Raw genomic sequence first — 144,179 nt, forward strand, 5'->3', positions numbered from 1 at the left:
ATAGAGGGTAAGTGACCAGAAGAGGAGTGCAGGTAGATTGGGTGTATTGAAGATGGGTGAGAGGTTCCTGGCTAAGGAAGAAGATACAAGATGCTGGAAGAAGAGCTCAGAATTCATTGAGATGGGGACAGATATACCAACTGAGGCCTGATTGTTTAGGATCAGAGAGGGGAAGATCGGAGGGATAGTGAAAATATGATCTTGGGTGAGATTAGGCATAGAGATGAAAGTGAAGGGGGAGAATGATCTGGGGGGGATATTTGAATGCAAGAACTTTATGATCTTTGCTATCTAAAAGGAAGGAGAAAAGTTGTCCATTGCAGCAAAGGATAAAGTGCAACTGTGAACCACAACAGTTTTGACATTGAATATTGTTATTGCGGTGTGAGGTCAAAAGCATGCCCATGCCAGTTCATGGATCAAGAAAACCGTTTTAAGAGACATCGTATACCATGTGCCTTTGATGCTGATACAAGTAAGTTTCTGCTTAATCATGTGCCATACATATACTTGTACATATAACAAACTCAACTTTGACTTTGGATAGTTTGAACATACCTGTGATGGCTGAGTCCGTAATGTAAATGGATGAGGTTAATAGGCTGGAATATATATTAATACTTTGTTTTCACTGGAAAATACAAAGTTGTGTCTACTGCAATGGCCAGAATCAGTGTTAGAAACACAATCACAACCAAGTTTATTATCACTGACATATGTCATGAAATTTGTTGTTTTGTGACAGCAGTACAATGCAATGCATAAAATATATTATAAATTCCAATAGCAAAAATATTAAATATAATAATTTATATAAAATATTAAACAATTAAGTAGTGTAAAAAGAGAGTAAAAATAGTGAGGTAGTATTCTTGGGTTCATTGTCCATTCAGAAGTCTGATGACGGAGGAGAAGAAGCTGTTCCTAAGATGTTGTTCGAACATCGAACAGAACAGAAACAGACCCTTCAGTCCACAACGTTGTGTCAAACCAATTAAATGGCTAACTAAACTAATCTCTTCTGCTCACCTCTTCTGGATTGCACATACAATTAATCTCTTGTACACTTTTTTTTTATTTCTAACCCCAAGTCTGAATCTTTAATTTTTCTACAATCTCTTTAAGTCTGTTTTCACTCTAGCTTTTTCCAACAGCACAGAGTTACCTTTGCAAATCTCCATCATCATTCCCATTCAGGGCACAACGTGTACCGGAGCAGAATTCTAATCCAAAAATCCTATTAGTTGTACATTACATGGTCTACAAGATAATACCTACTCTAGTTTTCCTTAATCTCTACACAAATTTGAGAATGGAAAATATTATCATATTATGTTAATACAATTTATTTGTCACATCACTGATGCATCTCATACATTCAGCATGAAGCTGATACTAAAGGTAACTCATATGCAAGGTGCTCTCTCTTCAGTTACAGTGTTTCTGCCTCAGCAAGACTGGGTGAAACTCCCCGAAGGGGCTCTTGTTTTTGACCTTCCATAGTGTTTACCTACATCTTCCTAACACAATGCTGGTCTATCAGTGCGCCCTGCCTAAGTCTATTATAATTAATATATGACTTGTGTTAGCACAACATGTCATCACATCAAGTAATATTTCCCTTAATTATGTTAGCAAAATACTATCAATTTCAATGCATTGTTCTCTCTTGCACATGAACTTCATTCTTATCTTGACTGGTTACATCGCATATCCAGCTGTTTGGTTTTGTACTCAACATTCTGCAGCCAACTTCCTGGCATTCTGCCTAGTATTGTCCTTTCTTACAGGGTTCAATCTGTGATGGTAATTTTTCATCAGCTTTGTTGAAATATCATAAATGCTGCAACATCAGTGTATGTAGATACTGAAAGTTTGCAATAAAAACAGAAACTTCTGGAAGTGTGGGACCTGTGGAGACAGGAGTCCATGCCTATTGAAAAAGGCATCAAGCTTGAAACAATGATTTCCCTTTTCTCTTTACAGATGCTGTCTAACTCACTGAGGATTACCAGATATTTATTTTACAGCTTATTTTTTGACATTGTTTAAGACAAGTACAATAGTATCATTTAAGAAGCACCTGGACGGGTACATGTAGGGGTGGGGCCTGGAGGTGGACACAGCCTTTTGGGATTAGCTGGATGGAAAATGGGGTTGGCATTCACTTATTAGGTCAGAAGGCCTGTATCTGTGCTGTATTGCTCTATGACTCTATAACAACGTAAGAAATAGGAGCAGGAATAGACCTAGAAGGTAAAAGACACCCAAATGAAATGGGATGTTAGAATTCCAGGGTTGTGCTAAATATCTCAAAATCATAAGAACTTAAGAAATAGGAGCAGGAATAGGCCATCTGACTCCTTGAGCCTGCTCCACCATTCAGTAAGTTAATGGCTGATCTGGCCATGGTGTCAGCTCGTTTGACCTTCCTTTTCCACATAACCCGTAATTTCCCTGCAATGCTAACATCTATCTGAGTCTGTTACCTTTATAGGTAGATTTAATGAGGTATTCTCTACTGCATTCTTAGACAGAGGATTCCATTGCTGGAGGGAGGTTATGCTGCAACTATACAGAGTACTGGTGAGGCCACACTTGGAGGACTGCATGCAATTCTGGTCTCTTTACTTGAGAAAAGATATTCTATTGGCTTTGGAGGCAGTGCAGAGGAAGTTCATTGGATTCGTTTTGGAGGTGAGGGGATTAGTCTATGAGGAAAAATTGTGTTGCCTGGGTCTATGCTTGCTGGAATTCAACATAATGAGGGGATTAATAAAAACACAAAATTATGAAAGACATAGAGACTACCTCATTAAATATACTTATTTGTATTCAATCAGACTGGGAACACTTTTTCCAAGAGTGATTTTTATTTTAAAATCCCCTCATATATTATGAGTTTAGCTGTCAATTAGGTGCTCATACTGAATAGGAGATACAGTCCATTGAAAAGCCAAATACTCAAGGTTGGGAGTGGAACTTGTGAAACACAGCATTGTTTGAAGTCATAAACTTACAAAAGCAGGCCATCATATCCATGAAAACAGATTTACCCACCTAGCTAATCCAGTTTGTTTATATGAGGACAGTGTCCTGTGCCTTGCCTATTTGCCTGGCTAGCTAAAAGCCACTAAAATGTAGTAACTGTATGTGATTCCACTACCTCCTGTGATAGAGCATTCCAGCTATCTACCACTTGCTATGTATAGTGCCTATAAAAAGTATTCTCCCCCCTCCGGAAGTTTTCATGTTTTATTGTTTTACTAGGTTGAATCACAGTGAATTTAATTTGGCTTTTTTGACACTGATCATCAGAAAAAGACTTTTTCGTGTCAAAATGAAAACAGATTTCTACAAAGTGATCTAAATTAATCTCAAATATAAAATACAAAATAATTGATTGCATATGAAATACCTGTGTGCAGTCAAGGTGTTTCAACTGATTGTAGTAAAAATACACCTGTATCTTGAAAGTCCAACTGCTGGTGAGTCAGTATCCTGGCAAAAACTACACCATCAAGACAAAAGAACACTCCAAGCAACTCTGTGAAAAGGATATTGAGAGCATGTCAGGAGATGGATACAAGAAATTTTCCAAGTCACTGAATATCCATTGGAGTACAGTGAAGTCAGTCATCAGGAAATGGAAAGAATATATCACAGTTGTAAATCTGCCTAGAGCTGACTAAACTTAGAAGCTGAGTGACTGTGCAAGAAGGGGACTACTGAGGGAGGCCACCAAGACAGCAATAACAACTCTGTAGGAGTCACAAGCTTCAGTGACTGAGATGGGAGAGACTACACATACAACAGCTGTTGCCCGGATGCTTCACCAGTTGCAGCCTTATGGGAGAGTGGCAAAGAGAGAACCACTGTTGAAAAAAACTCACATGAAATCTCAGATAGAGTTTGCCAGAAGGCATGTGGGAGACTCAAGTGAGCTGGAAGAAGATTCTGTGATCTGAAGTAGTCAAAATTGAGCTTTTTGGCCATCAGACTAAACACTATGTTTAGCGTAAGTCAAACACCTCACATCATCAAAAACACACCACCCCTACCTTGAGGCATGATGGTGACTGCATCATGCTGTGGGGATGCTTCTCTGCACCAGGCCCTGGGAGGATTGTGAAGGTAGAGGGAAAGATGGATGCAGTAAAATACAGGGAAATCCTGGAGGAAAACCTGATGCAGTCTGCAAGCGAGCTGCTACGTGGGAGAAGATTTGTTTTCCAGCAAGACAATGACCCCAAGCATAAAGCCAAAGCTACACAGGAATTGCTTAAAAACAATAAAGTTAATGTCCTGGAGTGGCCAAGTCAGAATCCAGTCCTCAATCCAATTGAGAATTTGTGGTTGGACTTGAAAAGGGCTGTTCACTCATGATCCCCATGCAACCTGACAGAGCTTGAGCAGTTTAGTAAAGAAGAATGGGGGAAAAATGCATTGTCTAGACGTCCAAAACTGATACAGACCTATCCCCACAGACTCAGGGCAGTATCTACTAAATGCTGACTTGAAGTGGATGAGTAATTATCCAATCAATTATTTTGTGTTTGATAATTGTCCTAAAATTAGACCAATTTGTAGAAATTTGTTTTTACTTTGACATGAAAAAGTATTTTCTGTTGATCAGTATCAAAAAAAGCCAAATTAAATCCATTCTGATTCAATGTTGTACAGGGTGGTGCAGGCTTGCTGGCCCAGAAGGGCCTGTTATCATACTATATCTGTAAATAAATAAATAAATAGCTTATTCCTCTCACTGCAAACCTATGCCTTCCTGCACTTGAACCCACAATTACTGTTGTGAACATAAGTCTTCCTGAGGGTGAACACCCAGAAAGCAATTAGCCCAGATGGTGGCTCTGTCCTTTTCTTTACATCCTGCATAGCTGTCAGGGGGATTTGAAAACATTTTTAACCTCTCCATGATTCAATCTGAGATTCCCATCTACCTGGAGAAGGTTACTCTCAACCTGGTACTGAAGAAAAACCAAGTAACTTGACTGAATAACTACAGCCCAGTGGCTCTGATATCCACAATCATGAAGTGCTTCAAGAGGCTGGTCTAGCGTTAACTCTAGCCTCTAAGACCACCTCAGTCCACTGCTGAAGCAGGTCGGCAGACACCTTTACCCTTGTCCTAAACTCATCGCTGCAGCATTTGGACAGTAAAGCCACGTATCTTAGACTATTGTTAACTGACTACAGCTCCATCTTCATTACTATAATTCCAAGCAAACTCATGTCTAAAGTCCTAAACCTGGAACTGGATCCTTGATTTCCTGACCAACAGACTGCAATCGGTAAAGATAGGCAGCGACACCTTAGCCATGGTTATTCTCACCAACCTGCCCCACAAGGCTGCATCCTCAGCCTGACTTTATTCCTTGTACACCCACGTCTGCAAGGCCATGTTCTGCTCCAGCTCCATCTAGAAGTTTGCAGATGGTAACTCTGTACCTAATCCCATTTTTACGCATTTGGCCTATTATCATTTTCCAATTTTTGCAGAATTTGCCTAATATTCATTTGAGCGAGCTCAGACTTTTCTCTTCGGAGCGAAGGAGGATGAGAGGAGAGAAGAAGGAAAATGAGAGATGATAGAGGTGCACATGATAACAGCCATAGATTGAGTGAATAGTCAGAGACCTTTTCCAGGGTAAAAATGGCTAATCACTCATTCATTATGTGCTCGTCATATGATGTAGGCGATCATGGTCTTTCCATAACCATGATTGTTCTTGGCAAATTTTTCCACAGAAGTGGTTTGCCATTGCCTTTTTCTGGGCAGTGTCTTTGCAAGTTGGGTAACCCCAGCCATTATCAATACTCTTTAGAGGCTGTCTGCCTGGCGTCAGTGGTCGCATGACCAGGACTTGTAATGTACACCAGCTGCTCATACGACCATCCACCACCTGCTCCCGTGGCTTCACGTTACCCTGATCAGGGGGTTAAAAAGGTGCTACACCTTGCTCGTGGGTGACCTGCAGGTTAGTGGAGGGAAGGAATGCCTTACACCTCCTTTGGTAAAGACATGTCTCCATTCTGCTACTCGGGAAATGGCTAATACAAGGGGCAAAATATTAGGTGATTGGAGGAACGTGTAAGGGGGAATGTCAGAAATAAATTTTTTACACAGATAGTGGTGGGTGTGTGGAAATCCTGCCAGGAATGGTGGAGAGGTAGATACATTAGGGGCATTTAGGAACATTTTAGGCACATGGATGATAGAAAAATGGAGGGTTATGTAGGAGGAAAGAGCTAGATTGATTTTAGAGCAAATAAAAAGTCAGCACAACACTGTGGGTCAAAGAGTCTGTACTGTGCTGTAATGTTCGATGTTCTGTCCCTCTAAACTTTTCCTATCCATGTACCTGTCCAAATATTTTAAATACTGTAATTTTAGCCATTTCTACCTCTTCTGGTTCATTGCATATACAGTACTTCACCACCCTCTGTTGTGAAAGCTACCCCTCAGGTCCCCTTTAAATCTCCTCCCCCCACCTTAAACATCTGCCCTCTAATTTTAGACTCTGCTTCCTTGGGAAAATGACTGTGACTGTCCATCTTACTGATGCCCCACATGATTTTACAAACCTCTATAAGGTCACCCCTCCAATTTCTTCCCTCGGTGGGGGGGGGGGTGAGTCCCAGCCTACCCAGTCTCTCCTTATAACTCTACCCTTCCCGTCCTGGTAATAGGCTTGTGAATCTTTTCTGCACCCTTTGATTCTCTTCCCACTCTGCTGAGCATGTTGTACCCTGGTGCAGAGCTGAGCCTGTGCTATAGCTGACTATCTGCTCACTGACCTGGAATTATCCTTGGCTGTGTCAAAGACAGTGAGATCTGGCTCCAATTTGATCCAGCAACAGCAACTTTTTCCCAGGGAAGGAAATTACAGGGAATTTTTCAATACTGTGACACTTGGCTGAATCCACAGGGAGTGTTCTTTGTCCTATGTGAAGCTTCAATGTATCCGGTTATGTTGAATTGCTCTTAGACCATACATCTTGTTTTGGAAGCTGGAGGAGCTACTGATGTTAGCCAGAGGGTTGTGAATCTGTGCCACATTGTTATATTTAAAGTGAAAGTTGATAGGTTCGGGATTAGTAAGGGCATCAAAGGTTATGGGGAGAAGGCAGGAGAAAGAGGTTGAGAGGGATAATAGTCAGCCATGATAGAATGGCAGAGCAGACTTGATGTGCTGTATGGTCTAATTCTGCTGCTATGTCTTAAGATTAGTGTTAAAAGAATATAGGGAAATAAGACGTAAGAGCAAGAGGTGATCATCTGATCAATCACCTGTATTGCTCTCTGAGATGACACAACTTTGTACTGGTATCAGTATTAGTTTATTATTGTCACGTGTGCCAAGAAGCAGTGAAAAACTTTTGTGTGAATGCCACCCAGACATATCGCTCCATACAGAGATACACTGAGGTAGTAACAAGGAAAAGAAGAATGCAGAATTTAGTGTTATAGTTGAAGAGAAATGTGCAGATGGACAAATAAAATGTAATGGCCATGATGAGGTAGACTGGAAGATAATGAGCTGATTTTTTATAAGACCATAAGATATAGGAGCAGAAGTAGGCCACTCGGCCCATCGAGTCTGCTCCACCATTCAATCATGGGCTGATCCAATTCTTCCAGTCATCCCCACTCCCCTGCTTTCACCCCATACCCTTTGATGCCCTGGCTAATCAAGAACCTATCTACCTCTGCCTTCAATGACATATTAAAGAGTTTGATAGCAGAGTGGAAGTTGTGCTTGAACTTGATGGCATGAGTTCTCAAGCTTTTGTACCTCCTGCCTGATGTAGAGGGGAGAAGAGAGCATAATCATGTGAGGTAGGTCTTTGATTCTGTCGGCTGCTTATGCGAGGCAGCAATTTGAGTTTACCATTAGAAAACATCCAGCACAGATGCATCATAGTCTAGTGGATAAGGTGGGTCAGTACTCAGGGCCTGACAGAGTGCATCCTCGAATTTCGTAGTAGGCTAGAGAGGAAATTGCAGAAGCTCTTGCTTCATTGTTGGTCACTAACTGAGTTCCTGAAGAGTGCTGTGGATCATGTTGTTCTTTTGTTTAAGAAAGGTAGCAAGGACAAGCCAGGGAACCTCAGGCCAGTCAGCCTGACATCAGTATTGGGGAAGTTAATGGAGGGCATTCTGAGAGACAGGATCTACCATCACTTGGAAAGACAGAGTCTGATTAGGAGCATCCAGAGATCTTTGTGTATGAGAAGTCTTGCTTTGACAAATCCTTTGGAGATTTTTGAAGAAGTAACCAAAAAGGTAGATGAGGGTAGGGTAGTGAATGTTGTCTATTTCAACTTTAGTAAGTTTTTGACATGGTCCTGCATAAGACTATAAGACCTAAGAGCAGAATTAGGCCACTTGGCCCATCGAGTCTGCTCAGCCGTTCCATCACGGCTGATTTATTATCCCTCTCAAACCCATTCTCCTGCTTTTTCCCCATAACTAGACCGTACGTTCTAGTACCAATTGTTTGGCAACAACAAAGTATAAAGTATAAGTATAACCTTTAACACCATGCCCAACAGAGAATCTGTCAAGCTCAGCGTTCAAAATACTCAATGACTTGGCCTCCACAGCTATCCTTGACAATGAATTCCACAAATTCAACAGTCTCTGGCTAAAGAAATTCCTCCTCATATCTGTCTAAATGGATGTCCTTTTATTCTAAGGCTGTGCACTCTAGTCCTTCACTCAGGTAAAGGGAACAAAAATCTGACTCTTAGACTTGTCCTCTATTGGAAACATCTTCTCCACATCCACTCTATCTAGCCCTTTCAATACTCGATAAGTATCAGTGAGGTTCCCCCCCCCCCCCCAATTCTTCTACATGCCAGCTTCTGGAACCTCTTCAATTCTAACACATCTTTTCTTAGATAAGGCCCCCAAAACTGCTCACAATACTCCAGTTACGTTCTGACCAATGTCTTATAAAGCCTCAGCATTACATCCTTGCTCTTATATTTCAGTCCTTTTAAGACGAATGCTAACATTGCATTTGTCTTCCTTACCACTGAATCAATCTGCAAGTTAACATTTAAGGAATCCTGCACAAGGAATCCCAAGACCCTTTGCACCTCTGATTTTTGAATTTTCTTCTGTTTAGAAAATAATCTACACTTTTATTTCTTCTATCAATGTACATGACCATACATTTCCCTATACTATAGTCCGTCTGCCATTTTGCCTATTCTCCCAATCTGTCAGAGTCCTTCTGCAGACACCCTGTTTCTGGAATGCTACCTGCCCCTCCACCTATCTTTGTATTGTTTGCAAACTTGGTCACAAAGCAATCAATACCATTATCCAAATCGTTGACATGTACTGTGAAAAGAAGCGGTTTCAACACACACACCCCAACAGTGGAATGGGACCAGCAAACTAGAAACTAACCCCTTTATTCCCACTCTTTGCCTCCTGCCAGACAGCCAATCTTCTATCCATGCTAGTATCTTTCCTGTAATGTCATGGGCTCATATCTTGTTAAGCAGCCTCACATGTGGCACCTTGTCAAAGGCCTTCTGAAAGTTCCAGTAAGTAACACCTATTGACTTTCCTTTGTCTATCCCACCTGTTAGTTCTTCAAAGAATTCTAACAAAATTTTCAGGCAAAATTTCCCCTTAATCATGTGCGTCCAAGTACCCCAAAATCACATCCTTAAAAATAGACTCGAGCATTTTCCCAACCACTGAAGTCAGGCTAAATGACCTTTAATTTCCTTTCTTCTGCCTCCCTCCCTTCTTAAAGAGTGGAGTGACATTTTAAATTTTCCAGTCCTCTAGAACCTTTCCAGAATTTAGTGATTCTTGAAAGATCATTACCAGTGCCCTCACAAGTTCTTCAGCTATCTCTTTTGGAACCCTGGGAAGTAGTCCATCTGGTCCAGGTGACCTATTTATCTTCAGACCTTTCAGCTTCCCAAGCACCTTCTCCTTAGCAAGAACAATTACACTCACTACCTTAACACTCAAATTTCTGATATACCGGTGGTGTCTTCCACAGTACTTAAGTTTGTCCACCATTTCTTTGTCCCCTATTGCTACTTCTCGAGCATCATTTTCCAGCGGTCCAATATCCACTCTCTCTCCTCTCTTTTACTCTTCAAGTATCTGAAGAAAATCTTTTGATATCCTTTTTTATATTATTGGTTGGCTTACCTTCATATCTGCAATTGGACCTTGGACTTTCTGACTAACAGACCCCAAACAGTTAAGTTAGACAACCTCTCCTCCTCCACTCTCACCCTGAACACCGGCGTGCCTTAAGGCTGTGTGCTGAGCCCTCTTCTGTACTCCCTTTTCACCTATGACTGCGTCCCTGTATATGGTTCTAACTCCATAATCAAGTTCGCAGATGACACCACGGTGGTTGGTCTGATCAGAGGGGATGACGAGACGGTCTACAGGGATGAGGTCCAGCACCTGGCCACGTGGTGTGCCGGCAACAACCTGGCCCTTAACACTCAGAAGACCAAGGAGATCATTGTAGACTTCAGGCATGCTAGGAGCCACACTCACATCCCCATCTACGTCAACGAAGCTGTAGTGGAGCCTGTACCAAGCTTCAAATTTCTTGGTGTCCACATTTCCAAGGATCTTACCTGGTCCCTGAACTCCTCCATCCTGATCAAAAAGGCGCAATAGCACCTTTATTTCCTGCGGAGCATCAAGAAAGCTCACCTCTGTCCCAGGATACTGACGGATTTTTACTGCTGTACCATTGAGAGCATACTCATCAACTGCATCTCAGTGTGGTATGGCAATTGTCCCATATCGGACTGCAAAGCACTCCAGCATGTGGTGAAAACTGCCCAGCAGATTATTGGCACCCAATTGCCCACCATTGTGAACATCTACCATAAACGCTGCCTGGGCAGGGCGAAAAGCATTATCAAGGATGCATCTCACTCTAATCATGGACTTCTTACTCTCCTCCCATCCAGTAGGCGCTACAGGAGCCTCCGCTCCCGCAGCAGCAGGCACAGAAAGAGCTTCTTCCCTGAGGCTGTGACCCTGCTGAACCTCACATCACAGCACCCATATTGTACTGTCTCAGTACTTTTATATTTGTGTGCTGTAGCACTTACTTTTTATTTGCAGTTATTTTGTAAATAACACTATTCTTTGCATTTCTGGTTAGATGCTAACTGCATTTTATTGGCTTTGTATCTGTACTCGGCACAATGACAATAAAGTTGAATCTAATCTAATCAAATCTAATCTAATGTTTCATCTTTTCTCTCTTTAATGTTTTTATAGTTGCCTTCTGTTGGTTTTTAAAAGGTTCCAAATCCTCTAACTTCCCACTATTTTGTACAATATTATATGCCTTCTCTTTTCCCCTTTATGCTGTCTTTGACTTCCCATATCAGTCATGTTTGCCTCATCAACGCTTTAAAATACTACTTCTTCCCTGGGATGTATCTATCCTGTGCTTTCTGAATTGTCCCAGAAACACCAGCCATTGCTGTTCTGCTAGTGTTCCCTTCCAATCAACTTTGGCCAGCTTCTTTCTCATGACTCTGTAATTCCCCTTACTCCACTGTAATTCTAATACATCTGGCTTTATCTCCTTCTCAAACTGCAGAGTGAATTCTATCATGTTATGATCACTGTCTCCTAAGGGTTCCTTTACCTTAAGCTCCCTAATCAAATCTGGTTCATTGCATAACACCCCATCCAGAATTGTCTTTCCTCTAGTGGGCTCAACCACTAGCTGCTCTAAAAAGCCATCTTGTTGGCATTCTACAAACTCCCTCTCTTGGGATCCAGCACCAACCTGATTTTCCCAATCTTCTTGCATATAGAAATCCCCTATGAATTTTGTAACATTGCTATTTTTTACATGCCTTTTCTTCCTCCTGTTGTAATTTACATCTCATATATTGGCTACTGTTTGAAGTCCTGCATAGTGCTCCCATCAGGGTCTTTTTACCCTTGCGGGTTTTTAATTCTACCCAGAAGGTTTTTACATCTTCCAATTCTATGTCACCTCTTTCTAATTTGATTTCATTTTTTAACAACAGAGCCACCTCACCTCCTCTGCCCACCTGCCTGTCCTTTCAATATAATGTGTATTCTTGGATGTTAAGTTTCCAACTATGATCTTTTTTCAGCCACAATTCAGTGATGTCTACAACGTCATACCTGCCAATCGCTAATTGCACAACAAGATTATCTACCTTATTCCACATACTGCAACCCATTCAAATATAACACCTCCAGTCCCTTATTCATCACCTTTTTCGATTTTGCCACCTTGTTCCATTTCGACTCATCTCATTCACTGCACTTTTACCCTATCATCTGCCTGTCCTTCCTCATTGTCTCACTAAACACTGCATCAATTTTTATTTTGACTGCCCCATCTTCAGCCTATCACTGCAATTCCCACCCCCCTGCCAAATTATTTTAAATCCTCTCCAACAGCTCTAGCAAACCTGCTTGCAAGGATATTGGTTTCCCTCAGGTTCAGGTGTAGCACATCATTTTTGTACAGGTCATACCTTCCCCAGAAGAAATCCCAATGATTCAAAAATCTGAAACCGCCAGATGCACCAGTTCCTCAGCCATATATTCATCTGTACTATCATCCTATTCCTGTCCTATCTAACATATGTCATTGGGAGTAATCCAGAGATTGCAACCTTCCTCTTCCCTATCTCCCGATACTCACTGCGTAGGACCTCTTCCTCCTTTCTGCCTATGTCATTGCTGCCAATGTACACCACGACCTCTGGCTGCTCACCTTCCCTCTTTAGCTTCTTCAGCCACACTGAGACATCGTTGACCACAGCATCTGGGAGGCAACACACCATCCTGGCATCTCTTTTCTGGCCACAGGATCTCCTGTCCATCATTCAAGTCTCCTGTCACTGTCACTCTACCCTTCCCTGCTGAGCTTCAGAGCTGGCCACAGTGCCACTGGCTTGGCTGTTGCCGCTATGCCCTGATAGGTCAACCCCCCTGACAGTATCCAAAGGGATATACTTGTTGCTGAGGGGAGTGGCAAGTGGGGAGCCCTGCACTAGCTGCTTATTCTCTCTCCTCATGGTCACCCATCTGAAGCCTGTGCTCTGGGTGTGACTGCCTCAGTAAAAGTGCACGGTAGGCCTTTCTGAAAAATTAGGTCCCATGCAATCTAGGCAAAACTAGTTAGCTGGATTCAAAATTGGCTTGAAGGTAGGAAGCAGAGGGTGGTAGTTGAAGGTTGTTTCTTGGAATGGAGGCCCGTGACTAGTGGTGTGCCATAGTGGTTAGTGTTGGGACCCATTATTTCTATAAATGATATCAATGTGAATGGCAAGGATTATAAATTTGCAGATGACACAAAATTAGGAGCTGTCCTTGATGGTAAATAAGGTAATCATAGATTACAGGGGGTTATTGGGGTGGCATGATAGCATAGTGGTTAGCATAATGCTTTACAGTACATGTGACCCCGGTTCCTTTCCCACCACTGCCTGTAAGGAGTTTGTACGTTCTCCCTATGAATGGGGGGAACCTGGATGAGTATGCTGCAGTTGTTGCCGACTTCATTAGAACCTGTGTGGATGAGTGTGTGCCCACAAAGGCTTACTGTACATTCCCAAATCAAAAGTCGTGGATGAACCAGGAGGTACATTTCTGCTGAAGGCTAGATCTGTGGCATTCAAGTCTGGCGACCCAGGTCTGTACCAGAAAACCAGGTATGATTTGTGGAGGGCTATTTCAAGGGCGAAGAGAAAATTTCGAACGAGGTTGGAGGCGACATTAGATGCACAGCAACTCTGGCAGGGTCCGCAAGACATTACTTCCTGCAAAGCGAAACCCAATAGCATGTATGGTGGTGATGATTCACTACCAGATGAACTCAACGCCTTCTATGCCCACTTTGAAAGGGAGGATACACCTATAGCTGTGAGGATCCCTGCTGCACCTGATGACCCTGAGATCTCTGTCTCAGAGGCTGATGTTAGGCTGTCTTTAAAGAGAGTGAACCCTGATAAGGCAGAAGGTCCCGATGGAGTATCTGGTAAGGCTCTGAAAACCTGTACCAACCAACCAACGGGAGTATTCGAGGACATTTTCAACCCTCACTGCCACAGGCAGAAGTACCAACTTGCTTCAAAAAGGCAACAATTATACCAGTGCCCAAGAAGAATGTTGTGGGCTGCCTTAATGACAATTGCCTGGTAACATTCACACTTACAGTGATGAAATGCTTTGAGAGGTTGGTCATGACTAGACCGAATTCTTGTCTCGGCAAGGACCTGGACCCATTGCAATTTGCCTATTACCACAATAGGTCAATGGCAGATACAATCTTAATGCCTCTCCACATGGCTTTAGACCACCTGGACAACATAATCACCAATGTCAGGATGCTGTTCATCGACCATAGCTCAGCATTTAATACCATCATTCCCACAATCCTGATTGAGAAGTTGCAGAAACTGGGCCTCTGTACCTCTCTCTGCAATTGGATCCTCGACTTCCTAACCAGAAGACCACAATCTGTGTGGATTGGTGATACCATATCCTCCTCGCCGACAATCAACACTGGCACACCTCAGGGGTGTGTGCTTAGCCCACTGCTCTACTCTCTATATACACATGACTGTGTGGCTAGGCATAGCTCAAATACCATCTATAAATCTGGTGACGATACAACCATTGTTGGTAGAATCTCAGGTGGTGACGAGAGGGCGTACAGGAGTGAGATATGCCAACTAGTGGAGTGGTGCCGCAGCAACAACCTGGCACTCAATGTCAGTAAGATGAAAGAGCTGATTGTGGACTTCAGGAACAGTAAGATGAAGGAACACATACCAATCCTCATAGAGGTATTAGAAGTGGAGAGAGTGAGCAGTTTCAAGTTCCTGGGTGTCAAGATCTCTGAGGATCTAACCTGGTTCCAACATATTGATGTAGTTATAAAGAAGGCAAAACGGTGACTATACTTAATTAGGCGTTTTAAGAGATTTGGCATGTCAACAAATACACTCAAAAACTTCTATAGTTGTACCGTGGAGAGCATTCTGACAGGCTGCATCACTGTCTGGTATGGAGGGGCTACTGCACAGGACCGAAAGAAGCTGCAGAAGGTTGTAAACCTAATCAGCTCTATCTTGGGCACTAGCCTACAAAGTACCCAGGACATTTTCCCAGGGAGTGGGAAGTGCAGAATCAAATATCACTGTGATGATTGTACGTTCTAGTATCAATTGTTTGGCGACAATAAAGTATGAAGTATAAGTATCTTCAGGGAGTGGTGTCTCAGAAAGGCAGCATCCATTATTAAGGACCTCCAGCACCCAGGGCAGGCCCTCTTCTCACTGTTACCATCAGGCAGGAGATACAGAAGCCTGAAGGCACACTCAGCGATTCAGAAACAGCTTCTTCCCCTCAGCCATCCGATTCCTAAATGGACATTGAAGCTCTGGACACTACCTCACTTTTTTTTAATATACAGTATGTCTGTTTTTGCATGTTTTTAAAATCTATTCAATATATATAATTGATTTACTCATTTATTTATTATTATTATTTTTCTCTCTGCTAGATTCTGTGTTGCATTGAACTGCTACTGTTAAGTTAACAAATTTCACGTCACATGCAGATGATAATAAACCTGATTCTGATTCTGAAAATTGCATCATTGTGATGAGGGGGTTTGAATGGGAGAAGGTGGGTATGAGATTGGAGGCAAGGGTTGCAATTAAAAATGGGACCTGCATCTTGATTGATGTGTGGGGACCCATCTGAGAGTGGAATATTTAAATGGGCTGCAGCTGAAGTGGATTCTCAATGCTAGGAACCACTTCACCCATGAAGAAGCATGCTCTAGTGCTGTAAAATATTATATCATTTGGTCCAGACCGCTGCATGATATTAAACATTGCGGCTATTTGGGCATCTCGGTGTTTTAGTGTTTCAGATGTACAGAGGATCCGAAAGGCAAGTCACAAAATGTAGGGAGCTAGTAGTTACACAAATTTCCTCCATGTTAGGCCATGCTTGGAATATTGAGTTCATTTCTGGTTGTCTCATTATAGGAAGGATGTGAAAGCTTTAGAGAGAGTGCAGTGGAGATTTACTGGACTAGAGGGCATGTCTTATGAAGATAGATTGAATGAGCTAGGGCTTTTTTCTTCAGAGCAAAGGAGGATGAAAGGTGACTTGATAGAGGTGTACAAGATGATATGAGAGAGAGAGATCGAGTGGATAGCCAGAGACTTTTTGCCATGGTGGAAATGGCTATTTACAGGGGAAGTGGAAAGTTTTTTTCACTCAGATAGTGATTAGTGCACGGATCACCCTGCCAGGGTAGTGGTCCATTGATTAGCACACAAAAACATGCAGGTAAACAGTCTGATTTCTAGGTCTCAGTGCCTCATTGGGCAGCCATTGCAATGGAAGCACAATTAGAATGGTGCAGTAGAAGGGGTTTGGTTGCTGAAGTGTCCGTTATAGAGAGCTGTAGAGGTACAACAGCAGGAAGCATCTGCTGTCCAGACTCACTCCATAACTGGGCCTGATGCCAGCATTGTGTGTTGGGTGACAATGTGTTGAACGATGCTGGAATAAACCATTAATGAACTATAAATAAATGGGTCTTTATTTTCAAAATGAATAGTATTAACTCACATCGCACACATTCATTTATCTGGGCACCACCAAACCACTCATGGACCCTGAGGTCTGTAAGTGGCACCTGAATGCCAGGACTCCAGGCTCCAGACTTGGGCGGTGCAATTTGAGACTCGCTGTACACAAAGAAAGGACAAACAATGGGACTTTACCGAGAAGAAAGTTCATGGGGAGGACTTTCGCTTTAAATTACTTGACTTGGCCCGCCTGTTTTGCGTATATTGCAGTTAAGATTGGAACTGGCTTCCATACAAAATGTGCTGTTCACTGCCTCACTCCAACTGGTACCTAGATACCATATAATATTGTGACTGTTATGGCCTTAACACTTTAGTCCCCTTCCTTACATTATTCTAGAACATATAACGTAAAATAGTATAGCACAGGAACAGGTCCTTCAATCTATGATATTGTGTTGAACCTATTAAATTAATGACATTTAATCCCATTTGATCCACATGAGATTAACATGCCATTCTCTGCATATTCCTATGCCCATTTTAGATCCTCTTAAATGCCTCTATCTGATCTGCCTCCACTACCATGCATTCAGCAATTTCTGTGTAAAAATATTTGCTCCGCACATCTCCATTGAACTTTCCCACTCTCACCTTAACTGTATGCCCTCAAGTATTGGACATTTCAGTACTGGGGGAAAGGTACTGGCTGTCTACCCTACCCACACCTCCTGTACTCCCACATAATTCTATCTGCTCTCTCCTCAGCCTGCACCTCCACTTGTAACCTCTCTAAAGGTACCATGCATTAAACAGCTCCATTTGCTTTATTGAGTTTGGAAACTTAAGGCCATCATCGTCCATTTTAAAGCCACCCAGATTTCAGACAGCTTATATCTTATGGGATAAGTAGCACTGTGCGACCCAGCCTCGTCTCAGCTGCAATCAGAAGCCGAAAGGTCAGTCAGCCCAGTTTTGCACGTGTCCAAAAAGAGCCCACTTATTGGTAACAGGGTGTACGCTTAAACAAATTCTTGAACTTCACTTTAAAATGGGTGATAAAGAGAGAGATGGAAAACAGCAAGTAGATCTTCTCTTTGTGGCATGGTGGCATAACAGTTAGTGTAATGCTGTTGTAGGTCAGGCGGGTAGTGGGTAGTGGCTCCATATGTCACTACTGCAGGGCGTGACGACCCTGCCTTACACGAGTCCCGGGCTCAGCTGGTTCTGGCTGACAGTACCCGGTATGGGCCCCTATCCAGGGTTACGGATCCCACTGCCTTGTGGGTATCTCCGGGAGAAGAGAAGGCTAGGGAGTAAACCCTACACAAATCCGGAGTGGAGCCCCTAAGGGAGTGGATGACGTATCACGTCACCTCCCGGCAGCTCCTGCAGCCAAGCTGATGCCAAATGTACTGCTTCGCATTCCTCTGGACCACATCCGTGCGGCTGAGAGGGGGATCGATGTCAGGGCAGCCCAGGATCTCCACATTCATCGCCCAGGCCTGTGCCCCGGAACCGGGTGCATCCATTGTCTACTTAGACAGACAGAGCATTATTGCAGGTCAGGCAACCCAGATTCAATTCACACTGCTGTCTGCAAAGAGTTTGTATGTTCTCTCTGTGACCATGTGAGCTTCCTCCAGGCTTCCTCCCCCATTCCAAAGATGTACGGATTGTAGGTTAATTGATCACATCGGTGGAATTGGGCGGCACAGGCTGGTTGGGCCAGAAATGAAAAATATTGTAAAACATAAAAGCAAATTGGCTCCATTTTTCACGTCTGTGCTGAAGTTAATGGAAATAAAATGTGGGAGAGAAAAGGTATTAATTTTGTAAAGTCACCCCATTTATAACCAGGCAGCAGTAAATTAATATTTAAATATGATATTTTAGGGCAGTTATTGAACTGAAAGTACTCTAACTGAGACTTTTACTACTTACTGATGGTAGATCTATTTTTTTAAAATAACACACACAAAATGCTGGAGGAGCTCATCAGGCCAGGCAGCATCTATGGGAGGGTATAGTCAAGGGTCTTGATGAAGGGTCTCAGCCCGAAACTTCAACTGTACTCTTTTCCATAGATGGTCTGACGAGTTCCTTCAGCATTTTATGTGGTTTGCTTGGATTTCCAGCATCTACAGATTTTCTCTTTGATATTTAAAAAAAAATATTCTTATTGTAATTATAGTATGTTTTATGTATTGCACTGTACTGCTGCCACAAAACAACAAATTTCATGGCATACTGTATGTCAGTGATAAACCTGATTCTGATTCTGATCTTCAGGAAGTTTGGAGCTGGTAGTGATAATTATATCTTTCAGCAATCATTTCACTGGTTTACAATTGTGTACACATAACCAAAACAGCACACCAACTTTCCGCTGCAATGCATTATCACAAATTAATCTCAATCTTTTGTCCTCCTTGTGAAGGAAGATAATTAATAGATTTGCGGGTGAGTAAAGCTGCTTCCTCTAGTCAGAATTCTCTCTCATCTGAAAGAGTTTCTTACATCAGAGATTGCAAATGGAAATTCAAGGAAAAGTATAACCTTAAAACAATGGGATCATTAGAATCATGTTTAATATCCCAGGTATATGTTTTGAAATTTGTTGTTTTGTGGCAGCAGTACAGTGCAATATACATCATAAAAAAGCTATAAATTACAATAAGAAATATGTGATTCCAGTTAATTGGGACACATCAGGGCCAGTACATGTTGGCTCAATTAAACAGCTACCCCAATTAGCAGAAGCTTCACGGAAATAGTTAAAAGTTCAAAATAAATTGATTATCAAAGTACGTATATGTCACATATGGAACCCTGAGATGCAGTTTCTAGCTGGCATACTCAGTAAATCTAATAACCATCAATGACAGACTGCACCCAACAGGGCAAAGGACAACAAACTGCAAATACAAAAGAAAAAAAATATCAAGAACATGAGATGAAGAGTCCTTGAAAGTGAGTCCATAGGTTGTGGGAACAGTTCAGTGATGGGGCAAATGAAGATGACCCTCTGGTTCAAGACTTTTTTGTTGTGGGGTAATAATTGTTCCTGAACCTGGTGGTGTGTGTACCTCCTTCTTGATGGCAGCAGCAAGAAGAGAGCATGATCTGGGTGGTGTGGATCCCTGATGCTGGATGCTGCTTTCCTGTGACAACACTCCAGGAGGGCTTTACCCATGATGGACTGAGTAGTATCCACCATTTTTGTAGGATTTTCCATTCAAGGACATTGGTTAATTACTTAACTGAGTAACAGTTTATGAATTTAAATGAAACACAGAACAAATTAGAACATTATCAATACCTCCACCATACTCTAAAACTATGTATTAGTTCCTAATAGTTGACAAAGGAATTCATCTGCCGTGTTCATTTTATTGACTGTAAATGAACAAAATCAGTGTGGACACCCAGTGCAGATAATGGACTGCCTTTACCCAATGCTTTAGATGACTTCATCCCCCAAATCTTCATTTTCATTGTAACGTTCAAGATTATTGTAATTCCCAACTTGTTGAAGTAGTGAAATCATTTCATTTTCACTTCTGGCTGTTTCTGGCTGACTGCTTAAAACCACAGTGAGCAAAACAATTCCTGTTTATTTCTTGGCAACTATCAGTGACAAAATTCACTGCTTTTTGAACAGAAACACACGCAACTGATGGTACTTTAGATCTGATCTCTCTTAGCATGGTGTAATGACTAATGGCCATGTGAGTGCACATGACTGACGCTAGTTAGAACAGTTCAGCAGAAAGCTGATCTTTCTCACTCCTGTTCACCTCCACTGCCACTGTCATTGGCAAGTTTATAGATGCCGTTTGAGCTGTGCCTAGCTGCACAGTTATGGATGTAGAGAGAGAAGAGCAGTGGGCTCAGTACATATTCTTAAAGTGCACCAGTGTTGGTTGTCATTTAGGAGACGTTGTTTCCAATCAGCACTGACTGTGGTCTCCCAATGAGGAAGTCAAGGATCCACTTGCAGAGGAAGGAAACGAGGCCCAGATTTTGGAGCTTTTTGATTAGTATATTAGTATGATGGCGTTGAATGCTGAGCTGTAATCAAGAAACAGCAGCCTGATGTAGGTGTTGCTATTGTCCAGGTGATTGAAGGCTGAGTGGAGAGCCAATATAATTGCCTAGCTATTGTGGCAATAGGCAAATAGCAGCAGGTCCAGGTCCTTAGGCAGGAGTTGATTCTGGCCATGACCAACCTCTCAAAGCACTTCATCACAGATGTGAGTGCAACTGGACGATAAGTCATTGAGGCAGCTCATTCTGCTCTTCTTGGGCACTGGTATGATTGTCACCCTTCTGAAGCAGGTAGGAGCCAGTGATTGAATATGTCTTTGAACACTCCTGCCAGTTGATTGGCACAGGTTTTCAGTGTGCTATCAAGCAGACTATCAGAGCCTGCCACCTTGTGAGGGTGTACCCTTTTGAAAGATGTTCTGACATTGGCCTCTGAGATAGAGAGGCTGTGGGAATTCATACAGGTGTAGTTTTATTCTTTCTATCAAAGCATGTATAAAAAGCATTGAACTCATCACAGCCATTCGTGATGTTAGGTTTCACTTTGTGGGAAGTAATGACCTGCAAACCCTGCCAGATTTGATTCCATCTCTAACTTCAATCGAATTGTTTCCTCGCTCTTAAAATAGCCCTTCATAGGCCATACCTGGACTTCTTGCATAGTTCTGGATCACACCTTTTGAATGCCACAGATCTAGCTCTCAGCAGACTGCGAATCTCCTGGTTCATCCATGGCTTTTGTTTTGAGTTTGTCCTGCATGTCAATTCCATTTAATCTCTATTAAATCATATTTCATCAATTAAAGACTAGTTATGTTTGTCACATGTACATGGAAACATACAGTGAAATGTATTATCTGTGATAACGACCAACACAATCTGCGGATTGTGCTAGGGGCAGCCTGCAAATATCGCCATGTTGTTGGTGCCAACATAGCATGCTCACAACCCACTAACTCTAACCATACGTCTTTTTGGAGTGTGGGATGAATCAAAGCATCTGGAGGAGACCCATGTGGTCACGGGGAGAACGTACAAACTCCTTACAGACACCAGCAGGAATTGAACCCACGTCACTGGTGCTGTGGTAGCCTAACACTAAATGCTATACTAATTTATATTCCTATACATGGAAATATTTTAAATTCTTGGAATCAAAATTCAAAGTTCAAAGTAAATTTATTATCAAAGTACATATATGTTACCATGTACAATCCTGAAACTCATTTTCTTTTTGTTTTCATATTGGAAAATAGAATAGAATTGTATTGGAAATTGAATTTTTATGTATAAAAATTGATGGACTATAACTCTGTTGGTGGCTTGCCAGCATCTTTGGTTGGAAAGCATAATGTCAAACATTCCACATATAGCACAGAAACAAGCCTTTTGTCTGCCCCCCCCCGCCCAGAATCTGTGCCAACCACTGATTTACACTAATGCTATCTTTTATTCTCCCTGTATTACCATCAAGTCCCTCTCCAGATTCTACCACTTACCCCACACTAGGGGAGATTTACAGCAGTCAGTTAACATACTAGCCCTCCCCCAGGAGAAACCCATACAGTCATTGGGAGAGCGTAGAAACCCCACATGGACAGCACCGGGGGTCAAGACTTAAATCAGGCTGCTGGTGCTGTGTGGCAGCAGCCCTACCACCAGCACCACTGAAAGTATTTCCTTCTAAAGGCAAGGAGATTCAAAATGAAGAAGTGCATGGACATCCATCTTTAGCATATTGCCGGTCAATCATATACAATAAGGAATAGGAAGAGTTCAGTTTGGATGTAGACTAAGGTGAAAGTACTTAGAGGATGGGGGTTAATCATACGGGATACAATCAAGACCCTTTCTACCCTTACTGTATTTAGTTTTCCATAAAAGTTAATAGCATCTTTCCAGTAGCAACAGAGACAGAGGATCAAGAGGTAGACTTTGGGAAGCTGCAAAAATGCCATGGGTGACTTCAACTCCTCTGATGTTGACTGGAACCTCCTTAGTGCGAAAGATTTAGATGCAGCAGAATTTATTAGGTATGTCTCGGAAGGATTCCTGACACAGTATGTAGGCAGGCCGATTAGAGGAGAGACCATCCTGTAGCTGATTCCAGGCAGTGAACCAGGTCAGGGCTCAGGTGTCAGGTCTCTCAGTGGGTGAGCATTTTGGAGACAGTGACAACAACTTTCTGACATCTACTATAGCCGTGGACAGGGATTCCATTTTATACAAAAAATGCACATTTTATTATAGTAAAGTATTTACATTTCTCCATATTATTGCTTTGAGTTTTCAAATGGATTGTTACTTTACTTTATTACAGATATAACACATTTATAGCTTTATTCTGACATATAGTGTGTATAATATCTACATATTTTTACCCTATACAAATACATATATACATTGTTTATATGTTTGTGTATGTTAAAAATGGTTTCAATAATATGTGAATTGTCTTTTTTCTTCCTCACCCCCTTTTCATTTGACCGTGCTGGTTCAGAACGAGACCTGATTTTGCAAACAGTATTATTCCTCTGGTACTTGTCAGACAGCATTCTCCTGTAAACCGCTGGGCTTCTCAACACAGCCACACCTGGATGCTGGTTGCTATCACAAAACGTTTCAGCTCATGAACCCTGGTTAATGGTTTCCCTGGAAACCTGGCTGCTGATGGAGTCAGTCACATGTCAGGCCTTGACTACCATACATCAGTTGATGCCCTTCTGAGGTTTTTAATATGGAGGCGCAGTTTCGCTACCACTTTTTTTTTTGTGTTATCCTTCAGGTAGGTGTCAGCTGGTTTGCCTGTGGTAATGGTTGAGAGAGCCTGCTTACAATGGGGTGGGGTCATCTGTTAGAAAAACCTGGGGTGGGTTCGAGCAGCATCTGTGGAAGGAAAAGAATCATCAGTGTTTTGGACCCTGATGCAGGGGTTTGACCCAAAACATTGACAATTCCTCTCCTCCCATCAATGCTGCTCGAGCTGCTGAGTTGCTCCAGCAGATCACGCATTGAGTGATGTTCCTTCACATAAGTGTCCCGGGCCATCATTCCGAGTCTTGCCGGAGATTTTCAGGCTTCTGAAGGGTACCAGTAGCTAAATATTGACTATCCGTCCAATTTTCTACTGTAGAATCCAACTGTGCATGATTAACAGCAAAGGAAGACCAGCCCTGTCAGTTCACTGTTTGGCAACGCTTGGCATCATCTCCACAAGTGCACTGAGGGATGGGTAATAATTAGCAGCCCTACCACCAACACTCGGATCAAACACACATTCAAAAAAGAAAATCACAGCCAGAGGCTGGTGCTGGCCAGAGCTGAGTTCAGGTGTGAACACACTGAGATGTAAGGGTGGAGTAGAGGAGCAGGGAAGCAGTGAGGTACTGGTTTATGAACAAATGTGTGAAACACTGATTCATCCCTTGCCTCTCTAGGCCAATAGGAACACTTCAATGGCGAGTGATGAAGTCAAATAACTGGTCTAGTGGCTTTGTTAATTTGTATAGTTGCAGCAATCAGATTTGGCAGCGCTGAACTTTTTCCAATAGATTTTAAATGTGGAAAGTGAAACTGTATGTTCTGGAGAGCTTTTGAAAATCTAAATACACATTTTTGTGAAGCCTCTCAAAATAGTCCAGTTGTGACAAAAGATGGTGAAAGGCAGCAGTTATTTTGCAGGGGAAGGATGCAGTCATATTACCCAAACCTTACACGTCAGTGGGATGTCTGAGGAATTCTTCTGCTAGTGTTAATGGAGAGGAATGAACGTGGTGCTGAAACACAGCAGTTCATCTCTTATTCTTCGAAGTAACGCCATTGAACATCCTCACCTATCTCCATGCTCCGAGTGAGCTGAGTCAGACAGGTGACTGTCCGTCGAAAGGCACTGAAGGGAAGGGATCAGAGAATGTTGCAGCGGCACTTGCCGGGATAGTCTGGAGCGTAGACATTGTCTTCTGTGCCGTACACAAAGTAACTGTGCTCCTGACCTTTCCATTGGAAGAGCACTTTGGTCACGGGAATCAGTTCAATAGTTTGCCGCTGAAATAAAAGAGAGATAGTTTAATTAAATTGCACTGTATTAGGCATGGTGTAATCTATTCAATCCCAAGTCCACACTGCAGGAAAGGTAGGAAACTTTTCCCTATATTGGAGATAAATAAAACCAGAGAGTAAGATGGTAGAAGGGATAGCAGGGTGACCTCCTTCACCCAGAGTGTGACCAGTGCCTAGAATGCATTGCTTGAGAGACTGGATGAAGCCACATCACTGAAAGCCTTTAAGGACTGTTTAAATGACACTTGAATGGATTAGTTAGAGATGGCCAAGGACCAAGTATGAGGACGTGATAAAAGGTAATCCAGACCAAATCCAGATAGCTCATCAGAGGTCCAGATCGAAGCCCGAAGGTCGATCGGAGGTCTGGATCGAAGCCTGATCATAAGTCCAGTTGTGGCCTGATGACTAGAGCCTGGGTCTGTAATCTCTGCAATTCCACTGAGGAAGTCGGAGCCCAATGGCTGCGAATGCACGAGTCCTGAGAGGACAAAGAAGATGGCCTGTCTTGGGGTTGGGTGACTGTACGTGCTGGATTGGTGAGTGGGAGGGACAAACGGGGTTTGTTTGATGTTGTTGCTTGTTGTGTTCTGTGTCGCTCTGCCGAGCATTGTGGGGACGCTACATTGGTGCTAGAATGTGTGCCGACACTTGCAGCCTGGTCCTCACAACCCTCACTTCCTCAATCAGAACTGAATCTACAAAGACATTGCTCTTCAGAGAGGTATGATTCAACTCCCAATGTAGACTTTGTAAATAAAAATGTCTGTGCCCTTGACCCAAGGTTTTCAACCTTCCCTTAATCCATCCTTTTTTTCCTGATGCCTCTGGATGTGGAGCGCTGCCAAGGATGTCACCACAAGGACATCCATTAAAACAGAGTTCAGCAGCTACATACAACAAAAAATACACCTAGATTCTGTGGACATGTGGAAGTGTGTAAGCAGTCTACTGTTCATGCTGCGATCGCTTTGTTAAGTCATCTAATGTTGGCAAACTGTCTCCTTAATTTGCAAGTTAACCAAGAACATATTATTCTCCTGAGACTGTTCCACAACAGATATGGTCAGGAACATTGAGAGCCAGTTTATGATGGTGTGGGCAGAAATGTGCATTGCTGGACAACTAACATCATCAGATGTGCACTTGGTTGCCATAGTAGCATAGTGGTCAGTGTGACACTATCCCATCTCAGAGCGTCAGAGTTCGGAGCTCAATTCTCATGTCACCTGTACGTTCTTTTCATGTGCACGTGAGCTTGCCCCGGGTGTTCTGGTTTCGTCCCACAGTCCAAAGACGTACTGGTTAGTAGGTTAATTGGTCACTGTAAATTTTCCTGTGATTAGGCTGGGGTTAAATCAAGGGTTGATGGACAGTGTGGCTTAGTGGACTGGAAGGGCCTGTTCTACACTGTATCTCTAAATAAAAAAATACACATATCAGAGAATCAGTAAATGCAATGTCCACATTTATGAATGGTATGACTTTACTCGTGAGTGTTTGCAAATGTGACCCTCAGGTCTGTACTGGGACCTGTACAGTTTGACATATATGGACATGGATGAAACATGGATGGTGGGTTACTAAGTCTACAGATGACAAAGATTGGTGGCATTGTGGGAAGTATAAAAAGTTGCCAAAGCCTACAATGGGGTTTACACTCAGTGGCCACTTTATTATGTTCACCTGCTCGTTAAAGCAAATATCTAATCAGCCAATCATGTGGCAGCAACTCAATGTGTGAAAGCATGCAGACATGGCCAAGAGGTTCAGTTGTTGTTCAGACCAAATATCAGAATGGGGAAGAAATATGATCTAAGTGACTTCGACTGTGGGATGATTGTGGTTTGAGTATCTCAGACACTACTGATCTAGGGTTTTCACACATAACAGTCTCTTGAGTTTACAGAGAATTGTGCAAAACAATAAAACATACAGTGAGTGGCCAGTTCTGTGGGCACAAATGTCTTGTTAATGAGAGAGGTCAGAGGAGAATGGCCAGACTGGTTCAAGCTGACAGGAAGGCAACAGTAACTCAAATAACCATGTGTTATAGCAGTTGTGTGCAGAAGAGCATCTCTGAACGCACAGCATGTCGAATCTTGAAGTGGATGAGCTACAGCAGAAGACCATGAACATACAGAAATACACTCAGAGGTCACTTTATTAGGAATAGGAGGTAAGCGTGAGTGGTTGCACTTTGAGATCAAATGTAAGAGGAAGTTACAGAGTAGTATCCTCAATAGTGTTAATGTGGGGTTTATGCCCATTGCTGTCTGAAAGTGGCCAAACAAGTTGATAGAGTGGTAAAGTGGTGGCATGCCCGCCTTTATCAGTCAAAGCACTGAGCTTATGATTCAGGGAGTTATGTTGGCTGTATAAAACTCTCATTACAGCACATCTAGAGTAATGCATTCAATTCTGGGTGGTGCATTATGGGTACAATGTAAAGGCTTTGGAGAGGGTGCAGAAGAAGTTTACCTGGAAGCTGACTGAATTAGAGGACATGTGCCATGAAGAGGGGTTAAACAAACTAGGGTTGTCTTCTTCAGTGTTGGATCTGAATGAAAATGATAGAATTACAAGAGGCATGGAATAGACAACAGTATCTTTTTCCCAGGGTGGAAATGTTTAATACCAGAGAGCATATATTTCAGGTGAGAGAGGATTAAGTTCAAAACATGTGCGGGGCAAGTTTTCAATTACACAGAGAGTAGTGGGTGCTTAGATTTAGATATGATGGAGGGGTAGTGGTTAACGAGGCTCTTAGGCATCTGAATGTGCAGGGAATGGAGGGATAAGGACCATCACATTAGCTTAATGAGTTTGGCACAGCATCATAGACTGAGGAGCCTGGTCCTGCTGTTGTACTATCTTATGTTCTGTGTAACACTGACCACATGGCAACGCTGGAAACTGCCAATCTGTGGAACAAAGAAGGCAGAGAAGGTAAAATACATCTGCATATACACCTTCACACAGCTGGCCAGTTGGGTGCCAGATGCAGAATTGGCATGGAGCTATGAATAGGATGGATTGGAGTACAACCTACCTGGATCCAGTATCCATGATAGGGAGCAGAGGACAGCAAGGCTGGGTAAAGATGCTGCTTGGGACTGGTGGGATGGGCATGCTGGGGGCTGGTTATTGAGTAACGTATTGGGCCTGGAAAGATATTTAACTCAAGGATTCAGCCATCTTCACCTGCTGTATTCCTCACTGTTTAAATGAAAAAGCAGTGGGGTATATTGAAGTATTTACTAGACAATTCATTGATCACCTGTCACCTGTCTCACTCCTATTAAAACCTGAAGTGGGCAGGTTTCTGCATTTAAATTCCAGTTTAAGATGTTTTGAATTTTAACCTCCAAACTTACCCCAATCCACTCTATTTTAGGAGTTAAAAAAATCACTCTCTTAGTACCAGTTCACTGATTCCACATTGACTTGTGGTGCCTGCAGTTTCATTGCTCATTCCCACCTGCTGGAGGATACACGTGGTTCTTCCAAACTTGTCCTGGTGTTCCTGAACTCCATGTTGGGAGATCTGATCAATTAGAGAGTCTGGAAAACCAACTATGGGATAGACCTAAGAAATCAAACCGTGGTAAAGGAATTAATAAATTAGTAATATGTACCAATGCAACTATTTTCTTCCACTTATACTTTCAATCATCTCTTAAGACTAAGTATCCTGAGCTGGATAAAGGATATAGGTAGTGATTATAGAAAGTCTGTATCAAAGTTTCTGCATTGAATCAAAAGCCCAAATCTCTTAGCTGATGCTTTTCCGTGTTTCAAAGGTCCAGTTAAGGTTGAAGAGAATTTATATATGTTAGATAAATGGGAGAGTCATCATTAGATAAGCATTGACCTTTTCAGTTAACTATAACGATATATTTATACATCAACACTCATAACATAACCATTCATGGGCAAGGTGGGTTCTGAAGTGCAACACAAATACAATACTTTTGTTTTCACTCTTGTAGGGAATGTGGCAGGCTTGCTGTGCACAGCAGTTGGACATCAAGGTAATGGAAAGTGGGATATAAAATTCCAGTAGTCATTTCTAAATAGCACTTTGATAACTAGTGTGCAGGATTTGGCCATATGTGCCTTGGAGTTCCTCCCTGGAGTATACCAAAGAGACATGGTTTATTGAGGAACACCCCAACAACAGCACACATACAAGATGGAAATATGCAGTGGGACGTCCTGCTCCATAGGCAACTATGGCTTAAGTACACATGGTAATATCACCACATCAGATCACATGATGAAAGAGTTGGTGTTTAATTTAAATACAGTGTTGTACCACTACCCTAATTATTAAACATCGCCAGGAACTTTTGTGTTGATGGATTTTCCCTGGCTCAGCCTGCTGAGAGGATCTCCAACTGTGCAGCCTCCCTCAGGATATCAGGACTCTACCCATGGGGCAAGGTACCTCCAACTGATCCACAGTCCCAAGACCCAATAACTACTCAAACCCTTATCAGCTGAGAAACCATTCAGCAAAATGTATTTTGTTGCCTTCTCTAATTGCCCTGAAATGGAGGAATAATGCCAGGGAAATATCCTCCCTGCTTCTATCCTATCAAGCCCTCTTAAGAATTTTAAATATTATGTTGTAAATATTTCCCAATCTTCTAAAACTTAGAGAACAGAATCTACTCAATCTTTCCTCATGTGACAGACCCGGTCTGGTGAACCTTTTCTGCAACCCTTCTATCCCAAGTATATCCATTCTCGGGTAGGTAGACCAAAACTGTATGAGGTACCCAAGGGGCAGCAAATGTTAAATACAAGAGATTCTGCAGATGCTAAGAATCCAGTGGAACACACACAAAATGCTAGAGGAACTCAGCAGGGCAGGCAGCATCCAGGAAGGGGATTAAATAGCTGACAATTTGGGCCAAGACCCTTCATCAGGACCAGAGACTCACTGAGGTGCTAACTGCTTTTATAACTTATGTTCAAAGACGTATCCCAGCCTCTCAGCATTCTGTTTGGCTGAGGGTCTTACTGATGTACAGGTGAACGTAATTCTCCAGCAGTCACAGACTCATGAGAACAATTGGTTAATCAGGAAAGAGTCAGACTATTTAGGACATAACGTGTCATTGCAACTCTAGAAACCATGTGTTCATAAAACAAAGCTGGGTAGCTGCAGATAAGGAGGTTTATGCTCTGGTCAAAGATTCAAAGTACATTTATTATTAAAATATGTATACAGCATACAACCCTGAGATCATATTATTAGATCTGCAGCCTTGCGCTTCAATTAATCTGACTGGTTCTAGTAGCTGGAGACACTAGAGGCCAGAATCTGGACCAACATACTATCTGCTGGAAGAACTCAGTGAGTCGAGCAGTATCTGAGGAGGGGGAAGGAGTTGTTGACATTTCCAGTCAAAACTCTGCATCAATTTCTTTCCTTCCATAGGTCTATAAATATGATCGGTGCATAATCTTCCTTAACTGCAGCCACCCAGCTTCGTTTTACGAACGCATGGTTTCTGGAGTTGCAGTGACACATTATGTCCTGAAACAGTCTGATTCTTTCCTGAGAAACCAATTGTTCTGATTATTCTGTGACTGCGGAGGTTCACACTCACCAAGACATCACTAAGGCTGGCATCGAGACAGAGCAGTGAGAGATGGAGTACACCTTTGAACATAAATCAGTATCATGACGAGTCTGTGTCTTCAGGATTGTGTATGGTTTTGGTCTCATTACCTGAGAAAGGTTGTACTTGCAATGAAAGGGTTGCAGCAATGTTCACCAGATTGGCTCTGTCATACGAGGAGAGACTGAGCACACTACTTCTCTGTTCTCTGGGCTTTAGAAGAATGGGAAATGCTTGCATCATAATATTTAAAATTTTTAAGTGGGTTTGATAATGATGGAAGCAGGGAGGATATTTCTCTGGCAGAGGAGTGTAAAATTACAGGGTCACCTTTTCAGGACAATTAGGAAAGGCAACAGAATAGATATTGATGGATGGTTACTCAGCTGATGAGGGTGTGCTGCTATTAATACCAAGGCTATGATTGGCGATTCAGATTTATTTATCACATATACATCCTAACATACAGTGAAATGCATCACGTGAGTCAACAACACACTGCTGGGGGTAGCAGGTGTCACCACGCATTCCAGTGCCAACACAGCTTACCCACAATGCTCTGCAGAACAACACTGAACAAAACAGCAATAAAACCACAACAGAAAAACTTGCCTGTTCCACACGCCTATCCACCCACACACATACACAGAGCTCCAGCCCCAGGACACACTGGCTTTAGCCTGCAGTGGACTTCGACTCATAGGCATTGGGCCTTTGACCTTCCCAGCAGACTGGCAGACTCTAGCTCTGGCCAATGGGCAGACAGGGTCGTTGACCTATGCTGTCCAAGTGTTTAGTCATTTCTTACTGTTAAATTGTTACATAAATATAGTCCCTAAGCATTAAGCCTTTATGTCCATGAGCTTAGTGCTCGAGGGAGGAGTGGGAACATCATGATGATATCTCACTGTAATGTTCTGTAACTCCAAAATATAAAAACTAATGGCAAGAAAAAGATGGGAGCCCAGGAGACCAGGTCTTAGTTTCATCTTTACATAAAACCCATAATGAACGATTTAAACAAATTAAGAATGCTTACTTAGACAATATATTTACAATATTACTGAAATATTAAATATACAACACTCCTCCCTGCTTGGGTATAAACTCCAACTCATCTCAACTTGTAGACACAGTATACTATATAATACAAAATTGTCCCATTCAGGCCTAAAGATTTAGTCACTATGGAGGATTTCTTACTTTTGTGGGATAATATCTTTCCTAACAGGGGTCGAGGGTTGGGGGCAGGGCTGGGGTGGTAGTCACTCTGATTGTGTTGATGCTCCTCCAAAAAAAGAGCCTATTATTGCGATGAAGCCCTTTGAGTGTTTATGGTGAGAAACACTTTGGACTCTTCTTTCATTCCCATCTGTAGGTAGGCCTCAGCCAAGTCCACTTTGCTGAAGTATTGTCCTCTGGAAAGGTTTGTGGAGATATCCTCTACCCCAGGCAGAGGGTATTGATCTACTTTCAGTACTGGATGGATGGTGACCTTAAAACCACCACCGATCCTGACAGACCCATTCTTCTCGGCTACTGGGACCACTAGTGTTGCCCATGGGCTCCACTCAACCTTGGACAGAATTCCTTCAGCCTCCATGTGATCTAGCTCACTGGCTACTTTATCACGGATGGTATAAGGAACCAGACGGGCTTTGTAAAACTTGGGTGTGGCATTTTCATTTACCACAATTTTAACCTTGATATGTTTGAGTTTTAAACACTGCTGTGGCATCATCCAGTACCTTTCTTAATTCCCTTTCAGTTGACTCTATTACAGGGGACGTGGCATGTAAATGGTGAATGGATCTCCAATCAAGTTGTAGTTGTCTTATTGCCCAACAATGCTGGCCCTCCTTTTCTTAAACCATATGCCAGTCTAATGTGGCTTGTTAGTTGCTGCATTTCACTGTTATGAATGTCATTCCAACAGCAGTTATACTTTCTCTAGTACAAGTTGCTAGTTCGATATCTGCAGGCTTCAGTTCAGTATCTTTGAAATGCTGTTCGGGTGCAAGCCATATTGCTTGTCTATTGTTAGTTTTCACATTTTAAACCTCAGTGCTGTGTCACTCTCAGCATTATCAGATTTTGCATCAACAGCGTGCAGATTAGTGATCTTTTTGAAAATGCAACTTGATTTTTTAACTTTATCTCTTTGAGCTGTCGATTTATTTTTGTCTGCCTGACATGTCCTACTTTGTTACACTTTCTGCAAGTCTTGCCTTTAACCCTGCATTTGGTAGGTGAACCCCTGTCACAACCATAACACAACTTGTTTGGCCAGGCAGGTTTCTGTTTAGACGTATGCTGAAATGGACTCCCCATCCTTTTGATTCCCGTTATGAAGCCTAAAGCGTTTTGCAATTTGAATTTGTCTACTTCCTGTCTTTTTAAAAAACTCCACCGTGGCTGTCCCTTCAAAAGAAGCACGTGCTATGCTGTTTATCCAACTCAACCGTTTCTCGCTGCATTTTTTAAAAACTCAAATGTCTCAGTGCACTTCAACAGCTAGATAATTGTCTCGGGTTTGTTTAAAACCTCCTCATCGCCACTGTTGTGTTTCGTAACTCCAAAACAAAAATTAATTGGAAGAAAAAGACGGGAGCCCTGGAGAACGGGATCTTAGTTTCACCGTGGATGTCCAGTCCCTATATACTTCCATCCCTCATCAGGAAGGCCTCAAAGCTTTCCGCTTCTTTTTGGATTCCAGACCTAACCAGTTCCCCTCTACCACCACTCTGCTCCGTCTAGCGGAATTAGTCCTTACTCTTAATAATTTCTCCTTTGGCTCCTCCCACTTCCTCCAAACTAAAGGTGTAGCTATGGGCACCCATATGCCTGCCTTTTTGTTGGCTTTGTGGAACAATCCATGTTCCAAACCTACTCTGGTATCTGTCCCCCACTTTTCCTTCGCTACATCGACGACTGCATTGGCGCTGCTTCCTGCACGCACGCTGAGCTTGTTGACTTAACATTGCCTCCAATTTTCACCCTGCCCTCAAGTTTACCTGGTCCATTTCCGATACCTCCCTCCCCTTTCTAGATCTTTCTGTCTCTATCTCTGGAGACAGCTTATCTACTGACTCTCACAGCTATCTGGACTATTCCTCTTCTCACCCTGTCTCTTGCAAAAATGCCATCCCCTTCTCGCAATTCCTCCATCTCCGCCGCATCTGCTCTCAGGATGAGGCTTTTCATTCCAGGACGAGGGAGAGGTCCTCATTTTTTAAAGAAAGGGGCTTCCCTTCCTCCATCATCAACTCTGCTCTCAAATGCATCTCCCCCATTTCACGCACATCTGTTCTCACTCCATCCTCCCGCCACCCCACTAGGAATAGGGTTCCCCTTGTCCTCACCTACCACCCCACCAGCCTCCGGGTCCAACATATTATTCTCCGTAACTTCCGCCACCTACAACAGGATCCCACCACTAAGCACATCTTTCCCTCCACCCCTCTCTCTGCTTTTTGCAGGGATTGCTCCCTACGCGACTCCCCTGTCCATTCGTCCCCCCCATCCCTCCCCACTGATCTCCCTCCTGGCACTTATCCTTGTAAACGGAACAAGTGCTACACATGCCCTTACACTTCCTCCCTCACCACCAATCAGGGCCCCAGACAGTCCTTCCAGGTGAGGCGACACTTCATCTGTGAGTCGGTTGGGGTGATGTACTGCGTCCGGTGCTCCCGATGTGGCCTTCTATATATTGGCGAGACCCGACGCAGACTGGGAGATCGTTTTGCTGGACACCTACACTCTGTCCGCCAGAGAAAGCAGGATCTCCCAGTGGCCACACATTTTAATTCCACATCCCATTCCCATTCTTATATGTCTATCCACAGCCTCTACTGTAAAGATGTAGCCACACTCAGGTTGGAGGAACAACACCTTATATTCCGTCTGGGTAGCCTCCAACCTGATGGCATGAACATCGACTTCTCAAACTTCTGCTAATGCCCCACCTCCCCCTCGTACCCCATCCGTTATTTATTTATTTATATACACACATTCGTTTTCTCTCTCTCCTTTTTCTCCCTCTGTCCCTCTCACTATACCCCTTGCCCATCCTCTGGGCTTTTTCCCCCCCTCCCCCTTTTCTTTCTCCTTAGGCCTCCTGTCCCATGATACTCTCGTATCCCTTTTGCCAATCACCTGACCAGCTCTTGGCTCCATCCCTCCCCCTCCTGTCTTCTATCATTTTGGATCTCCCCCTCCCCCTCCCACTTCCAAATCTCTTACTAGCTCTTCTTTCAGTTAGTCCTGATGAAGGGTCTCGGCCCGAAACATCAACTGTATCGCTTCCTAGAGATGCTGCCTGGCCTGCTGCGTTCACCAGCAATTTTTGTGTGTGTTGCTTGAATTTCCAGCACCTGCAGATTCCCTCATGTCTTAGTTTTGTTTTTACTTTAAGCGAAGCATGCAAGTATCGCGTGGTAGTGTCATGACGTATGCAATTCACATATTTTTACATAGAATGCATAATGAATTATTTAAACCAGGGTTCCTCAACTGCGGTTCTGCGAGAGATCGTGATTAAAAAAAAACACATCATTTTTTTGAGCTTCACGCAATGCGCGATGCTAATGCCCACAGTGGCGGGCAGTGTCCGAGCAGACCAGTAAGCAATCTTGTAGGAGATCTCTCAGCCAGTATGGCAGTCCACAGTAGGACTGTGTTCATTCTCAGTTTTTGGCGCAAGTTAAGGGAGGCCGTTGATAACTGGTGAGTGCTATATTGCAATGAGGGGAGGTCGGTAGGCTGATGAGAATCGTTAAGTGCGTTTTCTGAGCATTGAATGGACTTACCCAACTTGGGCTGTGACATCAGCCTCTCCCTCCCAAATTACCTCCCCCAGCTTCCCCTTACACTTTGTCAACTGACTTATAGGAGCGAACAAACTTGATTGGTGTAGTAAAAAACTGGCGGGAAACTTTCATTCTAACGACAGTGCAGTGTGGCGATTTTTAACCATATAACCATATAACAATTACAGCACAGAAACAGGCCATCTCGGCCCTTCTAGTCCATGCCGAACGCTTACTCTCACCTAGTCCCACCGACCTGTACTCAGCCCATAACCTTCCATTCCCTTCCTGTCCATATACCTATCCAATTTTTCTTTAAATGACAATATTGAACCTGCCTCTACCACTTCTACTGGAAGCTCGTTCCACATAGCTACCACTCTCTGAGTAAAGAAGCTCCCCGTCGTGTTACCCCTAAACTTTTGCCCTTTAACTCTCAACTCATGTCCTCTTGTTTGAATCTCCCTCACTCTCAATGGAAAAAGCCTATCCACGTCAACTCTATCAATCCCCCTCATAATTTTAAATACCTCCATCATATCCCCCCTCAACCTTCTATGTTCCAAAGAATAAAGACCCAATTTTTTCAACCTTTCTCTGTAACTCAGGTGCTGAAACCCTGGTAACATTCTAGTAAATCTTCTCTGTACTCTCTCTAATTTGTTGACATCTTTCCTATAATTCGGTGACCAGAACTGTACATAAATCTCCAAATTTGGCCTTACCAATGCCCTGTACAATTTTAACATTACATCCCAACTCCTATACTCAATGCTCTGATTTATAAAGGCCAGCATACCAAAAGCTTTCTTCACCACCCTATCCACATGAGATTCCACCTTCATGGAACTATGCACCATTATTCCTAGATCACTCTGTTCTACTGCATTCTTCAATGCCCTACCATTTACCATGTATGTCCTATTTTGATTAGTCCTACCAAAATGTAGCACCTCACACTTATCAGCATTAAACTCCATCTGCCATCTTTCAGCCCACTCTTCTAACTGGCCTAAATCTCTCTGCAAGCTTTGAAAACCTGCTTCATTATCCACAACGCCACCTATCTTAGTATTATCTGCATACTTACAAATCCAATTTACCACCCCATCATCCAGATCATTAATGTATAAGACAAACAACATTGGACCCAGTACAGATCCCTGAGGCACACCACTAGTCACTGGCCTCCAACCTGACAGATATCCACCACTACTCTCTGGCATCTCCCATCCAGTCACTGTTGAATCCATTTTACTACTTCAATATTAATACCTAACAATTGAACCTTCCTAACTAACCTTCCGTGTGGAACCTTGTCAAAGGCCTTACTGAAGTCCAGATAGACAACTTCCACTGCTTTACCCTCATCATGTTTCCTAGTAACCTCTTCAAAAAATTCAATAAGATTTGTCAAACATGACCTTCCACGCACAAATCCATGTTGACTGTTCCTAATCAGGCCCTGTCTATCCAGATAATTATATATACCATCTCTAAGAATACTTTCCATTAATTTACCCACCACTGACGTCAGACTTACAGGCCGATAATTGCTAGGTTTACTCTTAGAACCCTTTTTAAACAATGGAACAACATGAGCAATACGCCAATCCTCTGGCGCCATCCCCGTTTCTAATGACAGTTGAAATATTTCTGTCAGAGCCCCTGCTATTTCTACACTAACTTCCCTCAAGGTCCCAGGGAATATCCCGTCAGGACCCGGAAGAGGAGGCGTGAAATGGAAGAGGAGGATTCTGGGCCTAGGCCTATGGACAATCCTGATCAGGTTATTGATGAAGAATTACAACCTTCTGAGTCATTTCACTGCATTAGTGCAACAACGGACAACAAGTCTGTCTCATTTTACAGAAGTATAAAAGTGTATTCACACAACAAATATACGAAGTACCAACATTATTTACTGGACAGTGAATAAATTCAAATTAAAATATGATTGCTACTGTGTATTAAACAATCAATTCCCTGGGGGGCCAACTGCTCTCGGACCTACCCAACTGTACCCATTGTGACCGCAGGCCCCCTCTTCAAGGATAGCCGAGCGTGAACGTATTCTCAGAAGAGGGGCAGGCAGTCGGCCCTGGCAGAGCCCTCAACTTTTCACTGCCTAGACAGTGAATGGCCATCTTGGCCAGGCCCAGGAGTAAGCCCACCAGCAAATCCTCCTTGTGACCCACCCCCTTCCGTTCTCCGTGCCCATATATGAGGAGCTGATTATTTTCAATGACTATTTGAGTCTCAAAACAAACAGATTAAAGTCACAGTCAGTAAAAAGATTCAGGAAGCAAGTTATTTAGTAGCTTTAAGACCAGATCACTTGAGGACATTTAAAAAAACTGTGTGAAAACATGGACAGAGAGCAGACCGATCTCCTGCTACATACAGAAATCTGGTGGCTGAGCAGAGGAAGAGTTCTTAACAGGGGTGAATTACAAAAGTACTTTAAAAAAATAGTAGGCCAGATTTTGCTAAGTGCTTTGAGGATGAAAAATGGCTGCAGAAGCTAGAATGGGTGAGGGACCCTTTCTCTGAATCTTCCGCTGAGCCTGAGAACTTGACTTTGAGAAAAGAGGAAAAACTTTGTGAGCTGCACTCTGATCATGCACTCAAGATTAGATTTACTGATCTGACCCTAGACAAGTTCTGGATTTCTGTGAAAGAACAGTATCTTGCTATTCATAGGAAAGTAAGGAACATTTTGCTGCAGTTTTCAACTTCTTACATGTGTGAACAAGCTTATTCTTGTTTAACGAGTATTCAGAGTAAGGACAGAAATCGTCTCATTTCAGTTGAAGGTAAAAACCATGTGTGCTTTTGTCAAGTTCGACCCAGAATCATAGAAACATAGAAAATAGGTGCAGGAGTAGGTCATTCGGCCCTTCAAGCCTGCACCGCCATTCAGTACGATCATGGCTGATCATTCAACTCACAACCCTGTACCTGCCTTCTCTCCATACCCCCGATCCCTTTAGCCACAAGGGCCATATCTAACTCCCTCTTAAATATAGCCAATGAACTGGCCTCAACTGTTTCCTGTGGCAGAGAATTCCACAGATTCACCACTCTCTGTGTGAAGAAGTTTTTCCTTATCTTGGTCCTAAAAGGCTTCCCCTTCATCCTCAAACTTTGACCCCTTGTTCTGGACTTCCCCAGCATCAGGAACAATCCTCCTGCATCTAGCCTGTCCAATTCCTTTAGAATTTTATATGTTTCAATAAGATCCCCCCTCAATCTTCTAAATTCCAGCGAGTATAAGCCTAGCCGATCCAGTCTTTCATCATATGAAAGTCCTGCCATCCCAGGAATCAATCTGGTGAACCTTCTTTGTACTCCCTCTATGGCAAGAATGTCTTTCCTCAGATTAGGGGACCAAAACTGCACAAAGTACTCTAGGTGTGCTCTCACCAAGGCCTTGTACAACTGCAGTAGTACCTCCCTGCTCCTGTACTCGAATCTTCTTGCTATGAATGCCAGCATACCATTCGCCTTTTTCACCGCCTGCTGTACCTGCATGCCCACTTTCAATGACTGGTGTCATTGCACCTCCCCTTTTCCTAATCGGCCACCATTCAGATAATAATATGTTTTCCTGTTCTTGCCACCAAAGTGGATAACCTCACATTTATCCACATTAAATTGCATCTGCTATGAACTTGCTCACTCATCTAACCTATCCAAGTTGAGAAATCTATTATGTTTGCCTTATGAGTTTTTAAAATTTATGAAAGAGAAAGAAAGAGTAATTTCAAGAAAGGTAAACTAAGCTTCCCCCCCACGCCCCAAGAAAACTTCGCTAAAAATTCATTCTCTATTCAAAAGAGCATTGACAATTATTTTTGGACTTTATATCTGCAAATTACTGGTCACACTAACGAACCATGAGCTCTAGATAAAATAATTTTTATGCAGGGGTTCCTTGAGACCTGAAAATTACTTCAAAAGGTTCCTCCAGGGTAAAAAGGTTGAGAAACGCTGATTTGAACTAATAAAGAATACTTACTCAACAATATATTTACAATATTACTCAAATATTAAATACACTACACTTACAGCTCCACAGACCGGGGTTCAATCCAGATCTCTGCTGCTGTCTATGAGGAGTTTGCATGTTCTTTTTGTGAATGCAGGGGTTTACCCCTGGGTACTCTGGTTTCCTCCCACATCCCAAAGATATGCTGGAAAGTTACCCGACTCCTGTAAATTACCCCTACTGAGGGTAATTGGCAAAAAGGAACCAAAGTGAGGTTGATGGGCATGTGTGAAGGACAATACATTGCAGAGTTACTGGGAAATGTGTAGAGGAATGAGGTTGCTCCTCAGGGAGCTGGCAGAGATTTGATGGGCCGAATGGCAGCCCTCTGTATTGTTACAAGTTATAAGAAAACAAATACCCACAACTTACAAATTAATTAACATAAATATAGATTGTAACATTTTACAAGCTCAGTGAACCTTATCCAACTGCATGTTAGGCTTCTACATTCAAGTCTCTTTGGAAAACCTTTGCCCATGAGATGCCAGTTTCCTGAGGAGGGATCTGGTCTCTGACACTTGACTTTCATAAACCACAGTGTACTGGAGAGCTGATGGCCCCTCTTACCTGGTAGTTTTCATCAGCAAAGACGTTCTGCCCCGTCACATTACTGAAGAGTGCCACAGGAAGTCCGATTTGTTGGTCAGCCACCTGTTCAAAGATGTTATTGGTCCTGGCCAAGAACGAGAAGGGAATTACTGATGGCTGACATGGTGTGATGCTAGTATGCCTCACTAAAACAGACTGCCTGCTTATCAACATGATACACCAGTTACTTGCTGCATTGTACATTGCAGCAACAATAGCAATGTTAAATTAAACAATGACAGATGTTGGAAATCAGAAATTAAAAAAACAGAAAATGCTGGAAAGCCTCCAATCTGATGGCATGAACGTTGATTTATCTGACTTCCAGTAATTTCTCCCCCTCCTTGTATTCCCCATTCCGGTTTTCCTCTCACCTCTTCTCTTGTCCTTCCCGCCCATCACCTCCCCCGGCGCCCTTCCTACTTCCCTTCTTCCCATGGTCCACTCTCCTCTCCGATCAGATTCCTCCTTCTACAGTCCTCATCTCGTCCACCTATCACCTCCCAGCTTCTCAGTTCATCCTCTCCCACACCCACCCATCTTCCCTCTCCCACACCCACCCATCTTCCCTCTCGCACACCCACTCATCTTCCCTCTCCCACACCCACCCATCTTCCCTCTCGCACACCCACCCATCTTCCCTCTCGCACACCCACCCATCTTCCCTCTCCCACACCCACCCATCTTCCCTCTCGCACACCCACCCATCTTCCCTCTCCCACACCCACCCATCTTCCCTCTCACCTGGCTTCACCTCTCACCTTCTAAGCTCTTACTCCCCCCCTCCCCCCACCTTCTTATTCTGGCTTTTTCCTCCTTCCTATCCGGTCCTGGTGGAGGGTCCCAGCCCGAAACGTCGACCGTTTATTCCTCACCATGGATGCTGATGCTGTCTAACCTGCTGAGTTCCTCCAGGGTTTTGTGTGTATAACACTGAAACACTCAGAAGCTCAGCCACCATATGTGGAGAAAGGAAAACCTGCAGGTGGATGACCTTCCATCAGGAAAAAAGCAGTAAGAAGGGTGAGAAGAACGAAAGGGACTGAAACAGTCCGAGAGACAAGTCAGCACTGGTCTTGCTGAGAGAGGGACGTGAAACCACGTTCATTGCAACTGATCTTTCTGGAGGGATGTGAACAGGGGGAGAAGAATAGAAACAGAGGAGAGACAGAGAGAGAGAGAAGAACATTGGGATTCTGTAATTTAAAACAATGAATTTCTGGAGATCTGATCTAAATGAGACTGCTGTAGTTACCAGCTACAATCTGGGGCAGTATCCAGTATCTGGAGAGGTAGGGAACATGGGGGTACGTCACTAGCCTCAGCTAGGTTATGCTAGCGGGCACCTCTCAGCGCCACCTGTTGGTGACCCAGTGCAAGTCAGCAGCACTGACTGCACAAAGCACAGCTCCTCTCACAATTCCATCAGCCTCCCCAACTGGTCGACTCAATCACCTCAATATTCTCTTTTATTTATTGAAATTTAATAAAGAATATTAGTCAAAAGGTGCAATTTTGCTCGGACTTCTCAAAGTTAGAATTATCCTATAATTATGCTCCCATAAAATGCAATGTGGGAAAATGAGATACAAGCACAACACTTACCATTTTATTGTCAGTTGAATGTAGAACAGTAGCTGGCCACTGGTTTTGCAGACATGGCAAGATCGAGTGCCTCGTCCTAGACAAGGTCCACACCTGTAAAGAAGGACACCAGTGTTACCTGGAGAAAACTCAGTTCCTTCTGCACACCAAGTGTGAAGCACTGCACTGTCTGTTCAATAAGCTATGGTGCATTTAGACAGGCTGTAAAGAAAGCCTTTGGCATGCTTGCCTTTATCAGTCAGGCACTGAGTACAAGAGGTGGAACGTTATGTTACAACTGTACAAGTTATTGGTGACACCACGCTTGGAGAACTGAGTGCAGTGCAGCTATAGAAAGGATGTCATGAAGCTAGAAAGGGTTAATAAAAAATTCACAAAGGACTGGAGGGCTTGAGTTACAAGGAGAGGCATGGCAGTCTGAGGGTAGGAGGATGAGCAGTGACCATATAGATATATAAAAATCATGAGGGGAATTAATTAAGTGAATGGTCACAGTCTTCTTCCTAGAGTACAGGAAACTAAAACCATCCCCCTCTCATCTCTCAACCACCCAACCAGCGCCAATAACCATCTGAGATCAGAGAGACACAAGAGTGCAACAGAGGGAAAGCCGGCGTGAGAAAGCAAACTGCAGGAGAGTTAAGCAGCACCTCTGGAGGCAGAGACATGGCAAACGTTTCAGGACCAGCTGAAAAACTGAGTCTGGCAGACTGACTTGCCCCACACAGAAACACCAAGGCCCCACCAATGGAAATCCATCCTGCTGCCAAACGCAGATTGTTAAGAACATAAAACATAGAAAACGATAGCAAAATACAGGCCCTTTGGCCCAAGATCTTGTACTGACCTTTTAACCTACTCTAAAGATAAATCTAACCCCTCCATTTATCTATCATCCAAGTGCCTACCTCAATGTCCCTAATGTATCTGCCTTACTACCACAATCTGTAGCAGGGCATTCCTTGCACCTATTACTCTTCGTGTCAAAAAAAAAAACTACCTGACTTAAGCCCTCCCCATACTTCCCTCCAAGATTATGCCCCTGTGTATTAGTCATTGGGCAACATCCTATTCTACAGAATCAATTATCTACTTCCAAGTCAGGGCCTATGTTGATTGGAATCTGTTTCAGTCCTGATGAGGGTTCTAAGTTCAAAACATCAATTGTTTATTCCCCTCCATAGATGCTGCCTAAGCTGCTCAGTTCCTCTAGCATTTTGTATGTTGATCCTGATTTCCAGCATCTGCAGGATCTCTCCTATCTCTATTCCTACTCCCTTTCTGTTTAAAAGAATGGCGTTTTTTCACTTGTCACTTTCACTTACCTTTTCAAGCCACTTCCCCCACACTGGATGCACCTCTTATTCCCGTGAGACAGCCCTCGTCCTCCGCATGACAGACACTTCAGCTGTGTTCAGACAAGAACAACTTGGTGTCAGTGCCCATTTGGGGATCAACTGGCCAGACATGCTGCTGAATCACCTGGAGAATACATGTGGTTTCACAGCTCTAGAGACTTTCCCCTGGGTTAGGGAATCAAGAACCAGAGGGCACAGGTAGAGAGGAGAGATTTAATTGGAACCTGTATATGGAATGAGCTGTCAGTAGAAGCAAGCGAGGTAGGCATATTAACAACATTTAAAAGGTACTTGGACAGGTAGATGGTAGGGAAGATTTAGAGGGATACAGGCCAAATGAGGGCAAATGGGACCAGTTCAGATGGAAACTTAGCTCAGTCGGGCCATTTGAGTAGAAAGGCCTCTTTTCATGCTGTATGACTCTATGACTCGGCCCAGTGGGAGGCTCTTCTTGTGTTAAACAACAACTCAGGCATCAAGGAACAGACACAAGAGATCAGGGATGAGGGCAGCGGGATAGTTAGGGACGTACCTTTCCGAGAATCAAAGCTGGAGTTTTAAAACAAAACAGAAAGTGTTGGAAATACTCAGCAGGTCAGGGGATTGAGTTCAAGAGCTGCAAGGCAATGTTGTGACTCTATAAAACTCCGGTTAGACTGCACTTGGAATATATGTTCAGTTCTGATCACCTCAATATCACAAGGATGTGGAAGCTTTGAAGGGGGTGCAGGGATTTACCAGGATGCTGCTTGGATTAGACGGCATGCCTTATGAGAATAGGTTGAGCAAGCCAGGGATTTTCTCTTTGGAGCAAAGGTGGATGAGAGAAGACGATAAGAGGTGTACAAAATCATAAGAGGCATAGATCGAGTAGATAACTAGAGACTTTTTTCCACAGTGGAAATGGCTAACACAAGGACAGAATAATTTTAAGGTGATTGGAGGAAAGTAAACAGGGGGTGTCAGAGGTGGTGTTTTATTTTTATTTTTATTTATTTATTTTTTTACACAGAGAGTGATGAGTACGTGAAACAGCCTGCCAGGGGTGGTGGTAAAGGCATTTAAGAAACTCTTTGTTGGGTACATAGATGATAGAAAAATGGAGAGTGACATAGATTAGACTGATCTTAGAGTAGGTTAAAACTTTTGGTCAGCACAACATCATGGGCTGAAAGGCCTGTACAGTGTTGCAGTGTTCTGTATTCTAGGTCAAGCAGCATCTGCGGGAAAAAAAAGCTAACATTTCAGGTAATTTCTATTCTAAAGAAGGGACTTCAACTTAAAACATCAGCTCGTTCTCCTCCAGACAACCAGACTAATGAGGGTTTCCCTCCATTTTCAGGTTTTATTTTCAATTTCCAGCATCTGCAGTTTCTATTTGGTCTTTTGAAAGCTAAGAGATAAGTTGGCCCACACTAACCCAGCCCATCAGGTGGAATCTGTCTGCTCAGTCAGATTAAAAAGGGCCCCCACAAGCTGTGAATCTGCCAAATCTACAAGGCATTACTGTTGCATCAATATCCTGAAGTCAGCAGAATCTCAGTGGAACCAGTCACACAAACACCATGCCTACTTGAGCAGGCCAGTGGCCAGGTGTGCTCTGGCAAGTAACTCACCTCCGAGTTACCATCTACAAGGCACAGACTTGGGGTGTGAATGAACATTCTCCACTTGCCAGGATAAGTGCCACAACTTTCAAAACAGCATAAGGCACAGGAGCAGAATTAGACCATTCACCCATTGAATCTGCTACACCATTCAATTATGGCTGATTTATTATCCCTCTCAACCCCATTTTCCTACCTTCTCCCTGAAGACTTTGACACTCTTACTAATCAAGAACCTATCAAGCTCTGCTTTAAGTATACCCAATGACTTGGCCTCCAATGATGTATGTGGCAATGAATTCCACAGATTTACCACCCTTTGCCTAAAAAATTTCCTCCTCATCTTTGTTCTAAAGAAACGTCCTTGTATTCTGAGCCAGGGCCTTCTGGTCCTAGACTTCCTCACTATTGGAAGCATCCTTGGCTTGGCACCATCCCGAGCGAGCCAGCCCACTCGACTGGCAGCCATCCACCTCTCTGAATATTCATCCCCTTCATCACCAGCACACAGTAACTGCCGTAAGCAGCAACCGCAAAACCTGCCACAGTTACTCACCCAGCCCACTTCAACAGCACCTCCCAGATCTGTGACCCTATGAGGCTTAAGAGGCACGAGAACACCACCACTCCCTCCCAGTCACTTGCTCTTCCAGCTTGGAAACCCATCACAGATCGTATTTCAACCCCCAAGCCGAGTGAGCACCTTCACTAGGAGGAAGGCAGCGGGTGACTCACCGCCACCATTGCACGGACAGTTAGAGGCTGGTGGTGAATGCTGGTCTCGCCAGTGATGCCCCAATCTCAAATACAAAGATAATAAGAAGTTATATTTAATTCAAATTCTACAGCACTGCAGCATGCATTCTCACTGATCTGTTCGTCCATTGCTCTGAACTAGTTTCAGAATCGGGTTTATTATCACTGATAGATGTTGTGAAGTTAGTTGTTTTGTGGCATCAGTACAGTGCTACACATAAAATAATCTATAAATTACAATGCGACACCCCCTGCATTGGTCAGGGTCCACAGTGGACGTTTATGTAATACGCAAGCCAGGGCAGTATGATAGGGAGAGCAAGCTGCTGTTCACGTAGCAGGCTCCCCCTCTCCACACAGTCACGGTATAGATTGATGCAGTTTGCCACCAGAGGCGTCGCAGCAGTTGCCAGTCAATGTTGAGCTCAACGTAGGACTGCCTTGGAGACCCCAGCTCCAGAATTTTCCACAAGCCTTCTCCGTGAGTGGGTGTAGCCTCAAGGCAGCGGAGGTTTGAGATTATAGATTTCCTTTCCCTAGATGTGCTACCAACCATGGCTGACGAGTCCCGTCTGCCCAAAGCAACTGGTTTTAAGGTGCCAGTAACCCACCTTCACCCTTTCTCGTCAGTAGAAATGGTTCTGCCAGGTTTAGTAGCTACATGTGAAGGCCAGGAGCTGGACTTGGTTGTCAGAGGCTATTTGAGATGCACTGTACACAGGTAGTGGGAGCTTATCCCTGCTACCTTCCCTGCGTATAACAACCTTAAGGAACCAAATTACAATAAGAAATATATATTTAAAAAATGAAGTCGTAACACAAAAAGATAACAAAAATAGTGAGGTAATGTTTATGGGTTCATTGTCTATTCAGAAATCTGATGGCAGAGGGGAGGAAGCTGTTCCTAAAATGTTGAGTGTGTCTCTTCAGGCTCCAGTACCTTCTCTCCAATGGTAGCAATGAGAAGAAGGCATGCCCTGAGAGTGAGGGTTCTAGTGACGGATACCACCTTTCTGAGGCATCACCTCTTCAGCATGTCCTCGATGGTGGGGAGGCTAGAGCCTGCGAAGAAGCTAGCAGAGATTACAACCCTCTACAGCATTTTCCGATCTTCCTCTGCAATGACCCCTCCATACAAGAGTGATGCAATCAATTAGAATGCTCACCATGGTACACATGTAGAGCTCTGCTTCAGCCTTTGGTGACATATCAATCTCCTCCATCTCAAAACAAAACATAGTCACTGGCATGGAAATGTAGTAGAACTCCAGTGATACCTGCTGCAGGGTTCTATATAGGTCAGTATCAGTGGTTAGGATAAGCTCATCACAAAGTGTAATTACTTTCCACATAAAAGACAATATTCCAATCCCCCGTGACATAGTGAAGCATGAACTGAACCCGATCTGGTCTACACTCTATAATGAGTTAGTTGGTTTTGCTCCATCATCAGTGGGGTACTTTGTGATATAGACTGGGGTTTTCTCCCCACTGCTATCAGACTCCCGAACACATCACCTCTTTCACATCCCCTTCTCAATGGCACTGTCAGCTCCTCGACTTAGTTCTACTTCTCTCAGATATTCTGTTATTGTCACTTCTGCGTTTCTTTTTGCACTACGCCAGTCCGCACTACAACCTCAGCACCATTCCAGTGTGCACTTGTCACTATTTATTGTTGCAGTTATTATTAACATGCAGTCTGTTCATTGTGGGAGCTTCATACAAGCAAGGATTTTCGATGCACCCTGGTGTATATGACAATAAGCCAACGTGAATCTGATACAATTCAGGCAGCAGCAATCTCTAAGGAATTCTCTTTACGGCTATCATTTTATTAATGTATTGCATTGTACTGCTGCCACAAAACAACAAATTTCACAATATACAGCACGTCAGTAATTTAAAAAAATGATTCTGTTTCATCAGCTCTCTGTCCAAAGACAACTCAAAGGGTGTATAATTGTTATTTTTCTTGTCGTTTAAATTTCTTATGCTTGCTTGTGTTTTTATATAATCACCTTTATACGTGTAATTGTTCAGTGAATTTTCCTGTAATTATGGTACATCTGCTTTAGTATCTTTCTAGAAGCTTTTTGTTTTTCAGTAACAGGTGTCATGCCACTTTTATAGGTTTTATACATTTCAATATATTTATATATTTTATATATTTATATAGGTTATATATTTTAGAGGTTAATTATTATCGTTGGAATTTTTGGTTATCTTTAGTCAGAGTGTGAGATGGCCGCATTCCTTCCTCTTTCTTTGTTCATGTAACACTTGATAAAATTGCTAGCAATAAGTTTTACGCCTCATTCTTGACTTTGATCTCAAAAGCATCGTAACAAATGCTATGAAGGCAACTGAAAAGCCTTCCGTCTGTACAGACAGATGTTAGTGGGATGCTGTACCCGAGGAACTGTATCCTGGCAACAGACAGGCGCCTCTGGGGGTGAAGAGAAAAGCCATTGAAAGCTGGACTCGAGGATAAGTATTACCAACGTTAACAGGCTAAGAGAGTTGTAAAGATTGGACTGACCACAACCCACCTTTCCTTTTCCACCGCACTGTGAACACCGGTACTTCCCTCTGCCCTTGCACTTGTGGCAACGCTGAAAGAAGAGACATTGGGTCACACCACCAGGCCCAAGAACACCACCATCACCAGAGACCACAGCAGGGGAAATATTTAAAGGGGCCCTGGAGGGCAACTTCTTCACGTAGAGTGTGGTGCACAAGTGAACAAGCTGCTAGAGGAAGTGGTTGAGGCAGGCACAGTTAACACTTTTGAACAGGAACGTAGATAAGAAATGCTTAGAGGCACACAGGCCAAATGTCAGTAAATGGGACCAGCTCAGGTAGACAACTTGATCAGCACAGGTGAGTTGGGTTGTGCAGTTCAGTTCTATGTCTACTGTGACCCCTGTACACACTTGAGTTGCAGTCAGGGTAGCCTGGGTCTTAACAGATTGGATCAGTGAAGGCAGTGTGAAAGAGACCAGGCCTGATGACATTACGCCGGGGTAGCCTGGATTGGAAAAGAACTGTGCATCAAGATGGGAGTGCGTGCTTCAGAACAGGCAATTAGTCTCGGACAAAATCAGCATGGAATGGTTGTATCCAGCTGGCACTTCCCTAGAACATGTAGAGGGGTAAACACAAGCAGGCTTTTTCCACAAAGGTTAGGCGAGACTACAGCTAGAGGTCAGAGGATGAATGGTGACTGAGGAACCTGAGGGAGGAATTTTTCACTCAGGCATGGTGAAAGCATTGTACATGCTGCCAGCAGAAGTGGTGGATGTGGGTTCGATTCCAAGAGTTAAGATAAATTTCAGGGATAGGAAGGCAATAGCTATGGACCGGGTGTGGGTTGATGGGACGAGGCAGAATAACAGTTCAGTGAGGACTACATGGGCTGAAGGGCCTGTTTTGGTGCTGTAGTGCTTTATGACTCTATAACAGGGATAAGATTCATTCCATTGCAGGATATATTGGGATTCATTGCACTTGTACACATTGCAAATGGGTGCTCCATCAGCATGGTTCACCCAGCACAGAATAAGGTTACCTATCCTCAGGTGGGTGAGATAGGCTCGGCCAGTGCGGGAAGCCGATAGTAGATTGGGATCAGGTAAAATTAGAAAATAACTGGTTCAGGATCAGTCTGAACTTGTGAAAAGGTTTTTTACCAATTAAATTCTTCACTTAATATCCCACTAAAGGTTGACATTGAACCAAGTAATCTTCGCCCCACTACAGGATTCCCCCATCTGTAGTTACCTTGACAGCTGCAGTGTGAGGAACTGGCACTTTCTTCGTGAAGTCCTGAAACACTGGCGGCATCTCGACCGTGATGTCCCATGGAAGGGGAGGGGTTCCACATGCACTGCTATCCACAGACTGGCCTACAGACAGAGACAGTTTACAAACCTTAGTCAGAGGGAAGTTTGCCCGCTAAACCATTGTTCATGCAGTTGAAGGGATAATAGTAGGATATTGTGGATAGTGGTGTTTCCAGCCCATATACAGCTACATACAGTCTCTCCATCTACCTCCCTAAATATTCACTCCCTCCAGCATGGCTGCAGTGTGAACCATCTACAAAATAGCCTACAGTGACTTTCCTCGGCCTCTTCAACATCACAACCCAAGGACATGGACAGTAGAGGCAATGGGAGGCCTCCACTTACAGGTTCGCCTTCAAGCTGCACACCATCCTGACGTGGAAGTGTAATTGCTGGTCCTTCCTTGTTACTAGGTCAAAATGCTGGACTCCCTCCTCATCAACACTGTGGAATCACCTATACCAGAGGGTCTGCTGCAGTTCAAGGTAGTTCGTCTCCTTACACTCCTGGGTAATCACTGCTGGCAGCAACTCCATAATCTCAAGAAATGAATAAATAAAGTGGAATAAAAGGAGTCACCTTTCAATCAGGACATTGGACTGATGGCCTCTTTAGTACTGGATTTATAATATTCCCACAGAATATATATTTCTTGTCCATTAAGGAGAACATTGCATAGCCCATAGTAGGACACTTTGGTAAGTACTTTTGGTGTAGACTTCTTGTATTTCTTATCATTTAACTTCCCCATGTTTGCTTGATTTTTATATAATTACCTTTATACATGTAATGGTTCAGTGAATTTTCCAATAATTATGGTACAGTTGCCTCTGTACTTTTCCTGAATCTTCTCAGTTTTCAGTATCAGGTATCACAGCTCTTGAATCTGGCTATTTTATAAGTTAATTGTTATCAATTGAGTTTTTGTTATCTCTAGTCTGAGTATGAGATTACCAAAACTGCTTTTTTTCCTTTAACCTTTCTTTGTTCTAAGACCATAAGACATAGGAGCAGAATTAGGCCATTCAGCCCATCGAGCCTGCTCCGCCATTCCATCATGTCTGATCCTGGATCCCACTCAACCCCACACACCTGCCTTCTTGCCATATCCTTTGATGCTCTGACCAATCAGGAAACGATCAACTTCCACCTTAAATATACGCACGAACTTGGCCTCCACCACGGTCTGTGGCAGAGCATTCCACAAGTTTACTACTCCCTGGCTAAAAAAATTCCTCCTTACCTCTGATTCTAAGGGATTGCCCCTCAATTTTGAGGCTGTACCCTCTAGTTCTGGATACCCCCACTATAGGATACATCCTCTCCACATCCAACCTATCCAGTCCTTTTGACATTTGGTAGGTTTCAATGAGATCCACCCACATTATTCTCAATTCCAGTGAGTACAGGCCCAAAGCCGTCAAATGCTCCTCATATGTTAATCCCTGCATTCCTGGAATCAACCTTGTGAACCTCCTCTGGACTCTCTCCAATGACAACACATCCTTTCTGAGATATAGGGCCCAAAATGGTTGACAATTCTCCAAGTGTGGCCTGACTAACGTCTTATAAAGGCTCAGCATTATCTCCTTGCTTTTATATTCTATTCCCCTTGAAATAAATGTCAACATTGCATTTGCCTTCTTTACCACACACTCAACCTGTAAAATAAACCTTCTGGGAGGCTTGCACGAGGACTCCCAAGTCCCTCTGCACCTCTGATGTTTGAACCTTCTCCTCATTTAGATAATTGTCTGCACTATTGTTCCTTTTACCAAAATGCATTATCATACATTTCCCAAGACTGTATTCCATCTGCCACTTTTTTGCCCATTCTTCCAATTTATCTAAGTCCTGCTGCAATTGCATTGCTTCCTCAGCATTACCTACCCCTCCACCTATCTTCGTATCACCCGCAAACTTTGCCACAAAGCCATCAATTCCATTATCTAAATTATTGACAAACAATGTGAAAAGTAGCGGTCCCAATACTGACCCCTGAGAAACACCACTAGTCATTGGTAGCCAACCAGAAAGGGCTCCCTTTATTCTTACTCGCTGCCTCCTGCCTGTTAGCCATTTCGCTATCCATGCCAATATCTTTCCTGTAACGCCATAGGGTTTTATCTTGCTAAGTAGCCTCATAGCAAGAGTTCTCTCAGCTCTTTCTTGTTTGCTTTTTGTTCTTGTAACATGTAATGAAACGACGTAAGCAACAAGTTTTGTGCCTCATTCTTGACTTCCAAAGTATCTTTGGATCACAAACATGTCAGGGTTCAACAGTACAGTCATACGCCTGCAGATACTGGAATCTGGAGCAACAAACAAACTGCTGGAGGAACTAGGTGGGTCAACCAGCATCTGTGGATTGAAAGGAACTGTCAGTGATTTGGGTTAATGCCCTGCACCAAAACATAGACAAATCCTTTCCCTCCACAGATGCTGCTTGACCCACGAATTCCACTTGCAATTTGCTTGTTACTCCAGTCATACTATGGTTTTCCAAGGAAATTGGTAATGTCAATGGGCAAATTGGTTTTTTGTTATCATGTACACTGAGGTACAGTGAAAGCCTTGTTTTGCATACTGCTCACACAGATTAAATCATTACACAGGACATTGAGGTTGCATAAGGTAAAATAACAGAGAGCAGAATAACTTGTTACCATACAGAAGAAGTGCAGTGCAGATACACAGCAAGGTGGAAGGTCACAACGAGGCAGAATGTGAGGTCAACAGTTCACCTAATCATGCTAGGACACCATTCAATAGTTTTATAGTAGCAGGATAGAAGCTGCCCTCAACCTTGATCCGAAGTGCTTCAGGCTTTCCTATCTTCTGCCTAATGGAGGCGGGGGGGGGGGGGGGGAGGCGAGAAGCGAAAATGTCTGGGGAGGGTGAATCTTTGATAATGCTGGCTGCTTTACTGCAGCAGTGAGAAGTGTTGACTAAATCCATGGAAGAGAGGCTGGTTCCTCTGATTTGTTGAGTTGTGTCCACAGCTCTCTGCAGTTACTCATGTTCACTAGCAGGGCAGTTGTCATAGCAGGCCATGATTATCTGGATGGGATGCTTTCTATGATGTGCTTCTCCTTTCTATGATATCCTTCTCCTGCCTTATAAAGCCCCAGCATTATATCCTTGTGTTTATATTCTAGTCCTCTTGAAATAAATGCCAACATTGCCTTCTGAGGCACTTGCTCCCCACACACCTCACCTGCTGGGAATGGTGGTCTCCCTCCCATTAAAGTATCTCAAATCTCCTCTGTCTTCAGTACCATGAGTTCAATTGCTCAGTAAGTAATTTGCTGATGAACTGTTTATTATTAATAACCAATTATTAGTAACTAATAAAATTTGGTTATTATATACAATAATATAACATTTTATAATATTAATAATATATAAATTTGACTATAGGTTATCCTTATATTGAAAACTAGATAAAGGATCAAACAACAGTACCATTACATTTATAAAGGCCTGTTTAATTACATAGAGCACCTCAAGGTGTTATCAAACAACGTAAGGTAGTACATGACATCAGGAGGTGGGTATAAGGAGAGGGGACATGGATCTTCAGGAGGATTAGTGGTAGAAAAGGAAGGCAAGGAGATCCAGTCAGCAGGTTGTAAACGACCATAAGACCTAGGAGCAGATTTAGGCCTTTTTGGCCCCCTGAGTCTGCTCTGCCATTCCATCCCCAAGGCTGCAGGAGTTCAATAAGTGGGTGACGGTCAGGGAAGTGAGGGAAAGAGCTCAGACTGTAGCGAGCACCCTTGTGGCCATCCCCCTCAGTAATCGTTATCTCAGTTTGGATGCGATTGAGGGAGGTGACCTGACAGAGGACGATCACAGCGATCGGGTCTCTGGCACCGAGCCTGGTTCCATGGTGCAGAAGGGAGGGAAGATTATGAGGAATGCGGTAGTCATAGGGGATTCCATAGTGAGGGGTACAGATAGGAGGTTCTGTCAGCCTGATAGAGATACCCGCATGGTGTGTTGCCTCCCAGGTGCCAGGGTACGGGATGTCTCGGATCAGGTGCAGAGTATTCTGAAGGGAGAGGGTGATCAGCCAGAAGTCTTGGTACATGTAGGTACCAATGACATAGGTAGAAAAAGGGAGGAGGTCCTGAAGAGAGAATTCAGAGAGTTAGGTAGGATGCTGAAAGGCAGGACCTCTAGGGTAGTAATCACGGAATTGCTATCCGTGCCACGTGCTAGCGAGTGCAAGAGTAGCATGATCAGGCATATTAGGCTGCAGATGAGGCTGAGTACAGGGCTACGGTAGGAAACTTTGTCACATGGTGTGAGCAGAATTATCTGCAGCTTAATGTGAAAAAGACTAAGGAGCTGGTGGTAGACCTGAGGACAGCTAAGGTACCAGTGATCCCTGTTTCCATCCAGGGGGTCAGTGTGGACATGGTGGAGGATTACAGATACCTGGGGATACGAACTGACAATAAACTCGACTGGTCAAAGAACACTGAGGCTGTCTACAAGAAGGGGCAGAGCTGTCTCTATTTCCTGAGGAGACTGAGGTCCTTTAACATCTGCCGGACGATGCTGAGGATGTTCTACGAGTCTGTGGTGGCCAGTGCTATCTTGTTTACTGTTGTGTGCTGGGGCAGCAGGCTGAGGGTGGCAGACACCAATAGAATCAACAAACTCATTCGTAAGGCCAGTGATGTTGTGGGGATGGAACTGGACTCTCTGACGGTGGTGTCTGAAAAGAGGATGCTATCTAAGTTGCATGCCATCTTGGTCAATGTCTCCCATCCACTACATAATGTACTGGGTGGGCACAGGAGTACATTCAGCCAGAGACTCATCCCACCCAGATGTAGCACTGAGTGTCATAGGAAGTCATTCCTGCCTGTGGCCATCAAACTTTACAACTCCTCCCTTGGAGGGTCAGACACCCTGAGCCAATAGGCTAGTCCTGGACTTATTTCATAATTTACTGGCATAATTTTCATATTACTATTTAACTATTTATGGTTCTATTACTAGTTATTATTTATGGAGCAACTGTAACGAAAACCAATTTCCCCCGGGATTAACGAAGTATGACTATGACTATTAATGTGTGGCTGAGAGACTGGTGTAGGGGGCAGGGTTTCAGATTCCTAGATTATTGGGGCCTCTTCTGCATGACCTTTTTTCAAAAAGGACGGGTTACACCTGAGCCCAAACGGGTCCAATATCCTTGCAGGTGCATTTAATAGAGCTGTTAGGGAGAGTTTAAACTAATTTGGCAGGGGGATGGGAACCGGAGTGATAGGGCTGAGGAAGGGGAAAACAAAAATAAATCAAAGATAACATGCAACAGAGATTATAGAAAGAACAGGCAGGAGATGAGGCTTAATCACAGCCAGTGGCATGAGTTACAGGGCAATAGAGACATGCTGCAGTTAAAACGGAAAGTAACAAATACTGGACTGAGAGTGTTGTATTTGAATGCAAGCAGCATAAGGAATAAAATAGATGATCTTGAAATTCAGCTACAGATTGGCAAATATGACGTTGTGGCCATCTCTGAAACTTGGCTAAAGGATGGCTGCCATTGGGAGCTTAATGTCCAAGGATATACGGTGTATCAGAAAGATAGGTTAGTAGACAAAAGGGGTGGTGTCGCTCTATGTATAAGAAATAATATTAAATCACTGTAAAGAGGTGATATAGGATTGGAACGTATAGAGTCTCTATGGGTTGAGTTAAGAAATGGCAAGGGTAAAAGGACCCTAATGGCAGATGTATACAGGCTCCTGAAACAGCAGCCAGGATGTGGATTACAAATTACAGCAGGAGATAGAAAAGACACATCAGAAAGGCAATGTCATGATAATCGTTGGGGATTTTAACATGAAAGTGGATTGGGAGAACCAGGTCAGTACTGGACCTCAAGAGAGAGAATTTGTAGAATGTCTAAGGGATGGCTTTTTAGAACAGCTTGTTGTTGAGCCCACTAGGGGATAGGCTGTGCTGGATTGGGTGTTGTGCAATGATCTGGAGGTGATAAAAGAGCTTAAGGTTAAGGAACCCTTAGGGAACAGTGACCACAATATGATCGAGTTCACATTGAAATTTGAGAGGGAAAAAGTAAAATCCAATGTGTCAGTATTTCAGTGGAATAAAGGAAATTACAATGGCATGAGAGGGGAACTGGTCAAAGTTGACTGGAAAGGAACATTTGCAAGAAAGACAGCAGATCAGCAATGACTGGAGTTTCTGCAAAAAATGAGGGAAGTACAAGATAGATATATTCCAAATAAGAAGAAATTTTCAAAGGGAAGGAGGACACTACTGTGGCTGTAAGTGAAGTCAGAGCCAAAGTAAAAGCAAAAGAGAGGGCATACAAGGATGCCAGAGCTAGTGGGAAGATAGAGGATTGGGAAGCTTTTAAAAACTTGCAGAAGGAAACTAAGAAGGTCATTCAGAAGGAAAAGATGAATTATGAGAGGAAGCAGGCGACTAATATCAAAGAAGATACTAAAAGCTTTTTTAAGTATATATAAGGGTAAAAGAAAGTCAAGGGTAGACATAGGACCAATATAAAATGAAACTGGAGATATTGTAATGAGAGATGGCAGAGGAACTGAATGCGTATTTTGCATCAGTCTTCACGATGGAAGATGTCTGCAGTATACCAAACATTCAAGAGTGTCAGGGAAGTGAAGTTTGTGCAGTGAAAATTAAGACTGAGAAGGTGCTCAGGAAGCTTAATGGTCTGAGGATGGATAAATCTCCTGGACCTGATGGAATGCACCCTCGGGTTCTGAAGGAAGTAGCTGGAGAGATTGCGGAGGCATTAACAATTATCTTTCAGGAATCGATAGATTCTGGCATTGTACCGGATGACTGGAAATTGCAAATGTTACTCCGCTATTTAAGAAGGGTGGGAGGCAGCAGAAAGGAAACTATAGACCTGTTAGCCTCACATCAGTGGTTGGGAAGTTGTTGGAATCGATTGTTAGGGATGAGATTACGGAGTACATGGAGGCACATGACAAGATAGGCCAAAGGCAGCATGGTTTTCTGAAAGGAAAATCCTGCCTGACTAACCTACTGCAATTCTTTGAGGAAATTACAAGCAGGGTAGACAAAGGGGATGCAGTAGACGTGGTATACTTGGATTTTCAGAAGGCCTTTGACAAGGTGCCGCATATGAGGCTGCTTAGCAGGATAAGAGCCCATGGAATTACAGAGCAGTTACTAGCATGGGTGCAGCATTGGCTAGTTGGCAGAAAACAGAGAGTGGGAATAAAGGGATCCTATTCTGGCTGGCTGCCGGTTACCAGTGGAGTTCCACAGGGGTCAGTGTTGGGACCACTGCTTTTTATGATATACGTCAATGATTTGGACCATGGTATTAAAGGATTTGTGGCTAAATTTGCCGATGATACAGAGGTAGGTGGAGGAGCAGGCAGTGTTGATGAAGCAGAGAGACTTAGATAGTTTAGGGGAATGGGCAAAGAAATGGCAAATGAAATAAAATGTTGGAAAGTGTATAGTCATGCACTTTGGTGGAAGAAATAAACAGGCAGACTATTATCTAGATGGGGAGAGAATTCAAAATGCAGAGATGCAAAGAGACTTGGGAGTCCTTGTGCGGGATACCCTAAAGGTTAACCTCCAGGTTGAGTCGGTTGTGAAGAAGGCAAATGCAATGTTGGCATTAATTTCTAGAGGTATAGAATATAAGAGCAGGGATGTGATCTTGAGGCTCTATAAGGCACTCGTGAGACCACACGGAGTATTGTGTGCAGTTTTGGGCTCTTTATTTTAGAAAGGATATACTGACATTGGAGAAGGTTCAGAGAAGTTTCATGAGAATGATTTGAGGAATGAAAAGGTTACTGTATGAGGAACATCTGGCAGCACTTAGGCTGTATTCCCTGGAGTTCAGGAGAATGAGGGGGCATCTCATGGAAACATTCCGAATGTTGAAAGGCCTGAACAGATTAGATATGGCAAAGTTATTTCCCATGGTAGGGGATTCTAGGATAAGAGGGCACAACTTCAGGATTGGAGGACGTCCTTTTAGAACTGAGATGCAGAGAAATTACTTCAGTCAGAGGGTGGTAAATCTGTGGAATTTGTTGCCACAAGTGGCTGTGGAGGTCAAGTCATTGGGTGCATTTAAGGCAGAGGTAGATAGATTCTTGATTACCCAGGGCATCAAAGGGTATGGGGTGAAAGCAGGGGAGTGGGGATAACTGGAAGAGTTGGATCAGCCATGATTGAATGGTGGAGCAGACTCGATGGGCCGAATGGCTGACTTCTGCTCCTATATCTTATAGTCCTATGGTCCATCATGGTTGATTTATTATCCCTCTCAACACCATTCTCCTACTATCTCCCTGTAACCTGATTCTTCCTGACACCCTGATTAATCAAGACCCTATCAACCTCCACCTTAAATATACCCAATGACTTGGCTTGCATGGCCTCTGTGGCAACAAATTCCACAGATTCAGTACCTTCTGGCTAAAGAAATTTTCCTGACCTCTGTTCTAAATGGATGGCCCTCAATTCTGAGGCTGTGGTTTGAGACTGCCCCTCGATAGAAAACATCCTCTCCGCATCCGCTCTTTCCAGACCTTCCAATATTCAATAGGTTTGAATGTGACTCCTCTCATTCCTGTAAACTCCAGTGAGTACAAGCCCAGAGCCATCAAATGCTCCTCATATCTTAACCCTTTCATTCTGGAGTCATTCTCGTGAACCTCCTCAGGACTCTTTCCAATGCCAGCATATCCTTTCTTAGATAAGGGGCCCAAAACTGCTCACAGTGCTAAAAGTGCTTTATAAAACCTCAACATTACATCTTTGCCTTTATATTCTAGTCTTTTCAAAATGAATGCTAACATCACATTTAATTTCCTGACCACCGACATAACCTGCAAATTAACCTTTAGAGAACCCTGCACAAAGAATTGCAAGTCTCTTTGCACCTTTGTCCCCACTCTTTGGCTCCTGCCAATCAGCCACTGCTTTATCCATGCCAGCATATTTCCTGTAATACCATTGGTTCTTAACCTGTTAATCCAGCCTTATGTGTGGCACCTTGTCAAAGGCCTTCTGAAAATCCAAGTACCACAACATCCACCAATTATTCTTTGTCTCTCCTGCTTGTTATTTCTTTAAAGAATTCCAACAGATTTGTCAGGAACAAGATTTTTCCTTAAGGAAACCATGCTGACTACAGCCTATTTTATCATGTGCCTCCAAGTAACCTGAAATCACATCCTTAACAATCGACTCCAACATCTTCCCAACCGCTGAAGTCAGACTAACTGGCCCATAATTTCTTTTCTTCTGACTCTCTCTCTCTTCTTGAAGAATGGAATGACATTTGCAATTTTCCAGTCCTCCAGAACCATGTCAGAATCTATTGATTCTTGAAAGGAAATTACTAATGCCTCCACAATCTCTCAAGTCACTTCTTTCAGAACTCTGCAGTGTAGACCATCTGGTCCAGGTGACTTATCTACCTTCAGACCTTCCAGTTTCCCAAGCACCTTCTCCTCAGTAATGGCAACATCACACATTTCTGCCCCCTGACACTCTCGAACTCCTGGCTTCCTGCTAGTGTCTTCCACAGAGAACACTGATGCAAAACACTTATTCAGCTCATCTCCAGTTACTACCTCTCTAGCATCATTTTCCAACGGTCTGATATCTACTTTTGCCTCCCTTTTACACTTTATATACCTGAAGGAACATTTGGTACATTCTTTAATATCATTGGTAGCTTACCTTTGCATTCCATTTTTCCTTCTTTATGACTTTTTTTAGTTGCCTTCTGTTGGGTTTTAAAAGCTTCCCAATCCTTTAACGTCCCACTAATTTTTGCTCTATTATGTGCCCTCTCTTTGGATTTTATGTTGCGAGCCACAGTTGGGTCATTCTGCCTTTAGAATATTTCTTCTTTGGGATGTACATAACCTGTACCTTCTGAATTGCTTCCAGAAATTTGAGCCATAGCTACTCTGCCATCATCCCTGCTAGTGTTCCCTTCCAATCAATTTTGGCCAGCTCCTCTATCATGCCTGTGTAATTCCTTTCTACTCCACAGTGATACTGATACATCTGGTTTTAATTTCTTCTTCTCAAATTGCAGGCTGAATTATATCATATTATGATCACTGGTCCCTAAGGGTTCCTTTACCTTTAGTTCTCAAATCAATTCCGATTCATTGCACAACATCCAAGCCAGAATAGCTGATCCCTTAGTGGGGTCATCCATAAGCTGCTCTAAAAAGCCAACTCGTAAGCACTCTTCAGGGCCAGCATCAACCTGATTCTCCCAATCTACCTGCATACTGAAGCCCATCATGACTTTCATAACACTGCCCTTTTGGCATGCATTTTCTATCTCCCATTGTAATTTGCAAACCACATCTTTACTAGTGTTTGGGGGTCTGTAAATAGCTACCATTGGGGTCTTTTTACCCTTGCAATTCCTTTGCTCTATCCACAATGATTCTACACCTTCTGATCCTATGTCACTTTTTAATGATTTGATTTTACTTTTTTTACCAGCAGAGCCACCACCTCCACCCCACCCCCCACCTACCTGCCTGTCCTTTCGAATCAATGTGTATCCTTGGACATTAAACTCCCAGCCAATCTTCTTTCAGCCAAGATTCAGTGATGCCCACAACGTCATACATGCCAATCAGTAACTGTGCTGCAAGTTCATCTACCTTATTCCATAAGCATACATTCATATACATGCATACATTCAAATATAACAATTTCAGTTCCTTATTCACCCTTTCAATTTTGTTCACTTTTTACACGGCAACTCACCCTGTTGATGGCAATTTTTCCCTATCACCAGCCCCTCATTGCTAGCAGGCTCACTACATACTGCCTCTACCTCATCCTCAGCACTATCACTTGGGTCCCCATCCCCCGGCCATACTGGTTTAAACCCTGCCAAACAGCTCTGGCAGACCTGCCCATAATGATATTGGTCCCCCCTTGGGTTCAAGTGTAACCCATCCATTTTGTCCAGGTCATAACTTCCCCAGAAGAGATCGCAATGATCCATAAATCTGAAAACCTGTCCCCTGCACCACACAGCCACACATTCACCTACCAAATCATCCTATACTCGTCCTCTCTGGCATGTAGCACAGGCAGCAATCCAGAGATCACTACCCTGCAGGTCCTGCTTTTCAGCTTTCTACCTAATGCCGTATAAAGAACATAATAATAAAAAACACAATACCTATGCTGTAAATACATAAGATAGCTTATATACACAGATTGAATGTATGACCATAAAGTTAGGCTAGGCACAGGAGTGTCTGTACACAAAGTGACTCTTACATGAAACAATAAAGTAGTATTGGTGGTCGGGGGTATAGAGGAGTTGATCAGCCTTACTGCTTGGGGCAAGTAACTGTTTTTGAGTCTGGTGGGTCTGGTGCAGATGCTACAAAGCCTCTTCTGTGATGGGAGTGGGACAAACAGTCCATGAGCAGGGTGGGTGGGATCCTTCACGATGTTACTGGCCCTCTTCCCACACCTTTCTGTATGTATGTCCTTCATGCCCCTGAATGGTACAATCCCACAGCTCCTGTTCGACCACTCATTGAGCCAAGCAGCCAAAAGTGGGCTCTGTGACTTAACTTGGGTCAATCTACCTTAAACAACTCAAGCTGAAGTGGGCATTGAACAATGGTTGAGATATGTACCCTCAGGTGGATGGCTGATATTGATCTCTCTGTCCCAGTAGCTGACTGCTGCTGTCATTGTGAAAACGGTAAAACTGGGCACTTTGCTAACACACACTCACCAGTGAAGGGTACATGAGTCCATTCAGTTAGCCGGGATTCAGTGAAGGTCTCGAGGCGATACTAAAAGAGACAAAAGTATTCTGGTAACTGGAGAAAATATTACCTCTAAAGAGGCTGCACATTATAACCCAGGTCAGCAAAAGCCCTAATCAGAGGCCAGTCAAAGCTCCCTGAGGCAACACCAGCCCCTCTCCAGTGACAAGTTCCAAACAAAGTCCAGCATGCAATCATCAGAAAACATAGGCAAGCATTCCATCGTTAGAAGCTGTTTGTGGTCTGTAGCTGCAACAGGGGACAACCATAGCCAGATAACCTATCATCAGCAGACAAAGCTTAGCACCCCATTATTAGAGGCCAACTATAGCCTAGAATCGTATCAGGACCATTCATAGCCCAGCATCCAATGATAGCCTCTTCTCCTTCTGACTTTTAATAGCAGTGGCAGTCCAACTTAAAGGTGCATTACTGCCACTAACTGCACTGGAGTGTGGTGTAGAGAGTTGGGAATTAAAACCCCTACTAGTTCTTTATCAACTGAAAACTAAATTACCCCAAAAAGCCCTACAGATTTTAAATAATGAAAGGCAATATTATGAATTGAATTAAAGTCACTTTTATAACTTAGCAAAGTCTTTAAATGAAAACTGTCAGCCCCCAAAGCTAGTAGCGCAGCCTACATCTGCTTTCTTTCAACCTTGTATGCTTCATATTGTAAAAGAATGTGTTCAACTGTTTCATAATGATGACAACACCTACACGCCCCAGAGTGGTTTTCCAACAAGATACAAGGAATAATTAAGCATAGTATGCCCAATTCTAAGTTGAGTCAATATAACTGCTTCCCATCTTGTCTTATCCCCTTCTCCCATCAATCCAACCGTTTTATGTATTCTGTAAAGGTACCTCCCTTTATACCCATTATCCCACAGGTCTTGCCATAATCCCTTAGGTTCTGATTTACTAAGTAGAACATCAGATGAACTTTTAACAGCTTTTTTGGCCAAACAATCAACCCGCTCGTTCCCCTCAACATGTCTACGTGCAGAGGCCCATAAGAAAAAGACATGTAAACCAATACTTTGAATATGAAATAACGTTTAAAGAGCTTCCAGCAGTAAATCAGACCACTGCTAGCACAACCTGTTTTAAGACTAGTCAAAATTGAAAAAGAATCTGAACAAATTATAACTTTGCAAAGGCAGACTTCCTCCACCTACTGTGAGCCCAAAATGATGGCAACCAGTTCTGCAGTATACACTGTTAAATGGTTAGTAAGACAGTTCTTTACTGTTACCTGTAATTCAGGCACAAAAATGGCCACACTGACATTCTCCATTAAATTATCTTTTGGTCCATCAGTAAAAATGGTTAACATATCACAATAATTCTCCTTAACGTACTGATGAACCAACAGACTCTTAGGCGTATCAGGATCTTTGGATTTCATTAAATCATGCAACCTAAAATCAACTAAAGCCATTGGAAAAACCACAGTGGGGTTACTGAAAAAGCTACAGTGGGACAAATTACATAATCCAGCAAACCCATATTCCTAGCGTGATGAGAACCCAGACACCCAAAACTAAAAACACTCTTCCTGTGATGTTCCTAACAGTCTTCCCACACACTTTTAACAGGGTGATCCTTCCTCTGCACACTCAAGTTAACCCAGTATGTTAACAATAACTTCATCTTCCACAACTGTAAGGGTAATTGTCCCATTTCAACCAGTAAAGCTGAAACAGGAGATGACCTTTCTGCACCACAACACAACCTGAGCCTGAGCTTGTGTCACATCCAAACATTTTAAATTTGAAGGTGAGCTCATCCACAAGCCACACAGCCACAATCAAGTACCTTTCTAATTAAACAAATATATATGGTCACAGAGATTTTCATGTAACACCCCAAGAATACTCACATAGACGCCCAAGGATATTTCATGCCCCTTTACACTTGTTAATTATCCTGATACAGTGCTTCCATATCAGCTTATTATCCAACCACGTGCCAAGAAATCTTACCACTGACACTTCTTCAAGAGTTTGACTATATAATTTCAAGTTAAGTGCAGGTCTATCGATCCCCTTTGTAAAACATATAACTTGTGTTTTAGCTACTGAAAGCTTAAAACCCCATCTATTTGCCCACTGTTTGACCTTATTAATTAGTAATTGCATCCCATATACAGTAGTTAAAATTGAAATTTTTCCTCTGATCCATAAAGCTCCATCATCTGCAAAAAGTGATCTACCCACCCCCAGTACCTACCTCAGAGAAAATATCATTAATCATAATATTAAACAATAAAGGGCTGCAAATACAGCCTTGTGGTTCTGTGGAATGCTCTGCCTCAGAAGGCAGTGGAGGTCAATTCTCTGGATTCTTTCAAAAAGAGTTAGATAGAGCTCTTAAAGATAGCAGAGTGAAGGGATATAGGGAGAAGGCAACAAAAGAGTACTGATTGTGGATGACCAGCCATGATCACAGTGAATGGTGGTGCTGGCTCGAAGGGCTGAATGGCCTACTCCTGCACCTATTGTCTATTGTGGAGTCCCACTTCCTATCTCATAGAAGCCAGAATATACCTTTCCTGCCCTTACCTGCATAGACCATCCAAATAAAAAACTTAGAAAAAATTATACAGCCTTCCTCCCACTCCTAATTTCCATAATTTAATCAAAAGACCCTTCCTCCATAACATATCATATGCTTTTTCTGTATCAAAATATACTACTATTACAACGTCTTTATTTACCTGTGCTTTCCTAATATCATCTTAGAACATAAAACTGAATCCAATGTCGTTCTACCCTTCCAAAATCCACTCTGATAAAACGCTATATCACCTCTTTGTTCCAAAATAGAATTCAACCACTCTATTACCATACGTTCCATAAGTTTACACAAATGGGACGTTAAAGATATTGGTCTATAACTAGAAGGATCCAATGGGAGTTTTCCAGGTTTTAGAATAGGTACTACCACTGCCATTTTCCATGAATCAGAGTCAGAATCAGGTCTATTATCATCGGCATGTGACGGAGGAAAGGTGGCCTAAATTCCAAATATGATTCAAGAATGTTGGTTAATTTCTCGATATTTTCTTCATTCCTTTGAACTTTAGTAGCTCTACATGCTGAACTTCAGGGTTGCTTGGAACTTTATCCTATTTCTGGCAAAAATTTCAATCCTACCAATTCCAAGTCTATTCATAGAGATGATGATAGGTTTCCCTTCTTTTAAATGCAGAAAAAATAGATTTCCCTTCAGATTTCCAGTCATATCAAAAGAAGTGAACAACTTAAGTGATGGTATACTATGCAAATTTGTTGTTTTAGCTTGTGAGATAGATATTGAAGGCAAACAAAGTGATAATTTTTCTGCATAGTTCAACAATCACAGAAATTTAAAACATGCATTTGAAAATATTCATATTTCTGATCATGTGTTCCCATTATTCTGATAATATTTCTAATATTGCTGATTCTATCAGCAGCAATTAAATCAATATAATTTATGATAGGGTCTTTTAAGAGACTCCTGGACAGGTAAATGGAGCTCAAAAAAATAGAGGACTATGGGTAATTTCTAAGGTAAGGACATGTTCGGCACAGATTTGTGGGCTGAAGGGCCTGTATTATGCTGTAGGTTTTCTATGTTTCTAATTGTAATATTACCATAAGAGAGTTGTTGGCCATATGTTTAAACATACAATAACATATGTCATCCATTCCTGGAGCTGTCTAACCCATACTATTAATGGCTTTCTTAAATTCACACAAAGAACACTCTACATCACTAATACTATCTTTGCTACAGCTAGCTTCCAACACATCAGAGTATTCACTTGGAACCTTATCCCTACATTGTTTAGCCTCTTCACTTATATTATCTTGATTATGAATTGTAGCAAACGACCACGTCAGTAACTCGTCCTTCTCTGTTTCACGAACAATCGTATTGACTTCTTAAACCAACACTGGAATGTTATTAGCCCTGTGAATTCCACCCCCCCCCCATTTTTAATCATTCCCCAAACATCTCCAAGCTTAACACAATACTGTTACAATAGGACCTCCAGTAAAACTTTCTCACAACTTTCACTACTTTCCTCACCACGTTCTGTGCCCTTTTAAACTTAATAAGGTCACTCGGAGAGTGATACTTCTTAACTTTCCTAAATGCCTTATTTTTCTCCCTTATTGCCTCTGCACACGCTTCAATCCACCATGGTACAGCCTTTTTCCTATTAATGCCCTTTTTAATAGGAATCACTTCCACAGCAGTTTGATGAATATTGTGACATAACCTTTCATTGCAGAAATCCACATCATCCTCAACATTCAGCCCTGATAGACGTTCATCACATCAAACCTTAAACTTCTCCCAATATGCTTTACCAAAATTCCACTGCCTATAAGTGGCCTCCTGTCCCCTATATAAATCCACCCCCAAGCTTATAAATATAGGAAAATGATCGCTCCCCAATGTTTCATCTGCCATGACAGCCCACTCACTCACTCCAGTCAGAATGTTTGAAACTAAAGTCAAATCTGTAGCAGTTTCAGAACTACTAAGAACATTAAATCTCATGCGCCTCCCATCATTAAGACACACAAGATGTGAAATATCTAAAAATTCTTCTACAATCAAACCATTACCATCATTCTGCGGACAACCCCACAGTGAACTATGTGTGTTAAAATCCCTGCGCCATACATCCTTCAGTGAGCTCGAGCTACATATGATTTCCAACAAATCAATCAAAAGCTCTCCACAAGGGTTATAAAAATTTACCATTTTAATACCCCACCTGTTAAATTAAATACTTCTACTACCAGTGCCTCACATACTTAATTTACATGTACAACTCTATGTCCTATCCCTTTCCTTATAAAACTTGTAACACCACCCCCTCTACCAACTACAGTCGGCCCTCTGTATCCACAGGGGATTGGTTCCGGGAGGCCACGCAGATACCAAAATCCACAGATGCTCAAGTCCCTTATATAAAAGCCTAAGAGAGTTTGTGTGGTAAAATATATATATATATATATATTGTAACTGGGTGACCTGTCTGGACACGCCCCTCTGCTGACTTCTCCTGTGGCTCCTCCCACAGACCCCTGAATAAAGGCGATTGGGCCACTGCTCCTCCTCTCAGTCCAGGGGCAGATACTCAGCAGGGACGAGACCTATTTTACTGTTAATAAAAGCCTTTCAGTATTTACTCTACTTCCAGTCTTTTGGAGTAATTGATAGTGCATCAATTCTATTAACAGTAATTTTAAAACATGGAACACGTACTGAGACCCGACAAGTTAGACGTCGACCCACAAACACCTGAAGCCGGAAATGCTTTCGAACTCTGGCTGGCCTGCTTCGAATCATACCTAGAGGAGATTGAAGTGACCGAGTCCACCGCAAAGCGCAGAGTTCTCCTCTCCAGGGTCAGTCCACGGGTCTACTCGATGGTCAGAGACCAGCCGAGCTACGACGGCACGATGAGCGCCCTCAGAAGACAATACCTGCGGCTGGTAAACACCGTCGATGCACAACATCGTTTAGCGATGCGGCAGCAGCAGCCTGGAGAGTCGAGCGCTGAGTTCGTCTGGGCCCTACAGACACTCATGCGGACCTGCGACTGCCGGGAACTGACAGCCGAAGAGCACGCTGAGCTTCTAGTTAGAGACGCCTTCGTCACGGGGACCAGGTCAGTGTATGTGCACCAGTGGCTGCTGGAACACGCCGATCTTACCTTACGTTCGGCGACTGACACGCTGGAGGCTGCTCTGCACAACTTTGATGCTCTCCAGGCACGCGATCTCCCGATGGCCTCGTGGGCGCCGCAGACCCCGTAACCCGCCAGCGAATTGACAGCTGCTGCCAGTCGCGAGTCTGCGAAGTGCTACTTCTGCGGACTCGAGAAGCACCCCCAGAAACGCTGCCCGGCTACCTGCTCCAGCTGTGGAAAGAAGGGCCACTTCGCCAAGGCCTGTAAGTCCAAACCGCAAGTGGGATCAAGCAGCACCGCGTGCGAGGCATGGGGGTCGCCATCTTGCCTGCATGCCGCCACCATGTGCAAGACATGGGGCGGCCATCTTGGTCGGCACCACCTCGCACCGCCTACGACCCACGGGTGCTCACCAGGCACCCCACCGCGCCGGACTAAGACAGTGACTCAACTCTGGCCTCCGTGACCCTTGACCAAAGCGCTCCCCACCAGCTCGCAAGGTCAATGATGGACATCCTGGTGGAGGGGCGCAGGACAAGCTGCCTGTTTGACACAGGCAGCACGAACAGTTTTATCCACCTGGACACGGTGCAGCATTGCGGACTCGCGATACGGCCGGTAAGTCAGAGGGTCGCCATGGCTTCCGGGTCGCATACAACAGACATCCGGTGGGGTTGTGTAGCGACACTAGTGGTGCAGGGCACAGAATATCGAGACTTTAAGTTACTGGTCTTGCCTCAACTGTGTGCCCCTGTGCTATTGGGGCTCAACTTCCAGAGCCCCCAGAAAAGCGTGACAATAAAGTATGATGGGCCCCTCCCACCAACCACTGTTGTAAATCCCCTGTTTTGTAGAGATATGTCACGTACCCCGCTACTGACCACACACACACACCGACCCGTGCATCCCACCCAACATCATGCCAACTGCCACACTACCAACACCACTTGCGGCCTCTCCACCCTCAGGATCCCTCCCCCACCGCTGTTCGCCAACCTGAACCCTGACTGTAAACCCGTGGCAACTAAAAGCAGGAGGTACAGCGCGGGGGACAGAGCTTCCATTAAGTCGGAGGTACAGCAGCTGCTCAGGGAGGGGGTCATTGAGGCAAGCACAAGTCCTTGGAGGGCGCAGGTGGTCATTGTTCAGAACGGGGAGAAGAATAGGATGGTCGTGGACTATAGCCAGACCATCAATAGGTTCACGCAGCTCGACGCGTACCCTCTACCCCGCATCGTGGATATGGTCGGTCAGATAGCACAGTACAAGGTGTACTCGACCATAGACCTAAAATCCGCTTACCATCAGCTCCCCATCTGCTGGGAGGACCGCACTTACACCGCCTTCGAGGCGGATGGCAGGCTTTATCACTTCCTGCGCATCCCCTTCAGTGTCACGAATGGCGTATCTGTCTTCCAGAGGGAAATGAACCGGAAGGTGGACCAGTGCCAACTGAAGGCCACGTTCCCATATTTGGATAACATCACCATCTGCGGTCACGACCGGCAGGATCACGACTACAACCTCCAAAAATTTTTCTGGTGGCCAAAGCTTTCAACCTCACCTATATCAAGGACAAGTGTGTGTTCGGAACCACCCGACTTGCTATCCTTGGGTGTGTCATGGAGAATGGAGTCATTGGCCCTGACCCCGACCGTATGCGCCTCCTGTTGGAACTCCCTCTTCCCAACACCCTCAGAGCCCTCAAAAGGTGCCTGGGCTTCTTTTCATATTATGCCCAATGGGTCTCTAACTACGCAGACAAGGCCCGCCCCCTGGTCAAGTCCACCACATTCCCCTCTCTGCCGAGGCCTGCGCGGCCTTCAGCCGCATAAAAGGGGACATTGCCAAAGCAGCAATGTATGCGGTGGATGAGTCCATTCCCTTCCGAGTAGAGAGTGATGCCTCCGACTTTGCACTGGCTGCTACCCTCAACCAGATGGGAAGACCGGTGGCGTTCTTCTCCCGTACCCTTCAAGGCCCTGAAATTCGGCACTCTGCGGGAGAGAAAGAGGCCCAGGCCATAGTGGAAGCTATTAGGCACTGGAGGCACTATCTCGCCGGCAAAAAGTTCACCCTGCTGACTGACCAGCGCTCAGTCGCACTCGTGTTTAGTTACCAACAGCGGGGCAAAATCAAAAATGATAAAATTCTGAGGTGGAGAATCGAACTCTCCACCTTCAACTATGACATCATGTACAGGCCTGGGAAGCTCATCGAGCCCTCCGATGCCCTATCCCGGGGAATGTGCGCCAGCGTGCAGATCAACCGGCTATACGCCCTACATGTAGATCTTTGCCACCCAGGGGTCACCCGGCTTTTCCACTTCGTGAAAGCCTGGAACCTGCCTTACTCCCTAGAGGAGATCAGGACGATAACCAGGGACTGCCAAGTCTGCGCAGAGTGCAAACCGCACTTCTACCGACCCGAAAAGGCACAACTAGTCAAGGTCACCCGCCCCTTTGAGCGACTGAGTGTCGACTTTAAGGGCCCCCTTCCCTCCACCGACCGCAATGTGTACTTTCTTAACATTATCGACGAGTACTCACGGTTCCCCTTCGCCATCCCCTGCCCTGATACCACTACCATGTCAGTTATAAAAGCCCTGCGCAAGCTCTTCACTCTGTTCGGATACCCATGCTATATCCACAGTGACAGAGGGTCCTCGTTTATGAGTGACGAGCTGCGCCAATACCTACTGGCTAGGGGAATTGCAACCAGTAGGACCACGAGCTGTAATCCCCGGGGGAACGGACAGGTAGAGAAGGAGAATGGCACAGTGTGGAAAGCCACACTCTTAGCCCTCAGGTCAAAGGGACTGCCGGTCTCCCGCTGGCAGGAGGTCCTTCCCGAGGCACTCCACTCCATCCGCTCCCTGTTATGCACGGCCACCAATGCCACCCCTCATGAGCGGCTCTTTTCTTTTCCCAGAAAGTCGACCACTGGGACCACCCTACCAACTTGGCTGACGTCCCCGGGGCCAGTGCTGCTCCGGAAACATGCGAGGAGCAATAAATACTCCCCGATGGTCGAGAGGGTTCACTTACTTCATGTGAACCCCCAGTATGCCTATGTGGTTTTATCTGATGGGCGGGAGGATATGGTCTCCATCCGTGACCTGGCGCCCTCAGGAGCACCGGGCCCCTACCCTGAACACTCCGTGGTGACTATTAACCCCGTATCCACTGATGTATATAACCATGAGACTGTGCACTCCAAGCCCTACACAGACACCACACGACACTCCCATACGAGGCTCGATGCACACACACACACAGGATTACCGACGCCTAACGTGCTGGCACCTCAAGTCAGGCCGGAGCCAGCACAACCGCCATCGCCGATGCAATCACCACCGGTGCTACGTAGATCACAGCGACGGACTCGACCGCCTGATAGACTTAACCTGTAAATATACTTGTTTTAAATACTGTTAGTCACTTCACCCCGCGGGACTCTTTTTTAAAAAAAGAAGGGGTGAATGTGGTAAACCATATATATATATATATATATATATGTTGTAACTGGGTGACCTGTCTGGACACGCCCCTCTGCTGACTGCCCCTGTGGCTCCTCCCACAGACCCCTGACTAAAGGCGATTGGGCCACTGCTCCTCCTCTCAGTCCAGGGCAGATACTTGGCATGGTCGAGGTCACATTTTACTGTTAATAAAATCTTTTCAGTATTTACTCTACTTCCAGTCTTTTGGAGGAATTGATAGTGCATCAGCTCGTAAGGGTGTTACGAAAAGCAAAAATAACATCCAGCGTTTGTTTTGCAGCGAGCCGTTATAGAGACAGCGCACACCCCGAGCAGCGAGAGTGCTTTATCTCGATTTATTTTGTGTATCCGTTAGCAAGATGTGTCCTAAGGTATCAGAAAAGCCTAAGAGAGCATGTAAGAGTGTTACGCATAGCGTAAAACTGGACATAATTTAGCGTTTCGATCGTGGTGAACGAAATAAGGACATTGTGCGTGCGTTGAGCTCGCCTGCATCCACCATTCGTACTACTTACATGCAGAGAGAAAGAATCTTGAAAGCTGCCGATGTTACTATGGTTCTGCTGGTAGCATATCATTCCTGCTTTCACTATATATTCTGTTATTTTAGGTTTTATGTGCTATTTGGTATGATTTGGTAGGTTATTTTTAGGGTTCGGCTTACGAAAGGTTTCATAGGAACACTCTACTTTCGGATAGCGGGGGATACTTGTTCAGTATTTTCAATCCGCAAGTTGGTTGGTTGAATCCACAGATGCGGAACCCGCGGATACAGAGGACCAACTGTAATCTATCATGCCTAATTACAATATAATCCTGCAAAGCAAAGCTTAAATGTGGTAACAACCAAGGTACTGGAATACTGTACATGTAACATAAGGTGGATTTGATAAATCAGAAACAAGTTCCTTGAAGTCTTGACCATTAGAAATCTGGCTTCTTGCATTCCATTGCAATATTCTAATGTCCATTATGTACCTTCACAAGGAGACTGAAATACAGATACCCCACCCATCAGAGCTTCATTTACAGCTTCCCACGTAACATCTGTTATACTCAGATACTTCCAGCGGCTTTCACAATCATTTTAATTTTCTCTGTACGACTGGATGCCTGAGCAATACAATTCACCACACCTGTTATGAACATCACAAACTTCATTTTATCAACTAGTAAAGAATCTTCAGTAAGAGAAGTGTGATGCCGACATATAGCCTCTGGTTTCACATTCTGTTCTCTGACTGGTAATATTTTATTAATGTTTAGTTTAACTTCTTGCACAGCTTCCACATACGACATACCTAGCTGTACTTAAACCTGTTGAACTTCAGCACTTCTTAAACACTTCACATCCTCTATAAGCTGCACTATGTCCATCTCCCCAATTACAACAATTAAACTCTACACCTTCACATCTTCATATTTATGTTCCCCACCACACTTACTACGTCTTAGTTTCCCACGACATACTGCTGCAAACCTCTGACAGTTGTAACATCTAAGTGGGGATGGAATACAAGTTTGAATATTATAACTTACATACCCCAAACTAACTTCATCAAGGAGCTTTACCTCATCAAAACATATCAATACAGATAAACTATCCACCCTTTCCCCATCGCTGACTACTTGCAATCTCTTTATCTCCTTAACCTTGCCTCCCAATCAATGACCTCTCCTATCGAAATCGCCACCTGAACACCCAATACCCCTAACACCTCTATTTTCACAGACAAAATAGATACTGTCTTTTTGCAAAGTAGAGTCTTCAATCGTAATGCCTTCTCACTCTGCTTTTTATCCTTACAAATGATTAACACCTTCCGTCCTCTTAATGTAGAAGCACAATCTATATTCCCAAAGGCTGATTTTAACTCTGTAGTTAATTTAATGGGATTGCTAGAGGGCGGCTGTTCCAAGTCAAATTTAAACAATACTTTGAAGTCTCCTTCCTTTTTTTCAAAATATCCAGCCCTTCCTCTCCATCACTTGAAATCATTCCAATATTATAAAACCCTAATGCGCCCTCACCCGAACCCTCCATTTGCTGTTCCTTTCCCAGATCCTCCCCACTACCTGAACTTACACTATTTCCCAACATCCCCACACCATTCACAGCCACTCATCCGGCCGAGCCAAAACCTCGCGCCAACTGCAGCCAGCAGTTCAGCTGAAGCTGAGCCGAGCACATACAAGTTTCAATGATAGCCCCAAAGTCCAAATTCAGGAGCCAATCACAATCCAGCATCCCATCATTGTCAGCCAATCATAACCTAGCATTTAATCAGTGTCCCATCAAATCCTCAACTTGCATCTGCGACCAAATGAGAAGCTAATATCCCATTAGCAGGGACCAGTCATATCCTAGTCTTCCATAATCAGGGGCTAATAACATCCCACCTACCATTCTCAGCTCCTGTAGATATAGTAACTGTGGTTCCCGAGAATGGATTTTTCTTTTGATCAGTGATCCTTTGAATTTTTCACAAAGGAACATACAGTAGTGCTAGAAAGTTTGTGAACCCTGTAGAATTTTCTCTACTTCTGCTTAAATATGACCTAAAATGTGATCAGATCTTCACATAAGTACTAAAACTAGATAAAGAGAACACAATTAAATAAGTAACACTAAATATTATACTTGTTCATTTATTTATTGAGAAAAATGATATTTTTCTCATATTTGTGCAGAAATAGAGAAAATTCTACGGAGTTCATAAACTTTCTAGCATCACTGTACATGACAACAGATGATAAGATCCTGGTGTAAATGGGGAAGTGTGGGTGTTGGTGGAGAGATAAGGACCCTGTGAGATGAACTAGGGGACCAATAACGCTTTTACCATTCCCCTTTCTGGTTCTCTTCTTATCCCTTCCATTCTCTTCACTTGCCATCACCTCCCTCTGGTACCCCTCCTCCTTCTCTTTCTCCCATGGTCTACTCTCCTCTCCTGTCAGATTCCTTTGTTCTTCAGTTCTTTAACTTTTCCACCCATCACCTCCCTGCTTCTCTCTTCATCTTTACTCCCCCACCCACCCACCTTGCCACTCAACCGGTCTCACCTATCTCCTGCCAACGTGTACTCATTCCCCTCCCCCCACATTTTTATTCTGGCCTCTGCCCCTTCCTCTGCAGACCCGATGAAGGGTCTCCATCTGAAACACCAACTGCTATTCCCTTCTATACATGTTGAGTTTCTCCAGAATTTTGTGTGTCCAGAATCTCTTGTGTTTATATTCTGACCTCTTGCCCCTTCCTTTCCAATCCTGATGAAGGGTCTCAGCCCCAAAGGTCAACTGTTCCTTCCCCTCCATAGATACTACTTGACCAGCTGAGTTCCTTCAGCACTTTGTGTGTCTTTCACTGTTCATCTCGGTTCACACGTAAAGAATACAATCTTGTGTGCATTACAAGAGAGCAATGAAGCCTTTTGCATGCACGTTGCTGATTTAACAGCTGTGGCTCACGTCTCGCTCCAGAGGGTTAGTTCAGATCTAAATGACACTCCACTGCAACGAGGAAACACCGAACGTACTTTCTCTTGGACAAGAAATTTAACCAATTAAACCAAGGCTCCATTTGTCTTCAGGACACTATTATAGGTTCAATTACATAGCTTGAGTGTACGTTCAACAAACTCAGTGTTTTAGGAACACCTTCTACCCCTCCGCCATCATATTTCTGAACGGGTATTGAACCCATGAACACCACCTCATTATTGTTGCTCTCTTTAAGCACCATACATATACATAAATATATATACTGTACATATGTCTATATATATGTTGTATATACATATGCACACATAAATATACAGTACACACACACCCATTGGAATCTGGTTAATTGGGCCATTGGTTAATTGGGCAGTCATTTATTTGGGACATTATGCCACTTAATTGGGACAGGAAACTGTTGCCGAACAGTTTCTAACTAGCGTCAGTCACATTCACTTGTGTGACCGTGAAGGCGTTACACAGCACTTGGAGCAAACAGTTTTTAAAATAGCATCACTTGCGTGTGTTTGTGTTCTTGTCACTGATAGTTGGTTAGAAATAAGCAGTAAGACAATTCAGAACTGTTTTGCTCTCTGCGGTTTCAAGCATTCAAGCTTGGAGATGCTAGAAATCACTGGGAGCGAAAATAAAGTAATTTCACTACTTCAACAAGTTAGAAACTATGAAGGTATTGACAATCATCTTGAATGTTACAATGAAAATTAAAATTGGAGATGTAACTGTCAAAAACTTTGTATGGAGGCAGTCCATTATCTGCACTAGATATCTGTGCTAATTTTGTTCATTTATTAACATTCAGTTAGTCCTGACGAAGGGTCTTGGCCTGAAACGTCGACTGTACCTCTTCCTAGAGATGCTCCCTGGCCTGCTGCGTCCACCAGCAACTTTGATGTGTGTTGCTTGAATTTCCAGCATCTGCAGAATTCCTGTTGTTTGTTGTTTGTTCATTTATAGTTTTTTATATACCCTTTCAACAATTTCCATGAAACTTCAGCTATTTGGGGCAGAAGTCCAATTGGGCCAAAATGGACTGGTCCCGATGTGTCCCAATTAACCAGAATCCACCGTGTATGAATATATACAATTGTGATTTATAATATATCTTATTTATTGCACTCACTGATGCTGTAAAACAACAAATTTCACGACATACGTCAGTGATAATATACATGAGTCTGATTCTGATGTCTTTGCCAATGTTTTTCATTCAACCAACTTAAAATCTTTATTTGGTTATAATCATTCTGGTTTTGGTGTGTCCCATCAGTGTGCGAACAGGCAGCTTAAATTCTTCCAAAAGTACTTAAGTTACTGGAAGTTGCTTCGGACATTATAATGTTGCAATAGGACAATGTCCTTACACTGCCTGCCAGACAACACAGACAACACATTGACCTCAGAACAAGCACCTTACCCTGTACATGTTGAATGGTGTGAGGTCCTGAAAGACCATCTCGCGGGTGGGTCTGCCACTGTAACAGCAGTGAGCCGTCGCAAACTGCGCCAGCGCCTCTCTCGCTACATCTTCAGTGATGGACGGAATTCTAGAGGCAAGTAAAATGGTCACTAGGATATCAAGCTGACATCCCGGGATTTATAGTGACTGCCATACCATCCCCATTCACTCCGTGTTCATGGTCACGGGTGGTTTTCCAGCCAATACTAATCCCTCAGTCATCATCTCCATTTCACTGACCACTTCCACAACTACAGTGATGTAGAACAATCAGTGGGCGGGGGAGATGGAAGTAACTGCTGGAATTATTACTGTAACACTGACTCAGAATTAGAATGTAAATATTAAAAAAAAATTCTTTCTCCCAGGGAGACTGGCTTATCTGGGCCAAGGAGTCATAATAAATTAATTATAATTTATCATTCATTACTATTGATGTAGCCAATAGAGCCTCTACCTCAAGGCTCTGTGACCCAGGTACGATTCTGACCTCCACTGCTTTCTGTATGGAGTTCGCAAGGTCTCCCTGTGACCATGTGGGTTTCCTCCAGGTAGCCTCAGTCTACCCCCATATGCCAAGATTTGGATTGTGGTTCTACCTTGTCTTACACATTGCCAACCTGTCTGTACTTTTCTGTAACTGCGACACGAACACTATATTCTTCAATTCTATTGTAATTGGATGGAACAGTAGTGCAGCAGTTAGCATAAAGCCACTACAGTACCAGCAACCCGGGTTCAATTTCACCACGGTCTGTACTTTCTCCCCATGACCACGTGGGTTTCCTCCTGGTATGCCGGTTTCCTCCCATACTCCAAAGGTGTATGGGCTGCAAGGTTAAAATTGGTCACATGGGTGTAATTGGGATGTGAGGACTCGTAAGTTACTCTCTCTAAATTAAAAATAAAAATAAATAAAATTATTCATTTTTACTACCTCTGTGTATTACGTAGGGCATGGGTTGTCTAAATGGCATGCAAACAAGAATGATCTCCATTGTATCTCGGTACATGTGACAACAATAATCCAATTGCCAGTGTCAGTAACTGGTAACTGTTAGGGTACGGGTGAGTGATTGAATCTGGGGAACAAACATTGAGAGTGAGGGAGGAATGGATTACAGGGAAACGGGGGAATGGGATTGCTCTGTGAGGCAGCTGTGACTCAGTGAGCTGAAGGACCTCAATGTCATAAAAAATAATTAATGTGAAACATATATGAATAATGCAACCATAAGCTAACACCATTTGATGAATTCATTCACCACTCTAACGGTGAAGGAAACCAAGCCTACAACAGATTTGTGATCAAGTTTACAAGAGATTGAGCAAGCTTAAAGAGGAGGGATTTATTTAGCCAGAGGGTGGTGAATCTGAGGACGGCTGTGGAGGACCTTATTATGTACATTTAAAGCAAAAGTTGACAGGCTCTTGATTAATAAAGGTGTAAAAGGTTACGGGGAGAAGGCAGAAGAAAGGGGTTAAGAGGGATAATAAATCAGCCTTGATGGAATGGCAGAGCAGACTCATTAGGCCAATTGGCCCAATTCTGCTCCCATGTCTTATGGACATGGGTGATGGTTTCAAACTGAACGGAACTGGGTGGCAGAGTAGCGTAGCCTTTAACACAATCGCTTTACAGCACCAGCGATCATTGGTCGGGATTCAATTCTCGCTGCTGTCTATATCTCCCCCTATGACTGCGTGGGGTTCCCCTGGGCACTCCAGTTCCCTCCCACACTCCAAAGATGTAGAGTCAGGGTTAGTCGGTTATGGGCCTGCTACGTTGCTGCTGGGCATGTGGCAACACTTGTGGGCTACCAATCACATTCCTTGCTGATCTGATTTGAGGCAGAAGATGCATGTCACTGTATGCTTCAATGTATACATGACTAATATTTACATCTCCCGCCAGTAACTGAGAGGTGGCAACTCATGGCCTTTAACAAGATCCCATACCTCCACTCCAGCTGGGGCTGTGGTCGCTCCCTCTTGTCCGACGGGTTGGTTGGTGGACAAATGTAGTTTCCATCTGGAATGAGATGATTTGAGTCACAGAAGTCTCAATTAGCAACAAATCCTAACTGATGGAGTTAAAATGATAGGACAGACTCCAAATCAGAAGTCGACTAGTGTTGAGTTGTCTGGGGCACTACGGGAGTTTCCATACCTAGAGCTCTGTAACTGAGACTGGTTTATGGACGACATGTGGTCCCAGCTCTAAAGCATGCCTCGGTTACTAACCCTAGGCTACTCTGGAGAGCCTCCCAAAGCCCCCACCTCTACTACCAGCAGGACAAGGGCAGGGGAACACCAGCACCTGCAGATTCCCTGTGGTGTCACACACCATCCTGACTGTGGCCACTTTATTAGGAAATTCCTAAAGCTAATAAAGTGAACCTTGTGTGTATGTTCATGATCTTCTGCTACTGCAGATGTCCACTTCAAAGATCCGTGTGTTGTGCATTCAGAAATGCTCTTCTGCACACCACTGATGTAACACATAGTCATTTGAGTTACTGTTGCCGTCTGTCCATTCTCCTCTGACCTCTCTCATTAACAAGGGGTTTTCACCCACTGTGGAAGGTTTTTTTTGTACCATTCTCTGTAAGTTCTAGAGACTGTTGTGTGTGAACAAGGGATCAGCAGTTCTTGAGATACTCAAACCACCCCATCTAGCATCAACAATCATTCCACTGTCAAAGTCACTTAAATCATATTTCTTCCCCATTCTGATATTTGATCTGCACAGCAGATGAACCTCTTGACCATGTCTACATACTTTTATGCGTTAGGTTGCTGCCAAATGATTAGATATTTGCATTAATGAGCAGGTGTATAGGTGTACCTAATAAAATGGTCACTGAGTAAATCACAAGTACTTCATCACTGCTGGACATCCCTGCCCAGCAGCGCTGTGGGAGGGACTTCGCCAGAAGAACAGCTACAATTCGAGGAGTGGTTCACTCCCGCCTTCTCAAGGACACTTAGGAGTTGGCGGTAAGTGCTGACATTGCTAGATACACCATGATCACAATAAATTTAAAAAATTGCACACTGCTTGTCAATAGGGCACCAGTGAGCTCAGACTACGAGGGGCATCACTGGCCATCCCTAGAACCTCCAGTGCAACTCATGGGACAGTGACTTGGAACTGGGAACTCCGCCGACATCAGACAGGGCAGCCAGAGGTTTTACTCACACAGCTCATATGGGCATCTGCTTTCAGTTAAATCAGTGCTTTATCTTTCTAAAGTAACTTTTACTCAGGAGCAGTAATGGATCGATCTCCAGCTTAGAATGAGTGACAGGCCCAGGACAAAAGTAATCACACCTCAATGTGTGTGTGTGTGTGTGTGTGTGTATGTGTGTGTGTGTGTGTGTGTGTGCGCGCGCGTGCGTGCGTGTGTGTGTGTGCGTGTGTGCGTGTGTGTGCGTGTGTGTGTGTGCGCGTGTGCGCGCGTGTGCGTGTGTGCGTGTGCGCGTGTGGAGGTTTTACACCATACCTACCACCGCCAGCGACTGTCCCCTCATAGCCTGTCACCTGGTCCAGCATTTCAATCGGGGGTGCGGTGGGGCCCTCCTCATCCTCCAGATCCTCTGGTCCATCTGCAGAAAACGGTGAGAGTTAGAAGGATGTCATGGCCATAACAACTTCATGTATCCAAGTACTGAGTACAGGAGTTGGGATGTTCTGTTGAAGTTGTACAAGACCATAAGACCATAAGACAAAGGAGCAGAAGTAGGCCATTCGGCCCATCGAGTCTGCTCCGCCATTTTATCATGAGCTGATCCATTTTGTCCTATTTAGTCCCACTCCCCTGTCTTCTCACCATAACCTTTGATGCCCTGGCTACTCAGATACCTATCAATCTCTGCCTTAAATACACAAAATGACTTGGCCTCCACTGCTGCCCGTGGCAACAAATTCCATAGATTCACCACCCTCTGACTAAAAAAATTTCTTCGCATTTCTGTTCTGAATGGGCGCCCTTCAATCCTTAAGTCATGCCCTCTCGTACTAGACTGCCCCATCATGGGAAACAACTTTGCCACATCCACTCTGTCCATGCCTTTTAACATTCGAAATGTTTCTATGAGGTCTCCCCTCATTCTTCTAAACTCCAAGGAATACAGTCCAAGAGCGGACAAATGTTCCTCATATGTTAACCCTCTCATTCCCGGAATTATTCTAGTGAATCTTCTCTGTACCCTCTCCAACGTCAGCACATCCTTTCTTAAATAAGGAGACCAAAACTGCCCACAGTACTCCAAGTGAGGTCTCACCAGCGCCTTATAGAGCCTCAACATCACATCCCTGCTCCTATACTCTATTTCTCTAGAAATGAATGCCAACATTGCATTTGCCTTCTTCACTACTGACTCAACCTGGAGGTTAACCTTAAGGGTATCCTGTACGTCGACTCCCAAGTCCCGTTGCATCTCAGAACTTTGAATTCTTTCCTCATTTAAATAATATTCTGCCCGTTTATTTTTTCTGCCAAAGTGTATAACCATACACTTTCCAACGTTGTACTTCATTTGCCACTTCTTTGCCCATTCTTCCAATCTATCCAAGTCTCTCTTCAGACTCTCCATTTCCTCAGCACTACCGGCCCCTCCACCTATCTTCGTATCGTCAGCAAACTTAGCCACAAAGCCATCTATTCCATAATCTAAATCGTTGATGTACAATGTAAAAAGAAGCGGCCCCAACACTGATCCCTGTGGGGTAAAAGGACCCTGATGGCAGTTATTTATAGGCCTCCAAACAGCTGCAGGGATGTGGACTACAAATTACAACTGGAAATAGAAAAGAGTATAAGACATTGGTGGGGCCGAATCTGGAGTATTGTGTGCAGTTTTGGTCACCTACTTATATGGAAGATATCAATGAAGATTGAAAGAGTACAGGGAACATTTACAAGGGTGTTGCTGGGACTTGAGGACCTGAGTTATAAGGAAAGGTTGAATAGGTTAGGACTTCACTCCCGGAGCATAAGAAAATGAGGGGAGATTTGAAAGTGGCATACAGAATTATGAGGGTAAATGCAAGCGGGCATTTTCCACTGAGGTTGGGTGAGACTAGAACTAGATGTTGTGGGTTAAGGGTGAAAGGAGAAATGTTTCAGGGGAACCCGAGAAGTAACTTGGGTCCACAGCCACAACCTCTTCACCAGCGCAGGATGAAGGAAGGGGCGAAATGATAACACAGGGGGAAGCATAACACCGCTATAGTGCCAGCGACCCGGGCTCAATTCCCACCGCTGTTTGTACGCTCTCCCCATGACCGCGTGAGATTCCTCCGGGTGCTCCAGTTCCTCCCATGTTCCCAAGACGCACAGGTCACATGGGTCAGATGGGCCTGTTACTGTGGCGTATCTCTAAGTAAAATAAATTAAAATATAAAATAAAGAGACGGAGAGGGACCTGGCCAGGGGTCAATGACCTTCTGGGAACAAAGCTCCATCAGGCCCATCCAGCAGTGTGTTCACATGTTGCAGTGGTTTCTATGGGGTCAACCGAAGGTGTTATTCTCCTTTTTAAATGTATACTTTACAATCGCAAGCTCCTGCTGGACATGAAGAACTTAAATTAGTGTAGCAGGTCAGCGAGTTGCTCGTAGGCAGCGAAACAGGAGCTGGACTCGGTGCGGATTGTGTTGCTGCCTACGCCAGAGAGGCGCCGGAGGAGTCGGTACGTGAAGACGCTGTGCAGCGTAACAGAAAGTGATCGCCCTTGTTGCTTTTCTCGTGATCACAAGACCCTGTCGGACATTGTTAATGTGGAATGCTGCAAGTCTGATTGACTGATTTATTGGCGGATGGCAGGGGAGTAGTGTGGCCTCAGTCGTAGCGAGGACCGGGCCTCAAGCCGCGGTGTCACCAGTTTACAGCTGCCCAGGAGAGGAGCATCGGAGTTGGTGTGCTCTGCCAGAGGCAGTGTGGTGCGGCAAAAAAACTGGAGTCAGTGCTGCCCCCCAGTGTTCGCTCAGCAGAAGACAGGCTGTATTGTGTTCAACTGCAGTTTTCTGCAATGTTCATGGACTCAGGGTCTTGAACTATATATTTTTTGTGTGACTGTATTTTGCTATTTTATATGTGCCTTGTGCTGTGTGTGAATGTTAGTACTGTATTTTACACCTTGATCCTGGAGTAACACTGTTTCATTTGGCTGTATCATGGATATTCATGTATGGTTGAATGACAATTAAATGCTAAACTTGAATTTAAACATACTCATCGTAAAAGGTCAATGTGATCTGCTCACTCTGAGGCCAGGGCATTAAGGATCCATTCCTGCTTCTCTCGGCCCATGGAGCAAAGGCCCCAGTGTCCATGAAACTTTTATCTTCAGGTTTGGACTGGGAGCCAGTAGTGGGGATGGTGGAGTGTACCTCCACTCCTCACAGTTTGGGGCTCATCAGTGGTGAGGCCACTGAGCTCTCTTCTTGACTAGAAGAGGTGACATCTCCTTCCCCTTGAGGGGGAGCACCTGGATGGTGATCTCCTACCTTCCCAGAGGGGCCCTGAGGCTTCAGCCAGTGTCAGATGGCAGTCAGTAGAACTAAGGTTTTCCTATCTTCAACAGCAGAGACAATCACTTCCTGAGGACCCAAACACTATTTCATATTTTCTTCCAAGAGGCAAAGACGTGGTAGGGCAGTGAGGAGTGCAGTACAACAGAAGGAGCTGGGAACAGACCCATAATTTCCTGGAAAGTAGTGTCATAGGTAGATAGGGTCGTAAAGGGAGCTTTTGGCATATTGGCCTTTATAAGTTGAGTACAGGAGTTGGGATGTTATGTTAAAAGTTGTACAAGACATTGGTGAGTCCTAATTTGGAGTGATAGAGTCATAGAAAAGTGCAGCACAGAAACAGGCCTTTCTGCCCATCTAGTCCATGCCAAACTATTTAAATTGCCCAGCCCCATCAACTGGCACAGGAACCATATCCCTCCATACTCCTCCCATCCAAACTTCTCTTAAATGTTGAAATCAAAATCACATCCGCCACTTGCTCTGGCAGCTTGTTCCACACTCTCATGGCCCTCTGAGTGAAGAAGTTTCCCCCCATGTCCCCCTTAAACATTTCACCTTTCACCCTTAAGCCATCACCTCTAGCTGTAGTCTCACCCAACTTCAGTAGAAAAAGGCTGCTTGCATTTATACTTTACTTTATAAACTTATTTACTTTATTTACCTTATCTATACCCCTCATAATTTTATATACCTCTATTAAATATCCCCTCAAATGTCTATGTTCTAGGAAATAAAGTTCTAACCTATTCAACCTTTCCTCCAGTCCCAGCAACATTCTTGTAAATTTTCTCTGTTTTCTTTCAACCTTATTTACATCTTTCCTGTAGGTAGGTGGCCAAAACTGCACACAGTTCTCCAAATTAGGCTTCACCAACGTCTTATACAACTTCAACATAACATCACAACTCCTGTTCTCAATACTTTGATCTAAGAAGGCAAATGTGCCAAAAGCTCTCTTTACGACCCTATCTACCTATGATGCCGCTTTCAATGGATTATGGACCTGTATTCACAGATCCCTTTGCTCTTCTGCACTCCTGTGTGCCCGACCTCTCACTGTGTAAGACCTACTCTGGTTGGTTCATCCAAAGTGCTGCACGTCATACTTGTCTGCATTAAATTCCATCTTCCATTTTCTAGCCCATTTTTCCAGCCTGTGCCGATCCCTCTGCAAGATCTGATAGTCTTCTTCACTGTCCACTGCACTCCCAATCTTGGTGTCATCTGCAAATTTGCTGATCCAGTTAACCACATTATCATTCAGATCGTTGATATAAATGACAAACAACAGTGGACCCAGCATCGATCCCTGCCGCACTCTACTAGTCACAGACCTTCAGTCAGAGAGGCAGCCATCTACTATCGCTCTCTGGTTTTTCCAGCAAAGTCCATTTCTAACCCAATTTACTATCTCATCTTGAATGTCAGGCAACTGAATCTTCTTGACCAACCCACCACGTGGGAGCTTGTTAAATGCTTTACTGAAGTCCATGTAAATAGCATCTGCTGCCTTGCCTTCATCATTTTTCTTAGTAACATCCTCGAAAAACTCCATAAGATTCGTTAGACATGACCTATTACGCACAACTCATGTTGACAATCCCTGTCTATCCAAATACTCATATATATCCAGTCTCTTAGAATACCTTCCATTAACTTTCCCACTACTGATATCAGGCTCACCAGCCTATAATTCCCTGGTTTATTTTCAGAGCCTTTCAATAACAGTGGAACAAGATTGGATATCCTCCAATCCTCCGGCACCTCACTTGTTGCTATAGTTGATTTAAATATCCCTGCTAGGGCTCCTGCAATTTCTGCATGAGCCTCTCACAGGGTCCAAGGGATTTATCCATCCTAATTTGCCTCCAGACAGCAAACACCTCCTCCTCTGTAATGACCTCGCTGCTGTTTTGCCTCACTTCTACAGACTCTGTGTCCGTCTCCCGAGTAAATCATCATCATCATCATGTGCTGTGTCGTATGGCGTGAGCAATCCTGGTCCGGGCTGTGTCTTTACTAGATGGGTGACCCCAGCCATTATCTTTCTTTTTCAATATTTTTATTAATTACTTGCATAGATGAATACAAAATACATTATGATATTATGGTAACAGAAAAAAGGTTGAAATGCCCCATATCTATGTATAGTAAATTAACCATAATATTGAAAAGGTATATTTTATTCTAATCTAAAGCAAAATCAAAACGCCATAACAAAAAAAGAGAAAGAAAAAACAGCTGTTTGGTCAAAAGAAAAGGAAAAAAAATCTTAGACATATAGTCGTAAATTCAAACATATAATAGGCATCATCATTGCTGAGCAAGTCGAAGATTGTGAAAGTAGTTCCAAAAAGGTCCCCATAATGTGAAAAAATCTTGTCTAGGTATAGAAATAGAACACCTAATCTTCTCTAGATTTAAACATGACATAACATCAATCAACCAATGGGCATGAGAAGGCGGAGCGGCATCTTTCCATTTAAACAACAAAACTCTTCTGGCTAAAAGAGAAATAAAAGTCAAAATCTGCACATCATTCGGCTTAAGAGTAAAATCATTTCCTCCAACAATGCCAAACAAGGCAGTCAGAGGATTGGGTTTAAAGTTTACTTTAAAAAGCTCCGAGAAAGTTTGAAATACTTCTTTCCAAAATTTATCAAGCTGCGGGCAGGACCAAAACATATGAATTAGAGATGCCTCTTCGACATTACACCTAATACAGTATGGAGAAAAATCTGAGTAAAAACGAGAGAGCTTATCTTTAGTCATGTAGGCTCTATGAACCACTTTAAATTGTACAAGAGAGTGACGCACACATTGCGAAGAGGTGTGAACAAGTTTAAAAATTTCATTCCAAGTATCCTCATCAATTAAAATCTGTAGGTCTTGTTCCCAGAGGTTTTTAATTTTGTCTAATGGAATGTTTCTCATTGCCAACAGCATACTATAAATATTAGAAATAAATCCATTATGAAAAGGTTTCAGAGTAAAAATTGTATCAATTAAATTCTTATCTGGAAATTTAGGAAATGTATGAAGTTGAGAACGCAAAAAGTCTCTAATTTGTAAATACCTAAAAAAGTGAGCTTTACGAAGATTACATTTAATAGATAGTTGATCAAATGAGGAAAGACTATCTCCAACAAACAGATCCTGAAAACATTTAATACCTAGTCTATTCCACTCTTTAAAAACTACATCAGTCAAGGAAAGTTTAAAAAAATTATTAGAAAAAAATGGGACAAGAGAGTGAAAAACCAAATAACCCAAAGAATTTTCTAAATTGTAACCAAATCCTCAAAGAATGTTTAACTACATAATTATCAGTCAAATTACTTAAGGATAGAGGAATTGAAGAACCAAGAAGAGAAATTATAGAAAATTTATTAACAGGATTAACTTCCGAAGAAACCCAAACCAGACAGTCTTCACAATTAATATAATATAACCAAAACGTAAGGTAGCGTATATTGACTGCCCAGTAGTAAAACCTAAAATTGGGTAGGGCTAATCCCCCATTCTTTTCAGTTTTCTGAAGATGAACTTTGTTTAATCGGGGGGTTTTATTCTTCCATAAGTAAGAAGATATAATCCAGTCTAAAGAGTCAAAAAAGGATTTAGGAATAAAAACAGGTAAGGCTTGAAATAAATATAAAAATTTAGGCAAAATGTTCATTTTAATAGAATTGATACATCCAATCAGCGATAATGAAAGGGGAGACCAATTTGATAGTATCTTCTTACATACTCCAAAAGAGTGATAAAGTTTTCTTTAAAAAGAAATTTATAATTCCTAGTAATAGTTATACCCAAATAAGTAAATTGATTTCTTACAATTTTAAAGGAAGGTCAGAGTTGACTGATACCAAATTATTCAAAGGAAAAAGTTTACTCTTATGAAGTTTAAGTTTATATTCTGAGAACCGACTAAATCCAAAAAGTAAAGAAAGTACTGAGGGTGGAGAGGACTCCACATTAGAGATGTAGAGCAAAAGGTCATCAGCATAAAGCGACAACTTATGAGCGATACCCCTTCTTAAAATACCCGAGGTGTCAACGGATTCACGAAATGTGATGGCTAAAGTCTCTAAGGCCAAACCAAAAAGCAAAGGACTCAAAGGACATCCTTATCTGGTTCCACATTGGAGACTAAATGGTTTAGAACTCTGAGAGTTAGTAAGAACCTGTGCAGTGGGAGATAAATAAAGTAATTTAATCCATTGAGTAAAATTGGACCCAAAGTTAAATTTTTCTATTTTAAATAAATAATTCCAGTCAACCCAGTCAAAGGCTTTCTCAGCATCTAAAGAAATCACGCATTCCAAAGTTTCTTTAGAGGGAGAATAAATAACATTCAGTAAACGATGAATGTTAAAATAAGAATAAAGGTTTTTAATAAATCCAGTCTGGTCATCATAGATAATAGAAGTCAGAACGTTTTCCATCCTATGAGCCAAAAGTTTAGATAAAATTTTAGCATCAACATTAAGTAAAGAAATAGGTCTGTAGGAAGAGCAATCAGTTGGATCTTTATTCTTTTTGAGAATAAGTGAAATAGAGGCGTCATAAAAAGATTGCGGCAACCTGCCTAATTTGAAAGAGTCAGAAAGGACAGAAAGTAAGTGAGGAATAAGCAAAGGAGCAAAAGCCTTATAGAACTCTCCAGAAAATCCATCATGACCGGGAGCCTTCCCCGAACTCAGAGAATGGATAACCCGGGCAATTTCCTCAGGAAAAAAGGTTGATCTAACCATTTTCGATTAACCTCAGAAAGTGAGGGAATGTTTAAACGATCTAGAAAATTATTCATAGCAAAATTGGCTTTAGGGAAATCGGAGCTATACAGTTTAGAGTAAAATTCTCTAAAAGTATCGTTTATTTCTAATTGATCAGAAGTTATATCACCATTTGTTTTGGAGATTTCCTTAATTTAATGTTTAACTATTAATGTTTTAAGTTGATTAGCCAAAAGTTTTATCACCATGAACATAAAATTGATTTTTATCTTTTAAAAGTTGAGTTTCAACAGGGTAAGTTAAGAACAGATCATATTTAGTTTTAACTTCAACACGTCTTTTATGTAAGACGGGATCCTGATCAGAAGCATATTTTTGATCTAAATGTTTCAGCTGATTGGCTAAATCAGTTCTCTCCTTATTTGCTTTTTTCTTAATACTTGCTGTATAGGAAATAATTTGGCCTCTAATATAAGCCCTGAAAGCATCCCAAATAATAAGGCTAGAAGTGCCATCTAGTGTATCCTCTTCAAAGAAAAAAGTAACTTGACTCTCTAAAAAATTTTTAAAACTCTTATCTGATAGTAAAATTGGATTAAAATGCCAAAATCTGTTCGATCAAGAAACACCTTGAAGATTTAAAGATAAAAAGACGGGGGCATGATCTGAAACAGCAATTTCTTTATATTCACAGGATCGAACAGAGGGTATCAAATGATTATCGACAAAAAAAATCAATCCTGGAATGGGTATGATGAGCATGAGGAAAAAAGGAATATTCTCTACTTGTTGGGTATAAAAAATGCCAAACATCAATAATGGCACATTTCATTCGAAAAGATTGGATATAGGAGGCATATATACTAATATTCAATCGTTTTGAAGATGAACGGTCCAAAACAGGCTCAAGACAACAATTAAAATCACCTCCCAAGATTAAGGAATACAAATTTAAGTCTGGTAAAAAAGAAAAAGAACATTCAAAAAAGCTAGGATCATCTATATTCGGAGCATAGAACCGTAGAACACTACAGCACAGAAAACAGGCCATACGGCCCTTCTAGTCTGTGTGTTATCTAATTTCCCTGAGACTATAACGAACCGCCCATTGGGGTCAGACATTACATCATGTTGAACAAAGGCAACTGAATTGTCAATCAAAATCAAAGTACCTCTGGCCTTGGCTTGAAAGGAAGAATGAAAAGCGAGACCATCCCAAATCCCAGCCATTATCAATACTCTTCAGAGACTGTCCATCTGGTGTCAGTGATCGTGTAACCAGGACTTATAATATGCACCAGCTGCTTATATGGCCTTCCACCACCTGCTCCCATGGTTTCACGTGACCCTGATTGGGGGGCTGTGCAGATGCTACACCTTGCCCAAGGGTGACCTGCAGGCTCGTGGAGGGAAAGAGCGCCTCATACTTCCATTGGTAGAGACATACCTCCATCCCGTCACCCTCCCGAGTAAGTACATGCAAAAAAAAGGAAAAAACTCCATTTATGATATGCCCCATCTCTTTTGGCTCTGCACACGGATTACCATCCTGATCTTCCAGAGGACCAATATTGTCCATTGCAATCCTTTTGATCTTAACATATTGGTAGAATTTCATAGGATTCTCCTTCACCTTGTCTGCTAGACCAACTTCATACCTTCTTAATTTGGCCCTCCTGATTTCTTTCTTAAGTGTTCTCTTGCATTTCTTGTATTCCATTAGTACCTCATTTGTTCCTACCTTCCTATTTGTGCTATGCATCTCCTTTTTTTCAATCCTCAAAAACCAAGGTTTCCTAAATCATTTATGGTTGCCTTTTCCTCCGACAGGCACATACAAGCTTTGTACTCTCAAAGTTCACTTTTGAAAGCTTCCCATTTATCTAGTCCACATTTGCCAGAGAACAGTCTGTACCAATCCACACCTGCCAGATCCTTTTCTCATTTTAGAATCTCAACCCAAGGACCAAACCTATCCTTTTCCATAATTACTTTGAAACCAATGGCATTATGATAACTAGATGCAGAGTGTTCCCCTACATATTTATTGTGTACAATTCTGGTCACCTACCTATAGGAAAGACATCAATAGGGTGGCTATTTAGCCCACAGAGTCTGCCAGTTGTTGAAGCAATGCCAACAATGCCTGTCAGCCCCTCTCACATGTCCCCTCACCACCACTGTATGGAGTCTTGATGAGACCATACCTACAGTATCATCTACAGTTTTGATCTCACCCCGACTCTCCCGTTCCCCCACCCAGACTAGGGCTAACTTTCTCATGGTTTTACTGGAGAGAGTCACAAACGCTGCAAAGTTCACACGACTCCTGCATCCTGAGGTTTGGCCTGGTCTGCATGGTTCAGTGCCAATCGCAAATTGATGGTTTACTCTTTGCTGTTGATGAATTAGCATCTGAACTGAACAGTACAGCACAGGCCCCTTAGCCCACAATGGCTGCACCAAACATGATGCCAAATTAAACTAATCTCTGATGCCTGTACATAATCTGTAACCTTCTATTCCCTACATAGCCATATGTCTAACAGCCTTTTAAAAACCACTCTCATGTAAGTTTCCACTGCATCTGGTCACCTTATAGTAGGAAGGATGTGGAAGATTTGGAGAGGGTGCAGAAGAGGTTTACAGGGATACTGTCTGCATATTGACTTCAGGAGAAACGTGTCTTCTCTCCATCACATCACCATGACTCTACAGTTAGCACTATTTCAACATTCAGATTCCTAGGCAGCAATATTCTGCAGGATTTCATGTGGGAGAACCACGTCTCCTTCATTAACAAAAAGAGGACGTACTTCTTGCAGCAGTTGGTATAAATTTCGTAGTCCGCAGAACACACCGGTGCGATTCTAGACTGCCATCATAGGCAGCATCCTCACATCAGCCATTACTGTCCGGTTTGGCACAGCATCCTCTCACAGTGTACAAAAACTACAATGAACTATCAGGTCAGCAGAAAAGGTCACTGCTGCAGTCTACCACCACTGCGGGGGTGGTACATGTCCAGGGCAAGAAAAAGCATTTCAGACACTACCCACCCAGCAAACAGCCTTTTCCAAAAGCTCCCTTCTTGAAAGTGCTATAGAGCTATTAAAACAAAAACCTCTGAAAAGTTTCTTCCCTGATGCAGTTAATCTGACAAACTATTCCAGTTAGCCCCACCAACCTACTATTACCCCATCCCTGCACTGTACAGCAAACACTTTGAACTACTTATTATAATGTTGTTTACATTGTAAATACATGCTGGTATTTATGTATTTATCCTTGTATGTTTATATTCTAAATATGCACTTTAACTTCTAAGTTTATTTTTACATAATTCTTTATTCTTTATCATTGTTGAATGTCGTTGTAGTTGCATGTCTGGAACAGTCCTGGAAGATAGGGAGTTAGCAAATGTGTCACTGTTATGTAGGAATGGAGGACAAGTAAAAAAACTGGATTGAAAGACCAGTTGGTTTGATACCTGTTATCAGTTAAATGTTGGGACTTATCATTGAGATTGTAGACTCTGAGAAAATCATAATACACTTTTGCCACATTTATAGAATCTTTTGTGGTGAAGACAGCCACACGATAAATGTTTACAGCTGCAAGTGTTTCTTTAATTTCCATTTTAATTGTTCCTCTCATTCTGTCATGGTCTATACAAAATCCATATTTATTCCTGAAACTATACGCCCCTCCTTGTTGTACTGGTACACGAACTTCTACAACTAATGTTATGTTTCTTGTGAATTTGCTCTCTACCTTTTGAAAATCTGTTTTTGTTGGTACAGTAAGACCTCATATTATGAAATTGATGTGTTCCTGAAATCACCAGACTTTCCGAAATTTTGTTATGAAAGGCAATTTATATAAAGACTCTAATATTAAGGACATATAAGAAACTATTGCAAATGGATGAAAGAAAAATGGAGGGCTATGGAGGAGGGATCTTAGAGTAGTTTCAAAGGTCGGCTGAAGGGCTGTACTGTGTGCTGTAATGTTCTATGTTTTATTACATGGTAGGCAATGGCAAGTGGGAGGAGCTGAATTAATACCCTCGAATGGCCCATGAGACATGTAAACAAATATTGGGTCCACAGTGTTTAAGCATCTGGAGTTTGTTTATGCCAAAACTGTTGAACTTCTGTATTGTTTTTTTTGTTCACTTTGTAACAAAAAAAGAGGTTCCTGTACAGTCTGAGGTAATTATTCATATAGCCTTCTATTATGAGGTACTAAGTCGCAGCACTCAAACAAGCCCTTCAGCCCACCAGGCCTTGCCAACCACCAACTACCCCTGTTCACACTACTCTTATCTTTTCCCACTTTATTTTCGCCACATTCCTGAGATTCTACCTCTCACCTACACTCTTGGGATAATTTACAAAGACTAATTAACCTACCAACCCTGTGCCTTTGGGATGTGGGAGGAAGCCAGAATATCTGAAGGAAACCTAACACTACTATTTGCTTCCTTAACTACTGTAACATTTTATTTCTCAATGAATGCATGCTTGTTGAAAATTTTGAGACATTCCTTTAATCAGGAACGAGAGGACATGGGATTTGAAAGGGATCTGGGGGGAAAATCCACACAGGGGTTGTGATGTATAGAACAAGCTGCCTGTGGAAAGGACAAATGCAAATGCATTATTTAATAGACACTTGGACAGGGACATGGATAGGAAAGGTTTAGAGGGTATGGGTCAAAACACAGGCAAGTGATACTAGCTGAGGTAGACATCTTGGTCCAGGGGTTTCCAACCTTCTTTATGCCATGGATCCCCACCATGAACAGAGATCTCCAAGGACCCCGGGGGGGGGGGGGGAAACTCCTGTCTTGGTTCACACAATAGACCTGTACCTGCACTGAGTGACTATACTGAACTGTTCCATATTCTATTGGGAGACCCCTCATTCTAATCCTCCATTTTACCAGCCAATCTGCCCTTCATAAATTTTAGAATAAATCCTTATTCAAGTTTGCAGCACTAGTTTCTGCTCGCTTGTTATTTCCCTCAAATTTCCACTTGAGAATCCTTGCAAAAATCCACTCTTTGCAACCAAGACAAAACCTAAGATAATTTGAACCCACGTTGAAAATCAAAACACTGCAAAACTGAGCTGAAAGCATCAAAGTCCAGGGATACTCAGCAGGTTGGGCAGTAACTGTGGAGAGAGAAACGGTATTAATGTCTCAGGTCCACAGCCCTCATTAGAAGTGGGAAAGAGAAGAAATAAGCTAGTTCTAAGTTGCGGGAAAGATGGGTGGAGGGTGGACAGGGCAAAGGGAATGTCGCGGGTGGGGCAAAGCTGGGGTTTATAGTGTGGTGCTGACCTTTTAACCTATTCTAAGATCAATCTAAGCCAGGAGTTCCCAACCTGGAGTCCACAGACCCCTCTGTTAATGGTATTGGTCTATGGCATAAAAAAGGTTGGGAACCCCTAATCTAACCTTTCCCTCCTACATTACCCTCCATTTTTCCATCATTCATGTGCCTATTTAAGAGTTTCTTCAACACCCCTAATATATCTGCCTCTACCACCATTGTTGGTGCAGTGTAAAGAAGTTACCTCTGACATCTCTCCTATAGTTTGCACTAATCACCTTAAAGTTATGCCCCTTCGTAGTGGACATTTCTATCCAGGGAAAAAGTCTCTGGCTAACCACCCTTATTATCTTGTACAGTCCATCAAGTCACCTCTCACCTCCTCTGCTCCAAAGGGGAAAGCTCTAGCTTGCTCAACCTATCTTGATAAGACATGCCCTCTAGCCCAGGCAGCATCCTGGTATATTTCTTCTGCTCTCTCTAAAGCTTCCACATCCTTCCTATAATGAGGCAGCCAGAACTGAACACAATATTCCAAGTGTGGTCTAACCAGGGTTTTATAGAGCTGCAGCATTGCCTTGCGGCTCCTGAGTTCAATTTGCTGACTAATGAAGGCCAACACGCCATAACATCTTAAAAGCCCTATCAACTTGCATAGACATAAACCCCAAGGTCCCTCCATTCCTCCACCGTGCCAAGAATCCTGCCACTAACCTTGCATTCTGTCTTCAAATTCAACCTTCCAGGGTGAATTACTTCATATTTTTCCGGGTTGAACTCCATCTGCTATTACTCAGCCCAGTTCAGCATCCTATCAATGTTATCACAACTCTCCACACTATCCGCAATTCCACCAACCTCAGAACTGTTTGCTTAACAGAAAAATGGGAGCAATTAGAAAGATATATCAGTCAGAGGAACATGTTGAAGCAGTGAAATGCAGCCCAAAGCTGTTCCCGAACCTGAAAGAAAAAGAAGGCAGCTGAAAATCCTCAGTGGGTTATTCACCTGGACCAGTAATTCAACTTTCTCTCTCGACAGACGCTGCCCGGTTTGATGGGCATTTCCAATATACTACTTTTGGTTTCAGGTTCCAACAACTGCTCTGACCTGCTCTTATTAACCCAGTAACCAGACAGCCTTGTCACAGCAGAATAACCTCAGCAACCGCAGCCTCACCCTGTCAGAGGTGATCACCCTTTTTCTCTTTCTTAAGACCTGACCGTCGTAGTTGTCTCCATGATGTACAGCCCTTGAAAATCATTCTTTTAAAGTCTCCCGCGGTCAACTAATTAACATTTTGAGAAGTTTTTTTTCCTTATTTCATGATTGATTCTGCCTCTAGCAGGGACTGAGGAACTTCTTCCAATTCCCTGAGCCAAGATCATTCTCCTCTGCTCTCTTCCTGCTGCCTTGTATTATCAGGGTGATACAAACCACATCTGTGCCCCACCTTACTCCCCCATCCCCACCCCTCCTGTAACACCCATATAGTTCCTTTTTCATTTTGCTGGCCTTCCTAAATACCAGATAGAGTCATAGTTTATACAACATGGAGACAGGTCGATTGGCCCAAATGGTCCATGCCAACCAAGTTAGTCCCAGCCGCCGTGTTGTGGCCCATATTCCTCGAAACCTTTACTATCCACGTACCTGCCCAAGTGTTTTTTAAACATGTTAATTATATTTACCTTTACCACCTCCCGTGGCAGCTTGTTCCACATACCCACCACAGGCTGCCCTTCTCACTTTAAACCTGAAATGTGCTAGTTTTTGATTCCCTTTCCCAGGGAGGGAGAAAAAACGTGTCTGCATTCACTTTATCTATGACCCTCATGATTTAAAACACCTTTATAAGGTCACCACTCAGGTTCCGACACTCCTATGAATAAAATCCTAGCCTGTCCAACCTCTCCCTTTAACTCAGGCCCTTGAGTCCTGGAAACATTCTTGCAAATCTCCTTTGCTTACTCAGTATTCTCTGCTTACTGAAGCATGGATATGTTAAGATCCCTGTAGCTACTTCTGTCTAACTCTCATAATTGTTACCCAGACTGGCATAGAGTTAGAAGGAAGTGACTAAACCAAACACTCTGGTTTGGTTCTCTCTTTTTAACTCTACAAGAGCAATGGACAAACTTTTCATTGGGAGATTTCTTTCATGCAAGTGAAACTTAGTGACCAGGTACTGATATTCTTGGACCTATGGATGAACATACAAATGGTGGAGTTTATTAGAATGGTAGAATTTGATTTCTAATATTTCTAAGCTCTGATGAAACTGCTGACCTGAAACATTAAATGTGTTCCTATCTCCACAGATGCTGTCTGACCTGCTGAGTATTTTGAACATCTGCAATATTTGCTTTTCAAAATTTATTTATAACCTAGTGTTTGTTCAGACTGCTACCAAATAAGCAGCCAATAATCTTCCCTGTTGAAAATGCAAGATGGTGTTTCTTGTGGATCTATATAATTAACCTCATGATGTTTGAAATCATTTTGATCCATTCCTGGTCTCAGTTCCCCAGCTGCAGTTGTCCTGCCAGCTCACAGACCACAACTAACCCAACACCTGCTTTCAACACACACAAAAAGCTGGAGGAACTCAGCAGGCTAGGTAGCATCTATGAAAAAGAGAACAGTCAATGTTTCGGGCCGAAACCCTTCGGCAGGACTGGAGAAAAAACAAAGCTGAGGAGCAGATTTAAAAGGTGGTGGGGGAGGGGGAAGAAACACAAGGTGAAACCTGAAGGGGAAAGGATAAATTAAAGAGCTGTAATAGTAGGGGTCTGGGTAAGCACATGATCGAAGAGTTGGAGAGCAGCAGGCATCACAGAGTGGGAGCAATGAGAGAGGGTTTCCCTAACTCCCATCGAAGAGAAGATTTAAACTTCTTCAGGGTAGGCATCCCTGGAAGAGACTTCACAGTGTAGTAATCAAATCACAAACAAGAGAAAATCTGCAGATGTTGGAAATCCGAGCACGCCGACTGTACTCTTTTCAATAGAGGCGGCCAGGCCTTCAGCGTTTTGTGTGTGTTGCTCGGATTTCCAACACCTGCAGATTTTCTCGTTTGCCAGCATCTGCTTTAATGTTTACAATGGCCAAAGAGTGAACTGTTTAAAAACTTGTGTTTACTTGATAGTGTTTCCCTTCCCCCAATTTCTACATTCCCGGCTCCCACTTTCCCCACTCCCCTTCCTATCCACACAAACCCCGATTCTGAAAACCCTGGTTCTGTTTTTCTACATTTATTCAGTGAATTACAGTGGTCAGTGGAAGTATTATTGAGTTACAGAGGTCTATGGAAGTATTATTGAGTTACAGAGGTCTATGGAAGTATTAGTGAGTTACGTGGCCAATGGAAGTATTGGTGAGTTATGTGGTCAGTGAAATTATTAGTTAGTTACAGTGGTTAGTGGAAGTATTAGTGAGTTACAGTGGTCAGTGGAAGTATTAGTGAGTTACAGAGGTCTATGGAAGTATTAGTGAGTTACAGTGGCCAATGGAAGTATTGGTGAGTTATGTGGTCAGTGAAATTATTATTGAGTTACAGTGGTTAGAGGGAGTATTAGTGAGTTACAGTGGTCAGTGGAATTATTAGTAAATTACAGTGGCCAGTGGAAGTATTAGTGAATTACAGTGGCCAGTGGAATTACTTGTGAGTTACGTGGTCAGTGGAAGTATTAGTAAGTTACGTGGTCAGTGGAATTATTAGTGAGTTACAGTGGCCAATGGAAGTATTAGGGAACACCGAACACAAGGAGAGATACTACTGGACTTAAGGAGAATCAATAAAGGGGACACTCAGTCCATTGGATCTGTACAGTCCCATCAGTCCCATTTGTCCCCTCTTTCTCTAGAATCTCTTGTGAACATCCAATTCCCTTTCAGTTGTTCTGATCTGCTTTCTGGCCTCCCTTTGCCAGTGAGTTCTGGACCATAACCAGCTGGTGCATTTTCATCCTGTACTTTTGGCCCCCAAACCTGTCCCTCTTTGACACTACAGCAGCCGATGGGAGGTCTCTCTCACTGTAATCCCCTACAGAAATTCCAACACAGCACAAGGAGCCTCTCAAGCTCACCGTTGTAAATGCTGGGAATACAGAAGACCAGGATTGTTAATTGTAATTTATCTTAATTATTCTCCACACTTGTAATTTTCAACTTCTGTCTCACTCCAGAAGCTCCAAACAAGCATTTGACAGTGTGAATGATAATGTTGATCGGTAAAGTGAAGGAGCTGCTTATTAAGCTCAGGAAGCAGGGTGGATTACATACGTACTGAGGGAGATGGTCGAGAATGTTGGATTGGGGTGTAGATTGTTAATTTTTCTTGTAGTTTAATTTGTTTGTACCTTTATATAATGAGATTCCTGAACCAGCGTAGATAACTTCACTCATCTTACAGCTTCACTTTCAAGAATGCCACAACTCATGTTCTCAGTGTTACTTACTTACTTATTTTGAAATTTGCAGTGTGTCTTTTACACTTTGGCTGGTTGTCATTCTTTGTGTGTAGTTTTTCATTGATTCCATTGTATTTCTCTGTTCTACTGTGATTGTCCACAAGAAAATTTAACTCAGGGTAGTATATGGTGACTTTGATAATAAACTTACTTTGAACTTTGAACTATAAACACCAATACACAGGTAATTGTTCAGTGAATTTCCAGTAATTACCTTACAATTGGGTCTGTACTTTTCTGGAAACTTTCAGGTGTCATGAACCTGGCTATTTCATATGTTTATTGTTATCACTGGAATTTTGTTATCGCTAGTTTGAATATGAAATGACCACACTGCTTTTTCCTTTGTTCTTTTCTTCATTCTCCTCTTTCTTGTTTGTTTTCTGGTCTTGTAACACTTAATAAAACAATCGTAAGCAACACCTTTCATGCCTCATGCTCGAATTCCAAAGAGATTTTGGATCGCAAAAGCATCAGGATCCAACAAGTTCCTTGGTCTAAATATTAACAAAAAGGTTATCCTTGTCCAACTGCAGTAAAGCACACCAATGTCTCTGCTTCCTCAGAAGGCTAAGGAAATTCAGCATGTCATGATGACCCTCACCAACTTTTAACTATGCACCCTATTCAGATGCATCATAGCTTGGTATGGCAACTGCTCTGCCCTAGAAGGAAGAAACCGTAGAGAGTTGTGAGCACAGCTCAGTCCATTATGAAAACCAGCCTCCCCTCCAATGACTCTGTCTACACTTCCTGTTGCCTTGGGGCAGCAGCCAACATAATCAAAGACCTACTCCACCATGATCTCTTTTCCACCATCCCAGACATCTCACCCTGCAAAAACTCATTTCAGGGAGGTAGAACCATCAGTTTGCAGGAGACTCCCGGAACTTCCAGGAGAGGTGGGATGTCTGCCATCCCATCAGGCAGCCTGAAAGCATGTCTCACCAGACTCGGGGGCACTGTTATTCAGTGGATCTCTCATACGCTAAAGATCTTCCAATCTACTTGCCATGCCCCTTGTACTTTGGTTACCAGCACCACACATTCTCTGTAACTGCAACACCACTTCCCCTCACACCTTTAGGAGGCCAGAGCAGGAAGTGCAGGTGCCCTGTGAGAGATATTTAAAATGTTCTTAGCCTCAGGTGAAGTGCCAGAGGACTGGGGGAGCACTAATGGTTTTCCATTGATCAAAAAAAGGCTCTAAGAATAAGATGGGAAATTATAGGCCGTGAGTTTGACATCTGGGGTGGGTAAATTATTGCAAATAAGGGGCCAGATACATAAACATTTGGATAGACAGAGCCTGATTAGAGATAGTCAATATGGCTTTGTGTATGGTAGGTCATGCCTCACCAATCCTATAGAGGTTTTCACAGAGGTTATCAGGAAAGTTGATGATGGTAGTGAGATAAACTAGATCAGCAAATTTGAAGATGGCATCAAGACTGGGGCCACAGCAGATAGCGAGGAAGGCTATGAAAACTTGCAAGGGATCTGGGCCAGCTGGAAAAATGGGCTGAAAAAAGGCAGATGGAATTTAATGCAGACAAGTGTGAAGTGTTGCACTTTGGGAAGACAAATCAGGGTGCAAATGATAGGGCACTGAGGAGTGTGATAGAACAGAGGGATCTGGGGAATACATATCCATAATTCCTTCAAAGTGACATCACAGGTAGATAGGGTCATAACGAGAGCTTTTGGCAAGAGTTGGGATATTATGTTTAAGTTGTATAAGACCTTGGTGAGGGTAAGTTTGGTACTGTGTGCAGTTCTGGTCACCTATCAACAGGAAAGATATCAATTTGGCTGAAAGAGTACGGAGAAAATTTCCAAGGATGCTGCCAGGACGTGAAGACCTGAGTTACAGGGAAAGGTTGAAGAGTTTCGGACTTCATTCCCTGGAACGTAGGAAAATGAGAGGACATTTGATACAGGTATACAAAATTATGGGGGTATAGATTGGGTGAATACAGGCAAGTTTTTTTTCCCCACTGAGGTTGGCTGCGGCTACTACTAGAGGTCATAGGTTAAGGGTGAAGGATTAAGTATTTAAGAGAACCTGAGGGGGAAACTTAGAACATGGTGTGAGTGGGGAATGCATTGCCGGCGGGAGTGGTGGAGATTCAATTTAAACATTGAAGAGAAATTTGGACGAGTACATGGATGGGAGGGATATGGTTCGATGGGAATGGGCAGAGTAACTGTTTGGCATTATCCCGATGGTTCCAAGGGCCTGTTTCTGGGCTGTAGTACTCTATAACTCTATGGCACATTCTGCACTCTTTTGTTTTCACTAGCTCCGCGTACTTCTGAATGCCATGACCTATCGGGCGGCATGCAACAAAAGTTTTTCAGTGTTTCCATGCACGTGACAATAAGCCAATAAAAAAATAACATTACCGACAGCAAAACCGCATTATCCACGTTACTAACTGCTTCCAAGTTTAAGTCCACTGTGTGAAGATGGAGGCGCAGATCAACTTGTTAGCTACCCTCGCTCGTATCTAGGCTGATAACAACTGGTACAGCGAACTTCATTAAAAGTTGCTTATTTATTTATCTTTATGTCATCGTACGTTTAACAGTGGTTTTATGTTTTTAAATTAGTAAATATATTGTTAGATTTTAATAAAACATGATCTAGTGTTTTTAAAATCCCAATCGGTCTGCAGTTGGAACAGCAGTGAAATGTGATCCTGACCCTGAGAGAGCGCACGCCCACAGCAGCTGAAGTAAGGCGGCTTGTCAATGAATCAAAACTCATCTAAAACACAACTTGCTTCTAATTCCGTCTGCCTCTCTCGTCCTTTCAGCCTCTTGTTTATTTTCGTCTCTCTCTCACTCTCCCTCTCCCTCTCCCGGTCTCACAAGCCCTGCCCCTCCCTCTCCCTCCCTCTCTCTCTCTCTTTCACATTCTTTCTGTCCCCACAGCTGGCTCTATCATCAAAAACTGAACAATAACTTATTTTACTACCGTTTTTTGTTTGTACCGAGGATCTAATCCGATTTACACGCCACTCTGTAAGGCAAGGGAACTTTTTCCCGACTTACCAGTTTGGGAGTGAATGGAATCCATCGGGAAAATGCGGCAGCGTGTACCGAAAACAGCGCTAATCTCTCACGCAGGAAACTGGACTGAGAACTCGTTCTGTTGATTCCTGTCAAATCTTCACCGGTTGCACCACTTACTTCCAAGATATGCAAGCACATGACTCCCCGAGCCGATCCCAGTCACACACGGCATGCCCACATCCCCCGAACCGCCGCGGGGCAGTCTCCGGACTGGGGAGCTCTTTTGGGAAATGGAAATTCCCCTTCAGGAGGCTGGCTGGGTGGGGTGGGGTGGGGTGGGTTACTGGATTCCTCTGCCTAGAGAGAGGGTGGGCAGGCCCGACCCAGGAGGCGCTGGGGGGGGGAGGGGAAATGTGGGGATTAGTCTCCGGAGAACGCGCTGAAAATGGGAAGGCGGGCTGCGGGCTGCGCGCATCTGGCGCGGGTTTAATGGAGAGACAAGATGCTGGAATCAGGAACAACAAACAAGACAGTCCGGCAGCGTGTACGGAGAGAAAAATGGTCAGTCAACTTCTAGGGCGGAGACTGAAACAGAGAGGCAAGACAGCCCGTATAAAGAGGTGTAGGGATGGGGTGGAGCAAGAATTGGGTGGATCCAGGTGAGGAAGGGTGATTGGAGGGATTCAGCGGGCCAGACAGCGTCTGTGGAGGGAGTACATCCCCTCCATCTTTCAGTCCAGATGAAGGGTCTCGAGCCCAAGTATGCACTATCCATTTTCCATGTTTGCTGTGACAGATTCCAGCATCGGTAGACTCTTGTGTCTCCCAGAAGGCACAATGGAGATAGTGACCAGTGGGAAAGAGGTGGTATTAGCCACTAAATCTGGGAGGTGATAGGTGGTGGAGACCATATCATCTCCCACCCAGCTTTCTATACCGACTTCATTCCACACTTCTGTGTCTGACAACAGACTTTCTACATGAGTGCCTTTTCTCCTCAACCCTGCCACAGTCAACAGGGCTCTTGGCCACACCAACATTTTCCTGCATTTCACCTGTTTCTCCTCTCCACCCAGCCTGAGCAAAGACAACAAAGAAGGCGCCAGCATCGTTACTTTCTAAGGATATTTGGCAGGTTGCCTGTGATTGCCGATCAGGGTTCAATTCCCATCACTGCCCGTATGAAGTTGGCCCTGTGACCTTGTTGGTTTTCTCAGGTGGTCCGGTTTCGTCCCACATTCCAGAGACCCTCAGGTTAGGGTCAGTGAGTTGTGGGCACGCTATGTTGGCACTGGAAGCACGGTGACACTTGTGGGCTGCCCAGCACGATCCTCGCTGATTTGATTTGACACAAACAACACATTTCACTGTATGTTTCAATGTTTTGATGCACATGTGACAAATAAAAGGTATTATTTAATCTTTAAAAACTAATCCTTGAGTGCTCTAACAAACTTCTACAAGTTGAAATTATCCTGACTAGTTGCATCACAGCCAGGTACGTGGACTCCAATGCAAAGAGTGCGAAAGGCCGCAGAGAATAACGGGCACAGCTCAGTCCATCACGAGCCCAGCACTGACAACTGCAGACCCCTCACAGTGCCAGGGACTGATCGTGTTTTTTTTTCAACAGTGTTTTATTTTACAGCCTTTTTCTCCATTATCTTGTAATATTTATTTATTTATGTATCGGTTTTGCTTATTTTTAGAGATACAGTGCGGAACAAGCCCTTTTAGCCCAACAAGCCAACCACCCAGCAACCCGCCCGGCAACCACCCAGCAACCCGCTAATCTAATCACAGGAAAACTTACAATGACCAATTAATCTACCAACTGGTATGTCTTTGGACCATGAGGGGAAATTGGAGCACCCGGAGGAAACTCACATGGTCCTTACTGATGGTGCCAGAACTGAACTCGGAAATGCCCCAAGCCGTATTAGAGTCACACTAACCGCTACACTACTGTAGCACCACCCCCCTCCCCCCCCATTCTGTGTGATGCTGTGGCAAGCAGATTTTTCATTGAAACCTATCGAATATTGAAAGGCCTAGATAGAGTGGATGTTGGGGGGAAGTTTCCTATGGGGGTGGGGAAGAGTCTAGGACCAGAGAAGACAGCCTCAGAATACAAAGATGTTCCTTTAGACAGAGATGAGGAGTAGTTTCTTTAGCCAGAGGGTGGTGAATCTGTGGAATGCATTTCCACAGATGACTGTGGAGGCCAAGTTATTGGGTATACTTAAAGTGAAGGGTGTCAAAGGTTACGGAAGAAAGAAGGGAAATGGGGTTGAGAGGGTTAATCTTGAGCCTTGATCAAATGGCGGAGCAGACTCAATGGAATGCATGGCCTAATTCTGCTCTGTTGTCTTGTGTACCTCACTATACCTGTACACTCGACTTCCACCCTAAAAGTTCTCATATTCCAGAGATCAGCCTTTGTAAAGCTACATCACATTCATTTAGATTAACTAATACAGATCCTACTGTCCCTTTCCAGCATTCCAATAAGACTTCCTTTAGTGACTGTCTGATCTGTTCTTCCACCAACCACCAGCATTCTTACCACACTTTCCCACACAAGTGCAGGATGTGCAACTCCTGACCTTTTTTTCACTGTCCAGAGACTCGGACTGGTCTCCATGAAACAGCAATCCACTTGCACTTCTTCCAGCCCAGTGTCCTGCTCTCAGTGCTCACTGTGCTTACTGAAAAAGGGAGCAAACACAAGGCAGGATAGTCAGGAGAGGGAGGAACCTGAAGCCAGGAAATTAAGACAGGATAAAGTGGGACAGGATTTAAGATTAGAGTACACTCATGGCAAACATCAACTCCAACCCACAGATTCACTTTCAAGGACTCTACAGCCACGTTCTCAGTATTACTTATTTTTTAAAATTTAAACAGTTTGTCTTCTTTTGCACAATGGTTGTTTGTTAGCCTTTATGTAGAGTTTTTTCATAAATTCCATTGTATTTCTTTATTTTTCTGTAAATGCTTGCAAGAAAAGTATTCTCAAAATAGTATATGGTGACATGTACATACTTCAATAATGAATTTATTTTGAACTTTAAATTCTTACTAATATTCCATTTCCTCAAATGTTCAACGGATCATAACCACTACATGTGATGATAGCTCATTGTTCCTGCATTGCTCTTGGATCAGTTCTTCTTTTAAATTACACAAAATGTTGGAGGAAATCAGCAGCCCAGGCAGCATCTCTGGAAAAGAGTAAACAGTTGATGAAAAGTCTCAGGCTGGAAAAGAGTAAACAGTTGATGAAAAGTCTCAGGCTGAAAAGTCGACAGTTTACTCTTTTCCATCGAGGCTGCCTGGCCTGCTGAGTTCCTCCAGCATTTTGTGTGTGTTGCTTTGGATTTCCAAGTTTAGATGAGTGAAGTTATCTACGCTGGTTCAGGAGCCTGATTATATAAAAATACAATCAAGTTAAACTACAAGAAAAATTAACAATCTAAACCCCAATCCAACATTCTCGACCATCTCCCTCAGCACGTGTGTAATCCACCCTACTTCCTGAGCTTAATAAGCAGCTCTTTCACTTTACCGATCAACATTATCCTTAACACTGTGATGTCAAATGCTTGCTTGGAGCTTCTGGAGTGAGACAGATGTTGAAAATTACAAGTATGGAGAATGATTAAAGATAAATTACAGATAACAATCCTGGTCTCCTGTATCCCCAGCAATGACACCGGTGAACTTAAGAGGCTCCTTGTGTTATGCTGGAATTTCTGTAGGGAAGGGAGCAGAATTACAGTGAGAGAGACCTCCCATCGGCTGCTGCAGTGTCGAAGAGGGGCAGGTTTGGGAGCCAAAAGTACAGGATGAAAATGCACCAGCTGGTTATGGTCCAGAACTCACTGGCAAAGGGAGGCCAGAAAGCAGATCAGAACAACTGAAAGGGAATTGGATGTTCACAAAAGATTCTGGAGAAAGAGTGGACAAATGGGACTGATAGGACTGTACAGATACAATGGGCTGAGTGTCCCCTTTATTGATTCTCCTTAAGTCCAGTAGTATCTCTCCTTGTGTTCGGTGTTCCCTAATACTTCCACTGACCACTGTAACTCACTGAATAAATGTAGAAAAACAGAACCAGGGTTTTCAGAATCGGGGTTTGTGTGGATAGGAAGGGGAGTGGGGAAAATGGGAGCCGGGAATGTAGAAATTGGGGGAAGGGAAACACTACCAAGTAAACACAAATTTTTAAACAGTTCAGCCTTTGTCAAGTGGCTATTGTAAACATTAAAGCAGATGCTAGCCAACAAGAGAAAATCTGCAGATGTTGGAAATCCAAGCAATGTGCACAAAATGCAGGAGGAACTCAGCAGGCCTGGCAGCATCTATGGAAAAGAGTACAGTCGACGTTCTCTTGTTTGAGATTGGATTACTACTCTGCGAAGTTTCTGTCAGGGATGCCTACCCTGAAGTTGTTTAAATCTTCGCTGCAACAGGAGTTCAGTGAAACCCCCTCTCTGTTCCCTGCTGCTCTCCAACTCTTCGATCACACGCTTACCCAGACCCGCAACTACAGCTCTGTACTTCATCCCCCCCTTCATGTTTCATCCATCACCTTGTGTTTCTCTCTCCTCACCCCACCTTTTAAATCTACTCCTCAACTTTGTTTCTCTTCTCCAGTCCTGCTGAAGGGTTTCGGCCCAAAATGTTGAATGTACTCTTTTCCATAGATGCTGCCTGGAATGCTGAGTTCCTCCAGCATTTTGTGCGTGTTGCTTTGGATTTCCATCATCTGCAGATTTTTTTGTGCTTCTCTTAAATTACGTCTGTTCACACTCTCCCTGTACAATGAAGAGTTTATGGATGATAAAACATAGATAGAAGAACCCAGTAAGCCAGATCTATAGCTCTTACATGTCACATAGTCAATGTAAATCTTAGGCTCTCTTCGTATGACCAGTGTCTCCAGGTTATCCCCTATCTGCCATTCCGTGCCTAATATTGCTCATTGTAGAGAGATCCTCTGACCCTCAACATCCTCTCCCTCTGGTCCTACACCCATTCCCAGGACCAGTCTGAGCTGCATCTTACAGCTACAAACCAGCACTGAACAAGAGGAGAGATGGGGACTTCCAGCCTTACATAGTAACATGGAGAATAGGAGTAATAGGAAAATGAACAGCTGCATTCAAATGAAAATTTAAAAAAAATACTCCAAATGCTAGAAATCTGAAATAAAAACAGGAAACGTTGCATAAAAACAGCTGGTCAGGCAGCATCTATGGAACGAGAAGCTGTTAACATCTCAAATCTGAGACCTTTTGTCACATCAAAGAAAAGAATTCCACAGATGTTACCTGACCTGCTGAGGTTTTCCTTCATGTCCTGTTTCTATAGCTGCATTTATATAGCACCTTTCGCAACCACATGGCACTGAAAAATATTTTACAACTAATGATGCATTTTGTAGTATGGCTGAACAGTGAACTCCTACAGTCCACATTATGTTTTCGATCAGGTAAATCTCTTCTCATGAAATAAAACAGAAAGTGTTGGAGATACTCAACAGGTCAGGCAGCATCTGTGGAGAGAGAAGTACAGTTAAGTTAATTGAATCTTCTGTGGACACTTGCACCCCACATCACAATGACCCAGGTCTAACCCCAGATCCCTCCTTCCTATATCTATTTAGTGAGGTTTGTTAAGGGATAACCTGGGATTAACCCTCGTCTTCTTCCTCAATGGTGCTACGGGATGTATACGTTTCCCTGAGAGATTAGATGGAAAGTTTCAGAAACTCCTACAGGATTGATAAGCCTACAAACAGTAAAATGTTTTGTTATTATTCAATGTCGTCCATTCCCCCCCCCCACCCCAGCCCAGCTCCCATTTAATCTTACAGTGAGGATGTAGATTGGTGATTGTATGGCAGTGATGTTGGTGGTATGTGTGGTGCGTGACATATCCCAGAATATGGAATCTTACAGACATTGCTACACAAGATTTACAATGGAGGAGTGGGGGGGTGGTGCTGGGTTTGTGGTGGGAGTTTTCCCTCTGGCTGCCTGACCCATTGAGGTCATGGTACACAGGACATGGGGGGGAGGGTGGGTGGGAAGGCTGTGGTCTCTTAGAAATTGTGCCCAGCACACAGCAGGTGTCAGAAGTCGCAGGGCTAGTGGCTGGTGGGAGGTAGCAGTGGGGACAGACTCTGACCCGCCAGAAAGAACAATTGGCAGAGACTCCCATGGGACAGTGACATGGCTATGACTGACCCAATTTCCCATGCAGCTTGACGCACAGATGGCCAGCCACATGGACAGCACCCTGCCAGTAAAGAGCTCATTCTATCCCGAGTCTCTCACCTCGTCACGTTGTACTGTAGACAGTTCTGGTCACCTACGTACAGGAAAGATATGATTAAGATTGAAAGAGTACAGAGAAAATTCATAAGGAACTTGATGGCACTTGAGGACCTGAGTTATATGGAAAAATTGAATAGCTCCAGACTTTATCCCTGGAGCGTAGGAGAATGAGGGGAGATTTGATAAACAGGTATGAAAATTATGTGGGGTATAGACAGGCAAGCAAGCATTTTCCACTAAGGTTGGGTGAGACTAGAATTAGAGGTCATGGGTTGAGGGTAAAAGGTGAAATGTTTAAGGGGAACATGAGGGGGAGCTTCTTAACTCAGGGGATGTGAGAAGGTGGAATGAGCTGCCAGTGAAATTGGTGGATCGCATTGATTTCAACATTTAAAATAAATTTGGATATGTACATGGATGGGAGGGATACGTACGTCTATGGTCCAGGTGCAGGTCGATGGAACTATACAGAATAATAGTTCCACATGGACTAAATAGGCCCTTTTCTGTGTTGTAGTCCAATATGACTGTGTGATTATATCATGTATTGTGATTCGATGCTGAACCTTTTGGGTCTGTCCTACCTTGGCAAAGGAGCTCTAATTCTTTAGTCAAAAATTCACAGCTTCTTCTCAAATTCTTTGATAATTCTCTCCCTGTGATATTCTGAGATCTCAGAACTGTAAGGAATCTGGAGCAGCAGCTGGATGACCTTCGACTCATAAGGGAGAATGAGGTAGTCATAGATGAGAGCTACAGGGAGGTAGTCACACCTAGGCTGTCGGAAGCAGGTCGTTGGGTGACAGTCAGAGGGGGGAAAGCGAAGGTGAGCAGACAGGTAGCGCAGAGCACCCCTGTAGCCATTCCCCTGAATAATAAGTTTACCGTCCTGGATACTGTTGGCGGGGACGACCAACCAGGTGTGAGCCACGGTGGCAGGGCCTCCGGCACTGAGTCTGACCCTGTGGTGCAGAAGGGTGGGACGGAGAAGAGGAGAGCTGTCGTCATTGGAGACTCTATAGTCAGGGGAGCAGACAGGAGATTTTGTGGACGTGAGAAGGACACCCGCATGGTTTGTTGCCTCCCGGGTGCCAGGGTCCGGGATGTCTCTGACTGGGTGCACGACATCCTGGTACGAGAGGGAAAGCAACCAGAAGTCATGATACTTGTTGGGACCAACGACATAGGCAGGAAGAGGGATGAGGTCCTGAAGTGTAAGTTTCGGGAACTAGGCAGAAGGCTGAAGAACAGGACCTCAAGGGTGGCGTTCTCAGGATTGCTGCCAGTGCTACGTGACAGTGATGGTAAGAATTGGAGGAGATGGCAGTTGAATGCGTGGCTGAGGAGTTGGTGCAGGGAGCAGGGTTTTAGATTTTTAGATCATTGGGATCTCTTCTAGGGAAGGTGGGACCTGTACAGATTGGATGGGTTGCACCTGAACTCGAGGGGGAGCAATATCCTTGCAGGTAGGTTTGCTAGCATGGATCGGGAGGGTTTAAACTAATTTGCGAGGGGGATGGGACCCAAAGCGATAGAGCAGTGAAAGAAGTGCATGGAGTAAAGCCAGATGTAACATACAGAGAGCCTTTAAGGAAAGAGAAGCAGAATAAACGGTGTAGAGACAGTAAGGTAGAAGGGCTGAAATGTGTGTACCTCAATGCAAGAAGCATCAGGAACAAAGGTGATGAACTGAGAGCTTGGATACATACATGGAATTATGATGGCCATTACAGAGACTTGGCTGGCACCAGGGCAGGAATGGATTCTCAATATTCCTGGATTTCAGTGCTTTAAAAGGGATAGAGAGGGTGGAAAAGGGGGAGGAGGGGTGGCATTACTGGTCAGGGATACTATTACAGCTACAGAAAGGGTGGGTAATGTAGCAGGATCCTCTTTTGAGTCAGTATGGGTGGAAGTCAGGAACAGGAAGGGAGCAGTTACTCTACTGGGAGTATTCTATAGGCCCCCTGGTAGCAGCAGAGATACAGAGGAGCAGAATGGGAGGCAGATTTTGGAAAGGTGCAAAAATAACAGGGTTGCTATCATGGGTGACTTTAACTTCCCTAATATTGATTGGCACCTGATTAGTTCCAAAGGTTTAGATGGGGCAGAGTTTGTTAAGTGTGTCCAAGACGGATCCCTGTCACAGTATGTGGACAGGCCGACCGGGGAAATGCCATATTAGATCTAGTACTAAGTAATGAACGGGGTCAGGTCACAGATCTCTCAGTGGGTGAGCACCTGGGGGACAGTGACCACTGCTCCCTGGCCTTTATAATTATCATGGAAAAGGGTAGAATCAGAGAGGACAGGAAAATTTTTAATTGGGGCAAGGCAAATTATGAGGCTATAAGGCTAGAACTTGCGGGTGTGAATTGGGATGATGTTTTTGCAGGGAAATGTACTCTGGACATGTGGTCGATGTTTAGAGATCTCTTGCAGGATGTTAGGGATAAATTTGTCCCAGTGAGGAAGATAAAGAATGGTAGGATGAAGGAACCATGGGTGACAAGTGAGGTGGAAAATCTAGTCAGGTGGAAGAAGGCAGCATACATGAGGTTTAAGAAGCAAGGATCAGATGGGTCTATTGAGGAATATAGGGAAGCAAGAAAGGAGCTTAAGAAGGGGCTGAGAAGAACAAGAAAGGGGCATGAGAAGGCCTTGGCAAGTAAGGTAAAGGAAAACCCCAAGGCATTCTTCAATCATGTGAAGAAAAAAAGGATGACAGGAGTGAAGGTAGGACCGATTAGAGATAAAGGTGGGAAGATGTGCCTGGAGGCTGTGGAAGTGAGCGAGGTCCTCAATGAATACTTCTCTTCGGTATTCACCAATGAAAGGGAACTTGACGATGGTGAGGACAATATGAGTGAGGTTGATGTTCTGGAGCATGTTAATATTAAGGGAGAGGAGGGGTTGGAGTTGTTAAAATACATTAGGACAGATAAGTCCCCAGGGCCTGACGGAATATTCCCCAGGCTGCTCCACGAGGCGAGAGAAGAGATTGCTGAGCCTCTGGCTAGGATCTTTATGTCCTTGCTGTCCACGGGAATGGTACCGGAGGACTGGAGGGAGGTGAATGTTGTCTCCTTGTTCAAAAAGGTAGTAGGGATAGTCCGGGTAATTGTAGACCAGTGAGCCTTATGTCTGTGGTGGGAAAGCTGTTAGAAAAGATTCTTAGAGATAGGATCTATAGGCATTTAGAGAATCATGGTCTGATCAGGGACAGTCAGCATGGCTTTGTGAAGGGCAGATCATGTCTAACAAGCCTGATAGAGTTCTTTGAGGAGGTGGCCAGGCATATAGATGAGGGTAGTGCAGAGGATGTGACCTATATGGATTTTAGTAAGGCATTTGACAAGGTTCCACAGGGTAGGCTTATTCAGAAAGTCAGAAGGCATGGGATCCAGGGAAGTTTGGCCAGGTGGATTCAGAATTGGCTTGCCTGCAGAAAGCAGAGGGTGGTGGTGGAGGGAGTACATTCAGATTGGAGGATTGTGATTAGTGGTGTCCCACAAGGATCTGTTCTGGGACCTCTACTTTTCGTGATTTTTATTAACGACCTGGATGTAGGGGTAGAAGGGTGGGTTGGCAAGTTTGCAGATGACACAAAGGTTGGTGGTGTTGTAGATAGTGTAGAGGATTGTCAAAGATTGCAGAGAGACATTGATAGGATGCAGAAGTGGGCTGAAAAGTGGCAGATGGAGTTCAATCCGCAGGTGGTACACTTTGGAAGGACAAACTCCAAGGCAGAGTACAAAGTAAATGGCAGGATACTTGGTAGTGTGGAGGAGCAGAGGGATCTCTGGTACATGTCCACAGATCCCTGAAAGTTGCCTCACAGGTGGATAGGGTAGTTAAGAAAGCTTATGGGGTGTTAGCTTTCATAAGTCGAGGGATAGAGTTTAAGAGTCGCGATGTAATGATGCAGCTCTATAAAACTCTGGTTAGGCCACACTTGGAGTACTGTGTCCAGTTCTGGTCACCTCACTATAGGAAGGATGTGGAAGCATTGGAAAGGGTACAGAGGAGATTTACCAGGATGCTGCCTGGTTTATAAAGTATGCATTATGATCAGAGATTAAGGGAGCTAGGGCTTTACTCTTTGGAGAGAAGGAAGATGAGAGGAGACATGATAGAGGTGTACAAGATAATAAGAGGAATAGATAGAGTGGATAGCCAGCGCCTCTTCCCCAGGGCACCACTGCTCAATACATGAGGACATGGCTTTAAGGTAAGGGGTGGGAAGTTCAAGGGGGATATTAGAGGAAGGTTTTTTACTCAGAGAGTGGTTGGTGCATGGAATGCACTGCCTGAGTCAGTGGTGGAGGCAGATACACTAGTGAAGTTTAAGAGACTACTAGACAGGTATATGGAAGAATTTAAGGTGGGGGCTTGTATGGGAGGCAGGGCTTGAGGGTTGGCACAACATTGTGGGACAAAGGGCTCGTACTGTGCTGTACTATTCTATGTTCTATGTTCTGGTTTTGATCTTGGGCAATTGTCACTGTCACACTGAAAACCACCACATTTGCCTAGCCTCTCCATTAATTTACAAAGTTTACCTTGGCATCAGTGACTTGGTCATTCTGGTTAATTGGGACACATGGGGACCAGTACATTTTGGCCCAAACAGCTGCCTCGATTAGCTTAAGTTTCATGGAAATAGTTAAAAGGCATAAAAAAGACAAACTACCATTAAAATGAGTAATAATTTATGAATTTAAATGAAATACAGAACAAATTGGAATGATACCAATACCTCCACCGTACTATAAAACTGTCTACTTGTTCCTCATAGTTATTGATGGAGGAATTCATCTGCCATGTTCTTTTGATTGACTGTAAATGAACAAAATCAGCGCAGACACATTGTGCAGATAATGGACTGCCTTCAAAGAATGCTTTAGACAATTGCTCCAAATCTTCATTTTTATAGTAACATTCAAAATGATAGTCAATAACTTTGTAATTGGTAACTTGCTGAAGTAGTGAAATTGTTTCATTTTCACTCCCGGCTGTTTCTGGCATTTCCAGACTGCTTGAAACCATGGTGAACAAAAGTTCTGAGTTATCTTACTGCTTATTTCTCGCCAACTATTTGCGACCAAAAAAACACTGGCTTTTGAACACGCGACCGACGCAATTTATAAACTAATCGCCCCAAACACAAGTCAGCGTTACGGCCACTCAAATGCACACCACTGACGCTAGTTAGAAACGTTTTGGCAACACTCTCCTGTCCCAGTTAGGTGACATAGTATCCCAAATAATTGAAGGAAATCCCAGGAATTTTCTCAATTAGCTTTTGTTCTTTCAGAGTTGACCCAGACAAATGGCTGTCCCAATTAACTGGAATCCATTGTAAATAAATAATATTGTACACATGAGTTGTAGAACCTTGATAGGGAGTCTGTTGGTTTCAGAATCAGTTCAGAGTAGTGGTGAGTGAAGTTATCCATGCTGGTTCAGAGGATTGATAGTTGTAATTTAATAACTGTTTCTGTTCACCCTCACTGATTTTACACAGATGCATCACAGAAGGCTTCCTACATGGAGACATTATAGTCTGCTCTGCCCAAAACCGCGAGAAATTTTAGACAGCCCAGTCCATGATGAAAACCAATGACCCTCTATAGACTCTGTTTATAGAAACATAGAAAACCTACAGCACAATACAGGCCCTTCGGCCCACAAAGCTGTGCTGAACATTTCCTTACCTTAGAAATTACCTAGGGTTACCCATAGCCCTCTATTTTTCTAAGCTCCATGTACCTATCCAGGAGTCTCTTAAAAGGCCCTATCGTTTCCGCCTCCACCACCATCGCTGGCAGCCCATTCCACGCACTCACCACTCTCTGTGTAAAAAACTTACCCCTGACATCTCCTCTGTACCTGCTTCCAAGCACCTTAAAACTGTGCCCTCTCATGCTAGCCATTTCAGCCCTGGGAAAAAGCCTCTGACTATCCACACAATCAATGCCTCTCATTATCTTGTACACCTCTATCAGGTCATCTCTCATCCTCTGTCGCTCCAAGGAGAAAAGGCCGAGTTCACTCAACCTATTCAAATAAGGCATGCTCCCCAACCCAGGCAACATCCTTGTAAGTCTCCTCTGCACCCGTTTTATGGTTTCCACATCTTTTCTGTAGTGAGGTGACCAGAACTGAGCACAGTATTCCAAGTGGGGTCTGACCAGGGTTCTATATAGCTGTAACATTACCTCTTGGCTCTTAAGCTCAATCCCATGATTGATGAAGACCAATGCACCGTATGCCTTCTTAACCACAGAGTCAACCTGCACAGCTGCTTTGAGTGTCCTATGGACTCGGACTCCGACTCCAAGATTCCTCTGATCCTCCACACTGCCAAGAGTCTTACCATTAATACTATATTCTGCCACCATATTTGATCTACCAAAATGAACCACCTCACACTTATCTGGGTTGAACTCCATCTGCCACTTCTCAGCCCGGTTTTGGCCCGCTGTAACCTCTGATAGCCCTCCATACTATACACAACACCCCCAACCTTTGTGTCATCAGCAAATTTACTAACCCATCCCTCCACTTCTTCATCCAGGTTATTTATAAAAATCACAAAGGGTAGGGATCCCAGAACAGATCCCTGAGGCACACCACTGGTCATCGACCTCCATGCAGAATATGACCTGTCTACAACCACTCTTTGTCTTCTGTGGGCAAGCCAGTTCTGGATCCACAAAGCAATGTCCCCTTGGATCCCATGCCTCCCTACTTTCTCAATAAGGTAAGGCACCTTATCAAATGCCTTGCTGAAATTCATGTACACTACAGCTACTGCCCTACCTTCATCAATGTGTTTGGTCACATCTTCAAAAAATTCAATCAGTCTCGTAAGGCACAACTTGCCTTTGATAAAACAATGCTGACTATTCCTATTCATATTATGCCTCTCGTAAGTCTTGCCTCTCAGGATCTTCTCCATCAATTTACCAACCACTGAAGTGAGACTCACTGGTCTATAATTTCCTGGACTATCGCTACTCCCTTTCTTGAATAAAGGAACAACATCCGCAACCCTCCAATTCTCCGGAACCTCTCCCGCCCCCATTGATGTTGCAAAGATCATTGCCAGAGGGAAAGCAATCTCCTCCCTCACCTCCCATAGTTGTCTGGGGTACATCTCATCTGGTCCCAGTGACTTATCCAACTTGATGCTTTCCAAACACTCCAGCACGTCCTCTTCCTTAATATCTACATGCTCGTTTATATGTTCCAATTCCTCGAGAAAGTAGCCAACATAATCGAAGACCCCTCCACCCCAGACATCTCTTTCCATTGGGCAGAAAGCACATCAGCGGGCTCAAGGACAGCTTCTGTCCTACTGTTATAAGGTTATTGAACCGATCTCTTGTATGATTAAGATGAACTCATGATCTCATCATGGCCTTTACACCTGATTTGTCTACCTGCACTACACTTACTCTGTAACTATATTCTGCTATTGGTTTTTCCTTGTGCTACCTTAATGTACTCAATGTTTTAAAGTGATCTGTATGGATGGCATGTAAAACAATGTTTCCTACTGCATGATCATAATAAACCAATTAAATTGCCAATGCAGAGAAGGTGATGAACCAAGTGCTGGTAGATGGTTGATGGAATTAGTATAGGTCAAAGTCATGGTCAAAGTTAAGTTACTATCGGTCACCACACACTACTGTGAGATTAATGTTCTCAGAGGCATTTACAGGAAAATAAAAATACATTAGTATTTACAAAAAACTATACGTAAACAAAAACTGACACCAATGAGCAAAATAAGATAAACTCTGCAAATAAAAAATAAATCATACTGAGAACATGAGTTGAAAGGGAGTCTGTAGTTGTGGAAACTTTTTGGAGTTGAGATGAGTGAAGTTATCCACGCCAGTTAACTTTCGGTGGGTATTTGATGGTCAGTGTTAAGATGGTGCATCGAAGGGTTTGTTTCTCTATTGTATTTATTTTACATTTCAAGAATAAGTTCTACACATATTTGTAATTTTAAAAATATATAACAAAGAAGAAGCTGTACAGAACATGGTCAATACATTCAGTAGTGTTGACGTATTTTTAAATGCAAGGCACCATTTCCACTCAGGTGGCCCCTCAGCTGGTAATCCATGGTTGATGTTCTGGAGCATGTTGATATTAAGGGAGAGGAGGTGTTGGAGTTGTTAAAATACATTAGGACGGATAAGTCCCCGGGGTCTGACGGAATATTCCCCAGGCTGCTCCATCAGGCGAGAGAAGAGATTGCTGAGCCTCTGGCTAGGATCTTTATGTCCTCGTTGTCCACAGGAATGGTACTGGAGGATTGGAGGGAGGCGAATGTTGTTCCCTTGTTCAAAAAAGGTAGTAGGGATAGTCCGGGTAATTATAGACCAGTGAGTCTTACGTCTGTGGTGGGAAAGCTGTTGGAAAAGATTTTTAGAGATAGGATCTATAGGCATTTAGAGAATCATGGTCTGATCAGGGACAGTCAGCATGGCTTTGTGAAGGGCAGATCGTGTCTAACAAGCCTGATAGAGTTCTTTGAGGAGGTGACCAGGCATATAGATGAGGGTAGTGCAGAGGATGTGACCTATATGGATTTTAGTAAGGCATTTGACAAGGTTCCACACGGTAGGCTTATTCAGAAAGTCAGAAGGCATGGGATCCAGGGAAGTTTGGCCAGGTGGATTCAGAATTGGCTTGCCTGCAGAAGGCAGAGGGTGGTGGTGGAGGGAGTACATTCAGATTGGAGGATTGTGACTAGTGGTGTCGCACAAGGATCTGTTCTGGGACCTCTACTTTTGGTGATTTTTATTAACGACCTGGATGTGGGGGTAGAAGGGTGGGTTTCCAAGTTTGCAGACGACACAAAGGTTGGTGATGTTGTATAGCGTAGAGGATTGTCAAAGATTGCAGAAAGACATTGATAGGATGCAGAAGTGGGCTGAGAAGTGGCAGATGGAGTTCAACCCGGAGAAGTGTGAGGTGGTACACATTGGAAGGACAAACTCCAAGGCAGAGTACAAAATAAATGGCAGGATACTTGGTAGTGTGGAGGAGCAGAGGGATCTCGGGGTACATGTCCACAGATCCCTGAAAGTTGCCTCACAGGTGGATAGGGTAGTTAAGAAAGCTTATGGGGTGTTAGCTTTCATAAGTCGAGGGATAGAGTTTAAGAGTCGCGATGTAATGATGCAGCTCTATAAAACTCTGGTTAGGCCACACTTGGAGTATTGTGTCCAGTTCTGGTCACCTCACTATAGGAAGGATGTGGAAGCATTGGAAAGGGTACAGAGGAGATTTACCAGGATGCTGCCTGGTTTATAAAGTATGCATTATGATCAGAGATTAAGGGAGCTAGGGCTTTACTCTTTGGAGAGAAGGAAGATGAGAGGAGACATGATAGAGGTGTACAAGATAATAAGAGGAATAGATAGAGTGGAGAGCCAGCGCCTCTTCCCCAGGGCACCACTGCTCAATACAAGAGGACATGGCTTTAAGGTAAGGGGTGGGAAGTTCAAGGGGGATATTAGAGGAAGGTTTTTTACTCAGAGAGTGGTTGGTGCGTGGAATGCACTGCCTGAGTCAGTGGTGGAGGCAGATACACTAGTGAAGTTTAAGAGACTACTAGACAGGTATATGGAGGAATCTAAGGTGGGGGCTTATATGGGAGGCAGGGTTTGAGGGTCGGCACAACATTGTGGGCCAAAGGGCCTGTACTGTGCTGTACTATTCTATGCTCTATGTTCATTCCAATGTTTGAGGAGTTTCCTCATCTGACTCGGCCCATCTGTGTGCGATAACGGAAGGAACCTGGACCTTGGTACTTTCCCACAGAGTTTCTGTGGTGTATGACTCTATGACACTAACAATGATGATCTGTTCATCTTACACCCGATCTTCCTGCACCTGCACTGAATTATATTAATCCCCTTCCTCACAGTTGGATGGTCAATTTTTCAATCCCTCTGATGCGCTTCTCGCACGTTCGGTTCCTGTTGTAATTGTTACTCAGTGGGAGTGCCATGGGGTTAAATACCAGGTGAAAAACTCCCATGTGGAAGGGCAGGAAACACCTTGATGATCACTACATCTGAAAGTCTCAGTAGCAAATGTGAAGCAAAGCCTGGCGTGAAAGGCAGCAAATTGGCAGCAAGGTGTGAACGCTAGAATCACTGTCACAGAGTGTCAGAGGAATTTACTATCACCAATTAGACACAGACCCCGGCATTCTGTTTAATTACTTTATTACATGATCGCGGAGAGCCCACTAAGAGATTCTGCTAAAGCAAGCACAAGCATGGCCTTTTATAGCTTAAAATATATGCAGTTCAGCAGTTTTCAGGGGTCTAGAGTTCCTGCTTAGACCTTATCGACAAGGTTCAGGCTGCTTCCATACCTTACACAAAATTAAACATAGTGTCCCCACGTACACAATCAGTTCCCCGTTAATTAGAAGAAACTGAGCCATTAGTCTTGTAGACCTGAAGGCCGAAGGAACCTCTCCAATAATTATAAGAAACCAGGTCGTTAGTCGTGTAGACTTGTAGGCCAATAGTTCCTCCCCATTGATTATAAGAAACCAAGTCATTAGTCATGCAGCCTTGAGGGCTATTGTTTCCTCCCTACACATGACATGCATCTGTTATCAGTTCTTCATTACCAGCAGGACTTACTACATCTGTGTGATATAATTTCTTAATTTCTATCAGGACTTATTGCTAATGAGTATGTGTAGACAGACAGACCCCGTCTGCTTCTCACCCTGCTACTCTCATGATTCTGTTAACCCTTAATTCTCAGGCTTAATTTTCTTCCACTTGGGGCACTACAGCACAGAAACAGACCCTTCGGCCCATCTAGTCCATGCTGAACTATCATTCCACCCAGTCCCATCAATCTGCACCGGATCATAGCCCTCTTTACCCCTCCCAACTATGTAATTATTCAAACTTCTCTTAAATGTTGAAATTGAATCCACATCCACACTTGTTCCACACTCTGAGTGAAGAAGATCCCCCTCATGTCCTCTTTAAATATTTCACCTTTGAGCCTTAATCTATGACCTCTAGTTCTAGTCTCACCAAACCCCCTCAGTGGAAAATGCTTGCTTGCATTTACCCTATCTATGCACGTCATAATTTTGTTTACCTCTATCAAATCTCCTCTCATTCTCCTCCACACTAGAAAATAAAGTCCTAAGCTGTTCAGCCTTTCCCCGTAACTCAGGTCCTCAAGTGCCAGCAACATCCTTGATAGCCTTCTCTGCACTGCTTCAATCTTATTGATATATTTCCTGTAAGTAAGTGGCCAGAAGTGCACACAATACTCCAAATGACCAATATCTTATACAACTTCAACATGAGGACCAACATGCCAAAAGTTTTTGTTACAACCCTTTCTAACTGTGACCCCACTTTCAAGGAGTGCCAGGCTTTAGATGTTTCAGAAGGGACAGGGAGGGAGGCAAAAGAGGTGGGGGTGTGGCACTGTTGATCAGAGATAGTGTCATGACTGCAGAAAAGGAGGAAGTCATGAAGGGATTGTCTACTGAGTCTCTGTGGGTGGAAGTTAGGAACAGGAAGGGGGTCCATAACTCTACTGGGTGTTTTTTATAGACCACCCAATAGTAACAGGGACATTGAGGAGCAGATAGGGAGACTGATTCTGGAAAGGAATAATAATCACACGGTTGTTGTGGGAGATTTTAATTTCCCAAATATCGATTGGCATGTTCCTAGAGCGAGGGGTTTAGATGGGTTGGAGTTTGCTAGGTGTGTTCAAGAAGGTCTCTTGACACAATATGTAGATAAGCCTACAAGAGAAGAGGCTGTGCTTGATCTGGTATTGGGAAATGAACCTGGTCAGGTGTCAGGTCTCTCAGTGAGAGAGCATTTTGGAGACAGTAATCACAACTCTATCTCCTTTACCATAGCATTGGAGAGGGATAGGAACAGACAAGTTAGGGAAATGTTTAATTAGAGTAAGGGGAAATATGAGGCAATCAGGCAGGAACTTGGAAGCATAAATTGGAAACAGATGTTCTCAGGGAAACGTACGGAAAAAATGTGGCAAATGTTCAGGGGATATTTACGTGGAGTTCTGCATCGGTACGTTCCAATGAGACAGGGAAAGGATGGTAGGATAGAGGAACAGTGGTGTACAAAGGCTGTTGTAAATCTAGTCAAGAAGAAAAGAAGAGCTTACAATAGGTTTAAAAAACTAGGTAATGATCGAGATCTAGAAGATTATAAGGTTAGAAGGAAGGAGCTTAAGAATGAAATTAGGAGAGCCAGAAGGGGCCATGAGAAGGCCTTGATGGTCAGGATTAAGGAAAAACCCAAGGCCTTCCACAAATATGCGAAGAGCAAGAGGATAAGACGTGAGAGAATAGGACCAATCAAGTGTGACAAGTGGAAAAGAATGTATGAAGGAGATAGCGGAGATACTTAATGAATACTTTGCTTCAGTATTCACTATGGAAAAGGATCTTGGCAATTGTAGGGATGACTTACAGTGGGCTGAAAAGCTTGAGCATGTAGATATTAAGGAAGAGGATGTGCTGGAGCTTTTGGAAAGCATCAAATTGGGTAGGTCACCGGGATGTGCCCAAAGCTACTATGGGAGGTGAGAGAGGAGATTGCTGAGCATCTGGCGATGATCTTTGCATCGTTGATGGGGACCAGAGAGGTTCCGGAGGATTGGAGGGTTACAGATGTTGTTCCTTTTTTATCAAGAAAGGGAGTAGAGAGAGCCCAGGAAATTATAGACCAATGAGTTATACTTCAGTGGTTGGTAAGTTGATGGAGAAAATCCTGAGAGGCAGGATTTATAAACAATTGGAGAGGCATAATATGATTTGTCAAAGGCAGGTCGTGCCTTACAAGCCTGATTGAATTTTTTGAGGATGTGACTAACCACATTAATGAAGGAAGAGCAGTAGGTGTAGTGTATATGGATTTCAGCAAAGCACTTGATAAGGTACCCCATGCAAGACTTATTGAGAAAGTAAGGAGACATGGGATCCAAGGGGACATTGCTTTGTGGATCCAGAACTGGCTTGCCCACAGAAGGCAAAGAGTGGTTGTAGATGGGTCATATTCTGTATGGAGTTCGGTGACCAGTGGTGTGCCTCAGGGATCTGTTCTGGGACCCCTATTCTTTGTGATTTCTATAAATGACCTGGATGAGGAAGTGGAGGGATGCGTTAGTAAATTTGCTGATGACACAAAGATTGGGGGTGTTGTGAATAGTGTGGGGGCTGTTAGAGGTTACAGCGGGATGTTGATAGGGTGCAAAACTGGGCTGAGAAGTGGCTTATGGAGATCAACCCAGGTAAGTGTGAGGTGGTTCATTTTGGTAGGTCAAATATGATGGCAGAATATAGTATTAATGGTAAGACTCTTGGCAGTGTGGAGGATCAGAGGGATCTTGGAGTCTGAGTCCATAGGACACTCAAGGCTGCTGCGCAGGTTGACTCTGTAGTTAAGAAGACATCGGCCTTCATCAATCGTGGAATTGAATTTAGGAGTCGAGAGGTAATGTTGCAGCTATATATGACCCTGGTCAGACCCCACTTGGAGTACTGTGCTCAGTTCTGGTCGCCTCACTATTCCTGTAAACCATAGACGTGGAAACCATAGGAAAGGTGCAGAGGAGATTTACAAGGATGTTTCCTGGTTTAGGGACCGTGCCTTATGAGAATAGGTTGAGTGAACTCGGTCTTTTCTCCTTGGGGCGACGGAGGATGAGAGGTGACCTGATAGAGGTGTGTAAAATGATGAGAGGCATTGACCATGTGGATAGTCAGAGGCTTTTCCCCAGGGCTGAAATGGCTGGCACGAGACGGCACAGTTTTAAGGTGCTTAAAAGTAGGTACAGAGGAGATATCAGGGGTAAATTTTTTACGCAGAGGGTGGTGAATGTGTGGAATGGGCTGCCGGCAACGGTGGTAGAGGTGGAAACGATAGGGTCTTTTAAGACACTCCTGGATAGGTACATGGAGCTCAGAAAAATAGAGGGCTATGGGTAAACCTAGGTAATTTCTAAGGTAAGGACATGTTTGGCACAGCTTTGTGGGCCGAAGGGCCTGTATTGTGCTGTAGGTTTCTATGTTTCTACGTTGCTATGAACTATGGTTCTGTTATTCTCAGATCCCTCTGTTCTACCGCACTCCTCAGTGCCCTTCCGCTCACTATGTGAGGCCTACCCCGGTTGGTCCTCCCAAAGTGCAACACCTCACACTTGTCTGCATTAAATTCCAGCTGACATTTTTCAGCCCATTTTTCCAGCAGGTCCAGACCCTGCTGCAAGCTTTGATAGCCTTCCTCGCTGTCCGGTTATGCCCCTGATCTCGGTGTCATGGTGCACGATGTGCCATCTCTTTCAGGCTGGTAGGCACACCTGATCAGAGGACGTATTACGTACTGAAACCGGAATTCAGTGCTACCCAGAAGGCCAGGAAACAAAAAAGTGAAAATGTTTGAATCGTTTTATAAAAAAGGACAGGAACTATAATTCAATGAAGCCTAAATTTAGTCATTGTTTTTTCAAAAAATGTTAAATCTATCTTTGGCTTGCAGAGAAGAGATTAGCAGATATGTTGAACAGCTGGTCTTGCTTGATGCTGAATGTGACCAACAGAATCCCAAGAGCACAGGAAAGGAATGATTAAAATTAGACTACAGAATAATAGACATGCTTAATTTTGTTTTTAATGGCAGCTAACATAAAACTAAAGGAATATAATGTGGAGATGATGTGAGTAATTTGAAGCCTCTGATTTCCTTGAGGCAGTGATTAAACAGGGTAGGTGTGGGCCTGGAACCTGGACTTCTGAACCTCCCAACAAAACTCCACGTGGATGAGTCTGCGGGGATTCGGAGCAATCTCCGAAAACGGAAACTGTGATGAAGATGATTTCCCCCGGGCAACTGATCCGGATGGGGAACAACTAGTGAGCCAAGTACCTCAAAACTCAAATGAAATTATAAGACCACATAGAAGCAGAATTATTAGCCCATTTGGCCCATCAAACCTGTTCTACTATTCCATCACGGCTGATTTATTATCCTTCGCAACCACATTTTCCTGCCTTCTCCCCGTAACCTTCGACACCCTTACTAATTAAGAACCTATCAACCTCCACCTTAAGTATGAGTAATGACTTGGCCTCCACAGCCATCTGTGGCAATGAATTCCACAGATTCACCACCCTCTGGCTGAAGAAATTCCTCCTCATCTCTGTTCTAATGGGACATCCTCCTATTCTGAGGCTGTGCCCTCTGGTCTTAGGCTCCCCCACTATAGGAAACATCCTCTCCACAGTCACTCTAGGTCTTTCAATATTCAATCGATTTCAATGAGATTTCCCCCCTCATTCTACTAAACCCCAGTGCGTACAGGCCCGAACCATCAAACACTCTTCGTAAGAACCAAAGCTACGGATTTGGTAAGAGTGAGTGACTAGCTCTGACAACTGTACGTGGGTGTGAGGAAGGGAGGCCTGTGTTGCTGTTAGCTTATTGCATGTTGTGTTCTGTGTTGCTCTGCTGAGCATCGTGGGCGTGCTGTATCGGCTCCAGAATGTGTGGCAACACTTGCGGGCTGCCCTCAGTGCACCCTCAGGTGTGCTGGCTGTTCATGCATTTCACTGCATGCTTCAATGTACACGTGGCAAAAAAGCTTAAATCTTGAACCTTGAGGAACACAGACACTTGGGACTGCAGAGGTTGGAATCTGGAGCAAGGAAGAAGGGGCTGGAGGAACTCAGCAGATCAGGCAGCATCTGTGGAGGAAGTAGTTTAATACCAAAGGTGGAGCCTTCCCTCCTTGCTACCTGTGCTGAGGCAATTGTTGGATTTCTCTACCCTGCTGTGGTTTGTGCCGTGATCTTCACATAATCCCAGAACCACGTGAGATGTTCTTTCATGGCAGTCAGTGGGCAGCCGTCAATTGAATTCAATAGATACTTCTACAACATTTTCAATAACAGGGAAGAGAAATTCATTGGCGTCTCAGGCACTGATCGTGTGATTGGTACTTGCATTCTGGCATGAATTGTCGTTGACATTGGGGCTTTGGAAGCCTTCCACCGTCTCTCTCAAGAGTGCCTGCGCTTGGATGTGCCACTTCCTCCACCCAATGGGATCTGCCCTTTCTTTTGGCATCTTGTTGGTTCTTGACGGATGTCCAAATTGTTATATGGCTCATCACACTCCAAACTGCTTTCAAATCCAACCTCATGTGAAATATTTGAATATCATCTGATCTCAAACCGTCAAAAACAAACAGCAATCAGACAATGGAGAATAATGTAAACATGCAGTGAGATATCATTCTCCATTTTCCACTCACGTGGCTTCATTACACCCCAATCCACAGGTTTCTTACCAATTTCCCAGCCCCTTGGCTTCAAGATAAATCATCATTTATCTCATCTTCTGCTTCTACCTTCTTGTTGGATAGCTTGCCAGATAGCTGTATTGTGAGACCTCTTTCCATGTTCAGTATATGTGCCAGTCCAGAGGGGCCTACTCTTCTGAACTTCATTAGAAACATAGAAAACCTACAGCACAATACAGGCCCTTCGGCCCACAAAGCTGTGCTGAACGTGTCCTTACCTGAGAGATTACCTAGGGTTACCCATAGCCCTCTATTTTTCTGAGCTCCGTATACCTGTACAGGAGTGTCTTGAAAGACCCTATTGTATCCCTCTCCACCACCATCGCTGGCAACCCATTCCACGCACTCACCACTCTCTGCGTAAAAAACTTACCCCTGATATCTCCCCTGTACCTACTTCTAAGCACCTTAAAACTGTGCCCTCGTGCTAGCCATTTCAGCCCTGGGAAAAAGCCTCTGACTATCCACACGATCAATGCCTCTCATCATCTTATACACCTTGGATAGCCTGTAGACTTTGGTGAATTTTTCAGGGCGAAGCTGACAGAGCTACAGTGCCTTGTAAAAGTGTTTAGCTCCCAACCCCTTCTTCACATAAATGAGTATGACAAGCAGGGATTTTGATTGACTTAACTGAGATTTTTAATTTGTGAACACACGCTCCTTTTTTCACAATACAGCCCAAAAACAGGGAAAATTTTAAAGTATGAAAAACTAAAAATTCAAAAGCTGTGATGTCAGCAGTTCAAAAGTATTCATCTCCTTTTGCTCAGTATTTAGCTGAACCACCTTTTGCAGCGATTACAGGCAGTAGTCTTTTTGGATAAGTCTCTATTAGCTTTGCAATATGTGATGGAGCAAGATTTGTTCTTTCCTCTTTGCAAAATTGCTCAAGCTGTGCCAGTTTAGTTGGGGAATGGCGCTGGACAGCAATCTCGAGATTTGCCGGAGATATTCGATTGGGATAAGATCAGGACTCTGACTGGGCCACTCAAGGACATAAATTTTCTTCATTTGAAACCACTCCGTGGTTGCTCTGGCAGTGTGCGTTAGGTCGCTGTGTGCTGAAAGACAAACTCCCTCCCCAGTTTAAGCTTTCTGGCAGAGGCCAGGAGGATTTTATCCGGGATCTTTCTGTATTCATCTTCCCATCAATCATGACCAGATTTCCAGTCCCTACTGGTCATCTCATTGCAGGAAGGAAAGAGTGCAGAGGAGATTTACAAGGATGTTGCCTGGATTGGAGAGTGTGCCTTATGAGAATAGGTTGAGTGAACTCGGCCTTTTCTCCTTGGAGTGACGAAGGATGAGAGGTGACCTGATAGAGGTGTATAAGATGATGAGAGGCATTGATCGTGTGGATAGCCAGAGGCTTTTTCCCAGGGCTGAAATGGCTAACATGAGGGGGCATAGTTTTAAGGTGCTTGGAATTAGGTGCAAGGGGGCTATCAGAAGTAAGTTTTCCACACAGAGTTGTGGGTGCATGGAATGCACTGCCAGTGATGGTGGTAGAAGCGGATACAATAAGGTCTTTTAAGAGACTCTTAGATAGGTACATGGAGCTTAGAAAAATAGAGGGCTATGCAGTAGAAAAATTCTAGGCAGCTGATAGAGTAGGTTACATGATCAGCACAATGTTGTGGGCCGAAGGGCCTGTAATATGCTGTAGATTTGTGTTTCTATGTTTCTATGGTTACTGCTGAAAAGCATCATGATGCTACCTCCACCATATTTTACAGTAGGGATGGTAACTGGCTGATGCACAGTATTATATTTATGCCACATGTACCACTTAATATTGAGTCCAAAAAGTTCCACTTTAGTCTCATCCAACCACAAGACCTGCTTGTACAAGTTTATAGTATCTTCTCTGTGATGCTTTACAAAGTCTTTATGGCAAGGATATGTTTATTCTTTAGCAGGCTTCTTCCTTGTCACTCTTCCAATAAATGCCCTTTTTAAGCAAGGCCTTAGAGATTGTGGAGTTATGAACGTCCTCTCCAGTTGCAGCCACCGACTTCTGTAGCTCACTCAGAGTGACTGTTAGTGTCACAGTAGCCTCTCTTACAAGTGCCATTCTTCTCCAGTGACTAAGTTTAGTGGGGTGGCCTGTGGAGTGTTGCTGTGGTTTCATATTTTTTCCACAGTTTCACGATGGACTGCATTGAGCTCAAGGTGTGTTCAGTGCCTTTGAGATAGTTTTGTACCCTTCCTTAGATTCGTGCTTCTCTATTAGCATTTCCCTGACTTGTCATGCATGCTCTTGTGTCTTCATTTTGGTTTGGTCTGTTGAAAATTTACCATACTGTTGGACCTTACAGAGAAAGAGAGGCATTTATTCTTATGAATTCATTGAAAACAGGCAAAACCCCAATTTTTTACGTCAACAAATTGAGTGAGTTGGCAAGATCATACTGTATATTGCACCCGAGGAAATTTAGTGTAGTAATTACAAAGAGGATGAATACTTTTTCAGCCTCACACTTAAAAAAATGTTAGCAACTTTTATGTGTGTTGTTAGTAAATTGTTGCCAGGTTTGGAGTTTTTCTTTTGATTTGGCATGATGTACAATGTTTTGTAGATTAGCTCAAAAATCCTACTTCAATATATTTTAAATTTAGAAAATGAGTTAGTAAAATGTGAAAATAGTTGCAGGGGCTGAATACTTTTTTTAAGGCACTGTATGTTGTCTGTCATTCTGTGTACAAATTAGTCAAATTAGCTTTAGTTATTTAGTTAGAGCAGGCCTCTAACTTCAGAGCAGGCTTCCAACTCCAGAGCAGGCCTCCAACTCCAGGGCAGGCCTCCAACCCCAGAGCAGGCCTCCAACTCCAGGACAGGCCTCCAACCCCAGAGCAGGCCTCCAACCCCAGAGCAGGCCTCCAACCCCAGAGCAGGCCTCTAACTTCAGAGCAGGCCTCTAACTTCAGAGCAGGCCTCCAACCCCAGAGCAGGCCTCCAACCCCAGAGCAGGCCTCTAACTTCAGAGCAGGCCTCTAACTTCAGAGCAGGCCTCTAACTTCAGAGCAGGCCTCTAACTTCAGAGCAGGCTTCCAACTCCAGAGCAGGCCTCCAACTCCAGGGGAGGCCTCCAACTCCAGGGCAGGCCTCCAACTCCAGGGGAGGCCTCCAACTCCAGGGCAGGCCTCCAGCCTCAAGAACAGGCCTCCAGCCTCAAGAACAGGCCTCCAGCCGACAGGCTTTGGCCATCGGGATTCAACTTCTGGAATTTTGATCAAGCTTTGGGCTCTAATCTTTGGTATTGACCCCCTAACTGCTGGACTGGTGAGTTAGACTATTGGTCTCTTAGGGTCACCAATCATATCTTCACAGGATAGCCCTTCAGTATCTGGATCCACGTAGATCCATCTGTCATGGGTCAGAGTGGCCAAGCAGGTCTTCAGAACAGGGAAGTGGGATTCATGCAACGTTGGCCAAACAGGCACTGGCCAAATCCACAAACCATCTGAGTCAGACATTCAGTCTGAGTCACAAATAGTGATACTGCAAACATCCCACCCTACAAAAACTCATTTCAGGGAGGTAGTACCATGAATCTGCGGGACACTCCTGGAACTTCCCAGAGAGGTGGGATGTCTGCAATAGAGTAGCTCCTTAGCAGCTAGCCAGCTAGTTTAAATAACGTTAGCTATGCTAATGAACGAATGACACCTGTTAAACTCACCTCAACGTCTTTTACAGTCTTAACCCACCATGGGCAATAGAAAAGTCACTGTTGCAAACAGTGTAGCGAGCAACATTGTCATTATTCTTTTCAAATCTTTTTATTGTATATATAGAAAAAATAACATGAGTACATCGAAGTAACAACACTTACAATGCCTCAAAAAAAAATCCATCATCTTAAAGGTTGAAAACAAAATTTTGTGATAACAAAAAAAAACCCACTGTCATTATTTTTGACCCCTATTAGGCAGGGGTCGCTCTCTCTCTCTCTCTCTCACACTCTCTCTCGCTTGCTCTCTCTCTCTCCCCTCCCCCCCTCTCTCTCTCGCGCTCTCTCTCTCTCTCTCTCGTGGTTGCTCTCACTCTCGCGCTCTCTCGCTTGCTCACTCTCAAAAAAATTGATTTCCGGGATATTGTATATAATTTGCAGGCATCAGGGAGCCATTAATTTGCGGGAGACTCCCGGAACTTCTGGGAGAGGTGGGATGTCTGGATACTGTAGCAAGAATAGGTGCCACTGACCACATGTAGGTCCACTGATTACTGATTAGCAATTGGATGTCAATTGGAAGTGCAGATCAAAGCTCGAAGGTCGATTAATAGCCAGATTGAAGCCCAAAAGTCAAACAGAATTCCAGATTGACACCTAATATCTGGAGCCCAGAGTCTGCAAATTTCTGCGAGTCTGCTGGGGAATTTGAAGGCTCAGTGTCTGAGAATCCATGAGTCTACTGGAGCTGGAGGCCGAAGAGGGCATCCTGTCCTGGGATTCGAGGACTGTGTATGTTTGTGGGCGGGAGGGAGGAACGGAGCTTGTTCTGCTGTTGTTGCTTTGTCACTTGTTGTGTTGTGTTCTGTGTTGTTCTGCCGAGCATCGTGGGCGTGCTGTGTGGGTGCCGGAACGTGTGGCGACGCTTGTGGACTGCCCCCAGCACGTCCATTGTTAACGCAAACGACGCATTTCACTGTAGGTTTCACTGCACACCTGACAAATAGATGAACCCGAATCAGAGACGCAAATTATCTATTTACAATTAACATCAATAAATAAGGTAGTTAAAACATATAATTTAATTACTTCAATTACATGGGAAGGATTCAATTAAACAGTAAAAATTCAAGGCGAAGGGAGATATGAGTGAATGATTCACAAGTTCTGCAGAAGAGTGGTTAGTATTTGTAGTGAAATTAAATGATTTCTGGACACTATGTAAGTAAAGCATGCAGGCAGAAAATGCTGTAAGCACCATGTGCAGTGTGTTCCTTCCTGTTTGAGCTAGGATAAGCACTCCTGAAGGTTCTGTCTCTTATTAATTCTTTTAAGTCAAACTATTCTTCAAAGGTCACAAAGCAGCAGGGAGTTCACTCAGGATGTAGCTCCACCATTCGAAAAAGACTCAAGTTTCATTTCTGTTTCAAGTAAACAACTGTGGACGATGTACTGTCTGAACAATCAGATTGAATCTTAGTGAATGGGCACAACTGTGAAATCCTGACCGGCTCCTGTCTTCGTGGAGTTTGCAAGCTCCCCCTGTGTTTCCTCCAGATGCTCTGGTTTCTCCCCACATTTTTATTTATTCATTTAGGTCCTTCTGGCCCTTCGAGCCACTTTGCCCCAGCAACCTCAGAACGCGGATTAACCCTATCCTAACAACGGAACAAATTACAGTGTCTGCTTAACCAACCCGATACACCTTTGGACTGTGCGAGGAAACGGGACTGCCCAGAGAAAGTGCACACATTCCACAGGGAGGACATACGAAGTGCCCTTACGGAATAGCACCGGGACTGAACTCCGAACTACGGGATGCCCGAGCTGTAACAGCGTCGCCCGAACCGCTAGCTACACTACTGTGGCAGATATTGGATTTCCATATACTTATCACATGTCGAAACATACAGTGAAATGCATCATTTGCCTTAACAACCAACACACCCAAGGATGTGCAGGGGCAGCCTGCAAGAGTTGCCACTATAAATTGCCCCTAATGTTTGAGTGAATGGTGGAACCTGGAGAGAGATGATGGAGAATTAAAATGGAATACAAGACCAGAAGACCAGAAGAGCCAAATTAGGCCATTCGTCCTTTTGGGCCTGCTCTGCCGTTCCACCATGGCTGATTTAGTATCCTCACAACCCCATTCTCCTGCCTTCCGCCTGTAACCTTTGATACCCTTACTAATCATGAACCTATCAACCTCTGCTTTAAATACATGTATACCTAACAACTTGGCTGCCACAGCTGTCTGTGGCAATGAATTCCACAGATTCACTACCCTCTGTCCAAAGAAATTCCTCCCCATCTCTGTTCTGAGGTGATGCCCCTGTGTTCTGAGGCTGTGCTCTCTGGTCCTGGACTCACCCACTGTAGGAAACATCCTCTCCACATCCACGCTGTCTACGCCTTTCAATATTCAATAGGTTTTAATGAGATCCTCTTGCATTCTTCTAAACTCCAGCAAATATAGGCCCATAGTCATCAAATGCTAACCTTTTCATTCCCAGGATAATTCACATGAACCTCCTCTGAAGTTTCTCCAATGCCAGAACATCCTTCCTTAGATGATGGGACCAAAACCGCTCACAATACTCCAAGTGCAGTCTGGCCGAACTCTATAAAGCCTCAGCATTTCATCCTTGATTTAATGATCAGTAGAAGAGGGTGTTTGGTGGTCAGCACAGACTTAAAGGGCCAAAGACTCTGTTCCTGTTCCATACACTACGTACATTCTTCCTTCCTTACAAGTGAGTACACATTGCACTCCCCAGGTAACTTACAAAAGAATGTATCAAAAACTTTCTGAGTGCTATGATAAACTCATTAAAGGTGTCATTTTGAAGCTGATCCTTGGTCTCAGCACAATGACGTTCAGCAATCCCGTGGCCCAGCATTGTAACGCTGTGCGTGTTGCATTGTACTGCTGCACCAGTTTTGTCAGAGTGCTGTTTATTTAGCTTCACTGGGACAAGCAAATTGTTGAGGGTTTCATGAACTTCGGGACCAGCGTCAGCTGAAAAAAAAAATTATTTTTTCATTACAACATAACTCAGTTTTGACTTGGATCATTGAGAACTTGAATGATGATACCTGCAATAAAAGGCATCATTGATCTCCCTGTGAGTAATACATCTCTCTGTTGCTATTGTATCCTCCCAACTGGCTTAGTCCAATTGGAAAATGGTGGATTTGGCCCAGCCCATCACAGGCAAAGCCCTCCCACCATTGAGCACATCTACAAGGAGCGCTGCCACAAGAAGGCAGCATCGACCATCAAGGACCCCACCATCCAACCCACGCTCCCTTCTCTCTGCTGCCATCAGGCAGGAGGTACAGGGCCCTTGGGTCGCACACCACCAGCTTCAGGAATGGTTATCACCCTACAACCATCAGGTTTCGGAATCTAGCATGGATAACTCCACTCACTTCAACTCTTAAACTGATTCCAAAACCTACAGACTCACTCTGAAGGACTCCACAACCCATGTTCTCAGTACTCGTTCATTCATTATGTCCCTGACGTGGGCGACCATGGTTTTCCCATGACAGTGATTGTTCTTGACAAATTTTTCTACAGCAGTGGTTTGTCATTGCCTTCTTCTGGGCAGTGTCTTTACAAGATGATCGGGAGGAGAAGATGGCGGCGCAATGCAGCTCGCAGCGGCCACTCCGGTGGTGATGTCTGTTATTTGTCAAGTAGGGTGCCGTACACAATCCTGATTTGATAGAGATGGACGTGAGAGCATGGAGGATCATCTGGTGAAACATCTGAAATGCCTGCTTCGCTGCTGCTGCTACTGTGTGATCCAGAATCTCCGGAGAGGAAGGCCCTGAGTCCTCGGCTTTGCTTGTTGCTTGGCAGCCAGGGCGGGGTCGAAGCGCTGGGCAAAGGATGGTACTTGGAGAGGGTGTGTCAAAGGGGCTGGTTGGAGACGCGAAGTTTTCAGACGGACTCACAGTCCGCTGCGGTCGGGTGCTTCCAATGGTGCTGCATCGGCAAGTTGGTGGCGCTTGGAGGTTCATATCAGGGAGAGTTTCTCCCTTCTGCCACCTGCGTGAGATGATGAGTCTATCAGGACTTTGAGATTTTTTTTACCGTGCCCATGGTCTGCTCTTTATCAAATTATGGTATTGCTTTACACTGTTGTAACTATATGTTGTAATTATGTGGTTTTGTCAGTTTTAGTCTTGGTTTGTCCTGTGTTTTCTTGTGATATCATTCTGGGGGAACATTGTATCATTTTTTAATGCATGCATTTCTAAATGACAATAAATGAGGACTGAATGTCCTCATAATCTAATCGAATCTAATCCCAGCCATTATCAATGCTCTTCAGAGATTTCCTGCCTGGTGTCAGTGGTCACATAACCAGGACTTGTGATATCCACCATCTGCTCCCATGGCTCCATGTGACCCTGATCGGGGGGGTTAAGCAGATGCTACACCTTGCCCAAGGGTGACCTTCAGGCTAGCAGATGGAAACAGCGCCTTACATTTCCTTTGGTAGAGACATATCTCCACCGTGACAGCCAAGTATTATTTATTGAATTTCATTTGCACAATTTGTCTTCTTTTGCAAATTGGTTGCTTGTATACAGTAGTTTTCATAAATTCTATTGTGTTTCTTTATTTTCCTATAAATGCCTGCAAGAAAGTGAACCTCAAGATAGTATATGGTGACATAACTTACTAAGTCATGCATACATCTGTTTGTTGATGCAAATACCTAATCAGTCAATCATGGGGCAGCAACTCAGTGCATAAAAGCATGCAGACATGGTCAAGAGGTTCAGTTGTTGTTCTGATCAAACATCAGAATGAGGAAGTAATGTGATTTAAGTGACCTTGACCATGGAATGATTGTTGGTGCCTGAAGGGGTGGTTTGAGTATCTCAGAAACTGCTGATCTCCTGGGATTTTCACGCACAACAGTCTCTAGAGTTTGGAGAGAATGGTGCAGAAATACAAAATTTACATACAGTGAATAGTAGTTCTGTGAGTGAAAATGCCTTGTTAATGACAGAGGTCAAAGGAGAAGGGCCAGACTGGTTCAGACTGTCAGGAAGGTGACTGTAACTCAAATAACCATGAATTACAACAGTGATGTGCAGAAGAGCATCTCTGAACTCACAACACATCGAACCTTGAAGTGGGTGGGCGACAGCAGCAGAAGCCCACACTGAGTTCCACTCCTGTAACTAATAGAGTGGTCACTGTGCGTGTATGTACTGTGACAAGAAATTTACTTTGACTTTGACTGCTATTCCTGTAGGTACTGTTCCCTTGGAATGGCTGATCGATGCCCTGAGCCTCTCTGCCTTACGCAGTCCCAGACTCTACTCTGGAGACCTGAAGTAAACCTCTGCAGCCAACAAAGAGCATTGCATTTTGTTTTTCTGCTGAGGATTATCCTTCAAAAGATTTCAGCTAGGGAATCTGCTATTCTATCTCATGCTTGCCAATTTGTGATATCTATACATTGAGTATTATTTTTTTTTAAAATTTGATTAATTTGTCTTCTTTTGAACATCGGTTGTTTGTCAGTCTTTTTTATGTACAGTTTTTCATAAATTCTATTGTATTCCTTAACAATGCCTGCAAGAAAGTGAATCTCAAGGTTGGATATGGTGACATATACAGTATATCTACTTGGATAATAAATTTACTTTGACTTCCTGATGTCTGTAAATCACACTTGCAGACAACTCAACTTAGCGTGTGCCTGCATCAAGCTTGCGTAGAAATGAAATACAAAAGCAACAGGTGTCACTAGGTGCTGAGGTTGTCCATTCCCGGTGTTGCGAAGGATGGGCCTGGAGCTGTTCCCATACAGTGCCCTATTCAGTTGGACTTTGTCCTTTGTGAACAACTTCTTTCAGAAAAACACCTTGACCTCAAGTCCACATGGAACATTCTGCTGGTGATGTGAGAGAAGGACACAACGGATCCTGTGGACTGGTTGCCTGATCTGACGGACAAAACCATTGAGTAGAACGTCTCTTCACTGGAACTCACCAACAAGCACCAAGCCCTCGCTTGGCTGGCACCCCTCTCAGATCTTTCCAGTACAGTTAGTGCTAGAGTGATTTTTGGGGTCAGCACATGTAGCAATTATCTTAATCGACTTCACCCACTAGCCTTCAGATTTGAATATGCATTGAAGACTACATTTAAAATGTAGACTAGACAGACCAGGAAACAGGTGTATTACAAATTATCTACAGATGCATGAATCCAATCAATATCCCATTGCATGGATTTGACAGATTATTATGAGTGTGATGGTGGGAAGATCCAGACATTTGAAACTGTTACATGAGGTTCAAAGGAAGCATTGTAAATGTGGATTGGTTTGAATTGTCTGAACTTTCTTTGATCTTTAGCACATAAAATGTTGAATAGTGTTGGGCCAAGCAGACCTTTTCCCACCAAAAGGAAGTCCATCTGATGCCTGTTGTGTTCCACTTTGTCAAATGAAGAGGATGCTTCACAGCTACCAGTACTTTTCTTCAGTGACTTCATTGGCAACAACCTTTAGTGTCAGGAGTAGGATACCTTCTTGTGACCCATTGTGTGGCCAGCAATCTTAGCAATCTAAGTGGGTGATTATTTTTAAAATTAGCACTCACACTTGGACCTGTTCGGATTGGTGGTACATGGGAACATGAGGTATCACGAACACTGAGAGCTGAACTGGTAGGTATAAAAGTAGTGAGTGTGCGTGTATGTGTGTTTAAGTAAAAGATAAAATTTGTGTGTTAATTTGGTGAGACAGAGCCACCAGTTGCAAAGGGTAGTTACTGAAGGTTTGGGACACCAGTAGGGGCGCGTATACTCGTTCCAAGAGCTGTATTTTAGCATTCATGTTTTGCGAGTGTGATGCAAGGGAATACAGCAGGCATCGTGAGTTCAGATGCACAAAGGATTTGGGAGCACATACTCTGTGGTTTTAAGTATGGGCTGTTCAACTGGTACCCGTCATTTATATTTTGCGTGGTGTGGGAATTAGTGTGGAGATATTTCAGGGAAAGGTTTTACCCAGATTTATCTGTCAGGATGGCTCCTATTGAGGTCAGGCAACGCCAGGTCGAGTCGAGAACCCTGATGATCCGAGCCAGCTCGTGACCATTCATAAGCCCTTCACCCCTCACCCCAGGGAGAAACAGAGCATTTTGTCAGAGTTTCCCTCTCTTAAAGTCCCTTGTGGGAATTTGGAATTTTAGGGTAGGCACGAGAAAATGGTTGAAATTCACCAGATGCACCCTAAAGATATACACATGTTGGGAAAAGCAAAGTGCCCAAGGAATATGTGGGACAGTATGGCCTAGAGGATGCACAATGGTACATGGGCAACTACCAGGAACACCAGAAATGAAGATAGATATCTCTCTTTTAAAGGGGATGTGAAGCAGTAACTGGGGAGGGGTGAGAGTAACTGGGGAATGATAATGGCAGTGATTCAAAGAGCTGATGAGGCAGTCACAGATTATGCAGAACGCAAATACTGAGCGCATGAGGAGTATTCTGAGTTGGATAATCCAGGGAGGGACGGTTCAGTCTTCCTGAAAATGATAAAGGAAGGCCTGAGCTCAGCTCACCAGGAAATTTTAGATTTAGGAATAACGGTGGGGTCGACCTACCCTGCGATAGTTTCATGGGCCAATGAGATAGACTGAAGAAAGTGCAAGAGAGATCATAAAGTGGCTATAGTGGGGCCGGCTGGTGATGCAATGACATCAGCACCGGACTCTGGAATGGAGGTTCTCGGGTTCGAACCCAGTCAGGGCCGCTCCCAAGTACACTTTCCATCCGTGCCGGGTTGAGTGTCGAGATCGCAACTCGAACCTCGTAAAATAAAGGGAAAAATACTACAAAGTGTCTGTGTGGGGAGTGGCGTGCCACACAGTCTCTCTCTCTCTCGCTCCATGCCTTGAAAAGGCATGAAAAAAACATTGTCCCGCTGCCATCACACACACATGCCAAGAAAATAAAAAAATAAAAAAAAATAAAGTGGCTATAGTGGATGCAGCTGCTGTGATGTCCCTGAGGGTTTGTTTTGTCTGCCAGCAGCCAGGACACAAAGCAAGGCACTGCTGGAATAGACGTGGGAGGGCAAAGCAGTTGATATGCTACAGGTGTGGCCTATCTGGACATGGTTGAAGGCAGTGTCCGAGAATAGTGGAAAGACAAACAGTTCACAGCAGACGTGCAATCTCTCACCCCATTGGCACCTAGTTTGACCAATCTGACTCTCGAACAGATCATAAAGCTGGTGAAGATGGCTTCTAGTGCAGAAAAAGATGTGGTGATGGCTCCCACTGCCAGCACAGGCGACCCGCGGATGTACACAACAGCATTGTTAGAGGGACGGCAATGCAATGTTTTAGTGGACAGGGTATCAATAACAGACTTACCCTTACCAACAACCGGACAGGCCAGTTATATCAGGGGTGAAGGAGGAAAAACGATGAAAGCAGAAAGAAGCGAGTTGCAAATACTAGAAATTGGTGGAATGCAGCTTCCAGTGTATTTCTGGGTATGTCCAAATAACGAGGGCACTATCCTTAGAATAGACATCCTAAGGGAAGCAAGAGCCATTATAGATTTGGGAAAGGGAGAAGTAATATGGACAAGTCAGGAGCAGCAAACGTGTACAAGCAACAGAGAATGCAACATAGTCAGCATACCCCCAGCTGCCCCGATCACCAGAGACTGGAGCCAGGGTGATGCCTATGGGTTACTTTGTCAGCAGTTCCCGGCAGTGTGGGCTAGACACAAGCAAGATTGTGGTTGAGTAAAGATAAACCCAGTTAAAATAGAGGGGGGCCTGCATAAACCCCATAAGCGGTACCCTATAAAAACTGACACACTGACAGCTGTTCACAAGTCAGTAACAGTAGTTAGGGACACTGGAATGAATCCCTCAAGCACCATCCTAACAGAGGGCCACGTGGAAATAGAGCAGGAAGAAGATATTGATCTGAAGGAAACACCTCTGGAAGGGGGAGCAGAAGATACTTTTATTGATGGGTCTTGGAGGCACTTAGGCAGGAAGGCACGGACTGGGTGGGCCATGGTGAAGGAAACAGGTGGAGAATTAGCTTCTGGAGCAGTGCCAGGGGGTTGGTCAGCTCAGGTGGCGGAGCTGGTGGCCCTGGTAGAAGCAATATGCTACAGTAAAGGCAGGCGAGGGAAGAGTGCGGAGCAGAAAGGAAATGAGTGGTGCGAAGCAGGCAGCAGAGGGACAAGAGGCAACTGAAAATACAAGTGTGCAGGAAGAAACCACAGAAGCCAGTTTAGTAAAATTATATGAAGAGATGGAGGCAGAAGAGAAGGAAAAGTGGAGGAGAAAAGGAGCAAAGGAGGGACCGGATGGGTGCTGGACACACGGGGAGGAAAGCATCGCGGTGGCCCCACCCTGTATTAGACAGATACTACTAAAGTTTTATCATGGGGCGATGCATGAGGGAAGGCAGAGCATGATCACAACCCTCCAGCAGGACTGGTGTGGCCAGGGATGGGTGGGGATGGTGAGAAATTCTGCCGCCGTTGTATCATTTGTGCCCAGCGTAACCCTGGTAAGGGCAGAAAGCTACAGCTGGCACATCTCTATGGCGAAGGGGACCCTGGGAAAACATCCAGTTGGACTTCACAGGGCCCCCACTCAAAAGCAGGGAGAAAAGCTACTGTCTAGTAATAATGAACAAGAGAAAATCTGCAGATGCTGCAAATCTGAGCAACAGACACAAAATGCTGGAGGAACTCAGCAGGCCAGGCAGCATCTATGGAAAAGATCTCCCCACTGATCTCCCTCCTGGCACTTATCCTTGCAAGTGGAACAAGTGCTACACCTGCGCCTACAGCTCCTCGCTCACTACCATTCAGGGCCCCAAACAGTCCTTCCAGGTGAGGCGACACCTCACCTGCGAGTCTGTTGGGGTCATTTAGTGTCCAGTGCTCCTGGTGTGGCTTCCTGTATATCGGTGAAACCCGATGTAGATTGGGAGACATTTTCGCTGAGCATCTATGCTCCATCCGCCAAAAAAAGCAGGATCTCCTGGTGGCCACCCATTTTAAATCTGCTTCCCATTCCCAAAACCGGCATGTCAATCCATGGCCTTTGCCACTGTTGCGATGAGGCTACACTCAGATTGGAGGAGCAACACCTTATATTGTGTCTGGGTAGCCTCCAACCTGATGGTATGAACATCGATTTCTCAAACTTTGAGTAATGCCCCTCCGTCTTCACTATTCCCCACCCCCTTTTCCCTCTCTCACCTTTTCTGCTAGCCCACCCATCACCTCCCTCTGGTGCTCCTCCACCTTTTCTTTCCTCCATGGCCTTCTGTCCTCTCCTATCAGATTGCCCCATCTCCAGCCCTGTATCTCTTTCACTGATCAACTTCCCAGCTCTTTACTTCACCGCCCGCCCCCTCCTGGTTTCACCTATCACCTCGTGTATCTCCCTGTCCTCTGGCCACCTTCTTACTCCTCATCTTTTCTTCTCCAGTCCGGATGAAGGATCTCGGCCCAAAACATTGATGCTGCCTGGCCTGGTGAGTTCCTCCAGCATTTTGTGTGTGCTGTTTAGTTAGTATAGACCACTTTACCCGGTGGGTAGAAGCTTTCCCAGTGAGGGACTTCACCAACAGCATGGCAGCACATATTCTAGTTCAGGAAATCCCCCCAAGGTGGAGAACCCCAGTCTAGGTGGGCTTAGATCAGGGAGCAGATTTCACAGGGAAAGTGATGAAGGAAATGTGCTGGCTATTAGGGATTTGACAACAGTTCCAACTACCCTACCACCCTCAGAGTTCAGGGATAGAACATAGAACATAGAAAACCTACAGCACAATACAGGCCCTTTGGCCCACAAAGTTGTGCCAAACCTGTCCCTACCTTAGAAATTACTAGGCTTACCTATAGCCCTCTGTTTTTCTAAGCTCCATGTACCTATCCAAAAGTCTCTTAAAAGACTCTATCGTATCTGCCTCCACCACCATTGCCAGCAGCCCATTCCACGCCCTCATCACTCTCTGAGTAAAAAACTACCCCTAACATCTCTGTACCTACTCCCCAGCACCTTAAACCTGTGTTCTCTTGTGGCAACCATTTCAGTCCTGGGAAAAAGCCTCTGACTATCCACACGATCAATGCCTCTCATCATCTTATACATCTCTATCAGGTCACCTCTCATCCTCTGACACTCCAAGCAGAAAAGGCCGAGTTCACTCAAACTTTTCTCATAAGGTATGCTCCCAAATCCAGGCAACATCCTTGTAAATCTCCTCTGCACCCTTTCTATGGTTTCCACATCCTTCCTGTAGTGAGGTGACCAGAACTGAGCACAGTACTCCAAGTGGGGTCTGACCAGGGTCCTATATAGCTGCAATATGGTAGAAAGGATAAACCAAACAATCAAGAATGCCTTAGCCAAAGCTACAGTTGAGACAGGAAAGACATGGGTTGATGTATTACCAGGAATCCTGATAAGATTGTGAGCAACTCCAATCCATGCACTGGGTCTCAGCCCCTCCAGATTATTTTTGGGGCAAGCAATGCAACTCCCTTAATGGGAAATTATGGGTTGCGGTGAGCCTGGGACTTACAAGGATAGAATGACACAGTATTGCATCATCGATGAGGACGGGAGAGGTCCCGGAGGATTGGAGGGTTGCGGATGTTGTTCCCTTATTCAAGAAAGGGAGTAGAGATAGCCCAGGAAATTATAGACCAGTGAGTCTTACTTCAGTGGTTGGTAAGTTGATGGAGAAGATCCAGAGAGGCAGGACTTATGAACATTTGGAGAGGCATAATCAACATAGCTTTATCAAAGGCAGGTTGTGCCTTAGGAGCCTGATTGAATTTTTTGAGGATGTGACTAAACACATTGATGAAGGTAGAGCACTAGATGTAGTGTATATGGATTTTAGCAAGGCATTTGATAAGGTACCCCATGCAAGGCTTATTGAGAAAGTAAGGAGGCATGGGATCCAAGGGGACATTGCTTTGTGGATCCAGAACTGGCTTGCCCACAGAAGACAAAGAATGGTAGTAGATGGGTCATATTCTGCACGGAGGTCAGTGACCAGTGGTGTGCCTCAGGGATCTGTTCTGGGACCCCTATTCTTTGTGATTTTTATAAATGACCTGGATGAGGAAGTGGAGGGATGGGTTAGTAAATTTTCTGATGACACAAAGGTCGAGAGTGTTGTGGATAGCGTGGAAGACTGTCAGAGGTTACAACGGGACATTGATAGGATGCAAAACTGGGCTGAGAAATGCCAGATGGAGTTCAACCCAGATAAGTGTGAGGTGGTTCATTTTGGCAGGTCAAATATGATGACAGAATATAGTATTAATGGTAAGACTCTTGGCGGTGTGGAGGATCAGAGGGATCTAGGGGTCCAAGTCGATAGGACACTCAAAGCTGCTACGCAGATTGACTCTGTGGTTAAGAAGGCATATGGTGCATTGGCCTTCATCAATTGTGGGATTGAGTCTAAGAGCCGAGAGGTAATGTTGCAGCTATATAGGACCCTGGTCAGACCCCACTTGGAGTACTGTGCTCAATTCTGGTTGCCTCACTACAGGAAGGATGTGGAAACCATAGAAAGGGTGCAGAGGAGATTTACAAGGATGTTGCCTGGATTGGGAGCATACCTTACGAGAATAGGTTGAGTGAACTCGGCCTTTTCTCCATAGAGTGACGGAGGATGAGAGGTGACCTGATGGAGGTGTATAATATGATGAGAGGGTTAGGGTTAGGGTTATCATGTGGTTAGTCAGAGGCTTTTCCCCTGGGCTGAAGTGGCTAGCACGAGAGGGCATAGTTTTAAGGTGCTTGGAAGGAGGTACAGAGGAGATGTCAGGTTTTTTACGCCGAGAGTGGTGAGTGCGTGGAATGGGCTGCCGGTGGTGGTGGTGGAGGCGGAAACAATAGGGTCTTTTAAGAGACTCCTGGATAGGTACATGGAGCTTAGAAAAATAGAGGGCTATGGGTAAAGTCAAGGTAGTTGTAAGGTAAGGACATGTTCAGCACATCTTTGTGGGCCGAAGAGCCTGTATTGTGCTGTATGTTTTCTATGTTTCTATGTTTTCTATGTGAAAGACCTTAGTAACCAACTTACAGAGTTGAAGAGCAACACACACAAAATGCAAGAGGAACTCAGCAGGCCAATAAGCAACACTGAAAAAGAGTAAACAGTTGACATTTCAGGCCGAAGCCCTTCATCAGGGCTGGAAAAAGAGATGAGAAGTCAGAGTAAGAAGGTGGGGGGAGGTGAGGAAGAAGTACAAGGTAGTAGGTGATAGATGAAACCGGGAGAGGGGTAGGGGTGAAGTAAGGAGCTGGGAACTTGATTGGTGAAAGAGATAAAGGGCTGGAGAAGGAGAAGCCTGGTAGGAGAGGCCAGAAGTTCATAGAAGAAGGGCAAGAGGGAGGTGATGGGCAGGTAAGGAGATAAGGTGAGCGAGGGAAATGGGAATGAGAATGGTGAAGGGGCGGGTGGGGGGGCGGTAGAGAGATGACCAGAAGCTGGAGGAATCGATGTTCATGCCATCAGGTTGGAGGATACCCAGATGGAATATAAGGTGTTATATTCTGTCTGGATAGGATAATAAAGATGCACATAAAGTAACTGAGAAAATTCTGAGTCAGGGAATTTTTGCTGTCCTATTTGAGTAGATCTCCTTCAGGGCGGCCTTTTCTCGTGCAGACTTATTCACGTCCAGGAGTGCCAAGAGAGTGAGTTTGGGGGTTAGCACGTGCGGCAATTAACTTAACTGACTTCAGCCACTAGCCTTCAGATTCGAATATGCATTGTAGATTGCGTTTAAAATACAGACCAGACAGACCAGGAAACAGGCACATTACAGATTACCTACAGATGCGTGAATCCAATCAACATCCCATTGCACGGATACAACAGTAATTCATGCTTATTTTGGGTGTGATGGTGGGAAAATCCAGACATTTGAAACTGTTACATGTGTAGCTCAAAGAAGGCATTGTAAATATGGATTTGTTTGAATTACCTGAATTTTGTTTGATCTTCAACACATAAAATGTGTAGTGTTGGGCCAGGTAGACCTTTTTCCACTGAAAGGAATTCCATCTGATGCCTGCTGTATCTCACTTTGTCAAATAAAGAGGCTGCTTCATAGCTACCAGTACTTTTGTGTGGAGACTTCATTCACACAACAACAGTTGGTATCTCATTCCCAGTGCATGTGTCATTGTGATGAGGATGAGGTGATTGTCAACCGTTGATGTGGGCTGTGTGTTGGTTTTGGTCTGCCAGTACGTCGAGAAGTGAGTGCTACCCACTTGTGTGCTTTCGGAGAATGTCCTGAGGGATATGCTGAAGAATTATGTGCTGAGGGAGTATGTGCTGGGTGTTGTGCTGAGGGAGGTGCTGAGGGATGTGCTGAGGGAGTATGTGCTGAGGTTGTTTGTGCTGAGGGAGTTGCTGAGGGATGTGCTGAGGGAGGATGTGCTGAGGTTGTTTGTGCTGAGGGATGTGCTGAGGGAGTATGTGCTGAGGTTGTTCGTGCTGAGGGATGTGCTGAGGGAGTTGCGGTGGGAGTTGCTGAGGGATGTGCTGAGGGAGTATGTGCTGCTGGATGTGTTGAGGGAGTTGCTGAGGGATGTGCTGAGGGAGTATGTGCTGAGGTTGTTTGTGCAGAGGGATGAGCTGAGGGAGTTGCTGAGGGAGTTGCTGAGGGAGTTGCTGAGGGAGGTGCTGAGGGAGTTGCTGAGGGATGTGCTGAGGGAGTTGCGGTGGGAGTTGCTGAGGGATGTGCTGAGGGAGTTGCTGAGGGAGTTGCGGTGGGAGTTGCTGAGGGATGTGCTGAGGGAGTATGTGCTGAGGGTTGTGCTGCTGGATGTGTTGAGGGAGTTGCTGAGGGATGTGCTGAGGGAGTATGTGCTGAGGTTGTTTGTGCTGAGGGATGAGCTGAGGGAGTTGCTGAGGGAGTTGCTGAGGGATGTGCTGAGGGAGTATGTGCTGCTGGATGTGTTGAGGAAGTTGCTGAGGGATGTGCTGAGGGAGTTGCTGAGGGATGTGCTGAGGGAGTTGCAGTGGAAGTTGCTGAGGGAGGTGCTGAGGGAGTTGCTGAGGCAGTTGCTGAGGGAGTTGCTGAGGGAGGTGCTGAGGGAGTTGCTGAGGGATGTGCTGAGGGAGTATGTGCTGAGGTTGTTCGTGCTGAGGGAGTTGCTGAGGGAGTTGCTGAGGGATGTGCTGAGGGAGTATGTGCTGAGGGTTGTGCTGAGGGATGTGCTGAGGGAGTTGCGGTGGGAGTTGCTGAGGGATGTGCTGAGGGAGTATGTGCTGCTGGATGTGTTGAGGGAGTTGCTGAGGGATGTGCTGAGGGATGTGCTGAGGTTGTTTGTGCTGAGGGATGTTCTGAGGCAGTTGCTGAAGGATGTGCTGAGGGAGGTGCTGAGGGAGTTGCTGAGGGATGTGCTGAGGGAGTTGCGGTGGGAGTTGCTGAGGGATGTGCTGAGGGAGTATGTGCTGAGGGATGTGTTGAGGGAGTTGCTGAGGGATGTGCTGAGGTTGTTTGTGCTGAGGGATGTTCTGAGGCAGTTGCTGAGGGATGTGCTGAGGGAGGTGCTGAGGCTGTTTGTGCTGAGGGATGTTCTGAGGCAGTTGCTGAGGGAGTTGCTGAGGGAGGTGCTGAGGGAGTTGCTGAGGGATGTGCTGAGGGAGTTGCTGAGGGAGTTGCTGAGGGAGTTGCTGAGGGAGTTGCTGAGGGATGTGCTGAGGGATGTGCTGAGGGAGTTGCTGAGGGATGTGCTGAGGGAGTATGTGCTGAGGGATGTGTTGAGGGAGTTGCTGAGGGATGTGCTGAGGTTGTTTGTGCTGAGGGATGTTCTGAGGCAGTTGCTGAGGGAGTTGCTGAGGGATGTGCTGAGGGAGGTGCTGAGGCTGTTTGTGCTGAGGGATGTTCTGAGGCAGTTGCTGAGGGAGTTGCTGAAGGAGTTGCTGAGGGAGTTGCTGAGGGATGTGCTGAGGGAGTTGCTGAGGGAGTTGCTGAGGGATGTGCTGAGGGAGTTGCTGAGGGAGTTGCTGAGGGATGTGCTGAGGGAGTTGCTGAGGGAGTTGCTGAGGGATGTGCTGAGGGAGTTGCTGAGGGAGTTGCTGAGGGATGTGCTGAGGGAGTTGCTGAGGGAGTTGCTGAGGGATGTGCTGAGGGAGTTGCTGAGGGATGTGCTGAGGGAGGTGCTGAGGCTGTTTGTGCTGAGGGATGTTCTGAGGCAGTTGCTGAGGGAGTTGCTGAGGGAGTTGCTGAGGGATGTGCTGAGGGAGTTGCTGAGGGATATGCTGAGGGATGTGCTGTGGGAGTTGCTGAGGGAGGTGCTGAGGGAGTTGCTGAGGGATGTGCTGAGGGATGTGCTGAGGGAGTTGCTGAGGGATGTGCTGAGGGAGTTGCTGAGGGAGTTGCTGAGGGATGTTCTGAGGCAGTTGCTGAGGGAGTTGCTGAGGGATGTGCTGAGGGAGTTGCTGAGGCTGTTTGTGCTGAGGGATGTTCTGAGGCAGTTGCTGAGGGATGTGCTGAGGGAGTATGTGCTGAGGGAGGATGTGCTGCGGGATGTGCTGAGGGAGTTGCTGAGGGATGTGCTGAGGGAGTTGCGGTGGGAGTTGCTGAGGGATGTGCTGAGGGAGTATGTGATGAGGGAGGATGTGCTGCGGGATGTGCTGAGGGAGTTGCTGAGGGATGTTCTGAGGCAGTTGCTGAGGGAGTTGCTGAGGGAGGTGCTGAGGGAGTTGCTGAGGGATGAGCTGAGGGAGTATGTGCTGAGGTTGTTTGTGCTGAGGGATGTGCTGAGGGAGTTGCGGTGGGAGTTGCTGAGGGAGGTACTGAGGGAGTTGCTGAGGGATGAGCTGAGGGAGTTGCTGAGGAATGTGCTGAGGGAGTACGTGCTGAGGTTGTTTGTGCTGAGGGATGTTCTGAGGCAGTTGCTGAGGGAGTTGCTGAGGGAGTTGCTGAGGGAGGTGCTGAGGGATGAGTTGAAGGAGTTGCTGAGGGATGTGCTCAGGGAGTTGCTGAGTGAGTTGCTGAGGGAGGTGCTGAGGGAGTTGCTGAGGGATGTGCTGAGGGAGTTGCTGAGGGATGTGCTGAGGGAGTTGCTGAGGGAGGTGCTGAGGGAGTTGCTGAGGGATGTGCTGAGGGAGTTGCTGAGGGAGTTGCTGAGGGATGTGCTGAGGGAGTATGTGCTGAGGGTTGTGCTGAGGGATGTGCTGAGGGAGTATGTGCTGAGGTTGTTTGTGCTGAGGGAGTATGTGCTGAGGTTGTTCGTGCCGAGGGATGTGCTGAGGGAGTTGCGGTGGGAGTTGCTGAGGGATGTGCTGAGGGAGTATGTGCTGCTGGATGTGTTGAGGGAGTTGCTGAGGGATGTGCTGAGGGAGTATGTGCTGAGGTTGTTTGTGCAGAGGGATGAGCTGAGGGAGTTGCTGAGGGAGTTGCTGAGGGAGTTGCTGAGGGAGGTGCTGAGGGAGTTGCTGAGGGATGTGCTGAGGGAGTTGCGGTGGGAGTTGCTGAGGGATGTGCTGAGGGAGTTGCTGAGGGAGTTGCGGTGGGAGTTGCTGAGGGATGTGCTGAGGGAGTATGTGCTGAGGGTTGTGCTGCTGGATGTGTTGAGGGAGTTGCTGAGGGATGTGCTGAGGGAGTATGTGCTGAGGTTGTTTGTGCTGAGGGATGAGCTGAGGGAGTTGCTGAGGGAGTTGCTGAGGGATGTGCTGAGGGAGTATGTGCTGCTGGATGTGTTGAGGAAGTTGCTGAGGGATGTGCTGAGGGAGTTGCTGAGGGATGTGCTGAGGGAGTTGCAGTGGAAGTTGCTGAGGGAGGTGCTGAGGGAGTTGCTGAGGCAGTTGCTGAGGGAGTTGCTGAGGGAGGTGCTGAGGGAGTTGCTGAGGGATGTGCTGAGGGAGTATGTGCTGAGGTTGTTCGTGCTGAGGGAGTTGCTGAGGGAGTTGCTGAGGGATGTGCTGAGGGAGTATGTGCTGAGGGTTGTGCTGAGGGATGTGCTGAGGGAGTTGCGGTGGGAGTTGCTGAGGGATGTGCTGAGGGAGTATGTGCTGCTGGATGTGTTGAGGGAGTTGCTGAGGGATGTGCTGAGGGATGTGCTGAGGTTGTTTGTGCTGAGGGATGTTCTGAGGCAGTTGCTGAAGGATGTGCTGAGGGAGGTGCTGAGGGAGTTGCTGAGGGATGTGCTGAGGGAGTTGCGGTGGGAGTTGCTGAGGGATGTGCTGAGGGAGTATGTGCTGAGGGATGTGTTGAGGGAGTTGCTGAGGGATGTGCTGAGGTTGTTTGTGCTGAGGGATGTTCTGAGGCAGTTGCTGAGGGATGTGCTGAGGGAGGTGCTGAGGCTGTTTGTGCTGAGGGATGTTCTGAGGCAGTTGCTGAGGGAGTTGCTGAGGGAGGTGCTGAGGGAGTTGCTGAGGGATGTGCTGAGGGAGTTGCTGAGGGAGTTGCTGAGGGAGTTGCTGAGGGAGTTGCTGAGGGATGTGCTGAGGGATGTGCTGAGGGAGTTGCTGAGGGATGTGCTGAGGGAGTATGTGCTGAGGGATGTGTTGAG

At 44.1% G+C, this 144,179-nt stretch overlaps 1 protein-coding gene across 2 annotated transcripts; it reads right to left on the reverse strand.

Moving 5' to 3' along the window:
* Positions 1 to 22,904: 22,904 nt before the first annotated feature.
* LOC140211167 (protein SSUH2 homolog) lies at positions 22,905 to 99,716 on the reverse strand. 2 transcript variants are annotated; one of them, XM_072280712.1, is made up of 13 exons: positions 99,183 to 99,716; positions 87,484 to 92,525; positions 78,542 to 78,640; positions 76,991 to 77,063; positions 74,990 to 75,119; positions 60,817 to 60,877; positions 48,940 to 49,064; positions 47,709 to 47,771; positions 42,761 to 42,843; positions 41,436 to 41,528; positions 39,810 to 39,915; positions 28,226 to 28,333; positions 22,905 to 24,729 (listed from the first exon to the last, which is right to left on the reverse strand). In XM_072280712.1, exons 2-13 carry the CDS (start codon positions 87,539 to 87,541, stop codon positions 24,589 to 24,591), a joined length of 1,140 nt encoding a protein of 379 aa, XP_072136813.1. In that variant the 5' UTR covers positions 87,542 to 92,525; positions 99,183 to 99,716; the 3' UTR covers positions 22,905 to 24,588. The 2 variants fall into 2 exon arrangements, with proteins under 2 accessions (XP_072136813.1, XP_072136814.1); XM_072280713.1 differs by lacking the exon at positions 87,484 to 92,525.
* Positions 99,717 to 144,179: the final 44,463 nt, after the last annotated feature.

The sequence above is a fragment of the Mobula birostris genome, chromosome 16 (assembly GCF_030028105.1).
Source record: "Mobula birostris isolate sMobBir1 chromosome 16, sMobBir1.hap1, whole genome shotgun sequence".
Taxonomy (NCBI): Eukaryota; Metazoa; Chordata; class Chondrichthyes; order Myliobatiformes; family Myliobatidae; genus Mobula; species Mobula birostris.

Excerpts from the sequence above, each read along its gene's own strand:
- LOC140211167 (XM_072280712.1), bottom strand. The coding sequence starts at position 87,541 with ATGGCTGGGATTTGGGATGGTCTCGCTTTTCATTCTTCCTTTCAAGCC. Across the intron at positions 47,772-48,939 it reads CTCACACTGCAGCTGTCAAG|CGTTGCCACAAGTGCAAGGG; the intron begins GTAACTACAGAT and ends CTCTTCTTTCAG. Across the intron at positions 39,916-41,435 it reads ATTCAACTGACAATAAAATG|GACCAATAACATCTTTGAAC; the intron begins GTAAGTGTTGTG and ends GTTCTTGGCCAG.